General features: G+C 42.6%; 2 protein-coding genes across 7 annotated transcripts in view; one reads left to right on the top strand and one right to left on the bottom strand.

The window, feature by feature from the left end:
- Positions 1-37,317: 37,317 nt before the first annotated feature.
- CCDC3 (coiled-coil domain containing 3) lies at positions 37,318-102,213 on the bottom strand. The gene is made up of 3 exons (XM_044423501.1): positions 101,831-102,213; positions 97,532-97,706; positions 37,318-37,593 (listed from the first exon to the last, which is right to left on the bottom strand). Exons 1-3 carry the CDS (start codon positions 102,211-102,213, stop codon positions 37,318-37,320), a joined length of 834 nt encoding a protein of 277 aa, XP_044279436.1.
- Positions 102,214-140,686: 38,473 nt separating this feature from the next.
- Positions 140,687-144,179, top strand: part of OPTN (optineurin) — a 22,951-nt gene continuing 19,458 nt past the window's right edge. For 2 of the 6 annotated variants that reach the window (XM_044423410.1, XM_044423409.1), the window contains exon 1: positions 140,687-140,872. The gene's annotated coding sequence lies outside the window, so the exon portion shown is untranslated. Of the gene's footprint in view, positions 140,873-140,972; positions 141,091-141,113; positions 141,324-141,357; positions 141,513-144,179 lie in introns of those variants that run through there. The other 4 variants (XM_044423405.1, XM_044423408.1, XM_044423406.1 and 1 more) reach the window with 4 other exon arrangements.

Below are 144,179 nucleotides of genomic sequence, written 5' to 3'. Positions count from 1 at the left end.
TTATTTCCAGCTGTGATTTTGTTCAGGGGTGGGACATATATAGAATTTTACATTAACCTTTTAAACCTAGAGGGTTTTAAAGGAACATTACATAGAATTTTTTTAAGTTCCTAACATTGGATTGCAAACTTGTCTGGATCTTGTAGTGATGATGAAAACTAACTGCTTTCTTCCACTTCCTTTTGGGATAATGGGAATGGAAATTTGAGTTGGGTGCTTTTCATTCACATGAAATTTTACTCTTTAGTAGTATAACTCTGAACCAGTATAATAAACCAGCAGCCAAAGCTGGCCTTTGAGTATGAGGGAGTTGAAGGTGATCATGCATTGGGGATTAGGGCAAAAGGAAAACCATGCCTAATTATTCCTGCTGAACTTTTCCATATAAGCTTCATCCCAACTCTTCCTGTTGCATCATTAGTCCCATGTTAAAGCCTTCCTTCCTATGTCAGGCAATCTGTCCACACCATCTTTCTTTTAGGACTTCAGCAAGGGAATACAAGCAAAACAATTGTGCATTTATAAGTATCACATAATCTGCACAAATGTTCGTATTTGTTTCTGTACACTCAAGTATCTATCAATATGAAGGAGCCCCCAGGGAGGTGAACAAGGCCTGTATGAGAAGCTGAAAGAGTTGGAAGTTCTCGTGTGCTGCTGCCTTTGAGCAGATTCATGTGACCATACTAACCTGATGATGCTACCACAAGTTGATGTTCACAGTGTAGCGAATGATCTTGTGAATGTCCTGATACTTGGTGTTGCCCATGCTAAAGGTTTTGGCTCAATGCCTCCTAGAAAATTTAGCTAGGAGGTAGTGAGTTACAGGTTATAATGCATGCCAGACTATGTGCAAGACTGGTAACAGCGAGTTAATCTTTAGGTTGAATCCAAACAATCATGCTTAGAGTTGACTCATGATTAACTTAAGTTCCATCAATTTCAGTGGCTTGGCTCTTAAGAATGACTAAGTTGGATTCCAACCCATTAACTGGTGGCTTTACTTGTGGCATAATAGTTATGTAAGTTAGCTGTCTTTGCTGTGTAGCTTATCAGAAACCAGACCAGCAATAGCATTTTAAAGGCATCTGACTGGGATGTGCCTCCAGTTTCGTATTATGCAGCTACCCAGCAGCACTGAGAATTAATACCCCTCATTGAATGTATTTGTGTTCTTTTGCACTCTTTTGAAATAATGTGTTGGATTTAGCCAGTGGCTTACAAACTGAACACTTTTGGACAATCCAGAGAAGTGGCAAGAACGAAGGTATGAGTGGCATGTGATGGTGTATGTTTCTTCTTCCTATGCTTTCAGGCCTCAAAAGGCAGAATGTTAGGCTTACTGTCTCCAGGAAGGTGCTTCAATGCAGATATTCTATCCCGGCACAGAGAATGTACAGGTCCTTCCTTTGAGCAGAAGCACAAAACCATTTAGCCTTCCCCTTTTTCTACTTTTCCGGAATGCCCAAAGCAACTTAAAAAAATTCAATGCACCAATTTATCAAAGACTGCCTTTTTAAGACCTCCCTTTACGCCTCTTTAGTTATCATCTTAGAAAGAAGCACATGGTTAGCTTCTGAGCTGCTGAAGTAAAGGAGATTGCAGTTAATGCTCAATACACTAAGGGCTAAGGAATGTGAGTCTACCTCTGAGGAACAGGCTGATCTATGTGTGTCAGACTAATAACAGGCACCCAGGATGAGCCATGGTAGGCAGTCAATCATCCCAGAAGGTAATAATAAGAAAGCTCACCTTCCTGTTTTAAAATTCCCAGCAAAACCATTTTCCCATGAATCTTTTACCGATGAGGCATCTAGCCTGCTAGAGACAAAGAGAGCCACTCACTATTCTATGAGATGGGCTTATGACATGCCTATATGTCAAAAGTTTTCAGACTTTAAACAACATACCAACTTCAGGATGGATTAGGCTCCCTCAGATAAATTACGTTATTTCTCCATAATGCAATGAGTCATGCTTCTCTAATGGCCCCGTTGCTACATTCATGTCAAGTCAAGTTCACTGGCACGTCGCATGTTGTGAATGCATCATGTTTCAGGTTCAACATTTCCATCTGATTAGTGGTCCCCGGTGTTTTGGGTGGCCTCATAAAATGTCTGCTGAGTGGGCAGACCAGGAGAATAGTGAACAGGCTTGTCACAAAACAGAAGGCAAACCGGCGAAACAAAAAAGCGACTAAGAACCCAAGTACAGGGCAGAGGTGGGATTGGAGATCAAAAAATTAAAACTACTAGTTTGAATACAAATAATGATGGTCCTGGAAGGAAGCAATTCCTTTTGTAACATGACACCTCCCAATTTTAAAAAACTCAGTATCAAAATATAAACTAGTGGTGGCTACTTTCAATTAGCAAGTTTAGATCAGTCTCTTGTCCAAAGGCCTTAGATAGTTGCTGCTATTTAGTATCAAGGTACTTTCTAGGCTAGATGGGTCAGTCAACCGAGATGGTATAAGACAATGGTATATGGCTTTTGCCAGTCTGTTATTTCATGGACAAAATTGCAAAAATTGTGCTGATCAGGTAAATTGCCTGTCTACTTCAGCTTGTTTTTTCCATCAGCAGCTGGCCAGGTGGCCTGGATGCTGCAGAGCCAGACATAAAATCCACAGATTTCCCCTTTTTTGCCCTCAATATCTGGTACTTAGAAGTACTGTTCATGTTTAGAATTGGAGAAATTAATTAAACACCTCCCAGTGCAGACAAGAGCAAAGAAATGTGCAGTAAAAGACATCACTGGGTTTTCTTTTTACCAAGACTTTGAAAAGATAGTTCCAGATCAAAGTCCCTAAGCAAAGAAGCCTGACAGAGTCCATCAGGCACAGACTTCATGTCACTTGTGCCTCCAAAAAGATATTACCCATAAGAGGAATCAGGATTGTCCTGCTCATTGTTTGCATTGAAGCTTGATGCTAATTCTGAACAGGTTCCTCCATAAACTTCCCGCAGTCACCATATCACATTCCACCTTGCATAGAAATTGGATCTCCTGTGACTTAAGAAGAGTTTCCTAAATGTGCACCTGACTTTTCCATTCTGTTTACTTAATATACAAGTGATATGCTGCAAATCTGGCAGCAAACACAAGCTAGCATGCCACATTTGGGGAAACTGTTCTGCCAAAGGGCAGGGGTTGGGAGAGTGAGCAAGAGGAAATTGTAAGGACATCCCATTACACTGCCTTGAGTACATGAAGTAGCCATACTATAAGTAAAATTTAAACTCTAGGATTACTCTATAAATGGGATATATCTCAACTAAATAAATGCTATAGTGCCCTTCCCTATTGTCTCAGTAGTTACCATGCTACATATTTTTAACTGATAAAGAGAATGAAAACCTCATGTCATGTATCTGTTGCTGTGCTTGTGACATTCTAGTGCAACAGGCTGATAGAAGATTTAATGTTTGAAAGCTCTTCCACATATTCTAGTGTTTGGGACAGGGCAGAGTATAAGTAGGAAAAATAAATACTGGCATTTCTTCTTCCGGAATACTTATAGATTAACCCTCCTCGACGTGATGCTGAGATTATTACTTCTGTCATCTCAAATCCGCATGGCAATTTTAAGTCCAACACATCTCGAGGTCACCAAGTCAGGGAAGGCCAATCTAAATCCCTCTATCTTACCTTGATTGTAGTGCAACAGTCATAAAGAAACATGAAGTTTTCCATGCCATACATTCCTGGCTGACTCAAGAAGTGTAGTCAGATCCTCAGGATGGCATAAGCAAGTGCCAGAGTTAGCACTACTGCAGTCCATTGGTGTCAGTGAGAAAGTTGTGTACATTCTTAGGTCCCTCCCATTGAAATAAGTGGAATAAAAAAGTGCTTAATTTTGGCTGGTTCATAGTCTATGTCAGGAACAAAATATGATGGTCACAGTTTAAATTTATGTGATGCCTGCTGAAAAAAGCAGTCATGAAGCAACTTAGATAATTCAGAAATCCATTATTCACATAATGTGCAAAAATCAATATAAGCCATAATCTGTGCAATAGTACAAATAAATACCATAAAGCATAATATATACACAGTACAATATGAAATGTGTTCATCAACAAAGACACAAAATCTCTCCTAGTCTTAAATGAGTATCACCACACATTTGTTAGCCCACAGCTAACTAATGCCCGGCACCAAATGCCCGGCACCAAAAACATGACAGTGTCAGCACCAGATGAATTTCCTTGGGGACTGTATTACATAGTGTTTCTTTTTTCCTGTACATTTTACTGTTTCTCATTTTCCTGTATTCCAAGGCATTCGACTGTAAAGGCTGCACATGCTGTTTCCCTTTTTTGTCATCTTAATTCTTCCTTTTAACTGGAGAGATGTTTCATTGTCTCTGTTCTCCTTAGGAGAAAGCTTCTGTATTTAAGGCTAATTCCTTGCATACAGGTGTATTCATAGTTGACAGTCTAAATAGTACCAGTTCTAAGTTTAAGGGCTTGGTAATCCAAAATGTATGTGTTTCCTTTGTTTTTTTTTTGTTAGAACTTATGCAGATGTAACATTCAATGATTCTACCCCCACTTTATTTTGCGGCAGGGCGGGAATTAGTGCTATAAATTTGTATGGAGTTGGACAAAGAAAAAGAGTAACTGATATATATGTAACAATATCCATATATCTATTCACAGAACATTATTCCTTTGGTTTGAGGGTTTCTTTTATTCTGTAAGGGATGGTGGAAAAAAGACATGTGAACCCCAAATGTCTCCAGGGGTGGGGATCACTGCTGGACTAACAGTGACACCAAAATGTCCAATAAATGCATGAAATTATCCTGCATGTTTTTACTGAATGCTGTTTCTGGACTTATTTTCCTGAGCTTTGCCTTTGTGTTGAACACATTCTGAAATCCTAGTTTTCTTTTATGTCCTGACTTTGATTTTGTAAAAACCAATTTCATAACTCATGATCCATCACTTATTCTAACAAAATGCAAAAGCTAACATTTTATGAACAGAGCATGGCAAAGGCTAATCAGAATGTGATCTTTTCCTGTTTTCTAACAGAACTTCAATTGTCTAGAATGGCTTCTATCTATCTTGGTCCAATTTGGCTGCAGAAAGTAGAAGGGGCAAGGAGGTTCCATCCAATTACTTACTTCCATCCAATCACTTAAAACAAGAGCCAGTGACTAGTTTAATTTTTTGTGGTCTAGATTATAAGGGGCTAATAAGGCAGTGTAGAGTTCTGACAAAGAGCTCAATCTGAAGATTTGTTCAATCAGTGAAGAAATGCTGAAGAGGAAGAGGAAAGCAACACACATCAACACACTTGTCATGACATACCTAGTTATCTATTACAAAGGGTTACCTTAGCATCAAAATGCCAGTCCCTTGTTTGTGGCCCTTTGATGAGAAGCACAGTAAAGGTGACAACAGGCTGGCTAAAAGACAGTTTGCCATGACTGCTCAACACTTGCAGTGTTCTGAAAAGACTTGGGAGCATTTAAGGGTTTGATGCAAATGTAGCCATACTTAGAAAAGACCTATTGAAATCAAAGGATGAACCTAAACACCAGTATGACAATCTGGATCCAACTCTATGGTCCTTCTTTTAATCCAGGGTGATGCCTAGGCTCAATAGCCAGGCTAATCCCTGCACTTTGCTTCCAGTATGTACTCTGGAATACCCTCAAACAGTATGCAGAATTAAGTTCCACAGTCAGTGCACAGAGGTTTCTCAGCAGACTGAAAGACATGGAAGTGTCTTCACAGGGTAAGATTTCCATTATTCAAGGTGTTTACATTTTTAATCCTTTCCCCAGGGAACAGCTTGCCTTCACTCTTGGCTCTTCACTAGCAAATATGTCCTTTATCTGTGCAACCAAGCTGCTGTAAGAATTTGCAAATATAAAAGTTGCACATAGTGAAATACAGGGCTGGGGTGCTTTGCAAAGTTTTGAAGACCAGAAAATGTGTTTTTAATTAACCAATTTTTGTTGCACTTCATGAGGCACCTCCCGTGTTTATTGAGGAAAGACTCTCCACCTTATTTTCCAGCACCAAGAGAGAGTAACAATTTGATTGAAGGTCTCCTTGTCTCATCTGTCTCTTGATTTTCTTTTTTTTTTTTTTTTTTTTTTTCTCTAAGAAGGGTTAGAAGTGAATGAGAACTTTGTGGCCATCTTGATGGTTGAGGGCCTCATTCATACTTACGCTTTGTTCTTTTGTCTTCAGATCCTATAAGAAAGAAGTCATTGAAGACAATAGAGTTGTACTATGGCTTAGCCCTCTGCTAGGGTCCTTCAGGCAGTGCAGTTGCAACCACACATCATCTGCCATCAGGGGGGATATTGTGGTTTTCTATTAGTTCATAACGTGCATTTGAGTAGGGCAGGGCTTACCAGTATGGCATGTAAAGAATCTATCCCAACCAAATGGATGGAAATGTACATGTTACCCAGAGCACGATGGGAGAAACCGTCAGAGGTAGCAGAAACCATCCCACTCCAGGTAATGTGAAAACTTGGTCCTCTCCTTTCAAGGTAAGCAGCTTGCCAAGCTCCTTAGTTTAAAAAGGACTCCAGATGCCTTTAGAGAAGAAGGCCATAGAAAGTTAGGACCATGCATCCATTTGACTGATTTACCACTTGACATGCTTTGAACTCTCAATGGAAAACCAAGGACTAAATCTTTTGTCCAGGTTTTGGGCCAATTTGTGCTACAAACTGAAACCAATTTCAAGCCAACTATCATGACTCCCCACCCTAAATTCTCTGAATTGCAGCTTTGTGCTTTGAATTGTAGCCTAGGTTACATCCAAGGTCATGCTCATGCAATTACTTCCACTCCTCACAAATCTCCAGTCCTCTGGAGCAGATTCCAGAGTTGCACATTACACTTCAAGGGGTAGAAGAATCCATTTTGCCAAAACTGATCATTCCATTGGCAGACAGGCACCACTGGATCATGCCCTATATGCTAATTTATTCTCAAATATCCAAGGTTCTCTGCTTCGGAGACAGAAAAAGGAGGTATAGTGTCCCACCCTTTTTTGTCCCCATATTAAAGTACGGTGGTACCTCGGCTCACAAACGCCTCAGTTCATGACCAAATCAGGTCGCGAACAGAAATTTCATAAACATTTTGCTGCAGGTTGCAAACTGTGCATTGGGTGATGATCACGAGCATGCCCGCCTTCCCAGTACAGGCGCAATCGCGCTTGTGCTGGGGGGGGGGGGGGGGGAGATGGCCGGAATTGGGACAGTGTTCCCTGGCCAAGCATGCCCACTGCCACACCCGCCTCCCCCCATGCGCCTGGACCCGCCTCCCCCTTAGCACGCCCACGATCGCGCTCATCTCCCCCCAGCTCCCCGCACAATCACTGGGGGGGGGGGATGGCCATGATCCTTGTTCTTTGTCACTTTGCGTCAAAGTTTTTTGAGTAAAAAAAATAGTTGCAGAACAGATTAACCTTATTTACATTGACCCTTATGGGGAAATTTGACTTGGCTCACAACCAATTTGGGTCATGACCAGAGTCCTGGAATGGATTAAGTTCGTGAGCAAGGTACCACTGTATTCAGTTGTATTTGTTGAAAATATGGGATGGTTTACAATTACTCACCTGCTTAAACACCAGCCAAGATAGTTCAAAAGATTTTAAATTGGTTTAATTCTGTAATATATAGATATCCCAAGGGTAAGTGGTTGGCAGCTTTGATCGTCCACCCCAGAGCAAGGTATACTTAAGTAAAAATTCCCTGTTTATTTTTGCCTTTCAAAATACCAACATATATTCAGGGCACTTCTCCGCTAAGCAAGTGTGATTTTCATACTGATATGATTTTTTTCCATTTACAGATATTATGTTTTATTGTTCCAAAGGAAACATCTGTCACTGGCTTAATTATGCAGTGTTTCTAGTCCAAACATATGAAGATTTCTAGGTTTTAAGCAGGGTGGCAGCCTGTTGCTTGTTCCAGACATCATTTATCTGCCACTGCACACATGCAACTCTCCCTTTAGGAACAGAAAGTTATGAATATTCATTTATAACATACCTAGTTGGAACTGCTTCTTACAAGCACAAACTGCAAGCTTATAACCACAAATGTTTTCAATGTGGGCTATGTGACAACCTGTCTTTCCTTTTATCCAATGTTTTCAATGTTACGTTGTTTTTAACAAATTAAAATTACAAGCAAGATAAAACAATTAGACTGAAATAAAAATAATAGTCCATTAACAAAATCTGAGGACAAACTATCAAAATGAGTGACCCAGAAACAGAAAGGTTATCTTCCAAAGGGGCATTGAAAAAAGGCATGATTTTGCTTGTCTGTGGATCATCTGAGCAAAGGAAGCCAAGCAAACAACCTATAGAACAGTGTCCCAGTGCTCCAGAGTGGAAGCTGAGAAGGACAATCTGTCCTCAGAGTTAATTGGAGCTTGAAGTAGGGCTTTCCCAGCTGATCACACATGCAGTGCATTTCATGTGTGATCACACAGGAATTTGTCACTTACACTGACCTTAAACCAACTGAGGTAGACTCTTTCAATGCAGTCTTATGGGAATTTCCTAATACCGCTATCTCCACATGGGCACAGCCTCCTAAACTGTGATATTGTGCAGTTTGATGGTGGTATTGCTGGCAAATAATGGGAATGCTTTGGACTAAAGAATAGGAGGCAATTCAGCCTTTTAAAGAGAGCAACAAGATTATAGCATTTCTTCTTTCAGAACCCTCCCCTATGGGTTGTAGAATGCATACTCTCACATAATTAGGGCAAATTTGGCAAATTAGGGAATGTGAATATTAGTGAACCCCTTTCAAGTTCCCTTGATTTTAGTGGGACACGTTTAAGAATGTACTTTATAACCCCACTGAAATGGATGCTGGATTTTGTGGGGCTACGGTCTAATCGCGAAGTTACTTTGTCCACAGCTTTATGTGAAATTTAAGCACAATCCTATACATGTTTACTCAAGAGGTAAGGCCCATTAATTCCAGTGGGATTTATTTGCAGACAAGTGTCTTTAGGTTTGCAGCACTGCACCTGCTGGACTTTGCTAGATAGTGGCCATTTTTGCCCTGGAACAACAAACGAGAACTAAATATAGAAGCTGCCTTTTGTGCATGTTGCTGATACGAGGTGAAGATGTTCATTCCCATCCCCATTTCAATACACATCTACTCAAGTGGATGCACATTCCTATTCATACCCACCTGTTAGGGTGGGTGATGTGACTACAGCTGGTTTGGTATTATGGTTTGCAACTGGGAATCAGCACTTCATGTACATATTTGGGTTTTTTAAAAGCTCAGTTTACTCAGCAAAAAATAAACCTGGAATGATTCTTAAAATAAGCACTTACTGCAAAACATCTCTTTATGATATTTAATTTTAAAAACAAAGATGCAAGCATGTTTTATAGAAGAAATTGAAAAGAAAAAAAGCTTACAAATTTAATCCAGGAATGTCAGTGTGCCTAATATTATAAGTCTTGTGATCCGTTCAGTTTCATAACACCATCCTTGTTTCAGGAGAAGGGAATTGTGTATTTACTCAATGCATGTAACAAGACATTGCAAAATGTTTAGCCTGCATACGGAATTTGCGATGCTGCAAATTGTTAATGGGGCTCTGTTGCAAATTATTCTCTGCCTTGACAATCATGTATACATATCAAGATTTCTATCATAATGATAATTTAAGGAATATCGAGAATGATTTTCCTCCAATAAATCAAATTAAACCACCTTGATCCGAGACATTTTATTTTGGGATTTGCTGTTCTGTGGATGTGACAAAAAGGGAGAGAGAAGGTGGGAGGGACATAAAGCATCTGGTTGGGTGCTTAAATTTCTATACTGCTTTCCTATCAGTCAAAGCCTTAAGAAATGTCTCAAGCACCCGTCAAAAGAGAGACGGTGTCCTAAATGAATCAACTGAGTGGATCTGATGAGTCATGAGAAAATTCCCTGGGAAAAGAAGACCCTGGAAGAAAACCCTGAACCCTGGGACAGGTTGGTTTTGCTGTAGCTTAGTTATAGTATGCAAAGCACAACTTACATTGCTCCGAGCTACGTGACTGTGCAGGGGAGGGCTACACATTTCTATCGTTGCGATAGTCTGGCCTTGGCTTCTCTGCAAGCGAGGGGCAGCCAGATAACGAAAAGAGGGATCATTTTCCTGTCTGTCAGTTCCTTCCCCCATTACAAGCACCCCCACCTCCCGTGCACAACTGCTTTGCTTTCAGATCCGCGTTTGACGAGCAGCTTTGGAAACTGGGCAGCAGGATCGTTGCGTGGGGCGCTCTACGGGAGTCGCCTGGCGGGGGGAGGGGGGGGCTGCAGTGCCCGCCTCTCCCCCAAAGCTTCACTGCAGATTCTGCTCTCCAAGTTTCCAGCCAAGTAGCAACTGACCTGCAGGGACACGAAGAGCATGTGGAGTTCTGTCCTCGTTGTAAACATTGCAGCAAAACTATCGTCCAGGTTTGGTCCCAGCTATGGCTGACGAAAAGTTGGGAGTCTGTACTTTGCTAAAACCAAAACAATGTCTTTTGCCTGAACACCAATCTTATCTTTTTTCTTCCCTTGAGCCACCTAGCTTTATGCCAGAGATTATTTTAGTAGCTGCCCAGCCATTTCTTTTGTCTTAGTTCAGCTCAAACGGTTTGGAAACTGCCACCTTGTTCCTGACAGCAGGGCCATCCAGATCGGCCGTTAGGGATTAGATGCTTTGGGTGCATTTTGCAACTGCATGGCTTCCTGAGGGAGGGCAGGAAATGGCTCCTTTCTCCACCAGAGTGCCCAAGGCCGGTCCAATTATTTTGGCACCTAAGGCACAAAATCCCACATGCATGCTTTTCCCTGCCTAGCAATAAAAATACAATAATAAGAGTAAATGCAATAATTAACTCGTGCCTCATTCTAACGGTAGGCTGTCTACTCTTCATGAGTTTCTCATGTTAATAGGCTGCAGGCTGAGGTGTGCAAAGAAGGATTCTGCTCCCAACCTGCCCCAGTCAATGCTTCCAAGTTGCACGGCTTTATTCTGTCTAAACACACACAGGATTGGTCCTAAATCAGTTCAATCGAAGGGCACACTGCCATGCGTGCTTCAACAGAAGAAAAAGGTCTACAACTTCTAGCATGCCCCAGCTAGCACGACTTAGCTTGGAAGTTGTGGGATTTTTTTTTTTGTATCTAAACATGCATAGGATTGCACCCTAAATTAAGCAAAATATGTGACACACTCTTTGGCATGTTTATTGAAGGTAGGCCACACTAAGTTCACTATGATTTACTTAGTAACTTTGCATGAGATTGCATTGATTGCTTTGAGTAAACCCACTGAGGACAACTTTGAAGTGGGGGTGTTGTGTGTTAAGTATGCTGCTTTTAATTTGTTGGGTGCCTTATTTTTGTATGTACAGAGTAATATAACACTGTAGAAGTTAAGGTATCCATTTAAAGATGTACAGTGTATATGCACACAAATGAATAACAAAATATATAAGTAAACCATTCTGGGTTCCTTTTAGAAAAAATATAAATATAATAATAAGAATTGTTGCATTTGACCCATAATTACCTAATTGGTGCAACAAATACAGAATTAACTAATAATCATGTATTAACTTTTATTAGATTTGTATCCCACCTTTTTCTTTTTTAAAGTACTCAAAGTGGCTTTTATCATTCTTCTGTTGCTCTCAGTCTTATCCCCATAACAACAACCCTGTGAGGTAGTTTGGGCTGAGAATCTGACTGGCCCAAAGTCACCCAGTTTGAGTCCATGGTTGAGTTGGGGACCAGAACCCAGATTGCCCGAGACCCAGACCTGCACTCTTAAGCACTGATGGGCATATAGCTTAGTCAATTAAAGTAAGGTTAGTCAAATTCAAGATTAAGTGTGAGGACCAACTCTTAAGATGTTCATATTTCAAAAGTGATGTCATTTTGATCACCAGAAACTGGTGATGTGCAGTGATGGAGAGCTGTCTTCTTGACACTCTAGAAATGCTCCCCAAATAGACCTGTGGAAAAATGATACTTTGATATGGTCCATCAAGACCAATGTTCCAATGATTTCCCATTGTTCATGACCCAATTCTCAAAGGTTTTTTTACCTGTTGCTTTTGCTTAATTGCAAAATGTTGATGATATGAGCCACAAAAAAGAATTTGAAAGAGGGCAGCCAGTAAAGGGTTATTTCACTATGAAACTGCAAAGTGATTCCACTTTCTTCTGTAAACTTAAAATACATTAAACCTTGTGGAATAACTTAACCTTGGTCAGCATGTCGTTAGGGCAAATTTTAAATCCACATCAGAGGTTGGCGTGAGCCTCGCATTTAACTGAGAGTAGTTAAAAAGTCTCTTCCTGTGTTGAAACTCCCACCCGGAAACGCAAGCACCATGAAATGACACATGGCAGATTCACATTATAAAATGCTAGAAATTTGCTCATGTGACCTTTCAAATTCCCCTATACTTCTCTTGACATTACAACACTACGCATTGGCTTATGACATTTGATTGCATTATAAACACATTTGATTTATTATAAATCCATTCAGCTATATTCATTCACTTTTGCCCACTGAAAAGCAGTTGTGTTTGGGAAAAAATACCAGCACAGCGGTGCCTCATAAATGAAAGAGGCTCTCATGTAGATTCTCCCTTGGTAGCTAATAGGTATTTAAATATTTCAAAGCTTGTACTTTTAAAAGTCAGAACCATGTTCCTGGGGAGCTTTTCTGTATATGAAGACTAAAATCCTTGCAAACATACAGAAATAAGTCAGTGAAGTTCAATGAATGTAAGAGTATAAGAATCATAATTCTGGATCAAACCAAAGGCTGAATTAATCCAGCGTTCTATCACTACAGGCACCTTTTGGAAGCTCCAAAGCAGGAATGAGCACAAAAGCGCCCTCCAGCTCATGTTTCCTTGCCACTGGCATACTTCCTTCAATTCTGGGGGCACTATATAGTCATCATAACTAGGAGTGTATGAAAATTCGATGTTGGAGGAGAAAACAGGTTCTTTTTGTTTTGGCCCTGCAGATTTCATTCTATTCCCCCTGCAACTGGCATCAATATTGTAAGGAATAAAATCCAAGCAGTGACGATACGGGAGGCAAAGTACCAAGCAGTAACAGTTTAATATGTTCTTGCAAAAGCAGGCACCCACCACACAGGCAGTGCGCTGTTTACACACAAAACATTGCTTTTTATCCCCTTTTCCTGGCTCGCAGACCTTTCCTCTTTTCCCGCATTGGCTGGGCTGCTCAGAAGGTACAGTCTTCTCCATCCGCCTACATCATACGACTCCTCAATATTCTCCCCCTCCCGCACATACATCCCATGTTCATGCTAATGATCCATTGCCTATGAGAGGTGTGTCAGTTACTATTCATGCACCTATTAAGCATGCGCACTATGTTCTAAAAGTTCAACAAGTCAGAGTGGCCTTGCAAATTCCTACTTGACTGCCAACTTGCTTCTTAAATCTTGTGGGAGGACGAGATAGGAAGAACAGGCCTTCCTCCAGGCTCATTACCGCCAGTTATAAAAAGGTAATCAATTCCCTGCTGTCTTCCACTGAAGGTGACAGTTTTACCACTGTCCCCCAATTTTACCCCCTCTGGCATTTCTCAGGACTTTGATGTAAGAAGCACTATTTTCCTTAGTACAACTATTTACATGATTCGATTCTCAGGCCTTTTGGCCTTAAGAGACTTAATGATCCTGTCCTAACCCTTTATTTCACTCTTTCTTTTTGATTTTTACCTTAACACGTAGTAACAGTAACATTCCATTTCTCACAATATGTTGAATCAATATGTAGATTCCATTGTATTTTAATGGCAGCAATTTGGAAGCGGGGGTAGTCTTGAAATTTGCACAGTGTCATGATTTGCATGAAATAGTATCATTTTCAAGCTCATGCAAGTTCATAAGTGTGCCTCTCACCCATGTAGCCCCTCAAAGCCATATTCCTTTTTCCACTTCCATCTTCTCCACATGCTGCTTGGGTTAGCCCAGCAGAGCCACAGAACCTGTCAGTTCTGCCCCCCTGTTCCCCCTTCAGTTGGGAAGTGCCAAAGGGGAGAAAATGAAAATGAGAAGGATATTGACAAGAGGTGAAGATTTCTCTGTGGCTTTGCACTCTACATAGTGGACAAGCAGACTAGAGATTGTGCTTACTTGTGCAAGATACACAATTTTTGAGATTCACCCAAATATGTGCAAATGGGTGATCTCTCATCCCCCAAAAGTGCTACAATTGGCCACTATTTACGAGAATGGAAAAACTATGGAACCCAGCTGGGCAGAATGACCTTCCAAGTGTTGAGCATTCCTACTGATAGCAGTTGAAAGCCTTGTTCTCCATGACTTCGTTTAATCTTCTTCCGAAGCTGTCCACGTTAGTGGCCATTCCTACATCTTCTGGTAGTAAATCCCATAATTTAATTATGTCTTGTGCAAAGAATTACTTCCTCTTCCATGGTCTGAATCTCATTCAGCTTCATTAGATAGCCTTGGGATCTCCAAGTAGTGCAGAGAAAGGCTGTCACTTGGAACACTGGAGCACTGCAGTCAGTGTAAAAATACTGGACAAGTAAGACCAGTGGTATAACTCAGCATGAGGTGGTTCCCTGTTGTTGTTACTCAAGGAGTAACTTTGCTGTTGCTGTTACATGCTGTCAAGCCTTCTCCAACTTACAGCAATCCTATGAATGACCGTCCTCCAGAATGTCCTGTCCTTCCCAGCCCTGCTCAGCTCTTGTAAACTCTAAGCTGTGGCTTCCTTTATGGAATCTATCCATCTCATAGTTGGTCCTCCTCATCTTTATCTGTCTTCAACCTTTCTTAGCATGATTGTCTTCTCCAGCGAAGTATGACAGCTTCAGTTTCATCGTGTTTGCTTCCAGAGCAACTTCTGGATTGATTTCATCTAGGACTCACTTGTTTGTCTTTCTGTCATTCCAGGGTATTTGCAAAGCTTTCCTCCAATACTATATTTCAGACACATCCATTTTATTCCTGTCAGCTTTCTTCACTGCACAGCTTTCACACTCGTACATCATGATTGGGAATACAATGGTGTGGATATTTCAGTTCAGTGGGGCAGGTCAAAAACTTTACTGCCTCAGTGCAGCTGAAAGTATATGAATTCAAGAGTAGATTTCCACATGCATGTCCTTCATTGAAGAGACCCCACTTACACCAGTGGATATTGCATGTAGGTTTACTTAGCAGAAAAAGCTACCAAGATGATGCGCAGGCAGTCTTAGTAAACCGTACTAATAAATGATTCAGGAATGCAGAAGACTCTGTTCAGTCTTCCCACAGGCTGTTGTCCATGTTTACAGATGGATTGGGTTCCATGACTTTTATATGCATACTTTTCAAAATCTTTTCTGAAATCTTTTGCCCCAGCCTCACTTGTCTGCTTTTATTGCTTTCTCATCCAACTTCAGCTGAAGCTGAGTCACATGGTGAGGATGACCGTCCACCTGTGGGTGGGTGTTTATTAGCTGTATGTAGCAAACGCATGAAATAGGTCTGAAGAAGGAGTAGCAGAAAGAGAAAACATTAATCTCAACAAAAATGGAAATGAAGAAACACTCAAGCTTATATTAAAAGAAAACAATGCACAGAGGACTCAAACAATTCCAATGTAAGAGATTTGCAGCATAAACAATCAGTTGGTTTACTTTCAATTTTTTTAATACGTGCTTCTACTATCTACATTTTAGAAATTGTAAATTCTACATTTAGAATTTAATTTAAATTTAGAATTTCCCTTAGACCTCACTGGAGTTAGGCATGAAGGCTTCAACTAGGGGTGCAGAGGCTGTGGGCAGCATGTGTCATAGACACTTCTTTGCACATGCTCTTTCCGCACTGTCACGCATGTTTAAACGTCATCCTTCTCTCAATCTTGTACCCTCCCCTTGTGCGTGTGTGCACGTGTGTGTGCGCACATCCCTCCACTCTCAGCATGGAGGAGTGGAGAGGGTTAAACTCTCAGATCCTGCCATTCACTACAATAAGCATGGGCGCATGATTTCTCTTTTATTGAGATATCTGACTTTACTGGACTCTCTGGATAAGTAAGACCAGACTCTAGGGACTAACATTTGAATGGAGAGCTTTCCTACAGCAAACTTTGCTCGCAAGTTCTCTTTGGCATTTCACACAGATCTAGAAGGCTGCCATAAGGAAGAGATGATTGTGAAACATCTTTGTCATGGGACCACCGTTATTATATACATATTTCCTGTTGCAATTGCCTTAACTTGCAGGCACTTGTCATTCATTCATGATTAATATGATTCAATGGCATATCAAAGCCTGCATGAGATCAGTGATTCAGCGGGATGGAATTTGTGGCATTACATTTACTTAAGAAATGCATTCTGTGGAGTATCACAGACACAGCAGAGAAAAGCATATTTTGATAATAATAAACAATAAATTCTACAAATCAACTATAACTCCATGCAAGTGTGAAAGTGGAAGAACAACATCAGCTATGGCTGCAAAGAGGCCTGAAGCACTATGCGTTATGTGAGGCTGCCCGGACATGTTGGAGCACATTCCTAGAACAGAGCAAATCAAAGGCTGTTAGAGTCCTCAGAAATCCCTCGGGTGAGCGTGAAGATGGGCTTCCTTAATCCATGTTGTGGTTCCTTTTCTCCCCCCACACCCTGTGTATCATGATTCCCTGCATTGCAAAGAGAACCCACGTCTGAAGCAGGGTTTATCAGTCCATAGCATCTAATTCTGTGAAGTGCTCAGCACCACTGCCCCCTGCTCCTGCAATCCTCTGAAATACAGGTGCAGAATAATATATTCAATGTTGCAGGAAGGAGGTCAGTGGAGGCATCACAAGGGACAATAACTCAGAGGCAGCATGCATGCTTTTTAAGCAGAAGGTCCTGTGCTCATTTCTTCGTAAATCCAAGGTAGGGCTGGGAAGGAATCCTGCATGGAACCCTGAAGAACCTCTGCCAGCTTGTGTCAAAGATACTGGGTGGTATTGTCAATACAGAGAATAGGAAGAACAAGAGACTATGTCGGCAACCTTTAACACTCAAAGAGCCATTTGGACCCATTTCCTACACAAAAGAAAACACCGGGAGCCGCAAAACCCTTTTGACATCTAAAATGAAGATAACACTGCATATATCATTTTTTACCTTAATGCTATGTATATCTTCATTACGATTTAGCTGCAGCTCTTGTTCAGTCGCTAAAAACTGTTATTTTTAATCTTACATTATAAACTAGTAGAACTCCTTTCATATATTTTGAATAGGAGAACAGCTTCCTGAAGAGTCAAAGTCAGTGCTAAAGGGCTGCATGCATTAAACAGCAAACCCCTAAGTTTGTCAGCAGTAAAAAGCAAATGAATCTACCCACATATCATTAAACGTTTGGTTTTCTTCAGAAACTTTTATTTTCTTCAATTTATCCATGGTTGGCCTGCGGGGGGAGTTCAGTAAATCCAGAGTTCAGAGACATAAGTGTGTTTAGTGACTGATTAGCAGATAAACAGTCAAGTGCTGTGAATTGTGACAGGTTCCAAGCGCAGCTTTTAACATTCAGATGAAGGAGATGACATTGGGACAAAGAGAATATTTTCAGCAGCTTTCCTGTAACATGAGAGCCTGCAGGAAGCTTGTTTAGCAGAGGAATGTAATGATTTACTTAACTAGCTGATTTACTTAACTAGCTAGCGCTGCGTTCCTGAGTGGAGGGAGCTTCAAGCAGATCAGCGTGTTTTGAGTGACGGAGCCGCAGCAGAGGGGTTCAAGAGCCACGTGCGGCTCCAGAGTCGCGGGTTGCTGACTCCTGCTATAGGCAATAGCATCAGACAAGTCTGTATTTTATCTCCCTATCTATTCAGTCTGTACACTGAACATATCATAAGGAAAGCTGGTTTAGGATGAGAGAAAGGAGTGCAAATCAGCAAAAGACACATCAGTAATAGCAGATGATACCATATTACTGGCAGAAAGCAGCAATGACTTGAAACTATTCCAGATGAAAGTGAAAGAAGAAAATGTAAAAGTAGGACTTCACATGAACACTAAGAAAATAAATTGTGATTATGAAAGAATTACATACTCATACTCAAGGAAAAAATCAAAATTGTGAAAGAGTCATCAATTCAAAGGAAGACTGTAGCCAAGAAATTTGAAGAAAACCAAGACTTGGAAGGGCAGCCTTGAAGGACCTAGAAAAGATTGTTAAGTGTAAGGATGTTTTGGCAGAGACCTAGGCCAAGATCATCCAGATGACTGTATTTGTGATCACTGTGTGTGGGTGTGAAAGCTGGACAATGAAGAAAGCCAGCAGGAAGATAATGGGTGCTTTTGAAACATGGTGCTGGAGAAGAGATCTGCAAATACCCTGGATGGACAGAAAGACCAACAAGTGAGTCCTAGATCAAATAGATCAAATCCGTAGCTCAGGCATGAAGCTTACTTGGTGACTTTGGGCCAGTCACTCTCAGCCTAACCTGCCTCATAGGGCTGTAGTTATGAGGACCAAATGGAGTGGAGGAGGACTGCATAAGATGCCTTGGGCTCCTTGCAGGAAGAAGAAAGGCAGGATTTAAATGCAGTGTAGTAATAATACAGACAAACTGAATGGAGAATGGACAACGTTGGCATGATATATGCATTTTTGGGACCCAAGAGAGCCTTGGTTGGTTGGTACATGAGAGAGGGCCTTTTCTGTAGTATCACCCCAATGCTGGACCTCTCATGGGAGGTCAGGTTGTTTTCATCCTTGCCAAATGTTAAACAGACAATACTTTCCAAGCTCCTGCTTCAGTGGACTTCCAATGGCTTTGAATATTGTTCTAGCTTGTTTTAAAGAATACTGTGTTTGGGCATTTATTCAGTTCAGTTGTGATTTTGTTTATTGTATTGTTTTAATTTGCACATTGTGCTGAGGACCCTGGTGAGAAGAAAAACTTCCTATGTGATTTACTATTGCAGCTACTTTCTTCTTGTATTGCTATTACTGTGCATATCAACTACTGACTGTATAACCCTTTAGAAAGAAAAATAGCTGTGCAACGTTATCTGTTCCCATTCCACACCATCTCACCAATGTTTCACACATCTTTTACTTACAAATAAAATGGACAAGATCAGAAGCCTCTTATCCCTTAACATGGGCAATCTCACCCTCCCTTGACTGTATAGGATGAGGGCTACAGAGAGACATTTGAGAAAGGCAGTTTTTCCCTGCAGCAAGACACCAGCTTCTCCCTTGATGTCTGTACAATTACCAAAGTTCTGTTACCAAACCGAAAGTAGTGCGCTTGTGGTAACTGTTGATTGTTGCTCTGCTGAAGTTATTATCTGCATGTGACCTAGGAATGGTTATTCTCATTCATTCTGAAGCCAACTGTTTTAATTTCATTTCATTACATGTTTTCAGACAAAGACAAGCTGGGGAGTGGGGTCAGGAGATGCTAACCTATTGAAGAAGATGCATTGGCCATCCAAAAGCTGTATTTGTATATACACTTTCCCACACAAGCCATAGAATACAGTGGAATTTACTTTCATGTAAACAGGCATAGTAGGATCAAGCTAAACAGATGTGTATTGGATTTATTTTTCCTAGTCATTTGAACATTTCAGCTTTTTACTGACTTCCCTGAAAGGGAAACAGTCATTTAAATGGATGCTTGGTGATGTGAAAAATTAGGACCCCCGCGCCCCCACACACACACTTTTTCTTTGAACTATCTGGCTGCCCAGTATGTCTAAGTTGACAGCGTGCCCACACCATTTTAACTGTGGTGCTCAGAGAATGCTGTCTCTTTATCCCTTGCCCCAAATACCCATGTTACCTATATTGAAAACATTTCATTTGGCAATGATTTTGGAGCATGTTCAGAATTCACTGCCATTTTTAAAAAATCCACATTATTTTTTTATATTGCAGAAGCATACTATTCCTTTAAGTGGTTTACTTCTGCCTAGTCTGTACCACTTGAGGCTGCAATTGGACGTTCACATGTTTTAACACTCCCCTGTATAAAAAGATGTCTCCACACAGACAAGCAGAGAAGACTTCTGCCCAAGTCTTCCTTCTGACAAGCTAGCTTTCTAAATGCAATGAATTATGATGGTTACTATGATTAAGCATCCAGGCCTGTGAGCTTCCTCCTTCAGCTTGGTGCTACAGTCCAGGTGCAGGTTTCTACTGCAGTGAAAAAGAGATCATAGTTGTTAGCAGTGCAGTCCACTGCGGCTGCCTGTAACCCTCTGAACTCGGAGGATTATATGCATTCTAGGAAGTGCGGAAGGAGCACACAGGAGATGGCCACCTGCACAGTTCTCCTTGCCTGCAAAACACTTAGATGGCCAGTTTTGCTATGTTGCCCCAGCAGAGGATACTGAGAATGCTGGTTCTGCCTAGGTCCTCCCTCCTCCATAATGCGCACATAATGCCTCCAGAATTGCACTTGCAGCCTGGGAGTTGCAGCTGGCATCGCTCCTGCCATGCTGCTGTGAGGACGGAGGCAGGTGCTCTGATTTCAGAATTCCAGCTCAGACCCTGGAGTGAATTTCCAAGGCTGGAGCTGAGACTCTGAATTATCCTATGGGTCGAGTCTGTGCAGTGGCCCCTGGTACACTTTCACTGGTTAAAGCAGTTTGTAGTGTTACCTCCACAAAACCCGATTTTTTTTTTCCTTTAAACATTTTCAAAGGGCTGAGAAAGTTTTCAGCCTGGAACATTTACTCCTCAGCAGTGCTTTGTGAAAGAATGCAGAACACTTCTTGTTTCCTTCTTTTTTTGCGGGGGGGGGGGGGGGGTTTGAAGTTAAACTTTCACTCAGCCTGGAGCTAAATTACTCTGCGGTTTCATCTCTGTGTGAAGTCAAACCTTTTCTCTGATGGAATTTTACCCTTCACTTATTTTTCTTAGTGCGGAGGTGAGGTAGCAGTCTGGATTTCCCAGATTTTTTTCGGCTCCACAGTCTGAATCATTTGCTGCCAAGAAATAATGGTATTGAGAAACAGCTGCTTCCAGGGCCTGCCCTACCATTAGGCAATGTGAGGCAAACCCCCCCCCCCACCCCCAGGTGGCAGATGCTGAGGGGCACAAGACTGGATAGCCCCGTGTGTGTGCCCTGTGGCCTGCCTTAAGCTGCCCTGTTGCCCTCAGGGTATGGAGGAAGTTTCCCTATCATCAGTGTTTAACTGCACAGCTGGGTGGCTTTTGTACATGGCACTGGGAGAGGAGGCAAGGCCTGTGTGTGGTGGCTCTGCTCCAACCAAGTGGACCAGTGTGGTGTAACAGTTAGGCTGCTGAAGTGGACTCAAAACATCTGGGTCTGCTTGGCCATGACGCTTCTTGGGTGACTTTGGACTCAGCTGAACCTACTTCATGAGGTTGCTGTGAGGATAAAATAGAGAAGAAGATTCTATAAGCCTGTTACATAGGATATTGGATATCAAAACCCAAGATATAAACAACAAATAAACCAGAGCAGTGGCTGGAAGAGCATTCCGCTGTTATCTCCAATCACTAAATGAAATAACAGCAGGGAGTTATCTTCCCGTTAGACTTCAGTGGGTGAGGCTTAAGGGAAACAGTCTCCACAGACTAGACTAGGGTCCCAAGCCAGAGGTCCCCCCCAGCCCTCTCTAACATGATAAAAAGCTAGATGAATTTCAGTGTAGGAAAGTACAAAGTAGGAAAGTACAAAGTTATGTACCCTGGAAGAGAATAATATCATAGTTGCACCGTGTTCAGGATTGAAAAAGATCTTGGAGTCCTTCTGAGCAGCTCCTTGAAACTGTTAACTGCTGTCTGCCAAGAAGGCTGGCATAATGGGAGGAACATTAGAAAAGGAATAGGAAAACAGGAGAAATAATAGCAGAATGACAGTGGTGCATCTCACAGATGGAGGATGTGCCATGTGCAGGCCTGATCACTCCATCCTTAAAAACCTATAATGGGACAGACCGGTGACAAGAGAAGGACAAGAGAAATGATGAGGGTTACTAACAGACTTCTCTGTGAGGGACACTTTAGAAGGCGAGAATTCTGCAGGTGAATAAAAGCAGTGCAATTGAAGTGTAGAAAGTGCAGACAAGTAAGGAAATTGAGGTACATTCCTAGCCTTCCTGGTTATAATAGAACTAGAGAAAAGAGTATAATCATATATAATCATATATCAGCATCTAATCCTACTCCTGCAAAAGAAGCACCTGGGTTCTTGATGCAAAAGAACCATACTGTCCAGCAATACAAATAGTGGAAAGCACTCCCATCTGTCTGTCTTTCTGTCTGTTATTTACTGCTTTGTAGACTGTTCTCAGCTATCGAAGTTCTCAGAGCAGTAGCTGATCTACTATCTCCCCCATAGCTGATCTAAGGGCCAGCTATGCAGGCACATATGGGAGAAGGCATTCCTTAAGACTTCTAGGCCATAGGCCATTTAGGGCTTTATATACTAGCAGGTCTGGATCTCAGTCGGAAGCCAATGGAGCTTATAAAGTATCAGTGTTATGTGATATCTTTCAGTGGCATCAGGTCAGACAATCACCTGCTAGGAAACTGCCCTATTCAAGTGCCTAGGGATTCCTGTCAACGGGCAGGCAGCTGCATTCTGGACCAGCTGAACCTTCCAGACTGTTTTCAAGGGCAGCCCCACGTATAGCACGTTACAGTAGTCCAAAGAGGAGGTTACCAGTGCATGGACCAGTGTTGCTAGGCCTTGCCTGTCTGGAAAGGGATGCATTCGATGAATTAATTGGAGTTGATGGAAAGCACTCCTGACCATGGAGCCCACCTGATATTCCAGGGACAGCTCAGGATCCAGAAACACCCCCAAACTCCATACCCTATACACTAGTCAGCTCCCTCCAAATAGGTATGCCAAGCACACTAAAAACTGCAGCGGCAAGGAAAAGACTCCAAATCCAGCTCCCTCTTCTGAGTGTACAGTGCCTTTTCTTGCTGGAAAAAAAGCCAGTACAGCAGAGTTCAGTTCGCATAGTGTATTTGCATCTCAGTCATGATGCATTGACCATGCTGTGTGAACCCAGCATGGCGTCTGGAGGGTGGCTTGCTTTTCATAAGCAACATGCCACCACCCCAAGAACACGTGACTTGCTTTAGAGCTTTTGATACCCATAGCGCTATCAGAACCCTGCAGGGCCATTTCACCACAGGTTGTTGGAGAGCTGCCTGGCCAGGGTGGAAAAGAGCTTGTGCCACTTGTGTTTCATGATCTTGCTAGTGACCACCCATGTTGAAGGACCCTTCTTTCTTTCTTTCTTTCTTTCATTCATTCATTCATTCATTCATTCCTATACCACTCAGCAACCAAAGCTCTCTGGGCAGTTTACAACACAATTTAAATGTACCACAATCTAAAGAACATCAAGGATGAAAAAACCCATGCCGAAAGCCACATTCTTAACTTAAGCAAGATAAAACCTGATGGAACCTGATTAAACCACTAATGAAGTGCTGGTGCAATTGATTCTAGCAATTAATTAAACATCCTGTGGCAGAGGACAATCTTAGCTTGGTGCCAAACAGAGAGTGAAGTTGACGTCAGGCAGGCCTCAGTGGGGAGCTCATTTCGTAAGAGACCAGAAAGCAAATGAAGGGGCATTTTGTGCCCCCTCCCCCATTTGCTTCCCAGCCATGAGATTTGCTTACATTTCTGCAGGTTTTTTAAACAGCTAGAGAGCCTCAATGAGACCATGTGTTCCAAACCCAGTTCTGCATGCTTGCAGCTGCCTTAGGACTGTCTGACTTACTGCTGTGCTAGCAGTGGGCCCTGCTCGCACAAAGGTAGCACTGAATGCTGCCCCAGGAGAAAAGGCAGTTCCGTTCATGCAGGCATGCTCCTCCTTGGGTGGCTGCACCACCATCTGATTCCTTATAAAATGAATGGGCCATGACAGGTCCTCTCATATGCATTGCATCCCCACAGATACAATAGTCATATTCTCTTTGATATCTTTCAGTGGCATCAGGTTAGACATTCAGCTGTAAGGAAACAGCCCTATTAAGTGCTCAAAAAAGTCCTACCAAATCACATGATTGGGACATGGGGGCTTCATAACAGCACGTGTAGTCCTCCTACAGTATTGGGGTGACTGTAAATGCGTAGGCCCCCAGGCCATCTGAAATTCTACATCCTTTGAAGGCCAACATGCATCGGTCTCCCTGCTACAAACATCCATGCTGAGTGTGTGAATGCTGGAGGAAGGGGTTATGTAATGTGCACAACCAGGGGAGAGTACTTGTACAGTCGCATTCCCTGGTCGCATGATTAGGTAAATTTTTTTCTGAGCACCTAAATAGGGCTGGCAGGTGCTGTAATTAAGTGTTGAGCATGTTTGAAAACAGCACCAGGAATGGTGTAGAACTGGACTAAACAGCTTCCTCCCATACCCCCAAAAACCCAAACAAACGTAAAACATAGAACAATAAAATTTCCACTCTCTAAAACATGGAGCACTAATTAGTCTTCTCAATCCCTACTGAAATCCATCAACTCTCTAAACAGATGACTTGGGCAAATTAGACTTTCCATATGCTGCTGGGATAGAGATGTCAAGAAACCTTCAGACACTGGAGAGTGTACTAGCAGCTGAATTCCAAGATAACTTAGCAATAGAAGAAAACCAATTCTAAGAGAAATGCTATAAACAACCAAAATACAGAAAAGAAACATATGGCACAACCATTCTCTGTGCTAAAAGGTTGTGCGATAGATTTTCACCAAAGCCTGATATCCGTCTTTGAAAAAAGTTGCCTTGGGTGCACGGGAAAATCATTCTGCTTTTTTGCTTTTCATAAACCCTCTCCTGGGAACATTAGGAAGGAAACCCATTTGATAGCCGCAGAATAAAAACTAAAACAGAGAGCATTTCTTCAATGTATCATCTTCCTTGTCAAACTATCCAATGTCCTTTCCCTATAGGTACCCTGTAGTGGGTGTCTTCAAAGGAAGACCAGGATCCACAGACAGATGGGATGGGCCAGTCCTGCTGTGAGACAGAGAGAGGAAACTGCCTCAGGGAGCAGTTGCTGAGTGGGTGGCAACATTTACATTTGCAGTGGAAAAAAAGTGCAGCTGCTTTACTGAAAAGGTAGAATTTTGTTTTTAATATTTACCAGACAAGACCATGGTTTGGGATGGGGTGGGGAGAATGTCCAGGACATAAAGAAGGAAAAGCCACAACATAAGGCTGTGTGTCCACCAGGGGGGCAATAGGCTGGTTTCTCTTTAAGGAAGGTTTGCCAAAGTTTTCTATGAAGAACCTGAACAAGACCCTGTTTCCTCACATGAAGGCCAGTAGAGCATTGAAAAGCTACTGCTGTGAACATGTCCATTCCTGCAAGAAGGTCATACAGTGAGATTGTTCCTGAATTGTATCACTTTAGACCACCAGTGAAGAACTCTATGATAGAAAGATATTTCAGGAGTGAGGGTAGTAGAGATTGCTAGAATTCTTCTCCTGGTACCTCACTAACTATAAGTAGGGCATTGGTTTGTTTTTATATCAGCGGTCCCCAACCTTTTGGGCACCAGTGACCAGTTTCATGGAAGATAATTTTTCCGTGGACCAGCAGTGGGGATGGTTTTGGAATGATTCAAGTTCATTACATTTATATATAATGAAATAATTATACAACTCACCATAATGCATAATCAGTAGGAGACCTGAGCTTGTTTTTCTGCAACTAGACCCAGCTTGTCACTTGCCACTCACTGATAGGGTTTTGATATGAATTTGCAAGCAATTGATTTATTTTGGTCTGTGTGCAGTCAAACCTCTCTAATGATAATCTGTATTTGCAGCTGCTCCCCAGCACTGGTATCACCTCCTCAGCTCTACCTGAGATCATCGGATATCAGATTCTCATAAGGAGCATGCAAACTAGATCCCTTGCATGCGCAGTTTGCAGTAGGGTTTGCGCTCCTATGAGAATCTGATGCCTGGTGATCTGAGGTGGAGCTGAGATGCTGGGGAGTGGCTTAAAATACAGATGAAGCTTCATTTGCTTGCCTGCAGCTCACCTCCTACTGTGTGGCCTACCACTCTGTGATCTGGGGGTTGGTGACCCCTGTTTTATATGGAAGAGATCCAACTGTGTGAGTGGTTTATTCTGAAGTTCAGCCATGCCTCTGCAAAAAGTTCAGAAATGCAGACAGTTCTGTTGATCCATCTCAAGGAACTATTTCTAGACTTTTCTTTCATAAAGTTAATTGTTCTTCATTGCCCAATTAAAACTAAACCACCTGAACATTTTTATCGAAAACAGGGATGGCTCACAACAATTTATTGTTCCCCAGAAAAACAATTTTCCTTCATTTCTTTTGTGGATTGCACAGAAGTCTAGTGAGAACAAGGAAGACTGAGGGTGTGGCAGATGTTGTCAAAATCCCGGGTAATCCAAAAGTTCCAGCATTTTGACCCTGAGAGCCTTAGCTTTGCTACATGGAAACTCAGCATTGAACTCATCAGCTTACAGCCTGCATAGGGTTGGGTTTTGTTTTCTTTTGTTTTGTTTTTTGTCTGTTTATCTAATTTCTCAACTCCCCAATCAGTGAAACTCTCTGGATGGTTCACAACAATTAGTCAAAACACTAATGCACATTCAATAAAACATAATATAAAATTCTAATATACAAATTTAAACTAGCTTATAATTCCAATATACAAACATATAAAGCAGTTTAACATCTGAAACACTTTCAGTAAAATTAGACATAATCAAAACAGTGGAAATAACCATATAATCACACACTATTAAATGTATGTTGTACTGGGTCATCTGCCCTCTAGGGGTGGCCCAAGACATTTTCCTGCTTGGAGCAAAGGAGGAGGTTCCCCCCTCCCCCCCGCACACACACACCAAACATTCCATGATTGGGAATACAAGAATGATCTTGACCTTGGACTCCAGTGAAACATTCTTACACTTGATATTTTCAGGTTGCTTCATTGCTGCTGTTTTCAGTCTCAGTCTTCTTCAGATTTCTTGGCTGCACTCTCCCTTTGAATTGATGACTGAACCTAGGTATGTGAAGTCTTTCGCAATTTCAATTTCAAAACAAACACTAGTGCCATGGAAATTTGGAGAAGGGGGGAAAGAGCATACAGTTCAAATAAACATGGCACCTCAGATGTAAGTCGTGTCTTTCTTTAAATATTTCAAATAGGTGACAGTGTTTCATCCTTGAATGTGCCCATGTTCCTGGGGAATCAGAAATCTCTCATGGTGGCTTGAAAGTGAATCCTTGTTGCTTTGAAGGTTGAGATGTTTTCATTATTTTATAGATAGTCCAGGTGGAACAAAAATCTATTGAAAGGATAGATCAAATAAAAGGAGAGCTACCTGTGGTCTTGTCCTCCTGCTGTGATGTGCGCGCCACTTTTACTCCCTTCCTGCTTCAGTTTTTACAATGACTCATGCTTTGACTATTGGAGGATGTTGAAGGTCATCCATAACTGCTAGAGATGCAAAGAGTGGCAATAGCTTCATGACACATCTGAACTGTGATATAATGATAAAGGCTGACCTATCAGTTCTTTCTGATGTCTCAGTTTTGGCCCACTGAGACCAAGTAGATTTGTTGCTACCTGCATGGCATTGATTCCTGCACACATACCTCCTCTGGGCTGTGAAGAATGCAGGACTGGAGAGTGGTGGGATAGAGATGCAGCCAATGTTGTTTCCTAGAAATAACTTGGTTCATGGGTCTTGCTCATACTGTGCATCAGATTAATCATCATAAGTGGATGGTGGGCAGCAACCTCCCCAGATTAGCAATGACCTGTGTGAGGAGTGTTTCATATCTGGCTTCTTTCCTCCTAGGGCACAATCCAGTGGAGACACCCATAAGCCCCTGAAGTTAGAGGATTATGACATCCCGTACTGGGTAAGAGGAGCACCAGGCAATCTTCGCCTCTGTATTTCTCCTGCCCTGCAAGTCAGCTAGATGGCCAATTTCTGCCACCTAGCAATGGTGCTTCAGACAAGGAGCAGAGAAGGCTGGAGGACTGTCAGGAAGCATATCCTGGCAGACAGTCCTCTTCCCTCTCTAGCTCCAAAATGCCCTCTTGATCCTTCTTTGAAGTTGGTCTTACAACCTTGGAAATGCTCCAACATGGTTCTTCCCATGTCAACTGCAATGGAGGGAGGGTGATCGGAGTGCAGCCCCCCAGCTCTTTTCCAGCTTCAGCTGTGGTAATCTAAAGCATCTAATGGCCCTCTGTGCCTAGAGACCATAGGATTGCTTTGCCCAGTGCGAAGATATTCTGCAGCCCAGCACAGGTAAGAGCCGTCAACCCTGAATTAAGTTCTACAACTCCCCACATTCTCGTTGATGCTTTCTGTCTGTTCATCAAAATTTAATTTCTGTCTAAAAGAAATAAATCTAGAATATTTCACACAGGACTGCATCCTCAAGTCAACAGTTGAGAGCAATCAAAGGGGGGAAAAACCTGCAAAGGAGGAAGCAGTAGTCATAAAGAAGCATTAAAGTGTTGCTAATGATACACTAGTCTGCACTAGCATATTTGTAACTTTAGTTGTTTACTATCTATATTAAATGCACCACAACAGAAAAAACAGGTTGGCAAGGACAGCACCTGGATTCACAGTGAATGAAAGCAGGAGGCAAAGCCAGACTGAACTCCTGGTGTGGAAGGCACTGGCATGCCTAAGAACTGGAGTAGCTCCACCATGGCAGAAACAGGTTGGCCCTATCTGTACAAGAGCAAATTTCAGATTCAGCAGGAATCTTGAGCAGGGCTGAGGAGAACCTCTCAGAGGCCACATTCCAATGGCAGGCAAAGCTAAAGGAGCACGGCTCACAGTACAAACATGCCAGCATATTTGAGATTAAAGCTCTCACTACAATAAGCCTTAGGAGTGGTATTTCAGCGTTTTAGAGTGGAATCGCACATGTGTGTGCACACAATCAGGAAACCCAGCAAGTGGTTGGCATTCGGAAAAGGGTTGTGGCCATGTGGGGAACCAAGATGTTTGTATCGGGACCCCAGATAGGCCTGATTTGCTTTAGAGTCTGGCAAGAAAATCTGGTTGAACTAGGTCAATGAGCACATAACGAGGGAGTATGTCTGGAAGCTGCGTATTATTGACAAAAGCCAAATATTTGGCTCTTATCTGTGACTGATTAATGCCCGTCTTTCAGATACCATTTCCTAATTGGAACACTTCCTCATGCAATACCTTTGTGCACCTAATACTCAAAAGAGTCTCTTCCTTTTCCATAGTTTTCCCCTCCACGACTTTTCAGTTCAGCACAAGACCCTCCTGATATTCTTCTTACAGGCTGGTCTTGTGCTGCACTGAATATTAGTGGAGGGGCAAATCATACAAAAGAAAGAATCCTGGCAAAGGTTAACATAAAGCAAAAGTTTCCATTGGAGTTCATAAAACATGAGCAGAAAACTGAAGGGTAGAGCAGATGATGTAATAAAAGCTTGCTTGGCTTCAATGGAAGGATTTGACTGAAGCTTGTAAAAATTAATGTTCGGATTATCACATATCCTGGAGAGAGAAAAAATAAAGGAATGCTAGAAAAAGGAAACCTCTGGGGGAAACACCTGGAGAAAGCAGCCCTTTCAGTTCACTTGCCTGTACTGAGCAAGATGAGAAGAACATGGTCTATGACAAATGTGGAGGAATGTGATCTGAATGGCGCTGAGGCTTCGGTGTCTTTAACAGCAGTGGGCAAGGGAGCGGTGGAACTGCTTCACCTCCAGTCAGTGATCCAAAGCTGTGGGGCCAGAAGGAGACTTCCTGCAGACTGTAATGGGCCCACCTGCTGGAGTTTCTCCATCCTTTCTTTAACCCAATAAGGAGGCACAGCCAAATACACAAAAGATGTTTGCTTCATTAGAAATTCCTTTGGTGTAGTATATAATTTTGCAGAGTCTTGATTAAGGTAAATGGCTTTGCCTGAATTGTTGACCCATAGGAGCCAGGGACCATAGACTCTTAATGTTCCTAGTCTTTGGAAGGTGATAGTCATAATTTGCAGGGAGTGGGGTTCTCATAGAGGCCTGTTCTTGCTGGATTCCCCAACCAAGTGCGAAACTGTAACTCTGCTGGTTCTCCCCCTTAGTAATTAAAAATGCATGATTGCCTTTTCCTTCACTACTCCCTGGTTGAAGATTTGTTTGAAATGAATACATTCGTCTGCAATCACAGAAACAGCACCTTGAGTAGGAGAGTCCTGATGGGCGACTACTCAAGCTGTGATGCAAAATGCATTGATTTGTGTGAGGAGAGGTGTCAAGTATGAGACTGCTATGTATGATACCCAGGGTACAGTCACCTTCCCCCTCTCTCTGAGCTAACGTGATATGCCAAGAACTTCCGCAAGGAACCAAAGTAAGAGCTGGTTCTTGAACAGTGCCAATTTTGCTTTTTTGCAGTGAGGGCCGATGCAATTGGAAACCCTTTGTAGAAAAATGTAGTGCACAGCTTAACATCACAGTTGTTCCTTTGGTGTGCTCACTTCATCCTTCTTGTTGATAACTGCTCTCACTGGCATGGCTTGTTAATTACTTGAGGGTAAGGAAGGCCACTGATGGATCACATTTCATCCAGAGCACAATCCAATTTTGCTGTATGCCAGATTAGAACATTGATTTGTGCAACTTGAAAGTTAATGCCAGGGCCAATGGAGAGCAATAAAAGCATGACAATAGTTTCTAGAAATGGAGAAATATGAGGAAAGGGGGCGTCCTTATATCAACCCCATTAGTAGATCTACCAATTCACTCATTCTTTAATATTTCTAACAAATAGTCAGACTGATGGGGAAAAGATTACATGTTTGAATGTTTCCCTTTGGAACTTTTGCACACACAATATCAGAGGGAATAACTAGATTAGAAGTCTTCTCACTGGCATCTAGTATATGGTGCACAATATCCCAGTTGACAGTGCTTGGGGCCTGCAAGAACAGAAGGAGGTGATGACAGGCAATAAAGTACTTTAGAGCAACTCAAACAGATGAAGCTAAAATCAGTCAGGTCCCAGTAAATCAAGACAAGGCAAGGGAAGCTTGCTCCTTATTGGCTTTATCTTGGTGGATTTGGGCAAACCATAAATAAGGTCTTCAGTAGCTCCCAGCCATCTCTGTAAGCTGATGTTGACTCAGCCACAGGCTATAGTCAAGTGAGGCCTTGTAGCTTTGTAGTCTTCCAGTGCGTCCTCTCTGCTGGATGCCGACTATGATTGTTAAAAGGGCCCTTGGCTATTTCTGCACTCTAATTCTTCTGTCTGGCTGAGTGATAGGAGAAGCAGACGCAGAGTCAAAGGTGGATGGGAGAGCTATGTAGTTGGGCTGGGAAGGGATAGAGGGCCTTTTCTCACATCACAGCATTACTTCTCTGGTCAAATTTGGTGCCCCTGCAGCTATACTAGATCCATAAATACCTCGTAATAGCTAGTATGGCCCACAGAATTTTGTATTTTCTTTCTCATCTCCTGGAACACAAATCGTTATATAACAGAATAATAGTTTTTGCCCCAGCTCTTGTCCTCTTGCATTCCTGACTCCAGGAACATCATTTGGCTGCAATTACTCATTAAGTGAACACATTCATTGTTACAACGAACTGGAGGAAAGCTAATCTTTTCATTTACCCTGACGGAACAGCACGGCCCCTAGCAAAATGTATTGCCCAATAGCTAGGCTAGGTAAAATTATCGTCCACAAACTGCCAGGGAGCTAGAATCTGCCACCAAGCAGCTTACTTGCCTTGCCAATATGCAGCGCTACTAAATTATAACTCTGGTGATGAAAAGAAAAATGCTCACTGTTTCATTGAGGGTTTATGTCATATAAATGTCACAATCTTCCCCTTTCATGGGCATTCAGGAAAATCAAGGGGTCACCGGTAGCCAGCCGCTTGCAAGAATCCTTTGGCAACCACATGCTTTCTTTTGCTTTCTTCTACCGGTCATTTCTTGCATCTGAGCACACTTCTTCCATTCTTGTAAAGCCGTCATGCCATAAAAGCTATGCCTGCTGACCTCCAAAAAATCGAACCTCTGTTAGAGCAGATCAAGTCAGTTTTTTCCTGGTTGCTTGTCAACCTTTTTCTAGAGGTGAGAGTTCATAAAGAAACCCTGAGTGTTCCTCCTTTGCGGCTCAACATAAAAGGTGACAGACAGTTTGTGAACTGTGTATCTCACCTCCAGCTATAATCTCTCTGCTACTAACTACAATGAACAGTTAGCAATATTTATGTTCATGTGTTATGTAAATTATTAAATGTTCATTGCAGTGCAGTTAAAAGCAGAGAGACTATAGTTCAAGATGAGAGACATAGTTCACAAACTGTCACTTTTAGGTGTGTGTTTGTGTACACACAAAAGAGCCTTCTTTGGTTGAAGACTGGGATAAAAATGCAATAATTAAATATATTCTTCTAAAATTAGTCTAATCTTACTGAAGAGAAGCTTTAAACCCAATACTCCAGTTTGTGGCTCTGAAATCCTAACAACTCCTCCTAGGTATTAAATGTAAGCATTATCATATCCATTTGATAGAAGACATCTAGCAAACAATGTTCAGGTCTTGCATTTGCATCAGCAATGAGTTGCTGTGTGGTTTTCCTTAAAACTGGGTGTGCATGTGAAACCAGGGCAGGCCTGACCATGAGTATTTTCTCCCATTCAGCTAGGAGACAGAAAAAGTTCTGAGCCTTAGGAATGGAAGCTTAACCTGGTTCCTGCTGCTGGGGAGCTTAACATAGTTTTTGTTTCTTGTCACACTAAAATGTGACCAAATATTCAGAGAACAAGATGGTGCTTTAGCAAAGTTACATCCTGATGTGCAGTTATTTGCAAGTCTTATTAGTTAATCCAGAACAACAGTGCCTTGAGTCAGGCAAAGAGCCAAGTGCTATTCACTGGCCAGAGTCACTTAGGCTGCAGCCCAGTCGGTTCTGCCTCAGATGCATGTGGCCCTCCCAGCTGGGAGCCTCGCATGCTTCCAGCGTAAGTAGTGAGGCGTAGCAGCAGCGATCGCCACCACCTATCTAGAAGCCAGTTTGAGCTGTCCAGACAAAGTGCTGGGAGGTGGGGAAAGGGAGGCTGGGGGGGGGGCAGTAGGACATGGCATAAGCCTTCTGCTGTAGCCTTCTCCCCTCCCTGCCTCCAGCTCCTCAAACAGAGGATGCCTTCAAACAGAGGACAGTCCTCTATAAAAGACACAAGGTAGGAAGCAGCTCTGGTTGACGCAGTACACCAATGGCAAAAAACCTTTGCCATTTACTTCTCAGGTCTGGTCTAGACATATAACTAAATGAGGTGCTAGAGTCCTCGCCTAGTAGAAAGAGCTACAACACTTCCCTCTACAGATGGAAGGTAATGTTTCCAGTGCTCCAACATGTAAGAAGCTTGCAAACCTCTCCTTATTTATTTATTTAGACAACTTATATGCCTTACAAATGGAAGAAAAGAAATATATCAGGCAGGCATGTTTTGCACAAGGAACTATGAAGAAATACGATTCATTGCAGTGCATTCTGACACCTCGTTCTATGATAAATGCGGAATGGGCCTCAGTCAAGATTTGGCTGCAAAGCCTGAGCTGTGAGAAATGATTATGGATTGTGCTGACCAGCCAGCAAATACACATATAATGAGACAGACCCTAATACAGGAATGCTGCTGCATATATGCCCCATGATTTACTTATTGTAACTAACTTCTCTCATTGATTTCCATGGAATTTGACGGTGAGTGACTTAACTTTTTCTGGGCTGCAATTTAAAGAAGAAATGTTGAGTGGACAAAATAAGAAGACAGTTTTAGATAGACAGAAAAGGACATGACAGGAACTATTCATGTTTATTTCTTTCAATAATGAAAACAGAAACATTCATTTTATAGCAGCACTGAATGTTGCAGGTGAAATCTGTAGACATGTTTCAAGATGGTGGGGGAAGATCAACGCTGTAACTCTCCTAGGAATTCTTGAGCTGCATTAAATTAGCAATAAGCCATCTTAACATAATGAAAACAGTGTTTGTATTCCAGAATTGGACACTTGCAAAAAGGGCTATAATAAGCTCAAGTAACTGTGCCATCCTATGCATGTTTACTTAGAAGTCCTACTGTCTTTGGTGGGAAGTATCTCGAAGCAAGTGGGCATTGGATTGCTGCATAAGAAATTCAGGACTACAGTGAACTGCTGTGCAGGAACTGCTGCTGACTCCCACAAAGTGTGGAGTAATTGTATTTAAGGCAAATTCTGGCCTCGTTCACACAGTCACCAAACTGGTTATCTTCTGTGCCAGACATTTGTGGAATCTGCTTTGTTTTACTGGAAGGCGGAGGTCCACTGACCAGTCCCACCAGTGCCACAGAGCTTGAGGATGGACACAGAGGAACAGTGGTGATTCGGAGGGTGGAACTATGGACCTGCTGTTATCTCATGAGTCCAGTGCTGGAACCCTTCTGAAAATTTAGGACTCTGCCCTAAATTTGGTCCCCAGTGTCTCCAGGTAGGACTGGGAGGATCTTTCCTGCTTGAACCTCAGGAAAGCCATTGCTGCTGGTTACTGTCAGCAGACCTGGGCTGGATGGACCTATGGTCTGGTTCAGTATAAAGCAGTTTCTCTGTACCTATGGGTCTAATAGCCTAATTAAAAGAGGGGAAAGCTCTTCTGTCGTCATGATTGTTAAACAACTGGGAATTCAACACACTTGCCAATGCACACCACTCATCCAGCAAACTACTAGTAGATCCCTTTCACTGCCTCTTGCCAGCCCAAAATGGGCCATTAGGATTGGCTGCACAATCCTCTGGACATGCACACTGTTTTCCCCAAGTTCCTTGTCGTACAAAAAGGGAGGATTTTATGGGACTGGCTGCATGAAACTATAAGGAAAGCAGAGAGAGGCGCACACACAAATTCATTGATTCACCCAGGCAGACCACCTCCACTTCATTGCTTTCCTGGCTGGATGGGACTCCTCTTGCAGAGATCTATTTCAAATTGGAACTTTGTGGCTTTTTGGCTGACAAATAATAGACCTGTGTATTCTCGTCTTCTGAAGACATCAACAGCCTTTGAAACCTTTACATCCCAGTGTGGAAAATGTTCTTGCTTGAGCCAAATGATCTGGTGCAGCTTGAAAGAGATCAGATCCATATGGCCTAGAGCATTTTGAGATGTATTTGACTTGCAGTTTAGATCTGCACTAACCAGACTGGATTATAATTAATTATCTCTTACTGAATTGCTTTCCTTGCTCAGAGTCTGCTTGCCACCAAAGTTATATCAAACAAGGCAATTGATTTGATATAATCAATTTGAGACTGCCCTGTGTGCAGTGAGCAAAGGTTGCCCTGCAAACCTCCATCATACCATAAAACGGAGAATCCAGGAAGCCTTCTCCCATCTGATGCCTCCCAGCTGTGCAGGACTACACTTCTCATCGTCCCCAGTCAGCATGGCCATTGGCCACTATGCCTAAGGATATTGCAAACTGCTGTCCAACACATCTGAAGGTTCAGGGTCAGGGGACTGTCAAAAGGGTTGCCTCACTTTCAATAGAAAAGGGAATCACAAAACTTGTTTCCATGTTTATTTAAGCATACAGTTAGTTTAGCTTTCTCATACCAGTTTATAACTGGACCTAAATTCTGCAGAAATAGCTGGGAGACCAAAAAAACAAACAAACAAACAAACGACTCAGTTGTATTTAATATAGTTTCTTCATTTTGAGGCAGAAAAGTGAACATGGTTGACTGCAAAAGTTAATGGGAGAAATGTGCAGCCTTTACAGTTATTCCCAGTTTCTTTAATTTTAGAAGAATAATACAGAATGAAGAAGCAAGGGTGTTTTTTCCATTTAGGAAAAGTTGATTGCCAATATAAGTAAAAATATCTTTCAGTACAGTTAGGTTGCGTTCTAGAAATATTAAAATCATAAGTATTGTGAAATGAAATTTTGACATGCGGATGAAATTAGAATCCCTTTATTTAATAAAAAAGCATGGGAATCTATTATGAGATCTATTTCAAAATCTGCCAGTTGGCATCTCTGGCTGGATACCAGATTTTAACACTCATCACAGAACAGTTCCAATCAGTGCATTCTGGGCTTCTCTACACAAGGAGCATATTGCATATTCGTGATCCTTCCCTCATGGAAATGGGAAGATCCTTTGCATGGCATCCTCTTCCTCCAGGGCCTCTTCCACATTTGAAGCCATTTTTGTGGCTCTTAGGGACAATGAGGTATTCACTTTTAAAGGCACAACCAATTGAAATAAAGGCTTGTGTAATTCAGTAAGTGCATTATACTGCAGCACCTGTGTGGTTGTAAAAGACAACGTAAGGCACAGAAAGCAAAACCCTAGAAATCATCCCTGTGTAAATGACACTCTCCTTCTCCCACAAAAGAAAGCAGAAGAAACCTCAATGAAATGGTGGTTTCAATGCCTTATGCAGAGAAGTCCATGGTCAAAAGAGAATGCCTATCGGGTATAGAGCCTTAGGCCTAGGGACCCAACTGAGCCCTGTGGAAATCCTCAAAATACTCCCCTTCCCCCAAGCACAAATTCTTTGGTGGTTTCCCTGCATTCGTGTGGGTTTCCTTCCATTCTGAAAGGCTAAAATGCCTCTCCAAAGGCTTACGTTGGTATTTTTGGTCCTGCTTCTTTTGCCTTTAGCTCTGGAGGCAACCCTGTTTCACCACTGGAATGCGGCCCCAAGAACTTCTCTGAAATGGAATTTGGCCTTGGGGCTGAAGGAGGTTCAGCACCTGACATCTCTTCTTGACTACACTTAGACCCTGTTCTTCCATGCACACCCGCTTACATGCAGTTCCTTGGTGGTTTCCCATCCAGGAACTGATCGGGCCATTAGCTTAACTTAGAGCAATGCTGTAATCTTGGGTCCTTCCAGACCTTCCATTGGGCCTGAACTCAAGCACTCTTAATATCTGCTTGTAAAGCCAATTCCTGATTCATCTCAAACGTGGCCTCTAAAGTAAAAAAGAAGACTTTCTGAAGACAATTTACTCCTGTCCACATTTCCCCCAGATGAACATAAAAATGGACCTTTTCAAATCTTGTTTAAGGCAGAATTGAAATGCATGTCTTTTTATCCCGTTTAGCTTCAAGCATAGCACAGCGACAGCCAAGGGCCCTAAAGTCATCATGTCCCTTTTGAAGTGTAAGGTGGTGTTATCAGGAGAGGTGTATGCCAAGGAGTCATCAGGGTCTGTGCCTACGGCACCATACCTGGCATTAAACTTTAAGGTATGTGGCATGAGAGTTTGCTTGCTTTAAGGAATTGATGTGTGGGAACCGGCTTCCAAAGGAGGACAGCTTCTCACTGAGCTTTCGGTTGATCAGCTCTATGTGCCTGGTGTTCTTCCTGGCTTGCCTGAGTGACCGCTTGACTTTCTTCACTCGCTCTCGCAGCTGCTTATTGCGCTTCTCTAAGGTTGCCACCTTTTGCTGGAGCTTCTTCACGTGGTCTTCCTCATCAAACAAGGCTTTCTGCACTGAAGAGCACATGAGCTGAAATGACAGACATAGATAAATGCTAAACAAACACCATTTCAGTGCCCATACTGCGACTTCTCTATCATTCTGTTTGATTTTTTGAAACACTGTCATTTTATTGAATACCTGGACCAGAATCCAGAAAGACCTGGATTCTCATAGGTTTGATGCAGTGAAGCTTTCAAGAAACCTTACAAAGCTGTCACAGCTGGACATACTGTGCCTGTCCCTGTTTGAGTGCCTATTGGCACCCTGCTTTAGTTGTGGGCAGCTGCAGTTGTCTTCCCTTTTGTGGGCAAAGTCTACATCTTGTCTGGCTCAGCCGAGAAGATGGACAAAGGACACTCAGAACATCGACACCAATTAACAAGCAGGTGTTGGATGTCCGAGAGCCTATCAAGGCCTGCATGCCAAGCCCTGACCAGCTTATGTGCCTGCAGGAACTGCCAGCCCTCCCTGCACCCCTGCTTATCAGTAGGTTGCTTAGCTACAGCTGGACTTGCTAGGGTGGGAAACTCTAAACCTTGTTTAGACTGCAGGGCTTCATGGCATCAGCAGCAAAGAGGGTATGAGAAGGCGCTTAGCCCAACCCCAATTTGCTTGGACACTCACCTCTCAGGCAGCCTTCACTGACTGTTCCAGCTGATCGAAACCGACCTTGCAGACCAGTTCAGGCTGAGCATTGTAAGCAACTTGGTGCTAAACTCTTCTGAAAGCCAGATAACTTGTATTTGGGGCACAATAAAGAGCTAGAGTCCTTGTAAGTAAACCTGGATCTTGCATATAATTTCCTTGGAATCTCAAAGAGCCGATTCAACTCACCGCAGGGGGCTAACAAGAGGCAATACAACAGTATATCCAGGTAGTTGCCTGAGCAGGAGAACTGCCCATTTCATTACTCCCAAGTGAAGGAGGGAGAAGCTGCAGAGCTCTTCCCTCAACCCATTAGTCTTCCCTGGCTTCTGATGATACGGACTGGTTAGCAGACATATGGCTACATTAAATTAATATAGAAAAGAAAATTACCTTGGGGAACAGACTGTGTGGTTCCCATGTTATGTTTCGGGTGTCTTGGTTTTATGGCGTTGGAGGCACACAAGACACCCTTCTTTCATTCTGCCTTTCTCACTTCTACAGGAGGCTCCCAGTGGTCCCCATGCAAGTTTCTGATCAGATGCTGAGTGCATTCACTGAACCCCTGAGCTGCTGGACTGACCAAACTCCATTGGCATGAGGAAGATCACAAGAGGCTGCAGCGCACTCTCTGGGGCAGCCTTCCTAACCTGTTGCCCACCAGATGTTTGGACTTCAGCCCCTGGCAGCCCCAGCCAACAAGGCCAGTGGGTAGAAATTCCGGGGGATCATGGTGCAAAATTTCTGGGGGGCACCAGCCTGAGCAGTGCTGGTTTGATGTCATATTTGTACTGGGTAAGTAAGAAATTCTTCACAGATATTTGAAATTGCAGCTGCAAGATTGCGCCTGTGGCAGATAATGCCTTTCGAAGCATAGCATTCTGAGCACAAGTTACCAAGTTTAAAAAAGAGCTAATTATCAAACTACTAAGAAAAGTGTAGTAATAGAAATATTTAAACAAGTGCACCAACTCAGTACCAAATTAATCAAATTAGTAAAATAGCCTCTTCTTCAGCCACCTACTGTCATGACTCAGTTTGTTCTGTAGTGGTTTTGTCTATTATCACTATATAATTCATTTCTTTCTCTGTTTTTATTTTATATTTTTCACGTGCACAGGTGATAACATGTTAATTATGTTTGTTTGAAACTGAGAATCAGTGCTGAGCAATGGCTAGACTGAACATCAGGGCCACCACCGAAAGCAGCATTCCTGCATCAAATGCTCTCCTTTTACCAGCTAAGGTATGATTTTAAAAAATTGCCCTGTTTCTCAGTGCCATCAATGACAGTGTGTATCTCCTCACCCCAGCTTCCTATTCTGCATCAATGGCTATCAGGGCAGGGAGGAAGTTTTATTACATGATACAAAGGGGGAAACTCAGCACAAGAATACCATTTTCATTTTCATCCCTGTATTGCATGTATTTATAGGCAGCTTTGCATTCAGTTTGTTTGTTTGTTTGTTTAAAACATTTCTATGCCGCCCCATTCGCCGAAGCCTCAGGGCAGCTCACAACATAAAATTAAAATATAAAACATTCAAATATTCAACAAATTAACAATATAAAATAAGTCACCCTGGCCAGATAAAATAAGCAAATAATATTAACAATTAAAATGACATTTAAGTAAAAAGGTCTTCGCCTGGCGCCGAAAAACAACGACGGCGCCAGGCGGACCTCTCTGGGGAGCGCATTCCATAGATTGGGCGCCACCGCTGAGAAAGCCCTCCTCCGAGTACCTACCCTCCTAATTTCTTTCACGGAGGGTTCCCAGAGAAGGGCCTCTCCCGCAGATCTCAAGGGGCGGGCAGGCATATATGGATGTAAGCGCTCCTTCAGGTAACCAGGACTCAAGCTGTTTAGGGCTTTATAGGTCATAACCAACACCTTGAATTGGACCCGGACTTCAATGGGGAGCCAGTGAAGCTGACGGAGGACTGGAGTCATGTGAACATAATGCCCAGTCCCCGTCAGCAGCCTGGCAGCTCTGTTTTGAACCAGTTGAAGTATCCGGACCGTCTTCAAGGGTAGCCCCACGTAGAGCGCGTTACAGAAGTCAAGGATGGAAAAGCTACACAATACTAGAGCACCAAGAAAGGTGATTTCCCTAATGCTATTTCTTTCTTTTCCTTTAATCTGGAAGCAGGATGGTGACAGAAACAAAGAAGTAGCATCTCCTTGCTCTGCAGTATACAGTACAATCATCACAAAAGTAGATGCTTAGAAATGGCCTATGCCATACTCTGAGGATCATGTACAATATCTCAAAAACATAGAAACATGGGATGTGGGGCGGGGGGGGCAGCAAGTCAGAAGAGGCCTCCCGAGCCGTCTAGTGTGACCCCCGGCTCCAGCCAGCTCTGCTCATGTAATCATGTAGATGTTGTAAAGATACCTAAAATCTTTCATTCAGAGCCTGCTGGTCTGCCTATCTGAGCATCCCTCACCATTGATTTTGCTGGCTAAGCTGATGGAGTGCAGTCTGGCTACTTCAGAAGGGATCACCCAGCAGCCCACCCCAACCTTATAGTTTTCACTCGCGTTCCATTTTCCATGAGAGAACTAGGGCAGTCCCCCTATTTCAGATGTCCCATTGTGTTCTACTCAGGGGTGATCTAGGCTTCTCTGCACAGGCAGTGAAACAATATCCTAGCCATTCTGAGGTGGGATTGTTCCACTTTAGACTGCCTGTGGCAAGTTACAATTTTAATGCTCTTGTGCTTAAACAACTCCTAGTATGACAATGAACAAACAGGACCACAGTTGTTTTCCCTACTGTACTTCTTTTGTTCAAGAGAGAAGGCAATCAGAAGAGGAGCAACCTGACTCTTCCATCTTCCTTCATTCAGTTGCACCTACGGGCTCACAGGCCAGATGGTATTCTGTATTGGACCACTTCAGCTGAAAGTTTCACTCTCTGAATTCTAGCCCATGTTTTAAAATCAGCAACCAGCACCACTCTGCATGTAGTCAATGAACACACTGGGGTAAGGACTAATGCTTTTCCTGGAGAGTCCATTTGTCATTGACTGTTCATTTGTCAACCTGACTTGCAGAATTTTTTTGTAAATCTCTCACAGGAATTGTGCTTGTGTTCAGTCCTACAAATGTGGTTAGTTCTTGGTTGTTCTCTAGGATGTGATTACAATTCAATAAAACCCTGGCCAGACCAGAGTTGTTTCTGCTTTTAATCTGGTGTCCCTGATGATCACAAGTTTATGCCTCACTGGCTAGAAGATACGCTTTCATTGAAATAATGAAGGTTCACTTTCAAGTGAATGTGTCCAGGATCAGTCTGTACATTTGTCAATTGCTTTGTCACCTGAAAAAATGCTAGTGATGAGGCCAAAAAGCTACCTCATCCCAAAGAAAGCCAGGCCAAAACCACTGGAAATTTGGTTCTGGGCTAGATTTTTACCTTGCACTGGTTTTGCCCACCCTCCCTGCCAGCCAGCCCTTCCTTCCCTGTCTCCCCCCCCCCCCCCCACCACCCCATTATCATTATGCTTTCTTCTAAACTTACCTAGTAGTACAACAGAGGCAACATTAGCAATTAGTTCCTCTCTACCACCTCTCCTTTCACTAGAATGTCATTAAAGGCAGAAGCCTGGGGAAGCATGGCTTCTGAACTCAGTGAATCCATTAGCAGTCATAGCAACTTAGGATTCCCAGGTTCTTAGCATATGATGCTGCTTTTCTCACTTCTGCCAAGGTGCCCAACCGGTTGAGAAGTAGATTACTATTAGGCCTGCCACTCTGCTACCAGCATGCTCCAGTACCAGGCACACTGGGGAGTGTGGACTCTGTAAGTCCATAAGGAGTGGCGGAATCACAGAGGAGGAAGATCAGCTAACTTTTACTAACTTTTTGTGAGTGCCTGAGAAGACCTGATGGGTTGTCTCTGTGTTGACAAGGAAAATTAGCAGGAAGTGAGCATAAACCAAGAAGATCTAGGGAGAATTCACACAGCACTTGATTGGCCAGACTCTACGCAGGCCTGAGAAATCTTTGTTTTCTCACTAGGAACTTTATGTCCACCAACTGGAGAAAAGTTCAAAATGCTGGCTTGGGAAGGTGAATGTAAAATTGCAGAATGAGATGTTGCTTTCAGTACCAGAACTAGAGCCTGTACACAAATCCACTCCTGCTGCTCCCCTAAGCTTTCTTGATTTCAGCAGCCATTCCTTTCTTGTCCCAGGCTTTAGAACACCAGGCATCCTTCATCATGCATATCTTTATTGGCACTTCACAGCTAACAAGGCAATGCAATTCTAAAAGCTCCTTAGCAAACTGAAAAATGGCCTGAGTGTTGAACCCAAACTGGAAACTTTTTCCAGATACTTCCCTTTCATTCATGCTATAGGCTCCACCCTCAGGGTGGCTCTCACTAGTGGACGGATCGCCAGCAAAACCTACACAAGTCCTAACTGGGTAGTGCATCTCTCCCATCGTCTCATCTTTAGGCCAGGGACTGAGCAAAGCAATGGCTCTCACTCCCCTCCTGGGTCTTTTCCCATCTCTTCCAAAATATGTCTGCTTTCACATCAGCCTGGGGAACTGTGGGTAGTGAACTTGTTGGAGCTTCAAAGGCTGCTGCCCCTTTGATCCTCCTGCCCTCTCATTGCCTATACTTTGGTGTCATCCCCTTCAGAATACAAAAACACAGGCCCTTCAAAAGTCAGCAAAGAGTGAGTCCCTGACACACTATGCTAAGGGCCCAAAACAGACATTGCTTGAAATTTATACCTCGCAGCTAGGCAAAGCTGGCCCTGTCTCGAGACTGGATGAATCTCCTTGTCAGACAGAAAATGAGAAGGGCGGAGGATCACCCCCTCCCTGGGGCCACTGCTGCTGCACACACTTGGCTTGCCCACTGTGGCATATGCTTGAGCAGGAGAGAAAAAAGCAGGGCCCATTGGAAGAACAACCCCCTCCATACTCTCATTCTGCACCCTCTCGAGAAGAAGAGGCCGAAACCCCAGAGAGGCGGCCTGTCCAATCCCAAGCTTTGGAAGGGAGCTAAAGCAGAGAAATCTCGTATGGGTGAACTCTCTGGAGAGACTATTCAGAGGCATGCCTGCATTGAGGGTGATGGCAACAGAACTGCTTCCTATGTATAAGAAGCTGCACTGGACATATGGTGCACCAGTCGAGTTTTGTGTGGGTGCGAAAACCTGCTACTGATGCTTCTTTTGCCACATTTTACTCATGCTTTGTTTTACTCCCCTTGCCACCCCACTTCCTTACATCTCTCTCAGAGGGTCAGACCCTGTGCAAGATCTGAATCTAAATAAGCCCTCCCTTGCTGTGATAATGAATAATTATGTGTTGTTATGTCTATTTTTCATTCTCTGCTTTGCAATATTTTCTAACAAGCTGAAGTGGCTGGGGAGGGAAGTATGTTCACTTGTCTTGGAAAAAGACCAGCTGCTAACAATGATCCCAAATAATGGCCCACCAGAGTTGCCATTTATATTTGATGACTTTGACTGAATCAGCCTTACTAATCTGCTCGGAGGATTTGCCAAGGCCCAAGTTCTCTGTGGGAAATGCTGTCTGCCTACCCACCCCAAGAGCAGCTTTAGAAATCAAATGTGTGTACGCACAGAAGAAAATGCATTAAATGTGATTTTTTAAGCAATGTCCACCTATTTCAAGCTATGTTGCCACTGCATAGTCATCTGACTCAGACAACGCTGATTTCACCTGCATCGCCACTACCCAGCTCTCAACCTGCTCTACCAAATGTCCATATCATGAGCAAAAGAAAGAGTCCTTCAGAATGGCCATAAAGTGCCTTATGATTTGGATGAGGCTGATGTGACTCTGGTGATCTCTTCTGCCCGCTTCACCACATTCTTCTCTGTGGAAGCACCCATGCATGGATGCTGACCCAGCAAGATTCTACACCTGGTCCACACAACCTCCTCAGATTTCTTCAGGAACCCCCAGGGGCTTCTCCCTTCACAGCCAGAATCCTCTTCTGCATGGCAGGAGGCCCAGCCCAGAGTCTGCTGGAAAAATCACCCCCGACAAAGAAGGCTCATGAAGGCCGGGACTTGGCTGATGCTAGAACGGCAACATGGGTGGGGGGAGACGGCAGTGGCTGTGGTGTGTGACCACCCACGCTGATGTCACTTGGCAAACAGAAGGGCACTTCAGCCCCACTTTCCATTTTGGAGCACATTCTGACCCATGGGCCAAACTCTTCTCAAGACCAATTTGATGTTTGCGTAAAGCAACCCTTATGCAGAAGAGGACATTGCATTCAACAGAAAAAAAAATTGCACTTGACTGAAATGTCCACTTTGGAAGAACTCTTATAAGTGCAGCAACTCTACCCTCCTTTGCTTCAGGTCACCCTGCATTACACACCCACACTGAAAAGGTAGAATATTGTGAAACATTTGTATGTTTTTCTGTTGTGTGTTTAGTCTGTTTTTACTACGTACATGAGCAAGAGATGAGTGACTCAAAGATTGGCACCCATGACAAAGACCCAAGATCCTCCATCTATCCCCTTCTCAAGTGAAAGCCTTTTCAGGAGTGGAGACACCAGCACCTCCTTCCTCGCAGAGGTGCCGTGCACAGAACGCGGCAAATGCGGCATTGCAATCAGCGTTCAGTTCAATATGAATTCAATATGATTTCATCCGCAAAGTGCCTTGCTAAATTATCACAGCAGGCTTTTAACAGCACCAGCAAAGGATTTGCTAGGGGCATTTTCCAGAGCTTTTCTTTGAACCACCCAGAAAATTGCGGAGATGGCCATGCACAATCTGGTCACGGCCCTTTGGTGGAACGGTGCTTTGAAAAGGCTGTTTGTCCTGCTCAAGGAGCCAGCAGACTCCTCATGTCTGCCTTACCCCTAAGGAGTACTCGGGCTGTGTGTGGGCATCGCCATCAGGGCAATTGCTCTGAGAAGCTGTGCCCCTGCTCTGTCTCCCACCCTCCCTCCTGCTCCTATTCCAACCCTGACATTTCCAAGGACTCGCTGCAAGCCCTGCTGTCCCCCCAGCCCTGCAGCTGCAGGACTAACGCTGTCCTAACAGTCTGCCAGAAAACCTTCCCAAGCAGATCGATGCCCAGGCAGGCCTCTCGGGAAAGTCTTCCAGCAGGAGGCACTCCCCCTCTGCCCCTGTCATGGCTGCCCGCACAGATGCCTTCCATGCACCTGGCTGCAGCAGAGAAGCGGCCCCTGGCAGCATGTGTGAGTCCAGTGCACAGGGGAGTGCAACACAGGTGCAGTGGGTAGGTGCCTGCACACGGGCACAGTACAGGGCAGCAGAGGGAGTGCTCCTGTAGCGCTACGCTTGAGCAAGAATAAGTACTGGGTAAGCGGTTGCCTCTCTGAGTAGCAAAAACGAACAGGAGCAGCTGGCTGAGGCCTTGTCAGGGTAATGTGTGGGCCACAAGGTAGAGACAGGCCATGCAGGCAGGAGTGGTGCATGCTGGGATTGATTCCAAGCTTTGGGGGCTGATGGAGCACAGGCTGCCATTGGGAGGGAAGATGGAGAAGCATGGAAACCAAGTGACTGTCTGAACCCAGGACACAAGGTGAGATACCATGCTGTGCAGTTACCACACACGATTGCTTAGCGTCATGTGGGAACACACCCATTCTCAAGGCACAGTTTGTCCCAGTTAATGAACTACCTGTTAAAAATACTGTAATTCATACTAAATTCTGCATGCCTAAATAATGTAATACACATTTAAATTGAATCCTCAAAGCACTTTATGTATTTCCATAATTCTCACAACAGTTACATAAAGCAGGCCAGTAGCCTTCTCATGGCTGTTTGTACTTGTATGAAACGCACAGCACTGAATGCACAGAGCACATAGTGTAGGATGCAACTTCCTCAGAAGCTCAGTTTCTCAAAAACACAGCAGGTTGCTAGCCTTCATGGTTGCAAAGATATCCTTGAGAGTGTGTGAGGGATGCCTGTTCAAATCTCAGAGGTGACTGAATAAGATTACCCCATCATCAGCAAAATAGCAATCCATGCAAAATATCTGCTCCCTGACACATGATGATGAAAAACAGCAGCAACAAGAACAGCACCTCACTAGTATTGATTTAATTATACAAATAATAATAATAACAACAACAACAATAATGATGCATATCTGACTACATTTTGCGCATCACAGATACAAACTTGGAATATTATTTATTGCTTGGTCACCAACTTTGTTAGCATGGCACTTCCCCATCTGCTTATTGCACGGTGAATTTCTGAATTAATGCCGTACTAAGTCTTAGCATTCATGAGTTTTGGACCAGAGTCTTCTTTGCAGGCCACATCTCTCTGCTCCACTAAATCTATGATGATACTCAGCAAATGACTCCTGGGCAATTCTGACCCAAGAATGAAGCAGCGATGTGTGTGGGGTGGGCTGAGGCAACAACATGGAAGAATCTTAAATTTCCCCACTGCTCCAGCAGATCTGATTCAGTGCATATTATTTGAGTTGGCATGAGGCTGCCTTCTCCTCCCTCAAAAGGCACCGCCAAGAACGGCTTGCCATCCAAGAAGCAGCTCAGCCTGTCCTGGAGGGTGAGAAATTGATCGCCCTGATATTTGGTGCAGGAGGGTGGGAGGAGGGAAGAAAAGGAATGTAGCTCAAGCAGATGGCTTCCAAAAGAGAAAGAAACTGGTGAGGAACCCTAAGGGCATTTGGCTTCATCATCAGCCCCCCAGCACCCCACCCTCTGCCCAGGATATAAAAGCTCAGCTCCATCACTGCTTTGCACATTTTTCTTCAGATAGTCCCTAACACTAGCAAGTCTTCCCCAAGCTGCTGCCTTCCAGATGCTTGACCATGCTAGCTAGGAATGCTGAGAGGTTACCAAGTTGAGGAAAGCTGCGCCCCAAGAGTGCTCACTCCTCGTATACTGTGTTTTTAAAAGCAGCTCACCAGGTTTGCAGCTATTCAGCAGGTGAAAGCTTCAACAATTCGTTTATCTCTATGCAACAACAAATTAAATTTAAAAAGTGTTTGTCGAAAAACAAAGAGTCTCCTTGTGGCACCTTAAAGAGTAACAGATAAGAGGTTTCATGGATTAGAATCCATTTCATCGGATGTTTGTGGTACAATCAATTTTCAAGGTGCCACATAATTCTTTTGCTGTTTTTGCTGAGAAAAAGAAATTGTAATGACTTCTTCAGTTCAGATCCTCTCGTGCATCTCCTCAACCTACATTGGGCAGCTGTCAGGAGCAAGATCAATAAAAAGTTGGCAATTGTGTGCACATTTCCAAATGCCAAAGCAACCTTGTGGATGTCTGTGTGTGCAAATGTACAAAATAAGCAGCCCTAGCTTTGTAACTATGGCCTAGTGTTTCCCTCCTAGAACACAATGGGGGGAACATTTGAGAGTGTGTGTACTAAGCTAAGGCATGGATATCCCAGTTACTGGCTGAAGAGATTCCAAGAGCTGCCTGCTGCTCTGCATCTTTCTGGAAAATGTGAATGCAATTTGGAAGTTTTGGCCAGTGTGCCTACCAGCTTACCAAGATGCACTGACTCAGCAGAAAGGCAAAATTACAGGGAAGTGAAGCTCTGCATGTGTGTGCATAAACTGAGCAGAAACTCTTTTTAAAATGTTCTAAAAATACTGTGCTCAGCAGTTATTGTTTTTTTAAATCTCTCAAGAAAGCACGCATTCATTTAAAAGCATGATCTTTGATTTATTGGTGGAAAAAATATGAAAAGGTTTGAACAGCATCATTTTCATATTTGAAGTGTAGGAAAGGCGGAAAATATTTGCAGTGACGTTGAAGGGCTCATTCCTGAATACATGCCAGTTGCAATGACAAGGGAATAAAAGGTCTGTACTTTGAGAACATTTCTTTTACAGATATTTCTTTTTGATAGAACTCTTATCAGTAGAGATCAAATCGTCACTTTTTTATTTCAACACAAAGGGATGTGTGTCATTTGCTTCTCCAACACTGGAGTAATCAGAATCATACTTATGCTACAATCCTGTGTCCACTTACTTGTGCAGACTTACACTAAATTGAATGGGGCTCATTTCCAAATAAATATACATAGTATTATATGGTAAGAAGCTTATCTCCAGAGTAGCTGCATTAACCTGGCATTAAACAACAACAAAAGCACAATGCAATCCTTTAAAGATTAATTGCAAAGTAAATGAAAACCATTCTAGTCGCATCTGTTAACCTTTCAGGTGCCACAAGACTCATCATTTCTTACACTCTGTCATCTTTCAGCTTTCCTTCCCGTGTTGCAGTATCAGGGCATGGCTGAGCTGAAGTGTCCTAAGACATGGGAGAAACCAAGCTAAGCTTTTCTGCGATTATTTAGAGTTGGATCAAAATGGACAACAACTATCATAAGGCATACTTATTTGCAGGGGCCTGTAATTCTAGAATTGCCTTGAGAAAGAAGTATATGGCAGAACAAAGTCAGTGCCTAATCTTGTTTTAATTCTTTCTTTATGAAAAGCTGGACCACACTTAAAAATAATAGAATTATGAGATTTATGTTCTATTTATTTTATTTATTTGATTCTAAACTACTCAATAGCCAAAGCCCCCTGGGCAGTTTACAGCAGCGCATAAAATACAACAGAAATACATAATAAAAATACAGCTAACAGTAAAAAATGCACTACAAACTTTAAAGGCCAAATTTAAAAAGCTATAATATCTAACTCAAATTAAGTCACAAGACCAGTTAGACAGCTGCAGCTGCACACATACACACACGAGTGCACGCCAACACCTTTTTCTGTCATTAGGGTGCAATTTGGGACAAACAGAAAAGACTTTCTACAAGCAGCAGCTACTGCTGCCAATGGTGGTAAGCCACAGGCTGGACAGCAGCCTTGCAACCATACCCTATGCCTCTAAAAGTGCCTTCTGCAGAATGCTACAGGGGTGTGCGTGTCAGGGAAAGTTGTGTCCTGGTTCTCTCTTTGAAACTAGTCAGAAAAGATGCACCTCTCTCTTGGCTTTTGTCTAGGCGGGACAGCCTTCCTGTGACCTTCCAGGACTGAAGCAGCTTGTCCAGGCTGACAAGGGGGAGCCTTTTGTCTCCTCCCTGGCAGAGCGGGGTGGGTGGGTGGTAGGGACCATGCGCGGAACAGAGCTGAACTTTGCAGTGCAATGTGCCTGGAGGGAGGACAGAAGCTCAGTGTGGCTGGCCACGTTGTGTGGGTGTCTGTGTGGAGATATGACTGAAAATAATATAAAGGTTGTGAAATAAAGTCAATCTGAGTCAGCTCCACATGATAAGGGGAGTCCCCATCCTCTTGAAAGGTAGGGTACTACTATCTATACAGATAATCTCCAGGTTACGAATGAATTCAATTGTAAGTGTGGGTTGTTCATTACTTGGACATCCATACCGCGGGGACTGCCTGTAGTCGAGCTGACTGTTTGTTTCTACTTTTTCTGATCCCAGTTTTCAAGTATATCTGATATTTGCCTGAAATTTTGTGAATTAAAGAATGAGGGCCTGGGCTAGGCTGGAGCACTTTGAGGAGAAGGAGAGAGCCTCACAAGCAACAGATGGTGGGCCTTGGTAAATGCTTCCCATGCACACCCTAAGGTGCTCTGGGCTTGGGTTTTGGATGGGCTGGTGCTGTTTCCTGTGCCTGGCCCAGCCAGCCAGAGGTCAAGTGGACGCTCCCTTTTTGTGCAAGATTGCAGGGAAAGGCAGCAGCATTTCTTTAGACTCAAGGCTTGCAGGAACATTTGCACTTTTCCTTTTTCTGGAAGGTCACCTTGAATAATTCCACAAATACTGTTCTTCATGGAAGTATGAAGGGTATACTTGAAGGAGCCTGATTAGCTTAACTAATGTTATTTGCTTTTAGCTTAACTAACGCTATTTGCTTTTGTAAGCAGCTGCTTGCATAGGAGCTTGGTCAGCCTAACAAACGCCATTTGCTTTTTGGATAACTGCTTGGTTTGGAGAGGAAAAAGGGAAGGCAAAAGAATGTTGATAAAGACTCCCCATGCAAGGACTGGGTCGTGCCCCCTGTGAGGGGATTGGACATAGATAAGCACCTGCACGAGGCCAGGCATGCAGTGGACATGCAGACCCCGCAAGGGGATTGGGCAAAGGGTCAGGCAGACCCCGAGAGGGGATTGGGTGAGGGAACAATGGGGGCGAGATTAAGTGCAAAGAGAGAGGAAAAGGAGGAGTGTGTGTGTGTGTCGCTGCCTGCCTGCGTGTAGGGAGCGGACACCCGGTGGCTTTGCTCAGCTGAATAAAGAAACTGAACGAATCTCGGCCTGACTGAACCTCATTGGCACTTGGTTTAGTGGGTCTGTAAGTCACCTGGCTAGCAGGGACACCAACATACTTATGAGATTATGAACTCCGAAGAGGACTGTTTGCTCTCCAGGTTGAACTGCAGAACGTAACTGTTTCTATTTTTCTCCTTTTTTAATGACACCCTGCTTCCATGGAGCTCAGGGCGAGACCTTGGGCATGGGATTGTCATATTTTATCTTCTTACCATCAAAGCAAGATTAACTGGAGTAAGAGATGGACACCTACCTGAGACCATCCAACAGAATTCATGGCAAGAAAGGTCTCTGTGTCCCTTCAGTTTGGTTGGATGAGACAGCCCCACTCAAGTCTCAGAATTTGGGGTTCCATGAAATGGGCAGCATATTATCAGTAATTTATTATCATATGGTGCTGTCATTTCTGTGATGGGAAAGGCTGCTCTGAGCTAAGCCTGACCATTTCTCCAGTAGACCTTGCTACTGTTCCCTGTGTTGCTGTCTTTCTTCAGAGAAAGCATCAGCTTTTGCGATCATTTGCTTGGGTGAACTCCTGACCTTAAAGGTGCTGTAGAAAAAAATATAGAACTATGTGCAACATACATCCATTTGTTATTCAAAGCGCAAAACCAGAGCATTCTCTTTTCTTTGTTTTTTAGAAAGCCCATTTATAGTTCAGCTGTCTTGCAAAAAGAAGAAAGTCATCTGACTCACACAGCCTCCATTCTGATTTCCCTTGTGCCTACTTCGATTTTGTGTAGCATCACACAAGGGTCATCTGAAGTTGTTGGAACACCATTTCGAGACTGGACTGTTTCACAAAACAACACTCATCCTCAAAAACTCTTTCAGTCATGATATTAATCTAATCTACAAAGCACTTTGGTCTTCCCAAGCAATTTGACATGTCCCCTTGTGCATATATGTTTTCCAACATGTAATGCTGCTGGGGGCGCATCTGCAACTTGGATGTGATTTCTCTTTTGATGGGAAGATTGTATTGCACCGCTGGTGCACGGTTCCACAATTCTCATGTCCTGGAAGCTTGAGAGCGGCAGGTGAGCGCTATAACAGGAGTTTCAGCAGCCTATTTAACATACTCTAGTCTTGAATCTTGTTTTTGACTGAAGGAAACACAAGGAAAAGTAATTATCAGGACAGAGAGATCTTTGGGAATGAAAATAAGGGTAAATGTGTCACTTTCTCCTTGGCCGGACACAGGAAGCTATCTCCCTGGAAGTTCATATTTCACATTCTGAGAGCAAATTCACCCAGGTCATTCACAGCAAAGGGAGGGAGGGGTGCACACCAGAGTTGCTTCCTGTCTCTGTAATGGAGGGTGAATGCCTGCAACTTGATGAAGATGCCATTCTGTAAAGATCATGGCATGCTTTAGCTAATGGCAGGGTTCTTCTGACACAACTAGCAATAATTGCTTGTTATCATCGATCATTTGTTGTGTCATCTGAACCTAGTCATAGCGATTTACCATTATGATTTATCATGGTTAAGAAGCACAATAAGAAAGAACAGTCAGTTCTAGGGTTTTGCTCAACCACAATTGCCTGTTATGTAGTCCAAGAGCACTAAGGGAGAATGAGGAGGGTGATGAAAAAAATTCCTTCCCTTTTTCCTCAGTCTTGACTATAGAGCACGGTTCCTCAAACTACGGCCCGTGGGCCAGATCCGGCCCGCCATGCCCATTTAACTGGCCCGCCCCAGAAGTTCTGCATTTGCCGTGCACTTGGTCGTGTGGAGATCGGTTTAGATTCACTTAGAGAAATGATCTAGCGAGTAAGCTGGCACCTTACCGTGTGCATACCCAGCAGCAGCTTGCTCATGGGGAGATCGTTTTAGACTCGCTCGGAGGCGTCCCCTGCCTCGCCTCGTGCACGCCCCCACCTGCACCCCCCTGCCAGCACCACCCTGGCAGTCCGCACCCACAGTGGGCATCTTTCAACTGGCCCCCTGTTGGAAAAGTTTGAGGACCCCTGCTATAGAGGTTGCAGAGCAAATACTTATCCCTGAGCTTGCCTGCTTGTTTGTTTGTTTAATTTCTATACTGTCCAACAGCTGAATTCTCAAAGGGAGTCTGAGGAATTAAAGAAAACAATAGCAACAAAATATTAAATTCTCATGCTTACTGGCAAACTGAAATCAGCAAATCACCAGGCCCAGATAATATCCATCCTAGAGTTCCTAAAGAGCTTAAAATATGAAATTTTGGACCGTCTTAGCAAAATATTCAATATGTCCCTAAAATCTGCTCTTGTGCCAGAGGGAGAATAGCCAATGTAACAGCAATTTTTTTAAAGGGATCCAGAAGGGATCTGGGAAATTATAGGCCAGTCACCTGCTCTGGATAAGCTGCTTGAAAGCATTATAAAAGATAGAATGAATAAGCACATAGAGGAACAATCCTTGATGAAAAAAATATATTAGCATGGCTTCTGCAACTTGTCTCACTAACCTACTGGAGTCTTTTGAGAGTGCCAACAGGGGCAATCCAGTAGACATTGCTTACTTGGACTTCCAAAAGGCTTTTGACAAAGCCCCTCACAAAAGGCTCCTGAGCCAACTAAGTAGTCATGGAACAAAGGGGCAGGGGGAATCCTCTCATGGATCACTAACTTGTTAAAGAACAGAAAAAAGAGGATGGATACAAACGACAATTTTTCTCAATGGAGGAATGTGACCAGAGGTTTGCGTATCAGGACCAGTGCTTTTCAGCCTATTCATAAATAGGAGAGCCAGTGTGGTGTCGTGGTTAAGAGCATGGGACTGGGACTCAGATCTGGGTTCTAGTCCCCGCTCAGCCATGGAGCCAACTGGGTGACTTTGGGCCAGTCACAGACTCTCAGCCCAACCTACCTCACAGGGTTGTTGTTGTGGGGATAAGATGGCAGAGGAGATGTAAGCTGCCTTGAGCCCTTTGTAGGAAAAAGGCAGGATATCAATCAAACAAATAAAAATAAACGATCTGGAATTAGGAGTAAGTAGTGAAGGGACCAAGTTGCTGAAGACATTACACTTTTTAGGTTAGTTAAAACCAAAAGGATTCTCCCCAAGCTGGGAGAATGGACTTCAAAATGGCAAATGCTGTTCAATGTAACCAAGTGAAAAGCAACACACGATGGGGCAAAAAAATCCTACCTACAAATATGCACTGACAGGATCTGAGCTAGCAGTCACTTAGCAAGAAAGGGCTCTTGGGGTAGTAGTGGGAAACCTGATTAAAATGTTGGCCCAGTGTGCAGCTTCTGTGAAGAAGGCAAACTCCATGCTAGGTATAATTAGGAACAGAATAGAAAATAGAACTGCCAAGAGCTTACTCCCCTTATACAAACTTGGAATATTGTCTTCAGTCCTGGTTGCCTTACCTGAAAAGGGACATTACTGAGTTAGAAAAGGTACAGTAAAGGGCAACAAAAATTATCAGAGGGCTAGAGCAACTCTGGGAATGGTTAGCTTAGAAAAAATGTGAGTAATGGGAAACATGATAGAGGTGTTTAAAATAATGCATAGTATGAAGAAAAGGAGTGAGACCATTTTTTCACTCTCCCATAACACTAGATAAGTGCTAGGTTTAGGACAGAGAAAAGGAGGTACTTCTTCACAAAATGTATAGTTGTATTATGGAATTTGCTGCCATGGGAAGAGTTGTTTGCCATGAATTTGGATGGCTTTAACAGGAGACTGGACACATTCATGAGGGAGGAGGCTATCCGTGGCTACTAGCCTTGCTGGCTATGTGCTGCCTCCTTCACCAGAGGTGGCCTGCCTGCATACACCAGTTGCTGAGGAACTTGGGCAGGAGAGGGTCTTGCACCCATCCTGCTTGATCCTGGGGGGAGTTGATTTGCCATTGTGTATGTGAAGTGCTGGACTAGAAGGACCTTTGGTCTGATCCAGCATGGCTTCTGTTACGTTTTTAACTTTCCAATTCCCTTTTGCAAGCACTTCTTTCATAGGACAGGAAAATTCATCCATCAGGCCAAAATATTTGTCAGTCTAGTCTTGATACTGTCTACTCTTGGGGGACCCAGGCAGGTCTTCTGCACTGTCTCCTAATGCAACCTTTTAACTGGAAATGACAGAGACTGGACCCACATCTGAATGCCAAATATGCACTCCTAGCACTGAACTTCTTCCCTTTTCTTCATCCAGATTCTGAAACTGGAAACATAGCCAGGTGTGGTCTCCAGAGAACACTTTCAGGGAGAATGAATGGGAGGGAATGGGCAAGGATAAACCCTTTGGCCACACTGCCAGTCCAGCCCATAAATGCTTTAGTGTGCCCATTGTGGTGGCAGGAAAAGTTCACCAACAGATGAGCCACTCCACCTTTGAAATTGATAATGAGTGAGGTGAAGGAAAGGCAAATGAAACAAGGGATGAGATTCAGCAAATGCAGATAAATGTACTTAAGCTTGGCTGCAGCTGAGTATGAAGATTATGACTGGGTTCACACAGGACAACCACCACTTCTTGTTGTTGTTTTTCCATGCTATGCAAACCTAGTCGTGGTGACTGACCATTGTGACTTTCTGTGGCTGTCAGCTCCAAAAAGACAGCAGTCTGTTCTAGGACTTGATCGTATCTCAAGTGCTGGCTATGTTGTCCAGGCTTGGGTGGAGCAAACCATCCTGGGTCAAACCCCAGAAGAAGCCACTTGCTCTTGGCAAGAGGTCAGCCAGACAGAGTAGCTGACAGCTGCTCCCAAAGTGCATGCCTGAGTGGCACCTTGGCACAGCTGTTGGAAGCATCCCACCCCTTTCCACCTGCAGCCTGACAGGTCTACTGATGAGCAAGAAATAAGATTCGTGTTGGTGGGACTGCTCTGCTCTTGCTTAGCAGATCAGGCACCTCTACCTCCTGACCTCTCAGGCAGGAAGCAGGGACCAATGGTCAGCTTGGTGGCCCTGTCCTGTCATTTGAGCACCTGCATCTCCTCCTGCCTGTGGCACTGCCTCCCAAGCAGGGCAGCAGTGCGGAGTGGGTAAGGACCCCCGTCTCTTGCTCCAGAGGTCTCCCCATCCTCCCCATTTTGCTTAGAGATATGAGCTCTGTTTCTGCAGTAAGGGCCTCTAACAGCTGCAGTCAGCCCAAATTGGCTTGTGGTCATGGCTGTCAAAGAGAGGAGCCTCATTCCTCTCTGTGGCTTGGATACTGCCAAGAGGAACAGGAGGGGAGGAAGAAACCAAGCTCATAATGTGCTCGATCATCTGTCAAGCTTCTCAGCATTGCTTGGCACTTAACAGCAACCCATTGTGATGATTTGCCGTGATGGGTTGCTGTTACATGTGAACCTACTGTATGTGGCTAAGAAAAATCTAATAGAAAAGTAGATTTGGGGAAGGGGTTGAAGGAAGAGATTTCACCATGTACCTCAAAGGAAAGCAAACATTTGGGCTATGGACACATTTAGCAATTGGAGATGCTATTCTGGAGCACCACCACAAAATGGCTGCCATAGGGGATGTGACAAAGGACAAGTAATCTGCCCCAAAGACTGAGTACATGCAGTGGTGAGCTCTGATACACTAAAGCACTCTTTTGATCCCACAGTTTTCAGCACCAAAGGAAACATATTTCATAGCAATCCCAGCTGCTAGTAAGAGAATGTGTTAATTAAAAAACAAAGCGGGTGGGGCAGGGCATCAGTGTAGGCACCAAAAAAGAAGTTTGGGAGTATATAGGTGTCTGCAGGCACCATGTTGCTGCCCAAACACAGGTTTTTAGGGAAAGAGATCCACAAATCATCAAGAATGTATTGGTGGAGTCAAGTTAAAGAGCAAAGGTGTTGTTAGTAGAGTTACAAATGCAAAAACAATGCATAGATACAGTGGTACCTTGGCTCACGAACTTAATCCGTTCCAGGACTCTGGTCGTGACCCAAATTGGTCATGAGCCAAGTCAAATTTCCCCATAAGGTTCAATGTAAATAAGGTTAATCCATTCTGTAACCACTTTTTAAATCAGAAAAATGTGAAGCAAAGTGACAACAACAAAGATTGCGGCCATCTCTCCCCCCACCCCAAACACAAACACGGCCATCTCCCCGCGTCCGCAACACGACCGAGATCGCGCCTGTCATCCCTGCACGTGCCTGTCATTCCTGCAGGTGCCCGTCATCCCGGCACGCTGGGGGGTGGCGGGGGGGAGAGAGACGGGCATGATCATGGGCACACTGGGGGAGGGAGAGATGGGTGCAAACGGTGCACTGGGGGTGGGGAGATGGCCGCGATCGCAGTTCCATTCGTGCAGGGAAGGCGTGCCTGATTAGAGGCGCACTCCTGCAGGAAAGACAGGCGGAATCTCAGCCATCTCCCCCATGGCTCTGCTTTGCTGCTCCTGTCTTTCCTGCAGCAGCGCGCCCTTGATCATGCATGCCTTCCCTGCATGAAAGCAACTGGGATCGTGGCCATCTCCCCACTCAGGGGGGGGGGAGGAGAGATGGCTGCGTTCTTGGTCGCCACCCAAAGTGGTGTTCGCAACTCAAGTCAAAATTCAGAAATTTTTGTTCGTGACCCAATCTGTTTGTGAACCAAGGCATTCGTGAGCCAAGTTACCTCTGTATATGAAAAGCCAGTGTGATGTAATGGTTTAGAGAGTTACACTGGGACTCAGGAGATCAGGTTCTACCCCACACTCAGTCATGAAGCTTACTGGGAGACTTGGCAATCGCTGACTCTCTCAGCCTAAGACATGGGAAGAAAAATAGTCTGGGTTGCACATCATGAGAAGCCAGGGTGATTTCTAACTCTCATTGCTATGCACAACTGGGCATTCACAATTAGGTCTGGACCTAGTTGTGGTATTTATGCATGGTACCTTTAATTTCCCCAAGCTGCAGGGAAAATCAGCAAGTCTGTTCTTAGGTTTCCATGCTTCTCTGTGGCCTCTCTGGTCATCCAAACCTAGGATCTTCATTTTACCATTGTTGCTATAGAAACATCATAGAGTCCTACAGAAAGAGTGGTCATCAAAGTGGTGGCTCAGCCATGCATTCTCTATTACCTAGCTACACATGCTTCATCACTCATTTTTTCCTATTGGCAAAACAATGTGGCCATATCCCTGTTTACTTTTGGAAACTGGGAAAAAGCAGACAAATATATAGAGGGAAAAGGAAGAATAATGGCAAAAGTGTTTATTATGATTGAATAAAAATTCCTTTGGGGGCTGAGTGGCTAGCAGGTGTTGCAGAAAGGCAGGTACACTTGGAAGGGGGGAAATGGACAATCTGCCCCAAAACTTCAGTGGACCAATCAAGATGAGCCTGCTGAGATCCATGGGGAGCAACAGCATGAGGATGGAGATTTTACTCATGGGGACTGTCAGGATGCATGGTAAGAGTGTGAGGGTAAAGTGGGGAGTACAGACAACCATGCAATTGTCTGACCAGTGAGTGTGGGCAGAAATCTGCACATCATGGAAACCATGTTGTTTGCCATGACCAGTGAACCCAGCCATGAAGCAGGACAATGCTATGGAATGCTCTGCAGAGAAAAACAGAGTTTGTGCTGGGTACAGGCGGCAGGTTGCCTCTGAAACCTCAAAACCTGCTGCATTTGGGACAAGGTTGGTGCTGTGTATTTGAGCATTATTAAGCAGGACTTTGTAGTAAAGAAATAAACCTACACGACACTCCAGCTGTGGGAGGAAAGATATATATCCTCCAATTCAGAATAATTCATGCTGAAAGCCTATCTGCTAGTTAGTCGTTAAAGGATTTTCAGTGTACAACTGACAGGCTCTGGGGATTGAGGTCAGTCATAAGGCAAGCACAGTTGGGAGGCCTGGAACATAAAAGTCTGTAATTGGAAAGCTATCTCTGCAACAGGACACAATTTCAGCACAATTCGACAAGGGAGTAAAATGTGAACAAGTACAGTTTGTTAGTTGTAAATAGACTCGCTGTACTGATGTGGAATTCCTAAGCGTATTCGCAGCAGATTCAGACTGATGAATTTAATTGCATCTCACCAGACCAACAGGCAGCAAATGAGAATTCTTCTAGCTTGAGCTACAAAAGTTCTAAGTGAACTTTCAGTACAATTTATTTACTTATTTGAAATTATCAATATTATTGCCACCATCAGCCACCATCGTCACATTTCTTTGCTTTCCAATTGCCATAATTATAATCTGTAATTGGAATGCAATGAGAAGTTATGTGTGAACTGTTCCCAGTGTCCAGGACAGGCATTAAGTGTAGCCATGTACATTTACTAGGCTTAATTGCTGTGAGAAAGCTGTAGAGTCTCAGTGAAGCTGTGAGATAACCAACTATCAGGCACAGTGAGTTCCTTTCCCCATCCCTGAGATAAGCAGGTTTTCCTTGAAATTAACTGGAATAGCTAGGCATTCTCTCACCCTTCCTTTCCTTGACTCCAAAAACTGGAGCTAGTTTGTCAATAGTGACAATGAGGGAGGAGGGAGGAACGGGATGAGATTGCTTTAGAAAGGGAGAGAGGGAAAGAGGGAGAGATTGTATACAATTAATAGCAAGAGGAGTTGGCTGACCCTTTGGGACCAGGAGCAAACAAAGCGTCCAATTAACTAGTGACTTGGGAGCCACAGTTGTCATATCAGGAAGCCCTGTAATTAAAAGGACATCTGTAAGCTTTTCTTTTGTTCGTTTGTTGCTAAATCTGCATCCATAGTCCAGCTTTGTAGTAAATAAATGGCGCATCCTCTTTGCCCCAAGTGGTTTTGTTCCTTCCTAAGTGTTCGCAGATCTGAAAGAGAGGTGCTTTGGCAGAACTAGATTCCTGGGGTTAGAACAGACTGTAAGTCTCTGAACTCTTTGCTCCTGCCCCACCCGGCTCTTGCTCTGCATTTTTGCTAGAAGGCTGCTTTTGACTGAGATGCACTATCTCAGGTGGAGGGAAGCAGGCTACAGAAGCCTAAGAATGCCACATATCCTGGCCTTCCCAACCTCCTCTCATCCCATTCCGCCTCCCCACTCTCTTATTCCTCTCTGAGGTCAATTTCCAACCTCAGAAAGCAGCTGGTATGGCTCTTTGCCAGCAGTCCCTTTACTTTGGAGGTAGGAGCCTTTAAAATCCTGTGAGGCCCTAGGTAAAGAGGCCATAGGAACACTCCCTTAGGTTAACAGGGAGTACTCTTCTAAGTCTGGCTCTTACAGAAGTTTCAGTTCCCTAGTTGAGCTAAAGGTCCAGAGATACTATTGAAGAAGTATTGGTGGCTTTATTTATATCGATCTATTTTGTTCTTCAAATTTTCATGCCACTCTTCACATCTGAATGTTCTCAGGCCAACCCACATAGTAAAGATTATTTTATTCCTCCACAGTAAAATAATGCCAAAAGAAAATAATGGATAAAGACAACTCCCTTCCAGCCTAGGGGACATAAAGGCTGTACAACTATATTGTGCAAACACTGCTTTTAGAATCTTACATTTTGTTATGTCAAGGAACATTAGACTCCTCAAAAAGGCAGCTAAAAACCTGCCAGTCTAAGAAATGTCCTAGTGACCACAGAGCTTATGTAAAATCAGAGTGGATTAAAGAAAAACAATTCAGAAATCTGCAGTCTGACCATGGAAAGTAAACTGATCCATGCTGAAAACTAAACCTATTGTGCTAAAATCTGATAACCGGTAATATTGTGTGCTTTGACATCTGATTATAGGTTACTCAAGTATTTAGCATTGCCTGAAGTGGAAGTTATAATCATCATGTTAAGTTTCATACAGAGATTCTGACCACAGATTTAGCTGTATTTAATTTGAGGATTGCAAATTCTGGATTTGGTGAGGTTATCTGTTTACTTCTTCTTGCATATGATGAAGTGAGTCCGAGTCCGCAAAAGCTTATACCAAAATGAAATGTGTTTGCCTTTTAAGATGCCACAAGACACTGTGTTGTTGTTGTTGGGTTGTTTTTTTTTTTTTTTTTTTTACAATAGAACAACAGAGCTACTGCTTTGGAAAAGGTTTCCTTCTTGTTACTAACTGCTTCCGTACCCAAAATCATATGTTGCATGGCCACGTGCAAGGCAGTTTTATAGGTAAAGTGTGGCTCTCCAGACAGTGGCGTCTATGTGTGACTCGCCACAGGAAAGAAATCCACTGCAGCCATCTCCAAACCATGTGGTCGGCTCTCAAAATTCATATTTGTACCTCCCCTGGAGAATGGCCAGCTCATGTGTCATGGCAAGCCACCCGGCAAATAGGCTTACTATGCATCGTTCTGTCACCTTTCTCCTTGGTCTTCCAGAAAGTATACTAAGGGACTTAGCAACTGAAGCCATCTTGTCTCATTGTGACGTTGAGCCCTTTCCCACTCACAGCGACTTCTGCACCTTTTCCTCATTTTCTTCTCCAAATATCCCTTTTTATCTTCTCCAAAGTAGCATCAGTGAGCAGCTCCTCCAAAGTGTCTATCTGATAGCCACTTTTTTTATTTTGCACAACTGAATGCGTGCAATTTAAAAAGGTAAAGGTTTCCCCATGACATTAAAGTCCAGTCACATCTGACTCTTGGGGGCAGTGCTCATCCCCGTTTCCTAGCGTTTGTTCACAGATAGTTTCTGGCCAGTATGACTAAACACTGAAGTGCACAGAACACTGTTACCTTCCCACTGGAGTGGTACCTATTTATCTACTTGCATTTATATGCTTTCCAACTGCAAGGTTGGCAGGAGCTGGGACAGAGGACGGGAGCGCACCCCGTCTGCGGATTCGAACTGCCGACCTTTCAATCAACCAGCCCAGCAGCTCACTGTGCCACCGTATTTCTTGAATGCTTAAATGCAGGCCTGAAATCCTAGGAATTTCCTGAAAACATCTCTTGTTTAAGAATGCTTTATTTGTCCATGAGTTTCAAGGCTTGCCCAACACGAAAGGCTTGACCCATCACTTGACATAAGCCACACTTCATATAGCATAGCAGAAGTAAGTGGTAGCTTGGAAAGCCATCTGAATTAAGGAAGAAATGTGCTCACAGACTTCTGTCAGTGGACTCCTTTCTGCCTTCTTCTAAAGAAAGAGGCTTTGTGGTAACTGCATGTTTGGTGGGAGCTAAGGTCAGAGCTGGCTTCAGTCACCCCAGAAATGATCTGGGGAGGACAAGCCTCAGAGCAGTTTCTAAAACGTAGCACAGCCAATGGGAGCAATATGTTTACACTGTGGTGCCTGTATTTATCTTAGTTTTTAAACATAGTTTGGAATATTCAAGTTATGTTCCCAAAAGACTCGAGTGTTTTTGAATGGTGATATATAATTCACCATTCTAATTATAAACTGTGTTTATCTAAGAGAGATTGTGAAAGAAAGTGCTTCCTATCCTCTTATGGATGAACAAACAGGTGACAATGAAATTCCTCTCATGTTTCCTTGTCTTTGGCTTACTGCTCTAAAAGCCTTTTGAAAACCAGGGGCTCCCCTGCACTTCACCACCTGCAATCGCATTCCTTGCTCTGGCAGCTGCCAGCTGCTTCAGCAGCTGAGGCAACACGTTCCCTTAACAGGTTACACGCAAGCTGGGCCATTATTCCATGACCAGAACATACGCTTGGAGGCCTGCACTTCTCTTGTGACCATTCAGTGGCAACCAGAGGAAATGAACAGTATTTGCCATCAGCAAGCTTGACCTTTCTTTGTAGAAGAATGTTATCCCAGAAGGCTTTTTATAAATGGCAAGATTATGTGTCACACACACCATTCTCTGGACTGTACACAGGATCCTAGTTTACTATTCTGCTGCGTTGGGCTGTGATCATGTTTACAGCATAGCCCAGTGGTTTTGAACCAAGCTTTAGCTGCAACCATAACTAAGGTCATGGGCCATGCAAGTGTAGCCACAGTAGAGTCACATCATGTACAAATCTATCGAGTAAGCTAGTACCTTGAGAAATGCCGGCATGCCCTTCACCTAGAGTCTGTGAAGTTTTGTTTAGAGCTATCATCAGCAATCTAGCTGCCTTCTTGGTTGCTTCAAGGGACTCAGAGCACCTGAGAAACTGGGAAGAGCAATACCTGGGAAGTGAAGGAAGAAGGTGCCCAAAATCTACTATCAACATCTACTGCTTCTCACCCATGGCTGTCCTTACATTCCCTATGATAGTGGTCATACATTGGTAGCCTTGGGTCTAATCTACCCTGCTGAATGATGTCATCTGGGTCTCCAGTTGCCAAGCTCAGAGATAAAGGCAGTGTTGGGATAAGAAGCATTTGTGCTAATGCACTGACAGCAGACCCAATATGGAGGAACAGAATGGGCCATTTCGATTCCTTTGCCATTGTGGTTCTCCAAATACCTAATTGCTCAGAAAGGTCCAGGAACTAGTTGGGCACATTAGTATCCTCAGGCAGAGCAGCCTAATGCCCACAGTAAGCTAATGGTGTGAACAGGCTGTTTGGGTTGGTTCACACATTTGGGCATCCCATCAATGTATCCTGGAAGTCTTAATGTTTAAAAATACACTCTTTCAACACTAGGCTGCCATCAAATGTGTCTTGGTTCTCTTTATCCCATTTAACTGAAGCAGAGGTTTCAGAAGAAATAGCTAGAGAAGATGCTGGGTGGAAACTCACTAGTGGCTACAAATTAACTACACATCAGCAAACATATTGCATTTTTGTTCTCTATCTATTAAAAAGGTAGAGAGTAATGGAAAGGGAAGCCATGAATACAATCTTCCCCAACCCAGCCTCCAATCAGAGTCCCTCCAGATGCTGTGGACTGCAGTTTCCTAAACCCCAACCTGCATGGACAATAGTTGAGGATGATGGAAGATGTGGTCTAAAGTATCTGCATTTACTCCCTTATCCAGATGAGGGAAGCTATCTTTTACAGTGGCTTGTTTACTCAGCTGGCTGCAGAATCTAGGCTGGCTATACTAATAATAAATGCACATCTCAGTGGGGAAGAAACTTAGTTCAGGGGTAGCACACTTGCTTTGCTTATTTCCTGGCCTCCCCAAAGAAAAGCTTCTCAGATAGCTTTGGGAGGACTTCTCCAACTGGACCTTTGAGAGCTATGGCCAAGCAGACATCACTGAGCTAGCAGGGCCAATAATTGGACTCCAAGCATCTTCTTATTCAATCAATTCCCATCTATTGTGCACTGTATAGGGGCAGCTGGCCTGCCCCTCAATACAATTCATTATTGACAACACTATAAAAGTACCTAGGGGAACAACATACACAGATTTCATGTGTCGTTAGTTCTTAAAACTTTATTTACTAAAAGTTGATTGATTTTCCTTCCTCCACCCTACTGGCATTCAAAATTTCCACTGGTACCCTCATCTATACTCACCTTACTTGCCCATGTTTTAAACTAGCTGAGTAGTAGGATAATGCAGAGTCCATTAAGACAGCTTGGCTCAAGTCTAATATAGTCTTTGACAGGTGTTAATGCAAGGCAGATTTTCATGCTGTGTCTTGCTTTTGCAGCTTGTATTGGCCACACAGCAGCCAAAAGTGTCATACATGCTCCAAATGTCACACCATAAAACTACCATTGTGAATAAATGTTGTTGCTGTTGTTGTTTCAGCCTCTCCTGAATGGAATGGTGTAACATGGTGTCCTGCAACAGCAGGGGGATGGACACAATGGCCTTCATGGCCCCTTCCAATGCTACTATTCTATGATTCTATGGAAAGCAAAACCAAAAGGTACAAATTTATGGGATCTAATGTTTACCCACCATAAGGTGCAAGGGAGGTCAACAATAATATATTGTACTGAAGTAATATATTATATAAAAGATGTAACTTTTAAAGACCATGATAGTGGTTAAGCATAGGCAGTGTTTACTGAATTCTTGGAAGCCAATGGGTCGGATGAATACAAATGTAACAGCTGGAGTTATTAGGTCTTTCCACTTTTCCCACAAATAGCACAAACAGAATAAATTATGCAAAGAAGCATGAACTCTTATTTTGAATCATGTATAGAGGCTACAGAATCCAATTATTCCTAGCATTTTTAAAGCAAACCTGAAGACATCAAAGACAGGACTTCAAAAGAAATGAATGGATGAAAAGAGGAAGAAAAGTAGGATGTTCAGATGTCTGTTCTCATGTTTGGAGTGTTTCTGATGCTCTTAATTTCTGGAAAGCAGGAAATGGTAATAAAGTAATAAATAGACTGCATGTGGTGCTGGTTCTCCTCTTTCAGGTGCATGCCTCTTAGTTCTTCTTTTCTCCTAGCAAAATTCTACCCTCTGTTTGCTCCTAAACTCAGAAATCTCAGCATACTGTCAAGCATCTTTCTTAAGCCTTCTTTTTCTCCTTCAGAGATATTTATGTGAATCTGGAGTCACTGTACTGTTGACAGAAAGCAGAGTGGGCAAACAGCTCAGTGGGTTGGAAACACATCTTCATCTTTTCTTGGGGCTTTTAAAGAGATGAGTTAATTGTTTGAAGTCTGGCAATTCTAGGCACAGGAAGATTGTGCACAACTATCTGTTGGGCTGGTGCCAGAGCTAGTTGGGCACCTGCTAAGGGCACACACCAAAGTTGGGGGCCACGAGCAAGGACACCATGGACTAGCTCATCCTCCTTGCCACTGCATATTCACCTGCCTCTCCCTCTGGCCCAGAGAATGGCAGTGCTGAGAGGAAGAAGATGTCACTGCCTGATTGCTCACTGGCTTTCAGCCTGATAAGAAAGGACAAGGAACAAGAGGAGTTGGTGATAAGGGTGGTGAGGGAAGGGAGCCAAGGGCTCTCCAAGGCCTGGAGCCATCACCCTTTGTCAGAAAATGTATGCACTGTGAAAAGAGTCAGGCATCCTGGGTAAATAATGAGGATGAGGACTAGGAAACCCCTTCAGGAGAGCTAAAGAATCATAGAATAGAAGAGCTGGAAGGACCCATGAAGGCCATCAAGTCCAACCCCCTGCTGTTGCAGGACACTACGTTACACCATCCCACTCAGATGGCTGTTCAGGTTCTTTTAGAATGTGCCCAGTATGGGAGCGGCAGAAGAGTGGGAACGCATGAGGGAAAGAGGCAGAGAAGTAAGGAGGGAGGCCTTGAGGAAAAAGTTAGGCTTTGTGGGAAAACCACACTCAAACTTAAGGGAAAGAAGGATGAGTGCTGTTAGTGGAAATGATGCAGATAAGTAAGAGAGAGTTGGAGGCTGTGAACCAGAAGACCAAACAAGACTTTGGGAAGTAACAAGTATCATAGCTTGGTTTGAGGCAGGCTCATTTCCAAAGGCCCATCCTGAAAGGTGGGGCCCAAACATATTCATAAGGAGAGTTCCTGGAAGAAAATACTAGATTGGGTTCAATGAACTGCTCTGTGCATGCTCAGAGATTAATTCTGGATGGTTTCTGGAAAATGCTTTGTTTGATAAAGAACATTTTGCAAGAAAGATCTGTGGCTTTGAATGTGTGAAGGGAGGAAACTTAGCTATTGACATATGCTGTGCTCTGTGGGATGATATCGTCACACTGTGAACTGGGACTGCAAGTGGGTGGTTTTTGAAGGAGGACGGTGCTGTTCACATTCAGTAAGATAAAACTGCCAGAAAGCTTCTTTCTCTTCTTACAGCTTGCTCTGTCCAAAGGAGACTGCAGGACTTCAAGGGGTGGTGCAGGCACTTTGAGATGTAGGGCAGTGTGTGTGGGGTGGAGGTGGGGAGACAGGCGCAATCGGGGGGGGGGGGGGAGACGGGCACGATCGCGATTGTCATCCGATGTGGAGTTCATGACCTGAGGAAAACATTTTCTGAAATTTCTGTTCACGACCTGATTTAGTCGTGAACCAAGGCATTCGTGAGCTGAGGTACCACTGTAGTTGATGCTATCAAAAGCCACTGAGAAAACAAGGAGAATCAACCAGGTTACACCCACTGCCCCCATCTCTCTCCTGACATGCAAGGCTATTTTCATGCCAAAACTTGGTTTGAACTCAGATGGAAATGGATCCAGATAATCAGTCTCATTCAAGAGTGTCTGGAGCTGACTGGCAACTACCTTGTCAAACACCATGTCCAGAAAAGGCACATTGGCCAACGGCCTACAAATATTGATGTTTTGCAGGTCCAGGGAGGTTTTTCTTCAGGAGTGGTCTCACTACTGATTCTTTCAGGCAGTCTGGGACCAACCCCTCACAAAGCGACATTAATTACGTCCTTGGCCCAGCTAACTGTTCCCTCCCTGTCCGTTAGCACAGGCCAACAGGGGCTTAACCCAGTGCAGAAGTGGTTGCATGAACCTGTCTGACCACCTTGTCAACACCTTTGAGCTGTACCAGCTGAAACTCATCCAAGAAAACTGGACAAGACTGTGCTTTGGATACCTCAACTAATTTACCTGATGTCTAAATCCTGGTGGATGCAAAATATTTTATGCAGGAAGTTCCTAGCAAATGTACCACAGGGAGCTTCAGATAGATCAACAGTATTCCTAGGCCCAGCATGTAATAGGAGCTGGGCAGCCTTGAAAAGGGGCCCTTAGCCTCCCCAGTTTCACTTGCACAACTTTCCATGGGCTTCTCCACAATGAAAACGAACAAATGTTGCTTTAATTTCCCTGGCACTCCTTTATTCTATCACGGTTGTCAGCTACAGAACTGCTTTCAAGTTTCTCCTTTGATATTTAAAGTTTAAATGCAGATCAGTACTCTCCAACGCCCTTCTACTTGAGTGAAAAATAAGTTAACCTTTGATGTTAAGACTCAAAATGGAGTAAGCTGGTCCCTCCTCCTTTTTTTCCTTTTTCTTTTATGGCACTCTGGAATCTAACATACTAGAAATGACCAAATAGAGCAACAATCCTCACAGGAAATCAAAGGAAACATCTGTATCCCAGGAAATGACTCCCTACCAACCACATCAGCTTTTCATGCAGACATGAAAATGCAAGAACTCTGCTAAAGCAGGTCAAGGGTCCATCTGTTCCAGCATCCAGTTTCCCGAAGCAGCCAATCAGAAGCTTGCATCATGATAAATAACCTTGAAGATGTTTCAATTGTCTTTGTTGTTTCCAAAGAACCTCCAAGGCAGAAAACCCTGGTTACCAGGATCAGAACTGTTCCCGCCAACAACCATGTCCGTAAGCTGAACAAAAGGAAATGAGAGGGGGAAATGGGACCATTTCATCATCTCTATGGAAAAAAGGTATTTTTCTCCTCTTCCTTCCTCATTCCATCTTCCTTGCGTGTTGTACCTTTTGTGGGCAGGGACTGTCTTATTTAATTCAATGGAATCTGCACTAGGAGCCTTTTTGGCTGAGTGTCACCTCAAAAAATTAAGAAATAAAGCAGTTCCTTAAATCACAGCATTCGTTTTCTCGCTAGCATTAACTAGAATGGTCATGACATCTCTTTTACAGAGGGCAGTTCTTTATTTTAAGGGCTATTAGAGGGCTGTTGTAGGCCTGTCTGATGCAGGATAAAAAGGTAAAGGAAACATAAGATGCTAGCACCCATTACCAGCGTGTACCCCAATGACCTGGTCATGGTTTTTCACACCATGGTGAGATGCAGTTCTTTTTAAAGTACAGTCATTAATATATATCTTTCTGTATAAATATTTAGCATGTGTAAATATTATGCAAATCTCTGCCCAATTTTATCCTCTTTTTTGGTGAAGTGTTTCCTCTTTTTTGGCAATGCATAAGTGGCCACCTAAGGAGCAGCATCACTGCCACAAGCAACAAAATCGTCTTGGGCAACTCAGCAAGCCCACTTTGCTGCTAGCCATCCAGCTCCTAGCCTTGGTACGTTCCTCTCATCCCAACATCAGACTGCTCAGTTCAGCCCACAGTCAAGCAGAGGAGCGATATCACATGTCTCTGTGGCGAGCAGCACTAGCTATTAAGGAAGCAGTTTCCTCTAGCGAGTTTTACAGTTCTTTGAGGGCAAGTGATTCTGCACATCCAAAGAGCCAAGGATCCTGGATCCTGCTGGGAAAATGTGTCATCCTCTCACTACAGAAAACTTTTCAGGAACTGGATCTCCTGGGAGATCAGGAACTGGATCTCCTGGGACAACTAAGGAAGAGTTGCACATTTATCATGCAAAGTAACCTTGGGATAGATTTTCCTTTGGCAGGGGAAAAAAGAGCAGTATCAGGTCCTTAGCTTGCTTTCCACAAGTGGAATTTCTGAGGCATAATTGACCTTTCTATTAGATGGCTCACCTAACTCGGCAAGTGAATTTGTTTTCAGTTGCAAACTCAGGAAAGTGCTTTGTGCTCCAAGAATATCTTGGAGATGTGCACTTTCTCTCTGTGCTGATGAGCAAACCTATTTTCCCGGCCCCATCTGAACTTGAATGGCCTTTAAAGGTTGCCCTTGCCTTCCTTTTGCAATTGGCGAGTGTGTCATAGATGGGTTTTCCACTATGGGGGAAAGATGAATGTGTGATGCTGCCTTATGCTAAATCCAGTTGCTACTCTATCTAGCCAGTAATGTCCACTCTCACCAGCTGTGCCTCTCTAAGGCCTCAGGCTCAGGGATTTCTTTCCAAATCCTTTACTAGACATTTTTATTTATCTTTCATCTTTCAAATTTGGGACTCCTTACATGCAAGCCATGCATCCTACCACTAAGATACAGTCCTATTATTAAAACACACATACGCCATGTTCTCATTTTGAGGGGAAGCAGTTCCAAACTCTATTAAATTCTGTTAAACCCTCAACTTCCTAGAGGGCATTATTTACAGGTATTTTAGGCAGATCAAAAATCAGCAATATTACACATCATACTGTATCTTTTTTGCTGATGTTTTGCATACAATACTCTCTCAAAGCAACAACAACAACAGAAACAACAACAATCTAATTCTGAACCTTTTTTCCCATGTGGAGGCTATTTTGCAAAATGTTTCTCACAAAGGATCATTATACACACACAAAAAGATTAAAGGAATGCTGTCATTTAACAGCATCCTCTACATGTTAATGCTGCGTCTTTTAAAAATCTGGGGTTTATTTAAAGATTTTACAGCTTTTCCTCAGTCTTACTGCAATAGGCCACAATAGCTTGTTTTTACAAAATGCAGTGCAAACTGAAAACAGCTGCTCTGCAGTAATTCAGACAACAGCATGCCATTGCACGTAGTGGAATGGAAATGTATATGGGTATTGCGGCTAGGGCATTTTTATTCCTGTGTAAGGCTTTATGCTCACTCCTGTTTGTTTTGAAGCCATTGGATCATTTCCTTTTAATTCTATTGCTTAATACAAAGTTGTATAGATTGCTGTTGCTGCAGTTACTTATTACAGTTATTGGCTGTAATTCTATGATTCTTTTGCTGTCCAATTGCTGTCCAGTTGCTCTGGGCACCGTCTTTAGGATGGCAATACATCTCCATCAAACAATTCAGGTACCACGTTCTCCACCAACTCCTGCTTCCCAGCAAGCCCCAAGGGCAGCCCCACATAAAGTGCTATGAATGCATGGATCATGGTGGCCAGGCTACACCTTTCCAGCAATGGCCATAACTTTTGAACCAGACAACCTGGATGATAAACACCCTTTCTGAGCAAGTTGGGCTTTCAGTGGCAGAGGTGAAACCAAGAGCACCTCTGGACCCCAACTATAACTAGGTAGGAGGACTGCAATCCTGTCCAGGACAGGTGAATTATTCAAGTGCTAACCTGGGAACCATGAACCCACATAGCTTGTAGCTTATGAGACTGGCCCTCATCCAGCTTACCACTGCATCTGTGTACCAGCCCAGTTGCCATAGAATAGTACACTGAGAAACATGGAGTTTGAGGGCTTCTTTTGTTCTTCTATATGGTAATGTCAAATCTCATGGAAATAATGTTCAAAATGTGGGAGTTGGTTAGGCACCTGGAGTGGTGACTTTCTTAGCTCAGCCCTACTGGACCCATAAAAATGCAGTGCCAACTTGCTAAGTTATCATGTCATCTGCCCATTCTAAGTGGTCTCCTTGTTTCAAGAGTGTTCAGTGTGGCAGGGGACTTGAAAATGCAAAAGCGGAAATCACACTAAAAAGTAGACCATTCTACACTAATGCATGTGTACTGTAAGGTAAGAATTGGCTGGATGAAACTTTAAAAAAACTTACAAAATGGCCACCTCGCAGAACCACACTTGATACCTGGCCTTGAAAACATTTTTAAAGAATTATAAGAAGCATATGTTTTTAAGTGTGCTTAACTTTATGAACAGTTAATACTCAATCAGCATAACCCTAAATGTATAGTTTCCTGCATTTATAAAATTACATAGTAGAAATATGTAATATTTAAAAGGCTTAAAGAGAAATGGGGGAAAGTGTTAAAGGCAAAATGGCACACGTGCACACACACACACACACACAACCCCCGCACACTTTAAATCCACTTTAGTAAAAATGAAAGAAAACACTATAAAGATATGTCACTAGTATCTAACCCTAATAACATTCAGTTGTATTTATAGCATCTCAGATCCTAAATTCTGGAGGGCATTTAATGAAATGAAATGAAATGAAATGGGAACCTATACGCATATGTGGTGGTAACACCATTCAAGAATAAAGTGTTTTGTGAGTGCAATAAGATTGTATGCCACCTCATACTGAGCAATGCAAAAATAGCTTTACTATGTGTTTTTGATGGACTAAATGGAATCTTACCACATAAGGAATTGCTAACTTTAATGCTTGTAGCTGCCAGACAAGTAATTGTAAAAAGCTGGAGAGCAAACTCAAACTTCTCAATAGACTCATGGAGCAACTATTTATGGAAACTTGCCTTGGCAGAAAAATTAACCAAACAGTTGAGATGGAACAGGATGCAAAACAAAGATGTGGATAATTTCTTTGAGCAATGGGACAACTTTATTAACTATTTTATAAAGTGCACACTTCAGTAACACTACCACATTCCCATGGATCATTACAAAAGGACATTTTTGGCTAATGAATTACCTGTGTACTTACCATTTGGTCCTGTAGGTTTCCTTACCAAATGAATGTAACATGTGTTATCCCATGTAGATATTGTTGTTTATGTGCTTTACTAAACAAAATTTAATTAAAAATAAATAAAAGGAGATTCATGAGCCTGTTGATCAAGATTTGGAATGTTCTTCAAGAGCAACATTTTCCCCCTTAGGCATTTCAAAAGAAAAAAAATACCCAAAGGGGGATGAAAGAATATGTATTCACACTTGTGGAGTGGGAATAACTATATATAAAATACAGTGTTCTTCATGTTCCTCTTGGCATTTCCTTCCATAAGCATAGGAAATGCCATTAGTTCCATGGTAAAGGTTGCTTTCCCACTTTTGGATTCAAATACAACACAACTCGTCCTAATTTTGGCACAGAATGTCTACCCAGACCAACCTTCACCTGCCTTGTGCTAGCCTGTAGTTCCTAGAACCCTCAGCATGACCCAAAGCCTCTGGGAGCACCAGACTGTGGAAGACTGAGCTAGATTAACCTACAGCAGTCTCCAAAAGGAGTACTCACCCCACTTTCCAGAATGGTAAGATGCAATAGCTCTGGTATCTTAAAGAGTTTGCTGCCTTACAATGAAAGAGAAACATGGGGCTTTACTAAAGCTCCTTCTTTTTTCTTTGTGGGAGGAAGAGCACATTCTCCACATGGTTTTTTTTCCTGAGGTTTTTCATTCAATGCCTTCCTATACATTCTGTTACACAAACACAAGCTGGCACTGCAGTTTAACGCAATTACTTGAAATGCAGCAGTTTGTTGTAGTGCAATAACTACGAGGCACTGATTATCCTTGTTCTTAAAAACAATGTGGAAAGGGCTGCAAAACATAGGAGAGGCCTGTAAAGTCCCTGCAAATAAACTCAAGTAAAGAATCACATGTTCACAATAAAAGCCTTGTGTATATAAGCTCTTAGAGAGAGGCTTTTGTAATATTCATATATTTATCAATTGAGCAAAGAAGAGCAGAAAAGTAGCCAAATAATTTTAGACAGTAAATGCCATGTGTCGTGAGCAAACAGCACGCCTTTTGAGCCTTTGCTTCTGAGCCTACTGCAAAAAAAGAGTCCTCTCTAACTCCTATGAGCTAATCTTCCAAATGCAAAAAAAAACCCACTCCTTTTCTCACTACCAAAATACACAGACAGAGCACTGATCACAGCCTCTCTTTGGGAAGTATCCCAAATCATTGCCTCCTACTATATCAACCAATATTTTTGTCCTTAGCAAGCAACTATATACAGAATAAAAAACATTAGGTTATTCTAACATTATAGGCTTAGTTTAGGTGGGATGAGGGAGTGCTAGAAATGCTGTGCATCTTTGTAATAGTGGATTATTTATAGCCACACAAGCAGAGCATATTAAAAACAGACACTACTACAGCAAGCAGTGAATCCATGAACCCTACAACACATGCCTCACCCAAGATGTATTATTATTATTAGTTATATTTATATACATTTCCCGTCTGAAACAAACCATAAAGCAACTTATAGAAGAGTATAACTAACAAACCTGCATGTATACATACACACACGTATACAATGGCTAGGAAAAAGCCAAGGTAAAAAGATACATTTTCAATGCATGCCCCCAAACACACCACTCCTGGGGCTTGATGTACCTCAGGAGATCATTCCACAGGGTGCCACTGCAGAGAAGGCCCTTCCCCATGGCACTGCCAAGCAGCAATCTGGAAGCTTTGGTATGGGGAAGGTTCTAGCAGGTTGTAGTAATATGGGAGGTTAGTACAAGAAGAGATGTCCTGAGTTATGTAGGGTTGTGTATACTAATGCCCACATCTGAAATCCAGTGATGTGTTCAAGTCCTCCAAGTCTGTAGTCAAGTCTCAAGTCTTTACTTTCAAGTCCAAGTCGAGTTTCAAGTCATTGTAAGAAATTTTCAAGACAAGTCTCAAGTCTTGAGAATCAACCCCCTGCCCCATTGCAACCCCTCCCCCTGCCCTTGCCCCTCCCTATCCTTATGCCAAGAAGAAATGCTGAAGCCTTTCCAAAGCCTTGCCTTGCCTGCTGCCTCTTGCAACCCCCTCCTCCCTATCCTGGCCCTGCCCTCCCTTCCTCCCACTGCCTGTGCTGTGTTCATGCTCACCTTCCAGGATATCCTGCCACATGGTAAGTTCTGGAGCGATTCAGTCATAGAAGATATTGAGTCACTTTGAGTCACTTGCTTGTTGCTCCCAAGCTGAGTCCAAGTCAAGTCACTGACTCAACCTGAGTTGGACCTGGGAGTGTGTTGCTGACTTGAGTCCACAACACTGCTGAAATCTGCCTCAGTATCAAAATGCCAGCCAGTGTAGATTATGGAGCAGAAGCAACCCAGTCAGAGATCTGATCACTACATTTTGCACTAGCTGCAGCTTCCAAATCGCTCCTAAAGACAACCTCACAAAGAACAAATTACAGTATTCCAGTCTAGAGGTTACCTACAGAGATCGGAGTGGCCAAGCTAGTTTAAGAATGGGTGTAGATGCTTCGCCTTCAACCAGTTCTTAGCTCCCTACCCCTGTCTGTCTTCTTTTCAAATCCAACAGTACAAACTGGCTTCAAGCTTCCCAGCTGTTTCTTTGTGCCCTCCCTCCAGTATAGAACATCACCTTTCTAAACTTTCTATTACATTCCAAGACTGGAGAGAATTCCTCTCCATCAGAACAGATAGTCTCTGGCAGCTGTATATTATATTATATACAGCTGCCAGAGACTGAAGGAACAACAGCCAGTTAGCAGTCCACTTAAGCGAGAATACAGCATCTGTAACTATGAGATTTTCTACATGAAACTATTAATCCATGGCATCTGTTTTCAGTTTCATCACAGATCTGATATCCAAGGGCACTACACAGGGAGCATTTCCTTTGCCTGCTTTTCTACTACATAACTTCACAAAAGGAAATCATGGTTTTTTTCAGTATCAGAAGTAATACCCTATTTTCTGTACTCTTAAAAAAAACCCCATCACATAAAGAGCCACTGCATTGTCAGTGTCAACAATATGAACCAAAAACCTCACTCTATGATTGACATCTTCCTAGGTTCCATTTACCTTTGGGAATTGTTTTCCTATGAGAAAAAATAAAATGCTGCATTTTGGCACTGTTGCAGTGTCGGCAATAACCTGTCTTTTCTCCTACTTGGTCTTCCCAACAGAGCCTCTGCATGGATGCTCTAAAGCAGAAATCTTCAGAGAGCAATACATGCATTGAAAAAATTTGTCATATCTATCTCAGTAGTATGGAAGATGGAGTTTATGACTCCATTGCCTTAACATCTGTTAAGTGTTTTCAAGAGGAGAGTTCATTTATAATGGGTGGGATGCATTCCGGTGGCTGGAGAATGCCACTGACTTGGAAGTACTACAGCTTTGCATGTTCATATTTCAGTTTAATATAGAACTTTTGTTTGGGAATGTTGCTTTCAATTATCTTTAAATCATGAAATGCAGCAAAGCATCACCGTAAGTTTACCTTCTCTATGTTACATTCTGTGGAATTTTAAGGACAACCTTTTTCCCTGCTAGAAGGGAACATGGACATAATTGTTCCCATGGGCATAATTATGCAAGGAAACAATTCTACTCCCTGAGGCTTCAAGAAGTGGAGGGTTTCTATCACCATCCCTGTCAGTAAAAACTAATTTGGAATTGTGGGGGGGGGGGGGGGGGGGGGACGACGACTGGATGTCAGGAACATCTAGGGGGATCACTTATGAATCCCCCCAAATGAGGAAATTAACCACCCAAAAAGAGAGCAAGAGAAGGCCACATATTGCATATGTGCTAATTTTAATATATAGACGCACATTTAGAAATAGTTATTATAATCTAAAGATATCTCATTGTAGTGTGTAAGACTGAGACCAGAGAACTTGCATGCCTGCCTGTTTGGGTGCTAATGGCTGATGCCTCTTCATGGCTCTTCATGTTTAAACCAGAGCTGGACAGGAAAGTTTTTCGAGAAGAGAACACCTTCAAATAGAGGGTGATCCTTTGTATAAGGATGTACAGCTACCCTAATTAAAGTGATGTTAGGAATGATGGCATTTTGTGTTCATTAACCATTTCTCTTATATTAAATGATTCAAAGCAGGGAACATTTTGCACCTACCTTTTTAAAGTAGTTTTCCTTTTAAAAGAGTCCTAGATCTCAGCATGCATAATCAGTATACACAGAGCTATATAATGTCATTGGGCTACATAACCAAGCATCCCATATAGTTTTGGAGTTGTTGACACTGAAGTCATAGACTTCCCATGGCATCTTAGACTCCCCTCAAGTATCTCTTGATGTAAATTTAGAAGTCTCTGCTCAGGCAAAATATGCAAGACATTTGCTGGAAGCAAAACAAGTCAAGACATTTTAAACAAGTGTGAGCTGGGGAAATTCCACAGTTGTGTTTCAAATATTATTACACCCCATCCTGCATCTTCTATTTTCACAACAAAGAGCTTTATCCTCTAATTGTTCTCATCCCTGGCTCTTTTCAGATGTGAACAGTACTTTGAAAAGAAGGTACACGTGCTTCCACCCCCCAAATTTCTGAGCTTTCTGGTCAGCATATTCAGTAGACTTTTGAACTACAAAACGCAAAAGCCTATAAAATCTGTTTGACCAATGACCATGGTGTACATGGGTTCAACAAAAGAGCAAAATAGCTCTATTATGCTATCTTTAAAAAGTCTTTGAGAAGTTATTGTCTGTATACAGCCTTAGTTTGGAAGTGGAAAGGGGGTCTTGTTTAGAAGGGCTGTAAAGCTAAAACAGCTCTCTAGAAAAAATTGACTAAAACTCTAATCATCCCCATCCAGCATGGGTACTGCCCATGTTAGCTGGAGATGGTGCAAGTTATAGTGCACCACACTGGAGAAGACTGGTTTAAGTATTACCTTCTGTCTCTACTATATGGCATGTTATGTTTATCAAAAATTGATTCTTAACTTTTGCAGTTGTTCCTTTTTGGTGTAAGAGTTCCTTTTGCCATTCTGCCTGTATCAAGGCATCTGGTGAAGTGCACAAGAATGGACAGGACATAGTGTCTCTGAAAACTACTGAAATTCAGCCAGCTGCTGGTAAATAAGATCTTCAGTGTCGCTTGTAACCCAATAATTTTTTTGTGGCTTAGGAGAGATGCAATCTTTCAGCCCCAGATGTATTTTATCCTGCTTTATGTATTTTGACATTTATTTAAACCTATTGCAATCTGGCTTGGCATATATATGAAATTGTTAATGGAAGATACAGACGGAACCTCTTAAAAACCTGGACTTCACTTCACTAGAAGACAATGTTTCCAAATTCACCTCAAGTAATTTCCTTTTTCTAATGTCCTCAGTTAGAAGCAAGTCACATAACTTCATGATCTTGGCTGCCTGTGTTGCTTCTCCAAATTTGCTGCATGTTAAAAGGGCAAAGTATATCATGGAAAAAATAGGACAAACTAGGACAAAAGACGCTATGGTAGCTGGGATTTTAAGTCTACTGGAATCCAAGTTTATTTTCACATCTGGAACAGGGGAATGTGCATGTTCCTGTCTGCCTCTTACACCAACCTTGTTTTTCAAGATGTCTGCTATTGCCCAACAATCTGTTATAAAAATAAATAAGCATGTGCATTTCTTTAAATAGGCATATCATGAAGATCTTCTTATGTAAACCTACAGGAAACAATACAAATAAAATGAAAACCAGGCCTGCATATGTTTTACCAAACCTATTATTGGATCTTGCCTTTCACATTTCCATAGTTAAGTGCCAAAACTGATGCCTGTCCAATCAACACAGTCAGAGTGGTGACATATTCCCAGCTTGCATCCTCCTGGCAACTCTCCACTATGGAGCAAGACCCATGGTTTCAGGCATAGAGGCAGCACAGGTGTGGTCCTTTTGCACATTTAATGCAAAGAACACCAAGCCAGTCCAACCTTGGACAATCTTCTCTGGTACCAATCAGGTGTGTCAAGTGGGACCAAAGGGAGGGCCCATGGCTCAGTGACAGAGCTCATGTTTTACATGCAGATGCCTTCCAGCCATCTCCAGTTATGGCTGGAAAAAATTCCTGCGTGAAACTGTGGGGACCCTATCAGTGCCAACACTAGATGGACCAATATCCCAGACAACATCCCATGTTCCTATGAGGGGAGCTTCAGACATAAAGCAGGGGCAATAGAGGGTACGTGCCTGACTTACACTTGCCTTTTCCTGCTGGTTCTGGAACAAGGGAAGAAGTGTGCAGAGATACATATATGATCTCTTGAAAGGCATCTCCTGCATTCACGTGGGAAACCTGAAGAGTCAGGAGAAGAGGCATGTCTCTCAGCTATTGCTTCTTTAGACTATTTGAGGCCCAGCACTTTTGCCACCTCTGTGGCACAGGACCTGTAGTGGTACCACCACTTCTTAGAGTATTGGGTTTGCGTGAAAAGTCCCAGTCCATGCGGATGGGTCCAAAACCACAATGCTGGATCTGTTCCACTGGATGTGACCCTCTCCTCTGCCTTGGGGGAATGATCATCTTCTTGCAGGGTCCAATACATGTTTTACAAATAGATACATCTTCTATAATATGTCTTATATATTAAGAGAAAGACTAAGTAGAAGCAGGAAAGAAAATCACTCACAATTCCTCTTTTGTTGTTTCCTTAAAATGTCTGGCATGAAATGAACCATATACATGGTGCCTAAAACCAACATTGCATCTGGAGCTTGGCTCTCCCATTCCCATGCATTTTCCATTCTCTTCCTCCCTTCCCTTCCTCTCTCAGCTACTATTGAGCTACCACTAGGAAAATTTGGAAAGCTTCCTGTGACATATTTTTTAGGATGCTCCCAAATTCTGCTCCAGCTGGAATCTGAGAAGGAACTCATTCTTCTCAGAAGCATTTTTGGAGTGTATATTGGGAAGACATTGTGACAAGGAATGAAGTGTGATCTTTTCCCAGTCTCCAGCGCAAGCATTAAATATACCCACAGATATTTGTTAGGCTTAATTGGTATGAGAAACCTGTAGGGCATCAGTAAAACTATGAGATCACCAGCTACCAGGTGCTGTGAATTCCTCAACCTTGAAATAAGGATGTTTATGCAGGCCCTTTTGCTGAAATTAATTGGTATACCTGGGCTTTTCTCACCCTCCTTTTCCCTGTTTCCCAGGAAGGGGGCTAGCTTGAGTCTAGTGATAGTGCATAAAAAGAGAGGACAGGGGGCACCACATAAAAGTCACAGCAAGAGGCATTGTTCTTTGGCTTTTACCTTGGAACTAAGAATGTACAAAGTTTCCAAGGAACTGGTCCAAGGACCAATGTTTGCCACACTGGGACATTAGTGTAACTAAAGGAACATATGTAAGCTTTTCTTTATTTGTTTATTGATAACCTGGATCTGTACCCCAGCTTTATGTCCAATAAACTGTATATCATCTTGGACACAGGTGGTTTTGTTTCTTCCTAAGTATCCTTGAATCTAAAGTGAGGTGGCTTGGCTGGAGCAGACCCCTATGGTTAGAACAGAGTGAAACCAGCATGTCTGAGGTTGTAGCAAATTTTGCCTTCGTCTAAAGATTCTGTGATCACATCTGGCACAGCCCACAGCTGTTTCTCCCGTGGACAGTGGGGAGAAGGGCTGGTGCAGGACCCCTTTGCCCATGTCTCCATCACCTTCCTCTTTCTGGGGGGTCATTTGGAGCTCTGGGCCTCAGCCTGAGGTCCATTCCTGAAAGCACTGCTGCCCTTGGGTTGGTTGTCTACTATATTTGGGCTTCATACATTATGCTGTTGCATGTACTGAGCTTATTCATGACTGTATTATTTTGTTGAATATGTTTTTCTTGGCTACTTGGAATGTCTTTGGGGAGGAATATATGAGTGATAAAATTTAGTGTAATCAAGTGATTAATTATTTGATTTGTTATTCTTGTATTTTACTGCTGGGGAGGGTAAAAGGTGCTTGTAGGATTTTATGCTTAGCATACTAACATGACTTGGCATCTTGAAGGGGAGGACGGGTTGCATCTACTGCATGCTACAAAATGTTTTAGGCTGGCCCTGATTAAGTTGGTAGCAGGGATATCTATTTTTGATAGGTATACAGTAAGTTATATATACACAAAGGCATACAGAAGAATTCAGGTGCTGCATTACTCTGAAAATGTCAGAATCCTGAAGAACTTAACTCAAAACTTGCTGGGCTGGGAACAAAATATGGGGTCTTTTCCCATAATGTTTTTGGGTGCTGCGCCACCTAACCCTGTCCCAACTGTGTTTTGGTAACTCTGCTGTTTCTCTTGTTGCTTTGCAAGTAAAGTGAAGTCTCTAACTTTGGCATCATGAACAGAAGTGGGAAAATAGGACCTTGTTATTTACAAAGCACATGGACATGTGTTATTCTTAATTAAATGCTGTGTCATGGTTAGCAATTTGTTTTGTTGCAGGGAATGACAGAATGAGAGGACAAAGAAATGTTGGGGAGGCACAGAGCACTAAAACCACTGCACTGAATCCTTTGGGTTTTGGAGGCTCAAATTTCCAATCATCCATGGAGCTCACTGGGAAGCTCTGGCTGATAACTTTCAACCTAGCTCACCTCATTGTGGAGCAGAAAGGGGCTCTGAGGTCTATAGAAACTGTAAAAGTGTAATCCGGTCAATGGAAATTATTTATGAGAGATAGAAAGGAAGCCAGCATGGCTAGCAGTAACACGCCTAACAGACAGCAGGGGGGAAATCCACAAACAGTAGGGGATCACTATCTCCAACAGCCTTGCTTGTGAGTTGCCCTTGGTTATCTGGCTGGCTACTGTCAGGGACAAGAGAAGGGGCTAGCAGAACTGGAAGACCTCAAATGACATATTGCATTTGACAGAACATGTTTAAACTGCACTGCTGTATAATTACCAGCTGCCTTAAGAAGTGAGGCAGAGCATCCCTGGAAAACATTCACAATTAACCCTCTGGAAGCTGGTGGGTTGGTATGTGCATTTGACTGCTCAACACTTGCATGAGTCATTTGTTTGGCTACTGTGACTTCAGACTGAAAGCACTGCAGAAACTAAGCACTGTTTTGTGTGGTGCTGTACTGCTTAAGTCAAAAAGCAGGTAAAATCACTGCAAGTTGCACAGTGATCCTAGCACCTTTCCCTTAGGAAACATTACAATATCCTTCCTGCACTCACTGCGTAACACAAGTGTACTGGTAAGTACCAAAAAGATCCAGGGCTCAGGAACACAGGATTAAAAAATGCACAAATTTGCATATCCTAATGCGCATATGAAGCCTGGTATCTATGTCTTTAGAAGCATGTCTCTCAAGGGCAGCCTTATTTGTAAAAAGGAATTATGGACAAGATTGAGGATGGCATTTGATTTCAGATGAAGACACCAGACAGGGTACTGTTATACAAAACAGACAATCCCTAATTCCAGAAAGTCTACTATCTGTATTCCAGTTTCTTACAGAGCTTTACACATTTTTTTCTTTTTTTACAGAATTACAGCTCATATCAAGGCATGTGGTCCAAGGTGGGCCAATATTTGCATATATATGTATTTTGTATATCTGGTATTCTCAATCTGGTAAAGGTACCAGGAACAGTTTTGTTTTGAAATCCAGTGGCAATCACACCCTAAAGGAATTAGCCACTATTTTGTGTGATGGCTATAAATTGGTATGTCCAAGAGAACATCCCATCACCTGCTACCATGTAAAGCACTGCAAATGAAAGGAACACATACCACTGCCACTTCCCCATTCCTCAGTCAGTCCACGGTGCTCTTAGCGCTGGGTCACACGATCAAATAAGTCATAGGGGCTTATTTAAGCCATAACAGACTGCAGCACATGTAGACAGCTATTTTGAACATTCAAGCCAGAGTTGCCATGTTATCCAAAGCCAGGTGGCATGAGTTGTGTATACAACTCCTACATAAGCCATGGCTTGTTTTAGGGTTATGCAAGGGTTGTTTGACACTTACGTAACGTTTGTCTTCTGGCTTTGGATCAGAAGACAAGCTGCATCTGTGGCTTCAATATGCAAAAACGGCTCATCACAGTACCGTGATTGTGTAAACTGGACCATTATGTCAAATGCTATTTGAGTCTGGCTACTGTTACGGCACTGTTAAAGACCCTCACATTTGAGATGCACCTAGTGTATTTTGTTGGGAAGTCATTAGGCATACACTTCTTTAACCAGGCCTCTGGAAGTGGATGAAACTTTTGGATTAGGTTTTAAATACAGCCTTTGATGATAGTGCTAAGTTGATTGATATTATTTTATTGATATGTATGTAGCCCACCCTGTGGCCATATGGTGAAGGGTGAGCTATACATTTAAATGACTATTGGAAGGAATACTGGATAATATATCTCATGGAAACAGCATGTAGAATTACCGTTTATCATTACCTGTTAGCTGTCTGTGTGTTGACATGTTAGGGGGCATAAGGTACATTTGAACTCCTGTTGTACCACTTATCCAAATATCTTATCCAGTCCTCCCCAACCTGGTATGTGCTACACTACAACTTCACAGCATGCTGCAGCCAGCAACTAGAGCATACTGGAAGTTCTGGGCTAACATGTCTGGAGGGCACCAGATTGGAGAGAACTGATCTGATCACTGTTCATACCAGTGTGATTTGAGCCAAATTCTCTCATATTTTCTCTCAGCCTAACCTACCTCACTGGAGTTTTGAGAGGACAACACAGGATTATCTCTCATGTAAGCTAGGAGCATCCTTGAAGGACAGGTAGGTTGCAAATAAGATGAACAAGAAATGGACTCATACAGAACAGGCTGGATAAGACATCTGCAATGCAAATCAGTTTTCCAGCCACTGCCCGCTTTTTACATTTGTATTACCAGCTGACTGGAGCATTTGAGACCTTGTGTGAAAGACACATTAGTGCCTTCCTAACAGTGCAGGAAGAATCAAGTTGGGCAATCCCATACATTTTAATGATCTCCATCTGTGAAAGCAGATGGAGATATAAAAAAGCACTGCATCCAACGGTACAACTCATACATGAACAACCTTTCTGAGTTATGTACCAGAAGATACCAATTTCTGCTAACAACAATTGGATTTGAGTTTTTTAAAAAGTATATCTTATAGAAACATTGTTGTTTTAATTATGGAGGAAAGGCCAAATGTATTACAGTAATAATGATGATGCACTTTCACCACTGATTTTATAGCAGCCGAATTCTCACGGCTCCCCCAGGAATCCTAGAAATCATTAGTTGCAACTTTGGCCCTACTTTGTTGTAACCTTTTATTCACAACTGTTATTATTTTATAATCAAACTATCTTATTGTTTTATAATTACTATTTTATGGCATTTTATGGCACTGTTATGACCTATGGTTACAACAATGAACATATTCATTGATTGAATAATGATGATGCACTTTCACCACTGATTTATAACAGTCTAATTCTCATGGCTCCCCACCCCCACCCCCCAGGAACCTGGGGGGAAATCATAGTTTTGATTACAGTATTCCTGGGAATTCTCCCTAAAGGTTCTCCAAAGAGAAAACCAGAAAACCAAATTGCCTGAAAGCAGAATTTGCCACTGGAAAACAGGCTTAGAGCATCTCACATTTCAGCTCAAAATAGATTTTAAATATTAACAACTGTATAACTATGTATCTTAATGCTAACTGGGTTCTAGTCCCCCTTCAACCATGGGTGACTTTGGGCCATTCACAGACTCTCAGCCCAACCTACATCACAGAGTTGTTGTGGTGAGGATACAACTGAGAGGAGGAAGAAAATTTTGGAAGCTACCTTGAGTTCCTTGGAAGAAATGCAGGGTAAAAATATAAAGGAAAAAAGGGGGGAAAGCAGGGTATAAATACAATAAATCAATAATATATAGATGTAAACATAGCTAACTAACGGTGGATGAAGTTTTGGTCTTTTAAAATTGATTTACTGAGTTTGTGTTTAGTTTATTCAAATACAAGACATAACCATACTAATAAGCAGACAACCTAAAGTACCCACACATGTCCACATATGGAAAGCTCATAGGGGAGGGATGTGGATCAGTCTTCATATGTTTTGCTAATTCCCTGAATGTTTGATTTATGGAGCTGTCATAAACAAAATACCGTTCACCTTAGCTAGGCAGAGAGTTCCAGATAGGCTTGCTATATACAGATCATATCTAATACATCCATTGATTCTTTTGTGCTGCTGTATACACATTTTCCATGTGCAGTTTGCTTTAAATAGGCCTAAAAGCAACAGAGTTATCTTTACAATTCAGAAACCAAAGACTGCAAGATAATGCAGATAATCCTAGCCATTTTTTAAAAGAATGAGGATATTTATTGGGAAAGGGGGTGGACAAGACAAATCTTCAGTCTCTTCCTGAGTTACATCGTAGTATGCCAGTTCCCAGAGTTCAGCCTCATGGGGCTGGTTTTGAAACCATAACATATCATAAAATGTAATAAATGTGAGGGCATTTGTATTTGTGTTGTGGTTTCTGAGCCTTCTGGAAGACACTGAGATAGTGGATTCTCCATTCTCTTCAGACTCACGCCACATTTGATTGTAGCCCTCCATTTACAGCTGCTTTGCTGCTTAGGCATGTCTCCTTGCATTTCATCTAACTGGGCTTATCCTACAGCTAATAATGGGTTCCCAGAGCATCTACCAACTTCCTCCTGCAAGCCCATAAGTACAGGGCATTCACAATATCAAATGTCCCTTTTCTATTCACCTCCAGAGATGACCAGCATCCAAATGTGAGAAGACAGGGAAATATATGTTGGGAATGCTGGGGTTGGGTAGTTAGAAGTTAAGGAAAATAAAACAGTATTGTACTGAGGGGTCTGAATTCTGGTATTTCTATTATGCTCTTAGAAAAAACAAACCTCACATGCCTGAAGGAAGTGGGTATGGGGGGAAGCCATGCATCATATGTCAAGAATCCATGTAGCCACTTGGCTTTGATATTGTACCACAACTTCCCATCTATAAGAACATAACAGTTCCCAGGGTTGTGATGAAAATGATTCAGAATAATTGCCAGGCACAATGGTCAGCATTCAGAAATGTTTTGCGATTTCCAGTGGAAGAAATGACTTTCCTTTGCTTGCACTCTTTGGTTGTAGCACGTGCACTTTGTGCCCGATGTTGCAACCTACAATGCACCAACTGTTACCATTATTATCCTGCCTATTCCCAATACTGGGACTCAAGACGGCTTACAACATTAAAAAACTTATATAGTTAAAACATAAATAAAACACACACAAGTTAAAAACATACTTATATTAGTAGAATGTTACAATTATATAAAATGTCACAATTAAACACTTCAAAAAGGTATTTTAAAAAACCCAGTTCAATACAGTCTTACAGGTCCAGAATATTCCCAAAGGCCTCCCTCCCAATGGCTAGGGAGTCAAACAGGAGTCCCTAGGCTTGTCCCTCCAGACAGGATGAAGCCATTGTAATGCAGTGCCTTTAATTCCCATCCCAGAGTGCTGACAAAAAAGGATACTATGGACAATGGAACCTAAAACTGCTGAGAGGTCCAGCAGAACCAAGAGGGACACATATCCTCTGTCTAGTTCCCAGTGTAGGTCATCTGCCAAGGCAACCAAAACTGTTACTATCCCATAACCAGGTCTGAAGCCAAACTGAGATAGATACTCCATCTCATCCAGGAACCCTAAAAGTCAGGAGGCCACCATGAGTTCTAACACCTTGCCCAAAAATGGAATATTGGAAACTGATTGATAAATATACAGTGAAATCCAGAAAGAGCCTTTTCAGCATAAGTCTGATAACTGCCTCCCTCAAGCCAGCTGAGACCCTGCCTTGACTAAAGAAGGCATTGGCCGCAGTGCACACCCTCTCAGTCAGTTTCCCTCTGGCCGCTTTTATGAGCCAGCAATGGCAAAGACCCAGGACTCATACTGTGGCGCTCACCTCTCCAACAATCCTGTTCACATCCGTAGGAGTACAAATTGCCTCCTGCTTGTCTAATGTTATGAGATCATTTTCAAAGTTGCCTCCACCGGGACTGTATCATCTACAGCATGAAAGCTGGGGTGGATTTGAGTGGCTTTGTCTGCAAAGCGCTGAACAATTTGTTCACATTAGGTTGTTGAGAGGTCTGAGTCCTCCTCTTGCAGGTGATTGTATAAAAGACCAGTGCCCTGCCCTGCCCACCTGAAACTTCTCAGCAGAACAGTTCCTTGTGGACACAATAGCAGCTTTAAAAAGTATCTTCTCTGCTGCTTATATTGCCACAGAGTAGACCTTCTAATAAGCTCTATCTTGTGTTTGATTGGATTCATTCCAACTATTCTGCCATCATCTCACTTGTTTCATTGCTGTCAGGTCCCTAGAAAACCAGATTGCTGGAGTGACCCTTCTTTGTGAGAAAAGCCACTCAGGAGCGAGTGTGTCCTCTGCACTGACCATTTCTCCATTCCCGAGATAAGCCAGGGATTTGACAATGTCTCCTGCAGAGACAAAAGGAAAATCCCAAGTGGCCATCAGAAAATCATTTGGATCCATCAACCTCCTGGGGTGGACCATCTTAACTGGTCCTCCACCCTGAAGACTTCTGAGTGCTGGTTAATCTAAATTGCTCCAGGTCATGCTCTGTCTGTTGCAGTGAAACTACATAGAGTCTCTCCACACTCACATCATTATCAACCCATCCAAAACAGCAAACAAGACCTGGAGTGTGCCTAGAAATATGGGGGAGCGGGAGGAGCGATACCATTTGGGACAGACCCATGGCTGTCATGGCAGACATGAAGTCCTGAGCCATTCCTGAGTGGGCAGTCTTGGCATGGATGCTGAAATCACAACAAGCCCAGGGGTCTCCAACGCCAACTCCAACTTCAACATCATTCCAGAAACGGAGACTATTGAGCAGCATGGTGAACAGCAAACCAACAGATCCCTTTTTCTGTCCCAGACAGCCACCTTCAATTACATGCACTTGAATCCAGCAGACTATGGGATGGGGCACCCAGAGAGGGGGAGAGAGTCCTGATAGACCACTGTCACTCCACTTCCTGCCTCCCAGGTCTTGCCTGCTGCTGAACAGGAAACCCTGGAGGGTAGAGCTGGGAGATGTTAACCCCACTGCCCAGCTTAATCCAGCCAGACCTCTGCAATACAGGCCAGGTCAGCATGGCCATCCAGGATCAAGTCCTGGAGAGCATCCATCAGCAGCAATTTCAACCCAAGCTATGTACACATTCAGCTTCAAATTTATAGAGTGGGTATGTATCCTGCTTTATAGAAGATAGTTCTCTATATGAGGTTTTCTCTACTTGAAGAGCTGCCGCCCTTCCATGTCTGGCCGAAGACAAAGAACCATCCCCAGGGAAATCACAGGTCTTGAAGTACAAGTATGGCAGTCTGAGCAGCTGTACAGGTGATGATGAGTTGTGCTGTATTCTTCTTTAAATAATAGTGATTCTTTGTAACTATACCTATACATAAATGTATACATGTATCAGCATATGCAAATATTATGCAAATCTCTTTTGTTCTTTTGTTGTATTACATATTTCCTCTTTTTTTGGAAGAGGCCATCCTGCTGCTAAGTAAACATGCATGCTTAACCTGACTTTGAGTGGAGTCCAAGTCTGGAAATAGAATTCCTGGGAACCGGCACACAGTAGAAGAGAGTTAGAGGGCCAGTCAAGCAGAACTGAGAAGACTGTGAAAGTGAAGGGACCTGCTGTAGATTGCAATAGACAAGGCCTTGAAAGCAAGTAGGATTAGCAGTTGGAGGAAGGAAGAAGGAGTAATATTGTTTCATGGCCTAGCACAATAAGGCTGTTTGTTTGTTTTCACTACTGCACATGCCATTTGCCATTATGAATATGCAAGCCCTGGTCAGGGTTTCCAATTGCTTGCCGTGATAGCCAAATCCTCACAGAACCCATGATCACTTCTAGGTTAGTTCCTGAAGAAGAAATCCATCTGAAAATCATTCATCTCAAATAAAGACATAATGTATGCTTAGTTATAGTTACAACAGACCAACTGAAACGAAGGAGACAAGCAAGTCATAACCAATATCAAGTTCCACTGATTTCAACTGTAAGCATGACTAATTCTGGATCAACTTGGTACAGTTAAATGAGACAATAAATTATAACTCCACAGCAAAACATGATATTTAGTTGTCAAAACTATAGTGATTCAGAGTAGTCAAAACCGGGCCCAACCCTTATTTGCTATTAGATGTCACTGTGGCTGCCTTAATGTGGTTGGGAAGAAAGGGCAGGGCAGTTGCCAGGCTCCATATGAAAAGGGGGAGGAGACATGCAGCAGAATCACGGTTATCATGAGAGAGCTGCCTGGCATTTCTGTTTGAGGTTCAGAAAATATCATGTGCTCACATGTCGCAGGCCGGGTGTCCCAGGTCAATGGCCTGATCCTTCAGGAGAACCCAGCTGTGACGCAAATGCAAGGCCTAGCGCTCCTCTCAGCTGCACCAATCATTTTAACCCCCCACAGTGCCTTCCTGAGATCTGGCACAGCTTTGCGCCAGAGGACCAGGGCAGCAGGGGCACGTGTGGGAATTAAAATGCCAGAGGCCACACCAGACTGCCTGTTTTTGCTGTAGGGCCCACCTGATAAGGGGAGGGGAGGGCCTACCGCTGCCGATGAGTTCTGGTGTTGGCCCTGCCCCTGACATGCAGAGCAGATGAACTGTTGGAGGAATAAAGGGAAGAATGAAAACTATTTTTACAAGGCTCAGCAAATCTCTTTGGCAGTCCTGCTACTGCTAAGCAGCTGCTGAGTGTATGGCTGTGTTTCACTCAAGTTAACCCAGAGCACCCAGATGGCTGCTCAAATGCTGGCCCCATCCCAGTCCAGAAAGATGAGCTATAGAGCAGTACATTGGACAGTATTTTTTAAAAACTGCAAATGATAACATAGCAGCAGCAGCAGCAATTCAGCAATAATGCAATTCTACATCCACTTATCTGGGAGGAAGCCTTACGGGATTGTACAGCATGTCCCCCTGATTGCCCTTCTTAAAACAAGCAGGGTTACCCATCCATCACGTGTGTGTCCTTTTCTAATATAACATACATATCTTTAAATGCTGCAGGACATAACTAAAAGCAATGATTGCCTTATCTATCACCTGAGGCTATCAAACTAGAATTACAGGACAGGGATGTTCCTTAGTGAAAAATACAATAAGAAGCATTTCAGGCAGAGCATTAAGTCATCCTAGAAGGATAAAGTTATGAAGTTTCTCTCTATCCTGCTAATGGGGAAGCTGTACAGTTATTTTGCTAATATGACATCATCACAGTACCTGGTCCCCAGTGTGCTAATTGCACTTGAGTTATCTGAACTGATTCCTAAGACTGCCCTGCATGAATGCATTGGGCCCTGACCTTATGCACAGCACAAGAGCCAAGTTTATTTAGTTAAGACAACAAAGGAACATCAGTAAGAACATTTGCATATTTATGAAACAGGCCTGGCTCTCAGTATGCCTGTGATGAGGCCAGATGGGGGCAGGGGCTATTTAGGGTTTGCCGGATGGTTTGGCCAACAGTGTATTGCCTAAGCATGTGGAAAGATCAAGTTTAACTTCTGCCACTGAAAGAAAGGGACTTAAGACATGTCTCTAAGATACTGTGCTGGTTAGAAAAGGAGGGCAAGTAGAGACAATGGAAAAATACACTTCTGCCAATTAGACAGAAAACCAATGTAGTAAAGCAACACAAGATGCAGGGCAGCAAGAGGTCAAGGGAGAGGACAGGGGCTCAGCTGGCTGGTTTAAGAAGCTCATTACACAATTCATACTTACTGAGAAAAAGCACTTTATGTTCTTAGAAGAGAGCAGAGGTACATCAGTGTTTTAGTCCGTGACTTGGATCATTTTGGAGGATAATGTGAGTTGAATGGTTAATGTGCAGAACAACTGTCCATTGTGCATATCCACCATACCTAATGGAACCTACATATTCTCCAAGAGGCCTGGTAAAAGTGATATATACACATTTAAACACACATCCGTAACCTACTAGGTCCTGCAGAATGTGCTTATCAACAACATCTTGAACATTCTTTGATCAAATTAATTCACTCCACAGCAAGGAACCAAATTTAAGGCAGACTGGTTGATATAGCTTTGCAAACTACATTTAACCTTTTGGGATACATGAAGAGGTCCTTTGATGGAGTAAGTTAGATCTTGAACCTACTCTAGGAGGAAGCTATATGGCTTAGAAAGCTAGCCATCTAACAGTAATTATGATTCTTTTCCATTAAAGACATTTCTAAGTAATGTACAAAATTGGATCTTCATACATAAGATGAGATTATTCTGTTGGGAATGCCTGTTGGGAATGTCATTAGGCATCAGAAACCATGAAGAGTTGGCACCTGCCTAATTTATATGGTAGAGTTTCAGAGAGTAAATTTGCTGCTGCTACATGCTTTCAAGTTGTCTCTAACTTATGATGACTGAAAGAATGCCCTTCAAGATATCCTATCCTTGATGGCCCTGCTCAGGTCTTATAAATTTGAGACTGTGGCTTCCTTTATGGAGGTCAATCCTTCTCATAGTTGGTCTTCCTTTTCTTCTTCTGCCATCAACTTTCCCTAGCATGCTTGTCTCCTCCAATGAGTCTTGCCTTCTCATGATGCGCCCAAAATGTGACAGCTTCAGTTTTATCATTTTTGCTTCTGGGGAAAATTCTGGCTTGATTTCATCTAGGACACACTTGTTCATCTTTCTGCTAATCTAGGGTGTTTCCAAGCTCTCCTTCAGCATCATATTTCAAATGTAGCAATTTTCTTCCTGTCAGCTTACTTTACTGTCCAGCTTTCACACCCATACATAGTGATGGGGAATATAATGGCATAGATGATCTTGGCCTTGGCCTCCACTTTCAGTTCTGTGGTTTCAGTTCACAGTTCTGGTTCACAGTCAGCTGGGTCCTGCAATGCAAATCTGTTCTTTAGATAGACTTTAAATTTCTCAGGAATGTTATTGAAGTTGTATTTTGGCACTCTGTTAGTGATTCTTTTTTGCTTTACTGTGATTAATGGTTACTACCACCATGTCCTCCTGGTCTTGTTCTGGCAGCAAGAATACAGCTTCTCCATCTCTAACTTCCAATTACAAAGTCTATTTAATTTCTGCATTGGCCATCTGGTGATGTTTGGTGAAGCTATGTATTTGCAATAAACAGATGGTTGGCTTCACAGAATTCTATGAGTCATTCTCCTGCTTTTCTGACCCCAGGGGCCAAATTCTCCTGCAACACTGGATTCTGCTTGTTTCCTGTTTTTGCCTTTCAGTCACTTATGATAATCAGCATGTCTTGTTTTGATGTGTCAACAATTTCCTCTTGAACACCTCCATAAACATTTTTAATTGTTTCTTCTTTAGCATGTATTGTTGGAGCATAGACTTGAATGATAATTAAGTTGATAGGTTTTCCAAGAATTCTGATTGATATGATTCATTCAGACCTTGCACTATAGCCCCTCATTGCCTGGGATTCATCTTGCCTCATTGTTACAGCCAATCCATTTTTTCTGAGTTTGTAATTTCCAGGTAAAATACTTTGTGTTCATCTGACTGAAAATGTCCCATTTCAGTCCCCTTTAGTTCACTCACAGAAAGTACTGTAATGTTTAACAGTTCCATTTCTTGCTTAATGGTTTCCAGTGCTGGTTTTATACTATGATTCATACTTCTTGCCTTTTATGTTCCAACTGTATGCACTGCACTATAATGGCCTCTCTTTTTGGCTCTGTGGGAGCCACAAGATTTCTTTTGACTTTGATCTAGTTGTATCATTAGTGATAGAGTTATTCTTAATTGTCCTTTGCTCCTACCCCAGGAGCTAGCTGAGTGCCTACTGACCTTTTTCTGGCACCATCTCTTGTTTCATTTTGGTTTGTTTCATCATAGGGTTTTCAAGGTCAGACAATTCAGAAGTGTTTTACCATTGCCGCCTTCTGCCCAGCACTAACAAGAATAGCTCCAGCATCACTGCCATTATCTGTGAAAGATTCTTCACCAGTGCTGCCTTCAAATACCACTGCTGCCCTATAGCTGCCCTTCGTAGGTTACTCTTTCCCCATCACCATTAGGGATATCCACTTCTTCTGCTGATGTAACTGCTTCTCCTGAATAGGGTAGGTGCATCTTAGTCCAGTGTCTCAACTTTGACCCTTCTGCCTTGGGTGACCCTGCCGGGAGACCAGGTCTGGCCTCCTGGTGACTTTGCTGTCAGCTTCGCTGCCAGTCTTACCTCCTCTCACCATATTAAGGTGTGCAACCGGGCAGCAGGGGAGTAAGTATTACAACATAAAAGGCCCTATTCTGAGCCGTGATAAACCAAACCTCCACAATCAGGGTATTTCCTAATGAGCACAGTGGCCAAGTAGGTTTAGGAGCAACAGCAACAGTAATAATAATGGTAATTCAGGAATAGTGATTGGTTTTCTAAGAGAACAAATAATGAGATCTCAGAAGCAATTTCTAGAATCTGCTATACAGTATTAATACTGTAATGGTCTACAGAAGCTTTTGAGCATAAATGTGTAACTACTTATTTTTGGGGTACACATTTCTACACAGCGCTTGCTCCTAGAAGCTCATAGCTAGATACTAGCAAATGGAGATGAATTCTTGAAATACCTGGCTCCCCACTGGTCTGTTTCACAACCAATAACTATGTTATCAGTGCTATTTTTCTGAAATAAACCAAATAGGAATGGTCTGGTTACTTCCAAACACAAACACTGTATTTTAATGTTCTTCCCCATCACCACTTAATAGAATTGTGTGTTCTAAAAGAAGTGGCCTTCTACCTGATGACACGAACAAAGGAATGAATATTTCAGTTGAAGGGCAGGATCTACCTGCTTGTCTGGAAATGAACACACTATGCTGGAGAAGTTCATTAGCAAGAACTTTGCAAAAATTACAGCATAAGAAAAGGATGTACATTCATTGGATTTAGCTTGAAATAGCAGTTCAATTAAATCTAATGAAATGGTCCTGATTGTGAGCATTTTTCATTTTTAAAAGAGTTCCCTACAGCCTAAATGAGTCCACATTTGTCAAAGGTAAAGTATCTTACACTCAGCCCTCACCCCCCTGAATACTCAGCACCAGCCTCCACCATTTCAAGTCCTGGGGGAAACACTATTTTTAAAAACAGCAAGTAAGAAAAGGAACACTGCAGTAAAACTTTCATATGTTATCTCTCTCTCAAATCCATCCAGGAGATAGGCCAGCAAGCTTTCCCCTGGGGAACCACAACTAAATGAACAAAGAGGTCTTCAACTGGGATTATAAAATTGCACAAAGAAGCCTATGAAAGAATTGCAGAGTGCTACAAATCCAGTTTGAAAAGCAGCACTCTTATCTAAAAACTCTGCTGCTCTCAAAAAAAGCGCTTTGACAGGATTAGATGATCAGTATAAAATCCTCACAAATAATAAGTTACCATACAGCTATAGTCCTTGTCATGAGAGGTGGAACTACCAGCATTTGCTAGAAAAGACAGAAATGCTTACCTGTTCACAAAAGCTCATTTTATCCATTCATTTATTTAGTTAGCTTGCTCCCTGACTGAGTCAAACATTTCATCTGCAGCCTGACTATTTAATTTGATTGGAGCAATTTACCTTTTTTTAGGCTGCTTAATTGTGGTTGTTTGTTTGGGTTGCCGCCTTCTATACTTTTTCCAACTCTGTGATCTTTGTTGAGGTGCACTAACCAGCAGTATACACAGTCTCCTACATGCAGTTGCACCATAGATCATAAAGTGAGAGAAAGAATTTCATGGCTTGTAAAACCTGCCTCAAAATGAGAGGCAAGCATTATAATCCCTCTCCCCCACCCATTATCTTCTGACCCAGATTAACGTTATGTATTACATTTCTATAGCTCCACCTCTCTCCCCATAGCTGAAGCTCTCCAAGTAGTTTATAGCAATTAAAACCACAGTAAAATATATAATAAGCAACTTTTAGAAGTTTAAAATGACAATAAATTCTCAAAGTAAAAACAAGCTTCACTATAATTTTTCTAAAAAATGTATAACAGATTTGAAGACAAAAACTGAATGACTAAAATGCTTGGGAAGATAAAAGAAAGTCTTCATTTGCACTAAGAAGCGCACACCAGGCAAGCTTCTTTGGGGAGGGGATTCCACAACTGGGGTGTCACAACGGCAGATGACACAGTTAGTAGTCACTGGCCTCTCTTTATTTGGCAAAGGGCCTCTGATGATGGCCTTAGGTCTGGCCAGCACTAAATATATGGGATGATATGATCCTTCCAGCTGTATCCTTGGATAGAACAACACTGAGCCCAGGGAAGAAATTCTAACCCATCTTCTCTGTCCCTGATCATGAAAGGTCCAACTGACCACCCTGCAAAGCACTCCTTTTATTTTCCTTAAAATGGCTGCAGCAGAAGCAGCACTCGAGGGCTATGGCTGCTTTCCTACTTCCTTTCTATTGCCCACTTCCATCAGCTAATAGAGGGCACCCAGGTGCCCTTGGGAGAATTGCATCTCTCATGTTTTTGTGTCCCACCATCAGAGGTGATGGAGGGAAGGAAGCTTGTGCTGCAGCTTCTGCCACAATCACCCACCATCAATTCGAGAGATAAGAACAGGAGGAAGATAATTGTTTACAATGGGCAACAGCAAGATTTTTTTGTGGGGAGGGGGATAAAAGAAGGCAATGGAGACAGCTAGAGTGATTCTTTTACTGAGTCCCTCAAACTGGCTCAGAAAAGTGAGCCAATCCTTTCAGATTTTTTCCTCCCAGAATACCTTGGGTAATTTCTGAGTAAATCTGGGGCAAGTTTTAAAGAACTTGCCCTGCTCTAATCTTAATTTTAAAAATTCTGATATCAGGGCAGAATCTGAGACAAGATAAAAGTGGTGGCACTGAATGAATATTGCTGGGAGCAGAAATAATAGCACTACACAATTTGGTGGATAGTCTTGGCTGGTTTAGCAGACTGGAATTCTGCTTGAGTTCTAGTGCAGAAACAACCCTCACAGCCTCTAGTGCTAAGATAATGGATTGCCCTTCTTGTAACACTCAGCTCAACAAAACCTGTAGATCCCGATGTCTTTCACAGCAGTTCCTCATTGCACACATATAGAATGCCCACTTTGAGTCCATGGAAGAAGTGAAAATTATGCTGGTGATTGTTGGAAAGGTCCACATTTACTTAAAATGTAAGTAAGTAACATTCTTAATATTTGGTTGTCTTAAATTCTGATCACTTATCCAGCAGTTAAAGAAATCCAGCCCGGTCATTTCTAATTTAGTCAATGGGCAACCCACGCTTAGACCACATGGCAAGGATGCAAGTTAAAATATTTTACTTTTCTGAATTTTAAGAACATGGCTCTGTGCTTTTCCTGAGATCCTCATTCAGGGTATGTACACACAATGATTGGTGTACCATCGCTCTACTTCATTCACTTAATTTGCAGAGCATGTCTGTCTGTATCCAGATACAGTTATCCTCCATTCATAGCATTCTCGTCTTTTCACACCACTTCTGTATTTTTTTTGACCATGGAAAATTAATTAAGTAAGAAAAGATAGAATAGCTGCACAATGCCTTCTGATTGGTAGTGCTAGGAGCCCTTTTGTCAGCATGTACACTTAATGATCCAGATGTGTACATGGAAAATGTAATAGAAGCACATCCCTCATTTGGCAGTACCTGCACCCTAGAATGGGAAAGAGTTCCTTCTTCTCCACTGTTCTGAGTTTGCTTCCTCACTGCCCTTTTTGAGAATGAAAGTGGATAGTTCTTTACTATTGCTTCCATAACCCCTGTGGGAGTCCACATAACCAGAAGAGTACGCAAACAGTAATATGTAGCATTTTATAGAGCCCTTGTAGTGTTCAAAGTACTTTCTATACAAGGTTTCTCTATAAAAGACATTTATTACACTCTTGTGATTCCTTAGTAGCTTTTGAGTGTTTTACACAACATTGTCATCCTCCAGCCCGCCTGCCCCCCCCCCCCGCTTTACAAAATAGTTGCGTATCTTCGCTATATGGCAATGCCACCTTGTAGTTGTGTAATGGGACATATAGAAAGGCAGAGAAAGAAAAACTCCAGATGAAAAAAATGTTTAAAGGAACCAATCTTAATCTCAGAAACCTTGGTAAAATGGTGGGTTAAAACAGGTTAGAGGCTTATGTAGAAAAGCCTATATTCTCCAAGAGCTGATCTACGTCTTGCGATTCTCAGATAACTGACTTTCACCATACGTGGCTCTTCCATTGAGCAAGTCTGGTCACCTCTGCTATATACTAAGAATGAACTCATGTGCTAACTGTGGGTGCTTATGTAACCGAAACAGCACCATCCAAATCCCAAAACATCCCAGTGAGGTCTAAGCATGCTCAATGAGCACAAAGTGAGTGTTTGGTGGGGAGAGAAGAGGAGAGGGAAATGGATGAGAAGGAAAATGGAATGCTGGAAGAAGGCACAGCTGGCTGGCTGGCACCCTGAACAAGGGTGTTCCGTGCTGTGACATTTTGTTGCAGTTCCCTCTTGTTCTGTATAAAGTTATAGCTCTATATAATCCTTACGAAAGCCTTGTAAAATAGTGCAGAACTATTTCTAATATTCCAAATGGGATGGCTAGACCAAGAAAATAATAGCCCCTGTAGAATAGCTTGTGAGCTTGTGGCTGAGGTGAGATTCGAACTGAGAACTACCACATAGCTGTAAGTCACTAAATTGCACCAGCATGGCATTTCACACAAGGATCTATCACTGAGAAATCTGATATAGATACTCCTCTGGGAATTCGTGTACTGAATCCACTTTTTAAGATTCTACATAAATACATTCTTTGTTGTTGTTAGTCGCGAAGTCGTGTCCGCCCCATCGCGACCCCATGGACAACACTCTTACAACACATTCTTAGACACATATTATTATAATGAAATGAGCAAGGCTAGACATGGACACTAAGATCTGTCCAATTTTTAAAATTGTTTCTTTGAAGGCAGCATTTGCATATGTAAGGAAAGGAGTGTGACCAATGTGCCAAAGAACCACTATTTAAATATCGATTCAAACAGCCATTCCCCTACTCTGTAATCTGCTCACAGCTGCAAGAGGTCAGGGAGTCAGACAGCTGCAACTTAGTGCGTAACTCTTTTGCTTCTCAGTTTCCAGTGCTGCCACTGAGAGTTTTGACATGTGCCTTCTTTTACTAGAGTTACTGGGCTCTAGAGTTCATGAAGAGTATCTGGAGCCTTAGCATTGTGAAACACTTCAGTGCCTGTGGTAGAATGCCTTCCTGGGAAAGCATGGTAGGATGCTGATGACAAAACTTCAGTTGATTAACGCTATGTTTCATTTATAGATTCAGCATGCTGATAACGAGTGTTTCCAAACAAATTTTTCCAGCATTTCCAGTCATTGATATTGTGACATTATCCATCTCTTCTTCCTTAATGGATTTTTTTTGGTAAGAAAAAAGATTGAGGCATTGGTGGGAAAACACAGGGAGGTTCCAAACACAAGATGATTTCATATGGACACCCCTTACATTTCCATCAATGAGGTAGGGCGATAGCATGATAAAGGTCTTGTCTAGGACGACCCAGTATTTTTCCTCTTTCTTGTACAGACCCTGTCTAAAAATCTTAGTGTGTAAGTTTCTTGGGGTGGGGATCTGTCTTTGGTATAGTCTGTGAAGTGCCTTTGGCTTTTGTTCTATGAAAACAGATAGAATTGAAATAGGTAATTTCTCCTCCACTGGAAAAGCAAACAAGTATTTTTCTTCATGATTTCAAAGCTTTGATTTATCTGGTATCTCTGTTTTGAAAGCATGTTAGTTAAAAATAATTTAGATGTCTGTCATTGTTAAGGCTGCAGAATTTGGCACTAAGCAGATCATAAAAGTAAAGGTTAACACAGTTTTGTCCCCTTTGTACAAGCTCTCTGCCACAGGAGTTCCTGTGAAACAATGCCCTTCTCAGACATATGGCTAAAACCTAAGTTGGCTGAACTGGCTATACTTCAGCCTTTAACTAAGTAATGCCTCGAGGGAAAACACAAAAGAAAACAACTTTACCCTGTTATCTTCTTGTATCTCCCAGTCACTGGAGAAAGTTACAGCATGTTGTCCATGTGTACAGTTGGAAAACTGGAAGAGACTGGAAAACATCCGTCTGTTTTCTTGAGTATCTGGAAATATTGCATCCTGGAAATTTACTCCATGTGGAAGGAGGTTATAATTTTCATCCATTCTGAAAAGAGAAGGATAATAAGGACAATAGTAAGATAACTTATATTACAATCCATCCAGTCCTTTGCTGAATGTAATGAGCACTGTTTCTTTCAGCTGGATGTATATTGTGTCAAACACACTGTGATAGTCATTACCATGAAAATGTAAATGAAAATGTACCATGAAAACCTGCAGTCCCTATGAAAATGTATTATGTATTTATTTGTTATATTTATAGCCCTCTTTTTTTCCTCCAAGGAAATGAAGCTGCCTTCCTCCAATTCTTATCTTCACAGCAAGCCTGAGAGGTGGGTTAGTCTAAGAATCAGTGGCTGGCCCAAAGTTACACTATGAGCTCAAATGAATTTTGTACCCAGTCACTGTTAAGGGTTTTTACAAGACTCTCACAAATTATTTCAGCACATTGTCTCTTTCAGACATTTTGAACTCCTGAGAGCTAAATTGGGCTGAATCAGGCAAAGTTATCCGCAACCCCTTGTATCTGGACTTCCCAAAATGATTCTAATAGGCACCAAATATGCAGGCAGATACCTCCTATGGTGCTTTTTGGCATGCTTATCATTGCTTATAGTTGTTTTGCTAATTAACTTTAAAAAATATTAACCTGGGAGGCATTTTGCAAAGTGTAGGCTTGCCCCAAGCAACATCTATATTTACAAGATGGCTTCTGGACAAAAGGGTGATTTTGCATTTGGAGCTCATGCTCCCCCTCTGCATATAGTCTGCTTCTTCGCCAAATGACGCGCTGCTGAGCCTTATCAATCTATTTTCTGAGAAATGGACACTGGAGCAGAAGAACGTAGGTTTGTGTTTTGGAGTTCAGGTCACAGCTTTGCCTTGTACTTAGGTTTGTGGACACATTGCTTTTACTTTTCTTTTAGCCTCACCAGTCTGTGTTTGGAAATGCATGTTTTCTGACTGGACATGCCTAACATCAGGGGAGGCTGGTGACCACTGTGTCAGTGGGGCTCTTCATCCATCACCATCTTTATTCTGAGCTTTATACTCCAAATGGCTACATCTATTGTGAGGAAAGAGTTTGGCAAAATGGAGAGCTCTGGGAAGGCTAAATAAAAGCTAAACAAATAAGGAGCATCAGCAGCCTCTCCTGCCTGCCATGAGAATTAGCTATTTATTGTTTCAGTAATATTCTACCTTTTTTTCACTCATGGGACCCAAACTGGTCTATGTGATTGTCTTCCTCACAATAATCCTGAGAGTTGGGTTCAGCTGAGAGCTTCGCTGAGTTCCAAAACCACCCTATGAATTTCATGACTAAGTGGGGCCTGGAACTGGCTTTCCTAAGTCCCAGTCCAGCACTCAAACCACTATACCATACTGCTTTGTTGAATGGGCAAGGCCTCCTCCATGGCAGCCATTTGGTGAGACCACAGATGACATTCCCAAAATTCCAAATGTATCTATATGATCTAAAAGTTTGGAGATCCCCTATCTTATACAAACCAAATGTAGATTTATTTTTGGGCTCTTTCTTTAAATATGATCTACCAAAAAGCTCTAGGACATTTCGCATATAATGCTTAACTCAAGGTCCAGAGGTTTATTGCCTGTGAAAAAATGCAGAGATTAGATAGTTAACAGAGGGATAATATTGAACAATCCAGTAATAAGCCCTGCCTCATGACCTATTTTAACAATATTTAACACCCATCCAATTGCTTATTATAGTCCAAAAACAGAATAGCCCCCTGCACATGTCTTTTATACTTGGCCAGTTAGCACAACATGCTGCAGCTCATCATGGGTTATTGAACCCACAACAGCCAAATATGCAATGTTCACTCAGTGAGTTCTATATTATGCAACCCTGGCTGCCAAGGCTTGTTGGAGCTTTAAACAACCCTTGCATAAGCCAACAACAAACTGAGAATTACATGATGGTTGTTTAACTTTCACATAATTCTTGGTGGTTGGGTGTATATGGCACCGCAACCCTCATATGGGATTCAAAATGTTGCTTAGCAAATGCTACAGTTCACTGTGGGATAAACAACTCCCCATAAGCCTGGCATGTTGTGTGAAGCATGATCAGACAAAGTTGCCTGTGGCATGATACATTTAGCAGGTTCACATGATCATCAGGATAACTTTTGCATGCTTTTCCCCAGTCCTGCACATGTTTGGATCCTGCTGCACAATTTACCTAACTACCCTCATGGTGTGTGTCTTCCTCTGTTGTCCAAACCTGGAGAGGCACATGGTGATAGGTAGCTTAGAAACCACTGCAGAACCCTACATTAGCCATGGATTCTGGAACTGTTTCAAAGCCACCCACACTGCACCACTGGCTATGTTTGGATTCAGCAAATTGCACAGCATGCACCCAACACATCTTGGAACAGGGGAAAGAAGCCACTCTAGGTTCTGCTCCCGATGATGGTGTAAACTTGCTTATTTTCTCATACTCTCTACAGCTTTAACCACATTGTTGCTTAGCCTCAGCAGTCACGTTCAGTCAGCGTCTGTAACAGTTTGGCAGAAGAAAAAGATCCATCAGATGCACCTCAGCCAGGGGAAATAGCTTTTATCTGTTCTTTCTTTTACAGAACTATCAAAGACAGGAACCCTGTCCTCCTTTGCACCCCAGTTAAAATTGTTTGGCACTGCTGTATTATTTACGCAAGTCACTCAAGGACAATCCTAGACAATGGATCCTAGATTCTTGTTGGAATTAACCCCTTGGAGGAAAAAGCACATAATTCAGGAAGTTATAACTGTAATAAACAAACCTTTAAACACCTTATTACATACAGATTTAATAAATAACTTTATAATAAATAAATATTTAATAAATAACATTTAAATGTATTTATCACCTGACAAGTTTTGAGGTCCAAGCCTGCTTTGGTCAGCATTCTGATCTGCTGTGGGGCTGGTTATTGTTATTCACTGAAGGCAGGCAAACACTCTACACATGCTCAGTGATACCCATTTATATACACTTGACAAATTTGCTGGGACTTGTCCTGATACCATTTTGCCCTCAACAGAATCTTCCCAAACATTTGAGCTATTTATGCTTGCTTTTGTAGGTAAAACCAACAAACAGTTTTGTGAAACCTTAAAGACTAGCACATTTATTCTGTCTTAAGCTCTCATGGACATGGTCCACTTCATCAGATTCATCCTTTAGGCACATCAGGCAAGGAACCTTCACTGACAGCAAAAAGTGAATTACTGTTGCTCAATTTATATCATATACATCCCTTATTCAAAATGTTTAGGCAGCAGGTGTAGGGCTTTCCCACTTTCCATTGTCTACAAGCCTGAGAGATAGGTGCAGCTGAGAGTGGCAGTGTGGTGCAGTGCTCAGATTAGACTCTGGGATGTGGCGCATGGGGACTCAAGTTCAAGTCCCCAGTCAGCCATGAACCCACTGGGTGATTTTGGGCCAGTTACCATCTCTACACAGAACAAGGTGATAGGCTGAGGTGGTAATGCTAGGGACTGTACCACCTCAGACTATGTCAGTCCTGTTTTGGAATTCTTACTTTATGTTTTTTTAAGGTGCTGCATATAATAAAATTTCCATGCCAGTTAGAAAGATGATGTGTCATTTATGACATGCATGGAGCAGCTTGCTTTTGAGAACATTAAAAAATGCAGCACCTCCCATCTGTAGTCAGAAGTGGTACAATCCAGAACTATTAAACCTCACTCAGCAAAAGAAGTTCATAGACAGCCCCAACTCTCCATGTCAGCCTTCCCTAAACTGGTGCCCTCCAGATGTTTTAGACTACAATTCCCAGCATTTGTGACCATTGGCCATGCTGGCTAGTGCTGATGAGATGTGAAGTCCAAAGCATCTGAAAGGCACCAAGGTAGGAGAGGCTGCTCTGCGTGCTTGTTCTCACGCTGCCGTGAACTCACAGGATGGCCTTTAGGCAAGGCTTTACCTCTCAGCCTCCCCATTGCAGTGTGGAGACCTGCCTTACAGGGTTGTTGTGAAGACTACTGAGGCAAAGTATGTGAAGCTCACTGAACATGAAAGCACTACATAAATAGCTTAGTATTACATCCATCTAAGAGTAAACCACAGGCAGCATGATACTTACATTTATATAATTCAGAAACATTGGTGAGCTTGTTAGATGTACTCACCTGAGGAAGAAGAAGTAGGAGTAATCCTGCATGACTGTGTGGGAGTGGCAGGAGAAATACCCCAGTCCCGTCAGGTTCAGCCTGGACCCCGCGGGAACTTCCAGCATGCTTCCCCAAGCCTGATCGCACAGCATCTCAATCTCAGCTGAGTAAAAGAGGCCCCCGTCTGTGGATTCATACTGCCAGGGCAAATAGTTGTACATGCTGTACATATCCTGATGCAGCGCCAGGACTCTGGCATAGACAATGATTTCTGCCAGCTCAGCCCTGCAGCTTTCACTCAGGGGTCTCCAGTCGGACGGCAGCTGACAGCCCATGCCTGGACTGAGTTGATGCCCAAGGCACAGGAAGGTTATCAGCAACAGCAGCAGTGCTTGCAGCATGATGGACTAATGAGGAGGATGCAGGCTGCACACCGGATGCTAAAGTTTTCCAAATGCTTTTCAAACACATGCGCGCACGCAGGGACACACGCGCAAAGGAAAGAAAAAGAAACCAACAACCCCAAACCTGAAGCAGAGTTTATGAAACAGGATTCCTGTGAAATGAACCCACTGATTGGCAAGGGGATGGGGCCTAAAAGCTCTCTAGTGGCTCAGCTTCTGACCAATAGGAGCAGTCCTCCAAAAGGAAGGAGGAGCTGTAACAAGAGAATGGGGTATTATGCTGTATACACTAATGTGAGTTGCAAACTGCTGTGGCAACCATGATACGGAGAGATGTGCAGTGCTTTTGCACCAGACTTAGAACGCCTGGCCACTCGGTCCAGGTAGAGCTCGGCTCCCTTTATTAGCCACGTGCTACCTCTACAACTGACAAGAAAGACAGGAGTGCATCTAAGCTGCAAATCGCTTGCTACTGGCTGTATGTCATCCTACTCATTATTTTGGTACCACTTAAGAACTAAACATGTGCAATAATTAAAAAGAGTCATGTATGCTTACAGTTTGGATTTGTTTTTTAAATGGAAAACAAATCAAAGGAAGGGGTAGTGGTAAGCCAAAGGAAGTCTGCTTTTAAAGATGGTGTTTCAGGCACTTTTTAAAAGAAGGAAGAACCAGGGTGGTGCAGAGTAAGGAAGAAGAAGGAGAGATGGAATGAAGATAACCAATAACACAACAATTTTGGGGATCATAAACAAGTTAGTGACAGAAATAAATAAATGAATAAATAAATAAAATAAATGAGTTCTGGGAGATGCTTGAGTTCATTGGTAGCGCATGTGCTTTGCATGCAAATCCTTAGCATTTCCAGTGAAAAAGATCCTGGGAGATATGTTGAGAAAGACTTCTGTCTGAGTCTTTTGGAGAGCCACATGCAGATGTTATATGGGTGAGAAAAGCTCTGGGTGAGAGGGACCAATGGCCTTGACACAGCTTCATTTTCTCAGATAAGAAGAGTTCTAACAATGTAAAGGACGGAAGTAGAGATTTGAATTGAATGTGTTGAGGAGAACAGAGTTAGCACCAATGCAGAGTTTGTACATAATTTAAAAAAAAAAAATTAATGATGGGTCAGTCTTCAATATTACATTTTCATTTGCTCAAAACTTCTACATGCTTGTTGTATCCAAGAGGGCATGCATTAAAAAAATTGATTATCCTCTTTCCACACTCAAAAAATGTTGAAAATCTATACTTTGTCTTTGCAAGCTTGTGAGAATGGAGAATTTTGAAAGGGACCTCATTATTATTCTGCAGCAAAAGCAGTAAATACTTTAAAAGTGAGCAAATAAATTATGCCATGAGGTTTTGCAAACAGTAATATGAGGTAGATTTTTGTCTGAAAGACATTTGTTAGCATTTAATCTGAACACAGAAGAGCTTTTTGATGTAGATATAAATATTGTAAAGCAAGCATTCATGTACCACACACAAAAATATGTCTGCCAGTTCCAATCCCCAGTCTTGGCCATCTCCACATTTGGGCTTGAGTACAAGCTATCCTAGGGTGGTGTTAGATATTATTTCTATATACTTAATCAATGACTTTTTCCTAGATTCATTTAGGACAGAGAGGCTCTGGGGTTCCTAAGATAGCCACACACCCTTCCATGGGCTACACTGTTTTCCCCAACCATCATTCCTTTGATGCTTTCCTAGCATTGGTGCATTTTTCACCATTCAAAAATGTCTCTTCTAAGGCTTAGCTATTGGCAATAAGAGCTTTAAACTACAATATGCTGGGTTTTTTAAAAAGAACATTTTGGCCTCATATTCTTTGTTTTCCATTTTAGCCCAGCCACTGGTACATGGCCTCTAAGAGCTTCTCTGAAGTGCAATTTGGTCCTCAGGTTCTGTACCCCATATTTACAAACTCAGACTCTGTCCTCAAGCAAGAATATAAGAAGAATCCTGCTGGGTAGAAAATGCTAATAGCCACCTAATCTTAAATCCTGTTGCTAACTGTGAACAGCCAGATGCTTTTGGGGAGCCCACAAACAGGGCAGGAAAACAATCCCCCACCCCCATGTGTGCACGCTATTTGCCTCACAGCAACTGATGTGGAGAAGTACAATACTCATGACTATGGATATTCCCTATAGTGAGGATGTTGAACTTAGTCTTGGAGACGAAACCCAGTCAACCAAAGATCTTAGTCTGGGGTTTCCCAAACCTCCATGCTTCTTTGTCACCAGGTGTCTGTTTCTCTTACGTTTTCACTCCAATCACCTGTTTGGCTGGTAATTTCCCAATTTTGTCCCAATTTCTTCCCTGTGCTAAAATGTTGAAATGTCTTTTCTAAGGCTTAGTCACTGGCACTAAGAACTTTAAGCTAAAATATGCTGGCATTTTTGTATCCCCTCGCATTTGCCTTTGTCCCTGCCAACAACTGGAATAGGTGGGCCTCCAGCTGTGTCTCCAAGATTGAGTTTGGCCCTTTGGCTACAAGGTTCAATGTCTCTGCCAAAAAATACACTGATAACACACATCCTCCATGAATTTGGCTAATTCCCTTTTATGGTAGTAGAGATCACAACTTCCTATGGCAATGGAGTTCTAAGTTAATTATGTATGAAGTAGTACTTTCTTTTGTCTGCCCTGAATCCAGTGCCAATTAACTTGATAATGCTAAAATCTAGTATTATGAGGGGGGGGGGGGCTTTCTCCATATCCTTCATAAATGGATAAATATCTATCTTGTCTCCCTTTTTAGCTCTTCTGAGACTGAGAAGCCCCAAATATCTTCTCTTTCCCCTTGACTGTTTTAGCTGGTCCTTTTGGTCCCTTTCATAAGTACCATATTTCTGAGATGAGACAAACATAATAATATAAAGCATTCCAAGTGTGGACAAACCAAAGATGTACATAAAGGTATTGCAGTGCTGGAAGATATGTTCCCCCCACCATAGGATTTCCACCACCATGGTCATCTCACAGAGTTGAACCTGTCATACAGCTTTTCCCTACTTGGTGTCCTTCAGATGTGTTAGACTACAACTCCCAGCATCCTCCACTTTGCCCGGAGATGCTGGGAATTGTAATCCAATACATCTCTAGGGTGCAGGATTTGAAGAAGCATCTGAAGTAGGTTCCCCTGGAAAGTCATGTCACTTCAGGGAAGTGCAGTATATCAAACAATGGAAGAAGAAATTAAGCTAGCTTCATCCCTGAATCCATGCTGCTGAAGGCATCTGTTCTCACCCCTCCCTCCCCAACATTCTTACAAATTTAGTCCTTGGTAAGCAACATATTATTTCATAACACTCAGGAAATTCTCAATCACAAAAGCCACAACGTGTTTGCTTTTTAAAAAATTAATTCCTTCCCTTGCTGAAGAGACAAGTGCATTGAGTGTGATGTCTGCATCCTGACTCCAGAAAATGACGTTTTGTGATTGTCTTTCTTGCTTGCTTGCTTGCATGCTTGCTTGCTTAAGGTCATGGATTCTATGCAAGTGGATAAGATTATTTATGTACGGTTATTTATGTAAGCCATCCTGAGTCTATGCGATGGGACGGCATACAAATACTCTAAATAAATAAATAGAGGAAAAAATGCAGCATGCCTCTACTCCTTAGAACTTAAGACTGAGGTTGGCCTAACATTTCCCTCCCAACTCAATGCAGGCAATACAGGGGGTCCCCTTGGAGAAAATCCCCTCAAGTAGGATTCCTCTCCCCACAGTGGATTCAGCTGATGCTTCTCCTCCCCATCAGCCACTGCTCCTTTACCAGAGAGAAAACTGGCTGAACCTGTGAACGTGTCAGCTGTTCTAGGCCTGCAGGAAAGGATGAGCCAGTTTAGTAGCAGGAGGCAATGACAGCAAAGGTTGAACAACTGAAGCACGGACTTTTGCCTGCATTCAGCCATATCATCCACTAACCGTAGTCCTGGATTCTAAGTGCAAACCATGACATGGTTCTGCTCATGCAAGAAACTGCAGAGCCCTTGCTTTCACTAATTAGCATGGGACCGCCCCCCCCCCCCAATGTTCTCCTGTCCAGGCTTCTTTCAAGTGAACAGAGGCAAGCAGAATTTATTCATTCTATTCATTTAATTAATTCATACTATTTTTATACCATCCCACAGCCAGAACTCTATTGGTGTGAGTCCATAAGTAATCCATCATCCCTGATTTATGGGACATGGTGATGAATTTACCATAGTGACAGCCCTACTACTTGTCATGCAATGCTAAGGATAAGGAGTTGAATTGCATTTGTGTTCTTCTACACAAGCATCACTACTTTTGCTTTGATGGCGTAACACATCTCAGCCTGGAAGCCAAGGTCACAAGCCACTACAAGATAGCATACAAGGTTAGGCAGAAAAGTGATATTGAATGGCGGCAGCAGACTTCCATGCTTACCTTCAAGACCTGTCTTTCAAAACTATTGGCTAGACAAAGCCAAAGTGAAGTTGGTGGGACATTGATCTGTATGGAGCATTTTTATTTTTAATTGTTTGTGGTTTGTGAGTTACAAGATGCTGTCTTTTGACTTGAGAAGCTAAAACTAAATATTGCATGGAATGCATGACAGCCACTGAAAAAGGCGTCTGTGTGTTTAGTTCCTCCTCTGCCTCCTACTCTAGAATTTCTAATGGAAATTGGCCATGTCTTCCTGAATTTGCAGTGCTTTGTGTTTCCATATCATTACACATACCAGCAGCAGACAATAACTCGGCTGAAACACAGAACATCATATCAGCAGGATGCAGCTAAATTCTACAAGAAGTTGGGGATGGGGGATTAAATGCAGAACCATTGTGGTGGCATTTACCTTAACTCATGGCTGGGGAACTGGTAGCCCTTTAGATGTGGGTGGACTCCAGTTCCCATCAGCACCATTCATCACAGTCAATGCTCAGGAAATACTGGAGACTGTAGTTCAATAACACCTGGAAGGCCACAGTTTCTTCAGTCCTGCGTAGCCTTGACCTATGTTTCACCCTTCATGATGGTAAATGGCTTCTAATGTTGATTTTACCAGTCATTCTAAACCAGCTTTTCTTTCCAGCTGGGGCAAGCCAGATCCTGCTTGATGCTGACTGGCAAAATATGAAAGCAATCACCACCCTTTGTTTGTTTGTTTCTAGCATCTGGACTTCAGAGGTATACCAGCTGTGTACATGGAGGTTCCACTTATATTGGGAATATTAGCCATTGGTGAGGTCTTACAGGCCAAAATATCTGGAGGGCCAAATCCTCATCCCTGATTTATATTCTATGGACACATACCCCAACCCACCCTTATCAATACACTAAAAACTGACAAGCTTTCTAAGTTCTTCCCAGGATTCCTTTCCCCCTCTGGACTGCAAGGTATTAGCAATATAAAGTAAGAATTCTTAAAACCCCAACTGAGAAGCTTGCATCTTTAAAACCTGAGTCTGCTATTTCTTCACAGGGGATCCGAAGGTCAGTCTCAGGCATTCTTCTATGTCGCTAGCATGAAATCCTTCCTGCTCTCATCTGAACTCAGCATGGATCTGAAGGAGCAGCTGTAGCCAAAACTAGCTAATCAGAATAAACTCAATAGAGCCCATTACTGCTGGGCCTGTGCTCTTAGCCATTCATGCATGTGGGGTTTATTCTTTCACTTCCTTTCCTCAGATAAGCAGAAAACAAACCTTCTTCCCCTCCCCACCAGGCAGGGACTACCTTTCTCTTTTACATCTTTATGGATATGTAAAAATCCTCCCCCAGGGGGGCTTTGACATTTTCTTTCTTGTTACTATGGTAATACAGGTGAATTTGGAATTTGAATGCAACTTCTGATACCTTCCTGGTGCTGACCAGGTACTAAACACCAGAAGTAACAGCATTCAGAAATTAGCTGCTGGCATTTGGATGGATAAGGGGACATGGAACCTTAAGCCAGCTGCAATCGATTCCCATATCCATTCCTTTGTAGCCTGGAGTGCAAAATATCAAATTCAGATCTCCCTCTCCCCACACGCACACAGTCTTAAAACTTAGAATCTACGAAGCAAGTTAATGTTTATTTTTAGTTGATTTACTTCAAAATTCTCATATTGCCTGTTTCTGGTGGTATTTTTCTTATCAAATAAAAGAGGTCTTTCTCAGTGTTCCTTACCTTTAAAACAGAACTTTGGTAAAACATGCAATGGCCTTCCAAAAGAAAAGGTGCTCTGATGTCAATCAGAACTCAGAATTCTCAAGAGTGGTTCTCAAGGGGGCTGTCCTGTCCTCTAGCAAGAAAAGCACAAACAGGATAAAAGAGTGTCATGATCTCCACCTCAAGTGGTGAGTGATCTGGGCACTGGTATAGAGAGGGGAGACATTTGGGTCGGAAGGGCAAGTGGTACCGATTGCAGAGGCACTAGACATGAGCCCCACCGCTGAACCCAGCCAGAGACCCCCAAATCAGAATGTCCTGAGGCTACAGCCTTCAAGGGCTTATACTTTCCAGGTACCCAGATCAGTGTAGGTAATATATGTTCTTTGAAAAATAACAGAGAACTCATGAAGTGCAAGAAGATCTTCCCAAAGGTCTATTCCAGAAAAGCGATGTAGTCTAGAATGGTTAATTAGGCCCAGGCAGCATGCAAGATGGGCTGTCAGCCTGGTTTGTTTCAACGTGACTTGAAGTGATGTGTGAATCCCACAGCATGGCTTGTGTGTGCTTTGCGACAAAAGTTGACAAAGATGCTTGGCAAGAGTGATAGAAAACCTGACTTCTGAACTTGCTGCCTTGTGAGCTTGCTAACTATATGTTGGGCTGCCAACACTGAGTGCCCAGCTCAAGTTTGTCTTTGTGGTAGCTATTCATTATGTGCAAATGAGAGTATTCTGCAAATCCAGTAGTAATTAATGGGATTCAAGCAAAAATCTAATTGGTGGATTATTTAACTTTCCAGAATTATATGCAACCCAGAGACCAAAAATATGCATTCCTGAACCCCAGGTTAAATTGGGGAAATACATGTGGGACGGTTGCATTTTTCTTTCATTTGCACTTTTGGGAAGATTTGTGCACATTCACATTAACTAATGTGCATTTATCCTCCTGTGTATTAACTATTACACATTAGTTATTGCAAATGTGCACAAATCTTACCCAAAGTTTTTAGAAGATAAAAAACCATAAATTGACCCTCCCACCCACATTTTCATATTTTAGACTATATAGGAGAATATATATTTTTGATCAATGGACTTTTTGCCCTCCATAAATTTGCATTCAATTCCAGAAAGTTAAAAAAGAGACACTTGGCTATCTATGAAGCAGACAGATTTAGCAAAATTTTACGCTTTAAAAAAGTTCTTCCATAAAGCATACTGGGAAACAGGATGGAAGCAGATGGCAAAACAAAGAGGGACACATTTCATGGCAGACTGAGGAGTTCCTGCCCATGTGATGGTAGCAGCACAAGCTATTGATGGATTAAACAAGGCACCATGGTTTATTTTCAAGGTGGCTTATGATGGGTGAATCAGCCTGTTGTCTGCTCCTTGGGATCTGTCCAGGGTTCTGAAAAACATGCCTCTCGATTGCCTTTGTCTCCTGGCTTCTTCATCCAAGATGGACCACTTCTACACATTTGCCGATTGCCTTCTCCATCTGTCCCAGACCACTTGATCTGTGTCCTCCCTTCTGTGGATTCAGCCATGCCAAACAGGCTGTACGTGTGACATGGATGGTGGAAGAAGCTCTTGGCACAAGGGATATGAGCTACCTAATTGTGCTGGCTGTAGTGTATGGCACAAGGCCCTACTTAACCCAGAGGTAAGCCAACCAACAGAGAGCAGAATGGTGAAATGAACTGCCATCTTACCCATGTTCACATGTTCAGCCCTCTCCTTCTTCCATGGATATAACCTCTCACACAGTAAGAATGTGTGCAACCATACTCAACCCTCCAATGTGCCTGCCCCAAAGCTGTTTAGCTCAGCAATAGCTTGGAGGGTATTAATTCAGATTCATATTAATAGCTTGGAGGGTATTAATTCAGATTCATATTTTTTGTGAGCCATCCTGAGGCTATGTAGCAAGGGGACGGCATATAAAAACTGTAAATAAATAAATATTAAATGTAGCCTGTGCTACAGTGTCCCTATTTAAAACCTGCAAGCTACTGGCCCTGTTACTTCTATAACAGGACTTCAGTAATGGAGCCCTAACTGTTTTTTCCCCCGTATTACATTTTGAATTTAACTGCCTTGATTATAGTGAATGGACCTATTTCTGTGGTTTTCTCTGACTAACCTGATGGATGATAACAAAAACTGGGGAGCTTAACAAAAGGATCTTGATAGCTCTTAATGGCCCGATAGCGCTTTCCAGTCCTGAGGAGGCCATGCCCATCACAGTCTGTATCAATGATGGAGATATTATGAGAAGGAATGTTCACTTCATCTGGTCTCATCTGAGCTAGAGGCCTCTAACTTTTTAGCTAAAATTGAAATGTCCTTGCAGTTTATTGGTAATGTGATGCAGGATTAGTGCTTGTGCTGCCTGTTATAGAGTATATAATATTTGTCTCTGTGCAAACATGAAAACAGAGCATGGTGGAGGTAAAGTCTTCAGTGTTCTTCCCCTCCAAAGCAAACAAAAACTCTGGAACTTTTGATCACTGGGGAAACCGGAAAAATGAAACATTTGTTATTGTAGAAATGCCAAATGATGTGATAATTATCAGGTGAGACTATCATTGACAGAAATCTACATCTAATTAAATTTTATTTCCACAACCTGTACTGTAAAACTTGTCTTCCTCTTCCAGGCACACACAGAGCAGCAATACTTACTTCCCTTATACAAAACTTTGGTGCAACCACACTTGGAATATTGTGTTCAGTTCTGGTCAACTTACTTGAAAAAGGACATTATTGAGTTGGAGAAAGTACAGAGAAAGGCAACAAAAATGATTTGGAGGGGGGTGCTAGTGCAGCTCCCCTATAAGAAATGGCTACAAAAACTGGGACTTCAGCTTGGAAAAAAGGTGAGTAAAGGAAAACTTGAGACAGGTGTTTATAATAAAGCATGGTATGGAGAAAATGGAGAAGAAGACATTTCTCTCCCTCTCCCATATCATTTGTACCCAAGGTCATTCCAGGAAGCTGATTGGTGGGAGATTTAGGACAAAGAAAAGGAGATACTTCTTCACACAACGTATAGTTGCATTATGGAATTCGCCATGATGGCCTCCACTTTGGATGACTTTAAAAGAAGATTAGACGAATTCATGAAGGAGAAGGCTATCAGTGGCTACTAGCCTTGCTGGCTATGTGCTGCCTCCTTCACCAGAGGTGGCCTGCCTGCATACACCAGTTGTTGAGGAACTTGGGCTTGTACCCGTCCTGCTTGAGGGATCCTGTGGGCATCTAGTTTGCCACCACGTGTATATCAATTGCTGGAATAGATGGACCTATGGTCTGATGCAGAATAGCTTTTCTTATCTTGTTATGTTCTTAGCACCCACTATGGGATGAACAGCAGAATTTTTTGTACAGGCAGCATTTTGATAATTGAGCTGTTTCTCTTGGTAGAAGTTGGAAGCTATGGATTTAATGCTTGTTAATTATCGGTAGGCTAGCAATTTTGAACTCATCTTCACCAAGTAATAAAATCAGGAACAACATGACCAGCCTCCACAAGGAGTCCATCTCAGACTCAACCCCTAAAGATATGTAATTCCTTCAGTAAATAACTTTACTTAAGCAGAACACAGCCATGTCTCAGCATACCCTCACCCTGTTGTTAGTTGTAAGGCTGAGCTCAGGAGAGGCTTCTGTCCCTTCAAACATTTAATGTAATGAGTAAGGACAATTTTTACCATGTGGCTTCTCTCTTCATCGCATTCTGTGATGCGAAAAACTGCACTCAATGAAAACCTGTCTTTTGTGCAGCTCTGAAAGGAACAGAGAAGATGCTCTTCTCAGCATCTAGGTCTGACATCCCTACTGATTCCATTAGAGTTTCATGCAGTCTTAAAGAAGAGTTCAGTGCATTGGTGATTTATTGCACAAGCTAGCGTTTGCTTGTGCATTGGGGGTAGGGTGGGCAGGGAATTGTTAAACAGTGCAAAGAAGTGTTGATTAATGGCAGTCTTGGCACAACTACAAATTACTGAGATTTCATAACCAGATGCTCAGTGGATTTTCTTCCCTTCCCTTTTAAGTGTGCCTGCCTCTCTGGATGAAATGAGACTTACCAGACAGCCCAACTTGCTTATGGGGTTCTTGGACTTCTGTGTGTTAAAAAGTATGTTCACTTGTCATTCCTCCAAAATTATGCTTTATAGTGAATGTACCCAGTCTTGTTTGCTACTGCAGTGGCATTCAAATAAATCTCAACAATTCAGAATGCATTTTGAAAGTACAGTGTAGAAAAAGACTGCCTAACTTGTGACCCATTAACCCAAGGGTGCTGAGTCAAGTTCAGTCCAGAGCCTAAATTCAACTTCAGAAAAGCTATTGGGAGCTGCAGTCAATTGGTGGGCAGAAAAGAAAGCAAAATTAGCTGACAAAATACCAAAAAACACCAGCATATTCTCACTTATGCTCCTTCTGTCAGTACTTAACCTTTACAAGAGCCATTTCAACCTTTTAGAACAGGAAAAAAACAGCACACAAGCTGGGAAATGACCAAATGAGCACTGGGTGAGAGACAGACTGTGGGACCAAAGGAGGGGGCACAAACAACTGGAGAGCCCCAGGAGGGTCAGATTTGGCCTGTACTTCTGAAGTTCAACATCTCTGCATTAAACTGTTTTCACCCCGCCTGAGAATTGCTGAATCTGTGTGTTGGTGCTTGCCAGGGGCTGCAAAAAATGAAGGTTGGCAAACCACAACACAAGCTTGGTGGGCTGTATTTTGCTGTGTTGGGATGAGCCTAGTGTAGAAAGTCAGACATAATTCTCATAATACATTCCCTCTACAGTACAGCTGCCCCAAAAGCTCTGACGATTGTCTGGGCCTATCGCGGGTCCATTTCTACATGTTTTCTTCAAGGAGAGATTTTCCCCAGTGTGACTAACTCCTCTGCTCTATGTCCCCTGCTCGACGGAGACGATGTGCTGATGCTCTGCAGGTGCTCTCTGCTGCCAGGCCAGTCCTCTCAGGAGACACCACTGTGTATGTCTGCCGTCCAAGAGATTCTGATTTTTTTGGGTCTGCAGTAATGAGAACATAAATACCGATGACTAAATAATTCAAACTGTTCTGTTTACATTGAGGAAATTGCAGGTCTTGAGACTTTAGAGGCTCAGGAAAGATTGTAGCCCAGTGAGTTTCCAAAACTAACAGTTTCTTGCTAAAGTTCACATTCTTTGACTAGAGCAGCCCTCTGAAAAAGATGAAAGTATGCTGTGAGAAGAGAGGACAGTTTATTATAAATTACCACAGCAGCTGTCCCCAACCTGGTGCCGTTCAAATGTTTTGTATTACCACTCATATCAGCCCCGGCCAGCATGGCAAAAACTGCTAGCTGATGAGAGTCGTTGGCCAAAACATTTGGAGGGCACCTGGTTGAAGAAAGCTGCACTGCTGCATATAGAGGAGAGACTATCGGACTATTCTGCTATTATGGGTGTAGAAATAAAACAAAGAAGTACAATGAAGAGCCAGTAGGGGAAAGATGCCTGCCAGAGACCTTGAAGGGCCATTTCCAGTCAGCATAGACCATTGTTCTCCAACCAAACAAGAAACTAAGGGCCAGATTAGACGTGATCTTAACATGCTTTGCATGTAATGTGGAGGGGTTGTTATTTTTTTAAAATAGAAAAGGCATTTGCTGCAGTGGCAAGGATCAGATAATTATTGGAAACACAGCAGGAGTGAAGAGGGAATTTAATCTGTGCCTTCCCGCTATGGTCTTGAGGAAAATCTCTTCTCTGGATCTAGTATTTGCTTTGTGGGAGGGCAGAGTATTGCCCTGTTGCAGTTGGAGGAGAGTTTTTCTTCAGCAACATAGCAGGAGAAAAAAGGGTCAATATTCACCTCCATGCCTGCTGAGATTTTGATCATTATTGGTTTCTCCTACCCCAAGCGGTTAAATGCAAATTTGCATTTAATTTCCTCTCTAGTTTGGCCTTAAGAAAAATCTTTTTATTAATTAAAGTTGAGAATGCAACTCACTGATTACAGGAGGTGCAAATATGTTAATCTATTTCTCGCAGCACACTAACATGACCTGGTCCACTGTCTGGAAGGAAGAGATGAGTAGCCTAGAAGACATTTCATATATTCATACACTGCTATCATTCTGGGGTTTTCTCCCCTGTCAATTGGGTGTTTTTTTGAAACTAACTTTTACAAGCCAGTTGTTTATAATAGTTGTTGGGGTGGGAACCTTCTTTTCAGCCCAACAGCCACATTCCCTCATAGTCAACCATCTAATCTGACCCCAGTTCAAATCCTTGCTTAGCCATGAAGTTCAGACACTACTTCTCAGTTTAACTTGACTTCACAGGTTGTAGTGAGGTAAAGAGGGAATAACATGGAACACTTGAAGGAACTTTGAGATATAAATGTAATAATAACAATTTCTGGAGCTCATGTGATGTTGCTTTTATGGCATGCCTGGTATATTATTAGTAGAACAGATTGTATCCAATGCTAGATGTTGTTGTTATGTGCCCTCATGTTCTGTCCTTGACAGTTCTTCTCAGGTCTTATAAATTCAAGGCTGTGGCTCCCTTTGTGGAGTCTATCCACCGGATAGTTGGTCTCCCTCTTCTTCTGCCTTCAGCTAGATGTACTAAGCTTATTTCAAAGGTAGTTGTATTCATAAAGGAGTGTGGAGCTACAGGCCCAAGGGAGAAATTAGAGACCTCCTGGAGCCCAAGTCTGGTCTTCAGGGCTTCTCCTTACATCTTCAGGTTTACCCACCACTGGGATGTGCTCCCAGCTTCTCAAATGGAAATTTAGCCCTCAGCCTGAAATACATTCACTACTGCTGCATTAGTAGAAATAGCACAACATTTAATGTACTTTTGATTTTCAATGTATTAATCACAGTTATCTAGAAAGTAATTCTTTTCCAGTGATGCTGCTGTAAGGCTCCATTTAAAAATGATTCCAACATCTCAACCACTGAACTAAGCTGAAGTCCATGGAGTTCAGTTTCTGCACTCCATGGCTGTTTTCCTTTTGACTTCGACTGCAAAGTACAGTACATTGCAGAAGGAAAAATCCCAAAATTTACAAGACTCCCAAAGAGTGAAGAGATTTTTCTGGCCTAACTAAATTTATCCCAACTGCTATGAACAGCTGCAAACTGGAAAAACAAAACAAAACAAAAAACAAAATGTTTTGCCTTTTTTCAGAAATATATTCCTTTGCTTAGCAGTTACTAAGCAGGGGGAGAGAAACGTTTGATAAAAGTGCTGCCCAGCGGCAAGTATTTCTCTAAACCTGAACTGTGCATAAATCTGTCATTTCGATTCCCTCAAGAACTATAGAAAACCTGAAAAATGGCATATTGGGGCAGTCACAGGTGTTAGGAAAAAGAAAAAGAAAAGAAAAAGAACACTATTAGGCATAGTCAGGAGTACATGATTGCCTTGAGCTTCATTAATTCTGCAGTGACAGATACAGGCCTTGCTTAATAGAGGACAGAAGTGACATCTTTAGGTGACAGGATCTGGCACTGAGATATTTTTAAAGTTTCATCAGTACTAATAGTCACGTACATTGTCCAAAGAATCTTGCAAAATCTCTGAAGAATCCAGAGGATTTGCAGGATCTTTAACAAAGGTTCCCCAAAAATCTTTGGGGAAAGCTCTGCCAGATGAATTAGCAGAGAGTGGGCAGAAATTTAGAATGTAAGATATGCTGAACATGTAAAAGCAAAGGGCGGCTGTTCATTTCTGAAAATTAAGGATCAGTGGTATTTTAGGCAGGCATCACTGTGGCCTTTGCAGAAACAGGCTCTTGGTGCAGTAGATTTTTTAAAAGCAGTTTACTCTGCATTTCAGAGTACCACAGACCAAAAAGAAAAATATGCTAAAATGTATCTACCTTAAGCAGCCTGAAGAAGGAGGGGTGAGATAGCAGGGGAAGGAAAGAGATAGAAATAGTGAATCTGGAAGGAGTTATTTCATCCATCCATCCATGAGTGAACTACAATGTTGTTGAGCAAGAAGGGATTATATTTTTTTAGAGAAATATGTGCATTCCATTGCAATCAACAGATCAAACTGGGAACATGACCTGTTGGGAAAAAATAATTTCCAGAACAATGTTATACATGTCTACCCAGAAGTGCATCCACTTGATGAATTCAGTGATATTTCTCTTGTCAGTGGATTTAGGAAGTTTATACATTCTTGGATCCAGATTTCAAATAAACTTACCTTTAACCAAGTGGGGCAGAGAAAGAGGCAAAGTAGTGGAAAAAAAATCAGTCACGACCCCTTTTCAGATAATTCAAAATAAGAAGTTAAGAGAGGTCTGAGACATGCAGTATTTTTGCAGATAATTGATGGCTTTATGATAAAGCCAATACTGCCTTTAGTGTGTATACTTGTGCTCTTCTCATACCTGATCAAACAATTTTGTAGGATTTTGCAGTTGTGCCTTTTCAAAACCGCCTACAAATCCCTATTGATTAAAGACTTTAGTGGGACTAAAGATATGTATATGTGAAGGCCTGTGTTGCTTTTTCCTCACTTTGAATCATTGCTCTTTCATTCACTGGTAACATAGGAAATGCTCACCAGATTGTTTTCTAGTTCACACATAACACTAAATCATGGTTTATTTAACCCATGGTGTTCTGTCCAAACTCAGGTTTTACTGGCAGATAAACAAAACTCAGTTTGATTTCTCAGTGCTTGGGTGATTTCTTCCCTCTACCCCAAATGCCTTTGTAGTACAACCTAGTTGTTGTTTCTGTTGTTTTACTGCCTGCTGGTGAAACAACCCAAATGAATCCATGGTTCTGGACTCACATATATCAATAACTCATTGTTGAAACAACCCAGAATTCACAACAAATGATGGTTCCTACTTCTGTGTTGCTTTTAGTTAACAAACGATGGTCTGTTTGTGGGCTAGGTTTGCAAAGCACAACAGCCCAGAACAACCTATTACATGGTTAGTGTTATGTGTGAACTCAGAATAATGTCATAAGAAGACTATGTATCAGATTTGGCAGCATGATGAGATTGCCAAGGGCAAATGAGGTCAGTACGGAGTGAGTCAATTATAAGGTTTCCCAGAAATTTTTCCTATACAAAGTAGGCTAATTTGCATGCAGTCTTTTGTAGCGGAATATTTTCTGTTGCTCTAAGAAGTGAACTAATTTAAGCAGTTTATTTTACTTTTTTGTGAATAACAAAGCTAAAAAGGGAAGAGGTAAATTAAATACACTTACGATGGCTTACGTATTATATTTAAATTCTGAATTCTTAAAAAAATTAAAAACAATAGCATGCTTCTCTCTTATACTTTAAATATAAGAAAAGAAGCAAAGAAACTACAAACTGTTGACACATTAATTCACCCTTCCCCAGCCTGGAGCTATCCAGAATTCCTATCCTCCTCCAGCCAGCATGGCTCATTCAACTCATCTGGAAACCATCAGGTTGGGCAAAACTGCACTAATTAATTTGAGCAACCCAAAAAGACTGTGCAACATACGGTGACAGCCACTTTTTCCATAGAATTCATATCTCATCTACAGAAGTGGATGGGCACTCTGCTTCACTCTCACTACCTGATAGTCCCATTTCACACTGAGACAAACAACTATTTCAGTGATGGATATGACTTTTCTCACATCCTTGCTAGGGATAGTCACCTGAAAAACATTCATTACAACTATGACACTGCCAAGCTTTCCTAATTGGTATCCACTGATTGTTGTTACTAATGAACTTATGAAATGGTATGTTTCCTGGGCAGGGGGGTGGTGGGGGGAATTAAGCAGTGGAGTTTTTTTGTTCTGTTCAAGAAAATTTTCTGTGGAAATTTTTCCCACTCCCTGTCACTGCAGGGCGGAGGAAGATTTTTGACATGCTTATTTAAAAATGATTGAAAGAAGAGGTACTTTTATGTTGATAGAAATGCTAATAAAATCAGTCAGCACTTTTGCATTAGCTGTAGAAAAGCATGTGCACCATAAGCAACTTAGTGCACAATCCTATGCAAATTTAGACAGGGAGGAGGCCTGCAGCTCCCAACATGCCCCAGCCACCTCGGCAGGGAGTTGTGGACCCTTTTCTTGCTGCTGGGACATGCTGGGAGTTATAGACCTTTTTTCCTGTCTAAATTTGCATAAGATTGCGACTATAGTTTGCTTTCTTTGGTAGTTCTTTCTAAGTACTATTTTTAACTGAGAGTCTAACTCATTTTCAAAAAAATAACATTTTTATAGCACTGAAGAAGAGAACTTGTAACAAGGATACATGCCAAGTCTTAGTAAGCCTGTAGAGAGATGAAGGAGGAAGCATGGTTGAGTAGGAGGGGAAACAGGGAAAGAAAGAAAAGGCACAGAATTGTAGTGATATCTGGGCCCGGTCAATGTGAGCAACCTACAAAGAGCCCGCACTGCGCCCTACACAGCGCGACCCCCTGCAGGAACATCATTGGCAGCTGGAACTCTCCAAATGCAGGCGCTGTTTGGCAGTCTCTTTATGCAACCACATCTGTCTTAGACACAGAGTTATGCCAGCAAGAGCATTTTCCTTGATCAAAATGAAGAATGTTCTCATGTGTATATATAGAATTAAGAAGCCTGCTGGAGTAGCCTGGGTCAAACAGCCATCTCCCTTTCTCTCTCTCCCTCAGAAGTAAGGAATAAGCCGGGGAAAGACAACACTCCAACAAAAGCCAAGCCAAATAAATACCCTTTAGAAAATCAGCATGGAAATTAAATTGGATATGAGAAGGCAGGCAGGGTGGGAGTGGGGGAAGGTCCATGGGAAATTCGCAGAGGACAACTCAGGCTCTGTATGCATTAATGAGTCAAATCATATTCTTGAAGGTAGTGCAAACCCAAAGATATTCTCAGAGGCCTTGAAATTCATGTACCCCTTAAACTGCAATGCTGCCCATACTTCAGGATTCTCCAGTGGCATCCATTCCTTCAATCAGGGTCATCAACCTTTTCAAATGGCTACTAGCCTGACAGCTACAGGAATCTGCAGGTGAATTTTCTCAGAAGAATGGAGTCAGAGGCATGGGAAGTCACCTTTCCCCAGAATGCTTATGCAGTGCATGAGCTTAAAGAAAGGGGGCATGTGCTATATGGGCCTCCTACAATGTCCTTCCCTTGCCCTGCCAATGCTGTGAAATGTTGGGTCAACAGTCTCCAATGCAGCACCTACTGGTGTCATGCATGCCCCAGAAATAGCGTCATAACTTGGGGGCCTTGCCCCACAGTTTTAGAAGCAGCAACTTACACCAAAGAATTTTGATTTGAGCTAGCTTGGTTCCATTTATAGAGTTCTGTGCTCACCTTCAACTTTTGCATCAACATTTTATCACTCTGTTCTTAGCATGCATGCCTGTGCTTTGAAAAGTTTCACATGGAACTCACTCATGGACTATGCCCACTTAGTTCCTTTGCCCTCTCCCTTCACTTTTGGAAACATCTTTCAGACCCTCTTTTAAAGTGAAAGGTCAGATTTCATTTCAGATCTTACAGACTGCACTTCGGTGGTGGGTTTGGCTGAAGGCAAAAGGAACAGGACAAAAATGCACAAAATGCCAGCCTATTTTAGTTTCGTCTTCTCTCTGCCAGTAACTTAGCCTCAAGAAGGGCAGTTTTACCTCTTAGAGTGTGGAGAGGAGAAACAAGGCAAGAGCCAGGAAACCACCAAAGAATTGGTGGCTGGTGGAGAGAGGAATTGCAATGGGCCATGACTATCTGCAGAATTCGGGAGGAGTAGATAAATCTCCAGAGGAGTTGGATTTAGTCACTGGTCCTGAGGTTCTGTACCCCTCTTCTTCATTGACTATCAGTGCTTCACCAGGTTTCTACAGAGGACTTTCCGAGCCTTCTTTACAGGTGCTTGAACCTAGGAACTTCGGCATGTAAAGCAAGTGTTCCAGCACTGAGCTACTACTGCAGAACCTCAAATGTGTTTGCCAGTTTGGGTCAGTCATATTGTTTTTCTGTGTGCTTATTTTCCAGGCCTGGAGAAGGATCTGGACTATGAGGTGGGGCAGAGGTGTCTGATAGCTAATGCTGGCCAATGCTGGAATGTTATGTTAAAAAGAAGCAGACAGTTTTGCAACTGTGCATGGACGGACTTCCACTGTATCTTTGGAGATGGCGGATGTTCACATTCTATGAAGTCAAAATGGTTAGATTTGGAAAATGGGTTTCTTGAGTGGGATGTTGGAGTACATTGTAGATTAGCCTTTCCCAACCTATTCCCTCCAGATGTTTTGGATTTCAGTTCTCAACAGCTTCAGCCAGCTTGGTCACTGGTCAGGAATGATGGGAGCTGTAGCCCAAAGCACCAAATTGGAGAAAGCTGAGGTAGAAATGTCCTGAATGTAGAATACTGTGGTTGGATCCTGTGTGTATGTGTGTGTATTTCTGTAGATCTTCCAAGGCTGAGTTCATAAAAGAATCCATTCTTTTCCTGCTGTGATTTTTAGAACTGCTGTCCTAAGCCACTTACTAGGAAGTAAAGGTCCATCTTGAACACCATACCTGGGGGGAAAGGTGCACTGAGTGCAGTGGAAATTGTTTCCAAGAAAATGCACACAGAATTGCACTGTTTATCTCATTGGACCGAATGGAGCATACCTCCAAGAGAACATGTATATAATAAGGCTATAAAATACAAATACATAAATAAATAATAGTTGTTTTTCTAATCTAAATATGACAGAGATCACTTTTATTAAGCCAGGCAGTTTTCTTAATCTCCATGTATATGATCAGGGGATCCTGAAAATTTAAGTTGATTTACAAAATAGATCCAACAACACCAAAATTGTGAACCACAGTCTTTACTAAGCTGTGAATCCAACTGAAATAGTGCAATTTGTTTCAGCACAAGCTACAACATGTCTGCAAAGAGTGTTTAGAAACTGGATATTTATCTTTAAATCAAGTCTAAAAGATCAATGATTTTTTAATCTAAAAATAATACATTAAACCAGTGCCCATGTTAAATGTCAGCCTAGGCCTCACGGTAATTAACTTGAACATTTTTTCAGGCATTTGGAAAACATAGATACTGTTTCCACGTGGATAATAATGAGGATGATTAAAACAAAAGCCTTGCAAGGATCATTCAACATGTTTACAAGCTGTATTCTTGGGTTTGTCCACACTGCCATCTGCTGCATAGGGAGAGCATCTGTGGAAGCAGGGATATGCTCTCTGATAAAAAAGGCAGGTAAGTGAGATTGGGAAATGCCCCCTTGGCTTCTTTTTTCACATCACTATAATACATCTCCAGTCTGTCCTAGACGAGATCAACCCTGACTGCTCTTTAGAAGGCCAGATAGTGAAGATGAAACTCAAATACTTTGACCACCTAATGCAGGCATGTCCAAAGTCCGGCCCGGGGGCCAATTGCGGCCCGTTTTCAAATTTCAAGTGGCCCACAGCCTCTTCTCCCCGCCGGTTCAGCCTGTCACTCATCTCCGCCAGCCGGCGTTTTTCCCTTCACCTCACAGCGGTTCCCACAGCTGTCCCCTGCTGCCTCCTGCTCCTTCAAGGCTGGTGGTTATATTTCACCAGAAGATGGCAGTAGACCTGAGTCAGCACTCTCGCCGCGTGACCCTTGTGACACAAGGCTTGTGTGCCCATTTCTAAAATGGCGACTGTAACTAAAAAAAGGAAAGTTGACAGCGAGGGCCGCCGCTTCCAGGACAAGTGGAAATTGGAGTATTTTTTCACTGAAATAAGAAACAACTGTGTCTGCCTAATTTGCCAAGAGACTGTGGCTGTTTTCAAGGAATTCAATATCAAGAGGCACTACCAGACAAAATATGCCAACTACAACAAGCTAACTGGTAATGAACGTGGCGAAAAATTGAAGGAACTAGAAGCTGCTTTAACGGCACAGCAGCGCTTTTTCACAAGAGCCCGTGAGTCAAATGAAAATGCCACAAAGGTGAGCTAAGAGATGACAACGCTGATTGCCAAGTACTGCAAACTTTTTACTGGGGGTGACTTTATTAAAGACTGCATGATGAAAATGGTGGATAAAATTTGTCCTGAGAAGAAGCAAGAGTTTGCCAATGTTTGCCTGGCTCGTAACACTGTGGTATGGAGAACTGAAGATGTTTTATCTGATATTAAGAGACAGAGGCAAAAGGAGTGGAGTTTGACTTTTTTTCGTTAGCCTGCAACGAAAGCACGGATGCATCTGACACCGCTCAGTTATTGATTTTTTTGAGAGGAGTGGACAATGACATGAACGTGAGTGAAGAGCTACTTGACCTCCAGAGCCTTAAGGACCAAACAAGAGGAACAGATTTATTTGTTTCTGTTTGTTCCGCCGTAGATGACATGAAACTACCATGGAATAAAGTCACTGGGATTATTACGGATGGCGCACCTGCCATGGCTGGCGAGCGAAGTGGATTATCAACCCTAGTCTATAACAAAGTCTGCAAAGAAGGAGGCAAAGCTATAAAACTCTACTGTATTATTCACCAACAAGTTCTCTGTGCCAAACATCTGAAATATGATCATGTTATGAAACCAGTGATGAAGGCTATTAATTATATTCACTCCAAAGCCCTGTGCCACTGCCAGTTTCAACAGTTTCTACTCGACATCCAGGCTGAATACGGAGATGTTGTGTATCACAACGAGGTGAGATGGCTCAGTCGGGGGTCTGCACTGCAACGCTTCTACTCTCTTAGGGAGGAAATCGGACAATTCTTGGCAAAAAAGGGACAACCGATGCCAGACCTATCTGATCCTGTTTGGCTGGCTGATTTTGGATTTTTAGTTGACATAACACGACATCTGAACGTGCTGAACACGAGCCTTTAGGGGCAAAATGCAGTGGTAAGCCAACTGTATTCACATATCAAAGCCTTTGGGACGAAGCTGCTACTTTTCCAAAGGCACCTGTCACAAATGCAGCCCAATACCACACATTTCCCATCGCTGCAGGAAATAATGACCAGTTTTCCACAGAACAATATGAGTGCACAAATAAGGAGGCATTAAGCAGACATCTCATCTCTGGCTGAGGAGTTTCAACAGTGCTTTCGGGATTTTGCAGCTATTGAAAAGGAGATCATGCTTTTTTCATCTCCTTTCTCTGTGGACCCTGATGACGCTCCAGACCACCTGCAGCTGGAGCTCATTGAGCTGCAGTGTGACGCCGAGCGTCGCAGTCGGCACCAACAGCTCCCTCTTGTCAACTTTTACCGCCAGCTGGATAAAGACAGGTTCCAAGAGATTTGAACATTTGCTAAGAAAATGCTGAGTTTGTTTGGTTCGACATACTTGCGCGAGAAGACATTCTTGGTTATGAACATTAACAAGAACTGCGAGAGGACGAGACTAAGTGACTTTCACCTGTGTGACATCTTGTGCATCAAAACCACTGTTTTTGAGCCAGACCTGGCCTATATAATGCAGTCGAGATCTCAGTATCACCCTTCACATTAGTGCAGTTAAGTTATTTGTTTAGTCTTTCATAAAATAGTTCATTTGCATTTAATGTTAATGGTTCAAAGAATGTCAGGCTGAATGGTCGGCCCCCACACATTTTCACCTCACCAAATCTGGCCCTCCTTGCAAAAAGTTTGGACACCCCTGACCTAATGAGAAGGAAAGACTCCCTGGAGAAGAGCCTAATGCTGGGAACAATAGATGGCAAAAGAAGAAGGGGACGGCAGAGAATGAGGTGGCTAGAGGGAGTCACTGAAGCAGTTGGTGTGAGCTTGAGTGGACTCCGGGGGATAGTGGAAGACAGGAAGACCTGGAGGAATGTTGTCCATGGGGTCGTGATGGGTTGGACACGATTTCGCGACTAACAACAACATACCTAATACATAGTACATAATATGGCTAATATTAAATAAACATGCTTTATGATTCTTGGCATGCAAAGAAAATCACTAAACCATGTTTTAAGAGAAGTTTCCAAATTCAAAGTTACACCAGTAATTTACCAAGACCATATGGGCCTCTTCATTTAAGGGTGCAGCCTTATATTGGTAAGGCAGCAAAGAAGCAAAGAATTTTCATCATGAATCAACCATTCATGCTAGGAGCTGTAGGACTTTTTCTATCTAAACATGCATAGGATTGGCCTTAAGAGAACTTTTCCTAAACGCTGAAAGACTTTGTTTTGTACTAGTTCAATAACACTTACATAAATCCCATAAGGTAGGCCAATAATATTATCTCTACATAGATGGTACTGAGAGTTGTTGTTGAAGATAGAGGGTATATATCCATAAAATGTTCAGTCATGGTGGCAAATGTCTGTAGTTCTTGTAATAACCACTTTGGATCATCAAGTTCATACTTCACCTACATGGGAGGAGAGAAAGCAGCAGTGGAGGAGGTGGTCAGAGAAGGGCATTGTAATATGAACAGGAAGCTAAAAGAAACCAATTAGTCCTCCTTGCACCTACAAGTTTGATGATTGCTCCATCAGCCTGCCCTCAGATCTCTGGATGCTGACTGGTGCAAAATAAGACCTTCCTCTTCCACAACTTTTGTGAGACCTACAATGCAAGTGGTTGGGCAAGCAGGGAGAGGTTCATTTCTCCCATTGTTTCCTACTGGATACTTGGTACAGCATCCAGGTGATCTTGTAGACTAGTTGCCATGGTCAGTTAGAAGTCAACCTCCAGGCACCTTGACTGTCCAGTTTCTAGTCTAGACATAAGGAATGTGTTCTAAAGGTGAGGATTTTGATCTAGCTCCTTTGTCATGGTCCATCACACCCTCTGCTGAGATTTGGACTGATAGTGGCTTTTCCCCACTACAGGGATGGGGGACGTATTCAGAGGATCTGGCCCCAGAGGCTAACAGATCTGGTTGGTTTTGAGAGGACTCTGCAGGGTTCTGGCTGATATGGAACCCCTGGGCAGTCCCTGGAATGCAGAGATCACCTGGGTGGGTGACACATTTATTTATTTTATTTATTTATTAAAACATTTCTATGCCGCCCCTTGCCGAGGCCTCGGGGCGGCTTACAACATCAAATAAAATACAAAATACATTAAAACAATAACAATTAAAATATATACAGTAAAATAAAATAAGCCGCACCATTCCCTCCCTCCCAAGTGCCCTCCCTGCAGTGGAGCAGTGGATTGGACGCTGTCTGTGTCAGGCAACCATGCAGATTTCTTTCGGCTCAGCTGAAATGGTGGCACTGGGGAGAGTTCCTAATGAAAAAAAGTTCTTGCATCACACACAGTGAAAACATGTCCCACAGTTTAATTATCTTTGTGGGATTGCAAGGGCTGGGAACTCAAAGAGGGAAATGGTCAACTCATCTTCAGGTGAATCTTCCTCTCTCTAGCCAAACCAGGCTCTCCACATTGCTGTGGCTCACCTCCCTCCCTTAAAGTGGCTGTCATGATGAGGAACTCCAGAATGTCACATGGAGCAAATTCCTCTGCTTTTCTTGGCACAATCGCAATCCAGAAATTATTGATTTAAAGGTTTTTAACTTTGCTTGTCAGTGCCTTACACAAATTATTAAAAATGGTCCCTGCCTTCAGGTATATAATGTAAAAGACACGGCCCAAAAGGGAAACAGAGTGGGAGGAAAGAGGGATGAAAAGACACACACCAGTTCTTTCTTACAAAATTCTTATAGGTAGGGAAGGATGCAATCAGCTCCCTGCAGATGATGTATGGAGACAGATTGGTCCCCTCTGTGATGCTCTTTCTGGGAGGCAGAAAGGGTTTGTACAGACCCTAGCGGTCTCTCTGGAGATTATGCTGGGATCACCTCCCTGTGGCTCCTACAGCCATCATAAAAGAACCAAACTCTGGTTCTTGCTGAACCTTCTTCCTCATAACAATTTGGGTGGGTCCTAAGATTGTTGTAGCTTTTTGAAACCTGGAAGACAGCATTATAGCTGCTGGAATGTGCTACAACTCTATTATTACGCATGCTATTAAAATAAAAATACTCCTGATTTTCTTAAACTAATGTTCAGTACCCTGGCTTTCTTTTTTAGCTGTCATATCAAAAAGAATCAATACGGTTGCATTCCTTTTGTCAGTTTCAGAAGCTTTTTAAATGTTCTTTTAATTTGAGAAAATTGAACACCCACACCTCCCCAGGGGATCTGATTGCCTGGCTGCAAGATACAAGGTGTTCCCACTAAAGCATTTTGAACATTCTTTTGGTCACCTGCCATGGCATCCTTCTGCATGCACAAGGATCCCTGTATGTGGCCTGGCCTCTGCAGAATTTCAATTCATTCCTGCCTACCAGCAGCTCAGTTAATCCAGTTTCCTCATGTCTGCAGACCAAGCTAAGAAGAACATGTATGGTCAAAGGCAACACTTATTGCAGTGACCCATCTTGCACTATTGTGGCATGGTTAACAAGCCATGGTGGTGCTGGTACACCACCAACAGGACGTCCATACTCTGGTTTCTCTTTAGAGCATATAAATCTTTAGCCTTTTACTACCAACAGGACGTCCATCACTGAGGATGTGGCCTCTTGGCTCCTTTCTTGGGCAGTTCTGCTTATTTGCCTCTCCCTAAACAAGGGCTAGTTCGTATGATTGTTGTGACTGTGTGAACTAGCCCAATCTCTAAGCAGTTTGTTTAGGACTTAACAGTTAGAACTGTACAAGAACAGAGCTGAGAGGGCACATTCCCAGTGGTGGACATCTTACAGTGAAAGATTCCAGTGGGAGCAACCAATGATATGAGGTACTAAAACATGAACATGACACCTGCCCACTGAAATTAGCAAAAGTTGTTGAAGAGATCAAGTACATCAATTGGTAAGCTGTTACCTTGGAATCCAGTCTGTGGATACGGTTGTTAGGTGTTCAACAGTATGTCTGCCCAGTCCAAAAGGCAGGAGTTCTTTGTGACAACCTCATGGAAGGATTGCAAATTGTAACTTTAGTGCTGGCTCCTGACTTTTGAAAGTCCACGGGCACAATACTTGTGATAGTCCCCCACCCTCAAAGAGTTTAGCTTCTCACCACCATTGTCACAATCTGCTATTGCACTTCATCTTCTTTTATATCATTGCTACCGCTTGCTTGCTTGCAGGTGAGGGGGCAATGAGCTTGCAAGCAGCGCCATCTACTGCTTCTCTTCTTTTCTCTCCACACTGCTCTCTGGGCCAGAGTGAGAGGCAGATGAACAAGCAGATTACAATGGTGAAGAGCAGCAGTTCCATAGAGTCTGGGCACCTGGCATATGCCCAGGCATGACTATCCTTAATGCTGACCCTGAGCCACTTGCCTGCTCATCTGTGGTAAGTAAACTGCACACCCAGGCAACAAGGGTCTTGAACAGGAGAGAGACTTAGCTAGATTCAGTCCTTTCAGGCTGTAAAAGGCCTAAAAGGCTTAGCAGATGTGTGCAGGCAAGCAGGCCAACAACATTTTATTGGACTGGTCATTTTTGCAGACTGATTTGCAAAGTTGCATTATTAACAATTATAATGCACAGCCCCACATTTATTAAAGATTATAATGCACAGCCCCACATTTCCTACCAAGAACCTATTGTTGTGGAGACAACCATGGGACCTGAGTTCAAACCACAGTTGGGTGGTTGAAAAAGCCAGGGCCCTGAAATGAAGAGTACTCTTCCTCCATCTTCATCCTTTTGCATTCCTTGTTCAGTTCCTATGGAAGCCCTGCTTCCCAACATACCTGCACCTGTCCCTTGCTTTAAACTGTGCTGGAACAGCCACTGCATTTTGCAAAGACTTCTGCACTGATCATCAGCTGCTCCATTTCTTTGCTCTCTATGTGTCAGAAACTCTCCTTGTTTAATTTATATCTTGTGATGATGATGATGATGATGATGATGATTTCTGTGACTGAAATACTAAACACCATTACTAGATAGCAAGCCCTATTGATATGGCAAGACAAGATTGTGCTGTCTGTTTATATCTGGTTAAGCAAAAGGATTGTGCCATCCCTTTCCCAATTAAAATCTCCCCAGAAGCTTCTTTTTACCTATGGAAAAGAATACCACTCTCACTTTTCCCTTTCTGCTTGTTTCATTTTCCTTGCAGTGTTTCTAAAGTTTGGTCTCTATGCTGGAAACTTGGAATTTGCAAACATTAAATATTTTTACTGGGAGAATATAGCCTGATGTGTGTCAAGAGGATTCATCTAGAGTGACCCAAAGGTGGGCAGGTCCTCTTGGCTGACACAAGGCCATCAAGACCTCTTCAGAAGAGGAGGAGGAATGGGATTCCACTGAAAACTCCAATCCCACAGATGATGTGGGGCAAGCTGAGGAGCTCTGTCCTTCAGATGTCTTGGTTCTAAAATAGCTCTTTGATTCATCCCATACCCCATCTTGGTTCCCAACTCTTCTCCCTCATCCTGGGGTTCTCCAAAGTATTTGCAATAACAGACTAGGTGAGGGACTTATCTTAATAGCATCTGCCTGGCCACCAGAAGAGCTTTTGGCCCAAGGTCAATTCAAAAACAAGGGTCTAGCTGAGAGGAGGCAAGAGTTCTAGCTGCAGACATTGGGCCAGTTTTCACAACACTACATCATATTGTGGATTAATTTACTCATGAGGAATTGCAGCACATGCTGACTGCCATTATGAACATCCAAGCCCTGGCTAGGAGCTGCAATGGCTTATGTGAGCCAAACCCAGATGGTGGTTATCAGAGGGTTGAACAACCATTTCATAACCCTAAAACAGACTGTTAGGTTGCCCAACCAGGTCAGCCATGAAGGAGGTCCAGTCACAACTGCTGCACTAGGAAGAGAGATAGCTAACTTTGGTCTAAAGTTCCTAACAGCCTTAGTCAACATAGCCAATGGTGAACGTTCATGGGTTGTAGGCCAAATCATCTGGAAATCCAGAAATTGCCCAGTTCCAATACAAGCCATTTTTCTTTTAGACTTTTGCTTAGAGCTGCTGCTCTTGCTGTGTGTTCAGGACACACCTGCACCTTTAGTAATTGCAAATTATCACTGGACAAAACCCCAAAGGATGACTAAGAGGAAATGCATCCAACTCTTATTAGTACCATGATGTGCTAAACCAAATATAAAAAATCATTTTCTCATTTTTTAATGAGAGTAATCTTCTTATCCACAGGAAAGCAGGAAGACAAGTTCTATCAGTTGGATCCCTTTTAACAGTAGCAATTATTGACCTTTCACAAGAACAGCTTTGCTTTTTTCTTAATAAAGGAAACTAGCACAAAAATAATAAACAGCCTAATAAAAATAATAAGTACAAAAGTAAAATATACGAAGCACTTAATGTCCAACACTCCTTATAAATGTGGGATTTGCACTTAGTCATGGTTCAAATATCTGGATAAGTAGACAAAACAATGGGACTTGAGGTAGTCGGCAAGATTGGCTGGTTGTGAGTCAAGTCAATGGGCCTATGACCAAGCCTATGACTAAGTCTGGTTCCAACACACTGCTTATTTGATGTAGAAAAGAGAAAGTACTTTCAATTTGTTTCTTTTTACCAGCCGTCTTTAATTTTTACTCTAGAGTAAATGCAGGAACCCTGATTTAGATCTTTAAAACTCGTCTACCCTGCCACTTCTGAATCCTGATCTGGATTGTCACTCCTGCCTACTGCAGGGTGTGAAAGTGGCATTCTGTGTCTGGCAAGCAGGATATGATAGTCTTCGTTCTAAAGCCTTTGCAAGTTACTCCTTGCAAATATATTGGCAGAACAAGCACTGAAATAAGTACACAGGCAGAGAGCAATAATCTCATAGAAACATCGGTAGTACTCTCAAATCCCCAAGCATAATTACATTTATTAGTCAGATCCCAGACTGGTTTTATTCATTTTCCCTTGGGCAGGTTCTGCTCTGTAAATCTGTTTCCAGCCTAGTCCCCTCATATTCCGGGTGTACACTGACAGCCATCAATGGCCAAATACTGGAAGAGGGTGAAAGACAGTTAGCTGAAACTGCCGTATAAATTGCCAAGTATTCCAAGAATGAGGGACCATAATGTGATAGGGGCAAAGGATCATCATTTGTAACTTAAAAGATGAGGAATGTGTTATGACTAGGTCATGTCATGCTATCATTAGGAATGGGGAGTTACTGAGGTGTATCAGCATTGCAGCCCCAGGTAATTGACAATGAAATTCTAGTGAGTAAGAGAAATAATTTATCTGTTTCAACTTCCAGTGTAGCCTATGCGGATTCTTTCCTGTTTTATGTTGCTTGCAATATTTTCATACATCAAACTTTTCTCCTTCTGAAAATGAAAGCACATGTGAAAGTAGAACTATATATGACATGAAGACTCATAATAAAATCTGTTGTTTCTTCTGTTGTTACTTTAAAGTTGTATGCAGGGAGACTGATTTTGATTGGAGCTGCAAAGCTGGAATGGGGTAGAGTTGAACTCCCCCAAAAGACATTTCCACAAACTAAATCACCTTGTGAGCCCTGCTCACAAAGCTATATCAGGACTATATTATATCTGAATCCATCTTGTGTAATAATGTCATTGTTGTTGTTGTTAGTTGCAAAGTCGCATCCAACCCATCGTGACCCCATGGACAACATTCCTCCAGGCCTTCCTGTCCTTCACCATCTCCCGGAGTCCACTTAAGTTCACGCCAACTGCTTCAGTGACTCCATCTAGCCACCTCAATTTCTGCCTTTCCCTTCTTCTTTTCCTATCAATTGTTCCCAGCATTAGGCTCTTCTACAGTGAGTCCTCTCTTCTCATTACATGGCCAAAGTATTTGAGTTTCATCTTCAGTATCTGGCCTTCTAAAGAGCAGTCAGGGTTGATCTGCTCTAGGACTGACCGGTGTGATCGCCTTGCAGTCGAAGGGACTTGCAGGAGTCTCCTCCAGCACCACAATTCAAAGCCCTCAATCCTTTGGTGCTCAGCCTTCTTTATGGTCCAGCTTTCACAGCCATACATTGCAACTGGGAAAACCATAGCCTTGACTATACGCATTTTTGTTGGCAGGGTGATGTCTCTGCTTTTTAGTAAGCTGCCTAGATTTGCCATAGCTTTCCTCCCAAGGAGCAATCGTCTTTTAATTTCTTGGCTGCAGTCCCCGTCTGCAGTTATCTTGGAGCCCAGGAAAATAAAATCTGTCACTACCTCCATTTCTTCCCCATCTATTTGCCAGGAAGTGAGAGGACCGGATGCCATGAGCTTCGTTTTCTTGATGTTGAGTTTCAAGCCAACTTTTGCGCTCTCCTCCTTCACCCGCATCAAGAGGCCCTTTAGCTCCTCTTCACTTTCTGCCATGAGAGTGGTATCATCTGCATATCTGAGGCTGTTGATATTTCTCCCAGCAATCTTAATTCCAACTGGTGATTCATCTAGCCCTGCCTTTCGCATGATGTGTTCTGCATATAAGTTAAATAGGCAGGGTGACCGTATACAGCCTTGCCAAACTCCTTTCTCAATTAGGCCAACCAAAAGATCACAAAAACTGTGCAAGCTTTTGAGATTTTCAGATCTCTTCATCAGGCAAAATATTACAAAAAGCAGACATGTGGAAGGAATAGGTGAGGCTGACAGTGATGCAATCAGAGAGTCCGTCATCGTGCCAGGCTTTCCTCTTTCTCTATTCCCTCCACCAAATCTCCTTTTTGTAACATCTTGCTGAACAAAGGGATCTGGAGATCTCAAAAGTCTGCACAATTTTTGTGACCTTTTAATTGGCCTAACACAAGTATTCCACTAAGTTTTTGGTATTTTTCTTACAGTCTACACAGCTGTCTGTCTGTCTGTCTTGCCTGCATTTCTCTCATCCCCCTCCCCGTAATGGAACGAATAACAACTTTAGAGAAGGTAAATGTTTATGAAAACATTAGGAGACTATTATATGATAGTTCCCCAATCAAAACTAGAGGGGCTCCCTATCAGCTGTTGTAATGGGGGTGTGTGTGTGTCACAGGATATTCTATCATAAATCTCTCACTTCATGTATGGTTGGGGAGTGTGTTGAGCAAAGAACTTTCAGGAATGTGGGGGCCTAAGTAGACAAGACAACAGAGATCTGAAATCAGATCCCCTTGGCCCTTTATAGTTTGGCCAGTAACATCTACAGGGAATGTGGGGCAATTTACATCACGGCCACAGTTCTGCCTGGGAACATTGCCTATTAGCAAGACTGTTTACCTCATCAGGGAAAATATTTGTACAGTAAGTGCATTTTTCCATAGCAGGCCAAGCTGCTGCTTCAGGTAAGAAATGACGCTTCATAAAAGGCTCCTTTCCAGTTCTTCAGCCCCATTCTGCATCTCACCTCTCCCAGCCCTGGTAGCCTGTACCTGCTAGAGCAGAAAGAGAAGGAGATGTGGTTTCAGGTCTCCACTGTGTTGTCTAGTGAGGGGGAAAATGTTCTAGTGATCTGGATTTTTCATATGACAGGTTTGCCTTGGGGAGCTAATGTAGAAACCATGCCAAAAGAAAAGCCCCTATCTTACATTACATTTGCTTATTGACAGAAAATTTACTATTTAATTTGCACTGCAAAATGCATCTCTGTTGGTGCTTCTGGCAATCCAAGTCCCCAGGGGCAGGCTGAAACAATTTAATGTACATGCCTGTAGAGAAATGCCATATTTCACAGACCTGCCACTGTAGAGTTACCTGGATCACACCCCAAGATTACTTTCAGTGCTCTGAGGGACCAAGACAAGAAGCCAATGCTGTGAAAATTACTATCTGGGACAGCTTTGCCTGCTTCACTGGAGGAATGGGGGACAGGCTGATACAGTGATGACAAAGACATTCTCCTGCTGCCTCAGGCCATTCAAAGCAGTGGGAGGCAAGCCTTTTCCTTTTGAGTAAATTTGTTGAAGGCTTTATGTCAGCAGTGGGAGGGGCCAAAGCCTTATGCGGGCAGGACCAAATAGGCTGCATCACCACTTTTCTCTTAACTCCTTTTCTCTCCTTCTGTACTGTTCCTGTTTCTCTCCCCAGTCTTCTTTCCATACATGGTTACCTAAGGAAGTAGTCCATGCACCAGGTTAGTTGGACAAGGCTGGGTTAAGACTACAGCAAATGAAAGACATTCTCCATTTACTTTAGCTGTGCCCTAATGAATGAACTTGGTATACCCCTATCTTGGCTCTTAAGATTTCGTCCAGTCATGGATCTTTGGATCAGGACGTATACTTAAGCTCCTCTGAATCAGACCACCCACAAACAAATTAGTTTGGATCCATTCTGCCATTAGCTGTGTGGACAAAAGAGAATGGGTTCTTTTCTGACTTAGTATCAACCTAAGATGGAAACTTTGAGAAGCCTAATAATTAGGACCTGGGTGAAACAGGTCAGTAGGCTTGTAATCTGTGATGCTCTAAACCGGAGGACACGCTGTCAGAGCAAAAGCGGCTCGAGCTCAGAGATTTGACTTGACACACGATGCACATACTGAGTGCTTCCAGATACAGTGCTCCTAGTGCTAAGAACCCAAAGACATTTTGAGCAGCTATTCCGTCTTTGCTTCCTGAATTGATCTTTTTTTGTTAAGAGAATGGATGGAAGCAGGAAACTGTGATAGGGCTACAAACTGAAGACAACAGCAGCTGGGCACCCTGCAAAATGTATGTGAACAAGGCAGGACTATTGCACAAGAAAAGCTTCATCTGGAAGAATCAAGTATCAGCCTGCTGAATCCAAACTGCATATTGGAGGACCAGAGACATTCAAGTTTGCTGAACACCTCAAAACTTGGTTTGGCTTGCATATGCTTTCATCTGTGGCCTGTCTTCTGGTCCACCTGGACAGAAAAAAGGCAGGGAAACCATACATATCTGTGCATTTTTCAAAAGTACATACTTTCCCCTGTTGACTGAAACATAAAAATGCTTCCCCCCACTCCTCTTTTCTTCTTCTCTTCCTCCTGAAAAATGTAAATTTCAAAGGGCACATTTTCAAAATAGACACATTTTTTAAAAATGTGATTGAGGGTGCAACAATCTTTTTTTTCCCCATACAATTTGGTCCCATTTGCTTTTGGGACTGTGAACTGAGCCACCCCAGTTACTCAATGACTTTTGAATTGAACTGACATTCTTACACAACCTTAATTCAGCCTACCTGGTTGAGCTAGCAAGATCATCTGCACCATCTGCTGGTGATGTGCAAGAACTTTTCTAGTTGTCACAATCATTAGGCCATTTTGCATGCAAAGGGGTCTAATGCTTAGCAGAAGTTTGCTCCATCCCGTTCAGCATTACTTACTTCAAGGACTGAGAGTGTCTGCTTCCAGCTTTTGAGGGCCCTTGGACAAGATACCCTCCCGGGTGAGTCTACCTTCCCATTGCCACTGTCACAAGCTCCCAGTCTTCCTCAGCCTCTTCCTCCTCATTGCTACCATTTGCCTGTGGGACAGGCAAAAGGCCAGTGAACAAGCCAAATCACAGCTGCTGCTTCTCACCACCAGAGCAAGAGGCAGGAAAAGAAGCAGGATGCAACGGTGAAGAGGAGGTGCAACTTCCGGATGGTCCTGTAGGTGGGCTTCTGTAGGGCTGTGGGTTCTTGAGGCATGCCCAACAGTTCCTGCCCTTTATACTGGCCCTGCTCTGAGGCCTCCATTGAGGCCTTTTCCAGACTTGGTACCTACAGTCTCTTTCTTTAGAAATACCCAGGGCTGAACCTAGTTTCTTCTTTGTACAAAACTATAGACCCAACACCACTTGCTCATTTTATTTGCCACTTTGTGCATATGAAATCCCAACTGATCTCATCATTTGAAGACAAAATAAAGGGAACATTGCAAGGAGTATGGCTGCTTAGCAGTCTCAGAAGTCTTTGTTAATCTTATTACATGCTGCCTAGTATTTCACATATGAAAAGCAGTTAGTTGACTATGTAGTAATGGCAAGGCTAACTAACCATGTAGAAAGATAATCAGTCAAATAAATTAATGATAAGTGTAAATTGTATTACACATAATTTCTTTTTAATGGGCATAATAACAATGGGAAAATATAGATATAAAGAGAATCGATTTTTTGAGAAAATTGTGAGAGATTAGAAGAATTTTATTTAATTTTAACTAAGTTCTAAAAAAGTGAACAGAAGGGACAGTAATTGTTGACATACAGAGGTTTTTTTTACATGCTTGATACTTTGTGAGGCATTCCTTTAGGAACCCTTGGTGTTTCTCTGGATTGTTTGTTTCTTTGTTTTGGTATTCTTTTGTCTTTCTTTTTAAAACTTTACTTTTATTAAAGTAATAATAAAATATTTCACATATAGTTTTTTAAAGTTTATCAGCCTGCCATTCCCATTCTCATGTGTTCTTGATGTGTTGCACTTGCTCCCATCGGTCCCAGCCAATGGCCAGTGGCCAGGAATCCACTGGTTCCCAAACCTTCTCATTTCTCTCATCCTGTTGGGTCCTGAAATTATGCCTTTCTCTCTCATTGGTTTTACTTGGAGCAGGGGTGGGAGTAGGAGGGGAATAAAAACATCAACTAGTACAGAAAGGAAAAAATCTCCCCTGTTGCTGCTGGGCCCTGACCGGAGCAAGCCAGTAGGAATCCAGTAGTGGGGAATCCTCAACCATGTAATTTTTCCTATACCAATTAGATGTGCTCTATTACTCACCCTGACTTTGCCCCCATAAAGACACACTGTGAGTGAGTAGGCCTAACTCTCTCCATCTAAAGTATGGTTTTTAAAAATGGATTAGCTATGTCATTACTCCATACAACATCATGATACTTACTGTGTAACACTGCTGACTTGGAAAAGCATCCAACTGTCAAAATTAATCTTTTTTTTTCCCTTCTCTCCCCATCAGCAGGCCCACATTAATCTTAAACTTTGCAAGTGGCAAATCTTCATAGTACTTTAAATTACCTGCCATTTGAAAGTTAAAACTTAATCAGCAAATCTGAATCCACAGGAAATGTGTATGCATTCATCTTGGCCAAAATGTGTTGTTGTTTTTTAATGTTCCATCCATCCCTCTGCAACAGCCAAATTAAGTGTTCTAGAAACAAGGACACAGAGCATTTGAAAGCCACCCTATTTGAGAGACTTTGTTAGCATTCTGTACTATTTTGAATTCACTTGTGTTCTGCAGCATGATTATGGCAGTGGACCAAAAGTCAGAAGCACAAGTTTAATATGAGCAGCAGTGAAAGAGTGTCACCGAAAGGAATAATGGTCTCAGGTAAAGGCTCCCAGAAGACAAAAAGGCCCAAGACAGCTCCTCATGATAGGTCAAGGATCATACATTGCAGAACTTGTGTTAGCTAAATGACACTCAAACAGTAGCAAGGAAATGTCCTTCCCCCTCATATGGTGCCTCACAGATTGGCCCTTTAGAGAAAGGGGCAGAGGCAATGACCACCCAGTTGGGTTACTTGTGGAAAAAGCTAGCATTGCCTTGGGTATCCATTCCCATTTCCCCCTGCCCTTGTTCATGTGTGCCTTGGTTTTGTGCAACAGCAGGGACAAGCACCAGCCACAGAATTTGCAGCAGCTTTTGCTTTCTGTTTAATTCAACTCAGCTTCTCTTCTATTCTTTCTTTTTGAAGCAATGTTTTGGCAGACAAAGGTAGGCTTGGGAAAACACCTAGGATGATCTCAGAAGCCAGAGAAGTGGCTGTATAAGATGCCAAATGTTGGGGTGATGGGAGAGGGGTCAGCTTGCTTGGGGTGTATTAACTCTTGCTTCCCTCCTGGCTACAGCTTGCAAAACCAGATTAGACAATGTAAAATCAGTAGCTAAATTATGAGAGGAGGGCTAGGGAGGCCAGTAATGAATTCCATAAGCCCCATCCCTTGCTTCCCAGTTTTAGCCAAATACTGCCCTTCACACAGGTGGAACAATATGGTGTAGCAGTCAGAGTATCAATCAGAGTGGCTTATTGGGTGATCTTAGGCCAGTCACCATCTCTTGGCCAGAACAACCTTGCAGGGTTATTGTGGCGATAATGCAGTTATACAACTCTGGGAACTAAAACAGGATAAAAATGTGAGAAATATTTTAAAAATCAGCAGGGAAGGGAACCAAGTCAAGCTCCTCTGTGCCTCCCTTCCCATATTAATTCAAGCATTAATTATACCCATTTGGTAACCTACATAGTGACTGGCCTGCTCTGGTGCTCAAAGGAAACACCTGACAGATCAATGGTGATAAATAAGCCTATTTGGTTTCCTTAGATCATCTGGAAGGGTCTATGTGTGGGGCAGGGGTCTGTCCCTCAAGTTTGGAAATCTGAAATGGTTTCTTTACAACTGAGAATGATTTAGAAATACTGTCACTAGTACTGCAAATGGTGAAAGAAAGAATGGGAGAGCAGCTTTCCTTGCAGGAGACAACTCTGCCCTTTCTTGATCTGTAAGGTACTAATACCAAAGTATTGTCCTTTACTGAACAGAATGCCAGTTAAAACAGTCAATGAATTGTATTCTGCTTCATACTTTCTACAGTACTACACATACAGCTCAATCTTTTAAGAGCATATTTTTAAAGAGAAATAAATTAATTGTAATTGTCTACTATTTTCCATTCATATCTTTGGATCCTGTGTGTTTTTAGCATGCAGGGTGTCAGGGAGAGATTCATCTGGTGCAGCCTCCCTTTCCCCATCACTGTGGTTGCATGATATGCATTCATTGTGCTGTTCTAATATCTCAGTCATAGAAGTTGGCACATCCTTTTCATGATGGTTCATCTAACCCCCATGTTTTCCTGCCATTTTCAGGACATTTTTAGAACAAGGAAAATCATTGCCTTTGGCGGATGTGGAAATATAATAAATGAAACAAAATTATTCAGGAGGGTGTCCCATTTGCTATAGAGGTCTTGTGGAAAGTCACAATTCTACACTAGACCACAGTGCCACCTTGTGTTGTATAGTGGAACATACGGGAACATGTTAGGCAAAGTGGAAAACTCATGGAAAGAAGACTCAAATCGTCTCTTTAAAAAAAATGGAAGCAGCAACCTTGGTAAAGCACCAGGTTAAATGCTTCATTTAGAGAAGCCCAATATCTACCCCCTGTGGAGCTTCTGAAGCTACAGGAAACTTTGTTCAGAAAATATTAAGTCTGATGTTTGTTTGGATCATCTAGGCCAGTACTGTTAACTGGCTGACAGTGCCTCTCCAGGATTCTGGGCAGGAGTCCTTCCAAGCCCCACCTGGAGATGTTGACCCAGGTACTATCTCCATGTAAAGCAGGGTTCTAAGACTGAACTACAGTCCCACTGCCAGGTGCCTTGTTAGCAATGTTCTAGGTATTTGTTTCTTTTTAAAGTAGTAGTATGCAGGGATGGAGTGGCTAGATCCAGACAATGTGAAGAATTCCAGACTTTAAGACAGAGATTGAACTTGTGATCCTATCCACCAGGTATTTTTGCCCAGCCTGGCAGGGAAAAGTTATTAGTATTTCTGATTAGGAGCTGATCAGGGAGAATACAGTTTCCATGCCAGGAAGAGGCAGGACCTGGGTTGGAAGTTACTGAGTGAAACAGTCCTGCTTACTTCTGAGTCAACATGAACAAGCATGTCCTGCAGACCTGCTTACTTGTGAGCAGGATTAAAATAAGAATCATCTTTTGGCCTTCCCACTTGGTCTTTGGTACCTCTGTCTTTCCAGACTGGAATTTGACCCTTGGACTGAGGAAGCTGTGCTTAGATCAGGCTCTTTCTCAATAGTGACCCACCAGAAGCTTTCAAGAAGCTCACAAATAGGGTAGCGGTGCAGTGGAACTCATAATGACATTCCCTTTAGGAGTGCCACACCTTCAAGAAGACTAAAAAAATGCAGGCAGTTCTACACACACATCAAAGATACAAACACACACCAAAGAGCAGCAGTACACAGAATAATACCTGATTAGGATTAGCTGAGAGTCATCAAATACTGACAGAGCAAAAGGCAACATAGTGGTTTCCATGTTATACTTTGGCTGGAGCAACTTGAATTCAAAAGAGAAAAGGATAAGAGGTACATAAGCTGTAAGGCCGCCAGCTTAAAAAATTACCAGGAGGGGTCTGACCTCAGAACCAGGAAGGAAAATCATTTTCCTCCAACTACCGTGAGGATTTCAGCTAAGTCCGGAAGGAACAGAGAGATCTGGGGGTGGTAGCAGATTACAGCATCATCCCTGCTTATCAAACAATCCCAGTTCTTTTTCTCTGGCTCCCCTACAACAGTGAAACAGGGCACAAAGCTATTATTCTCCTGAAAATTATTGTTCTGAAGCACACTGTTTCTGCAAAAGTCATTACAATGTGCTATCATGCCTAAGAACTCTTCTTAGACCTCTAGGAAGTTGCCTTAATATTTTAAAAAGCTGCCTATATCAGTCACCATTAGCCTATTCTTTGTGGCAATAATATGTGATGTATGGCAATAAAAAACTCTTTTTTCCTTCTCTGGCAGACACATGCCTAGCTCTAAGTGCTAGGATTCTGAGGAAAAGTAAAAATACAGCTTCCTCTATTTTAGTACTACAGTGAAGAGAGAAGCCATGCCTGGTGGCTCTTTTAAAGGAGCAAGACCCATTTGTGAAATCACACTTGGGTTTGGATTAAGCTTTGACATGGAACTGAGTAACTACTAGATTTTATTAGAGCTGCGCACAAAAAACTTCTAAAACTTTGCTACCCTAATTGAGAGCAGAATAATTGTACTAAATTTCTTCAGGGCAGGGAGAATAAATTGTGCAACAGTTTCTTACAGCAAATACATGTAATAGAACTATATCCTTGCAACACTCAAAAACACCATTTTATAAGTTATAAAATGCCCTGAGAATGAGGCAGAAAATCAAAACCTTTCATAGAAGGGAAGAACACTTTCAGGAAACTGGCATACAGACTTAGGCCCAGCACTGATTTCACCTGTTCCTGAAAGCTAGACACAAGCCTGGCCCTGGTGAGATGCTCGCTAGAACCGACTGGAACTGGAGTCTAACTACAAATGGTGAGCCACAGGCTCCCCAATCCGCACGAAGTGAGATAAATACTGGGGCCATAAAAGGGGTAGGCGCTGGATTATGCACAGCGCAGGCTATCTATATACACATTTGCAAAAATCCCCTAAAAATAGGAATTGTTGTAAATCCATTATCAATCAGGACGACGACGACGATTGAATGGTGCAAGGGGTCAAATCAGAATCCTAGGGTAGAAGGTGAATTTAAGATCCGGATCAGCTCTCCTCCAGATATTTCAGAATAAAAAAATCAAAGCGTGTCAACTGCAGCCTCTAGAATTGGATCTCTATTACAGCGGAAGCGAAAGCCCGTAATACGATCGGAGAGTCCCGGAAAGGAGGCGACGGCGTGGGCGTTCCTTCAGTCAGCTGACATGGACGAAGCAAAGGTGAAAGGGCTTCAAAACTAACCATTTTTTCCACTCCTTCACCTCGGATTTGCTGCTTACTCACTGCCAGCCGAAGGCTTCCTGCAGCGGAAGAAAAGGACTGTGCTCGGAAGGGCCCTGGGCCATGCAGGCGGAAAACTAACCCTTGCCTTTCCTAGCAAGAGAAGCGGTCGCGCTGTTGCGGTAAGCAGAGGGACGCGCCCCTCGGCATCCCTGCGGGAGGCTGGTGCCGGGCGGGGCGCGACGAGCACATCCGCTTGGCGTGCGCCAACAGCCGATTGCAGGCAGACATACTCTGGAGCAGGTGTGCCGCCTGCCCCCCCCCGACCCCCGCGCTCAGTGGGGCTTGCACCCAAAGAAATGTGGAGGGGGCGGTACTGCAGCCTTGGAGCTATCGAAAGGTGTTGCTTGCGACGAAGGGGTCTCATGGAGTGTTGATTGGTTACTGGGAAAGTGAAAGTAAACTCCGGCCGCGTTCCAAGGGAGAACGCCCGTCGCTTGCATTGTGAAGGGGCGTGGACGGCGGATGAGAAAGGGGGGTGCGTGTGCGTGAGTGAGTGAGTGAGTGAGTGTGAAGCCAGGTGCCTTCAGAGAAGCGGCCGGTCCGTTTCTGTGGCCAGGAACATCCTTCAAGGTGACTGAGAGATTAGTTATTCTTATTTTACACACGTATAATTGCCCCTGAAATGAGCTTTTTCAAAGGACGGTAGAGTTCCTCCTGAGTCTTTAAGGGCTGCCTGGAAGAGAGAAGTTGGCTTTCCTTCAGACTACAGAGCAAGAGGGGCGTTCATATGAACTTATTCACCGAACACATGGCGAGCAGGTCTGTGGTAGCCATAGCCCCGCCGATGCTGATTTGCTGTGCTCCTCCGGGAGTTGTGTGTACATCTTTAACAAGGAAGAGTCCTGTTTCAGAGCCAGTGTGATGTACTGGTTAGAGTGTTGGCTTGGGACTTAGAAGATCTGAGCCATGGAGCTCAGCCAAACCTACCTCATAGGGTGGTTGTTGTGAGAATGAAGGAGGAGAGGCAAGGAGGAGAAGCTTATAAGCCACCTTGAATTGCTTGCAAGAGGAAGGAAGGGGGGTATAGATATAATACAATATGTGCATATGTTTTACCCATGTTGCATTCTTTCATGCAGTTGAGCCAATTGTCAAGAACAATATACAATTGTGAGCTTTTAACCAATAGCTGGGGGGATGCTAATGAGTGTGTTTCACAACAAGTGTGGTCCTGCTGCCCTCACATGTGTGTGCATGGGTGTTTGCAGAAATAATTGTTACAGGCGGGGCCAAGGTCTCAGACTTATAACAGCTATAGCTTGTTGACTTGACCATATGCAGTCTTTCTGTGACTGAATGCCATTCACCATTACATGGTGCTGAAGAGAAACAATGAGAAACAACGGTGGCTTTACCTCTTGGTGACTTACTGTATGGCATTATACATTGCAGAGTGAACTTCTAACAAATTGCTTTATTGTTCACTTAAGCATAGCAAAGGCCCAACTTCAGTCATTCTGAATATTCAGGGTATGATGAGGGCGCCATAGCTTCTCATTATGCATGAACCTAGTGACAGTGAGTTATTGGGGTGGTTGACAAATCTGCCATCCCAACACATTCTTGCTGGGTTCATTCATACATAATACAAATTTGCAGCAGTTGGATTTTAGATGGGCAACTTGGGCATGGGCAGCACAACTCTCTATGGTTAATAAGCTATAGTTGGTTGTGGTGATTATGCAAACCAGTTCAAACTAAAGTGCTACAAACACATAAACCTTCAGTAGGACTCTAAAGCTGTATTTCACTCCTTTTGCAGAGAATGTACATCAGCTGTTGTGAATGCCAAACATAAAGTCTGAGCTCAATCCTATAGCATAAAGGAAAACATAACACAAAGTGTATCATTCTTTTTCTAAAGAATGCTTGAGGGTATTGAATAAAATGGTGAATAATTTATTTTATAAAATTCTCCTTTGCTTATGCCTTCTCTGTGGCCACCCAGAAACACTAGCCAAACAATCTTTAAACAGAAGCATGTCTCTTCATTGTGCAACATGCTAAAGGATTGTTTAGTTATGACAGCATTTTCCCTTCAGTTATAATGTGCACAACAGCCATTATAACAGCAGGGGACAGTTTGGTATGGCTCAATAGTTCATTAAGGGTTGTGTTACACTCCCCCTGCATGTACTTGTCTGGCATGTCTTTTTGCCTACAACTCATGCCAGGTACTATTCATTCCCAGTGTTTTCAAATTTGTACAATTCCTGAATGGAATCAACATGAACTTAAAAGCTTTTTTTCTCAAGTGTGATACCTCTGAGATGGATGTAGTTTCAGCAAACTGTAAGCAGATTAGTTTTGGTAACCAAATCCAGGTAGGGGATGTAGATAGAGACCATAGGTAGAATTTTTCTATGGACTGGTTGTGAGAATTGACTTGTAGTTTCAGCTGTATGGTTTGTCTGAGTGCTTTCAATTCTACATTTACTTCATCTGCCAGTTCCTTGCACTTCTGTATTATTGAGCTAAAGATCTTCTTTCTAGTTTCTCTGTGTTCTGTATTATTCCCAGCATCTTCTCTATATGTACTTTCATTTCCAATGCATCAAATGTCACAGATCTCAGAGCTTGGGTAACTGGCTCCAGCATCAACGAATTCTTGCTTATGTTCATTAGACAAACAATAGAAGCTGATGTCCAAGATGCACACAATAACTGACAGGAACATTGTCTTGCTTTGGTTTTTTCCTGGTCCTGCTGAGTGTTAGCATTGTGAGAGGACACTTGTGTAACTTTCTGCAAATGAACAGAAACTCTTGTATATTTGTGTTCACCATGTTTCACCCAGCATTCATATGTTGGATATTTGACATCATCTTTGGATGCAGCCAAAGAAAAATGTTATGATGGTTTTCATTTGTGCCAGCTGTGTTATGTGCATCATTTATAGTGACCAGATCACTTATAATGAGATTAAATCTGTGGGGTGAGCAGGAGACAAAGGTTGCCTGAATAGAGATTGTCCCAATTTGTGCTTGAACCCCACCTTCTTTTCCTGACATGATTGAACAGGCATCATATCCTTGTCCAGCTAAGTTATTGAGTTCCAGTCTAAAATCCAAACAGGCAGACAAACTGTTATGTCTACTGCAGTTTGGAGTGAGACTGAAATGATTACAAGGAATTCCTCATATACAGATGTATTCCCACCACTTTCTTTCACAGATCTGACACCTAGAGGCAGTTGTTCTCTGCTGAAATATCTGCTGCTTCATCTGTTAAAAGTGGCAGTCTCACAGATGCATTAGTCTTCACGACAATCTCTTCCTTACTTGATCACACAACTTTATTAACTCATTCAGAGTACTTAGCATTGCCTGACCACATTCCATTTTTTAATTTAATGTTTCACCCTCTTCCTCATGAAACTGAAAACAGCTGTCATGCTCCCTCTGGCATTCAGCTTACCACAAAAGA

This window comes from Varanus komodoensis, unplaced genomic scaffold (genome assembly GCF_004798865.1).
Source record: "Varanus komodoensis strain SLA01 unplaced genomic scaffold, ASM479886v1 scaffold13_3, whole genome shotgun sequence".
NCBI classification, from domain to species: domain Eukaryota; kingdom Metazoa; phylum Chordata; class Lepidosauria; order Squamata; family Varanidae; genus Varanus; species Varanus komodoensis.
This window is presented reverse-complemented; position numbering and strand designations above follow the sequence as displayed.

Coding starts and splice junctions, on each gene's coding strand:
- CCDC3 (XM_044423501.1), bottom strand. CDS start 102,213: ATGCTGCAAGCACTGCTGCTGTTGCTGATAACCTTCCTGTGCCTTGGG. Junction 97,707..101,830: donor TCCTACTTCTTCTTCCTCAG/GTGAGTACATCT, acceptor TTCTCTTTTCAG/AATGGATGAAAATTATAACC. Junction 37,594..97,531: donor AGATACAAGAAGATAACAGG/GTAAAGTTGTTT, acceptor CTGTCATTTCAG/CTCATGTGCTCTTCAGTGCA.